The following is a 142,181-nucleotide window of genomic DNA, read 5'->3' as shown; positions in this document are numbered from 1 at the left end:
TATGCTTAAGTCCCCATAGTAAAAATATGAATTATGCAGATTGGTCCATTTCAAACTCATTTCTATCATAGCATCGGATTATACAGTAATTATTAGTGCATAGATAAGCAAGCATCACTTTAACCACATAGCTGGTAAAGGTAGAGCTGACTTTAATTATCTGACATACTGCTGGGTAGCTCTTGAATTATCCCCTTGCGTTCAGTTAAGTCTTATCTTAATCTGAAATACTGCACCATAAATTATTTGTTTCTTTTTTAAGTGCAAACACATTATTTATATAAACTATACAGACAAGATAAACATATATCTTTATTGCTGCAGGTAAGGGGACAAATGCAAGACCAGTAATGGAATACAAGTTTACTAAAATGATATACTTACTCTATTGCTTAAATATTTCCATTCCATGCCATCTTTTACTTCTACTCTCACTATTCTTACTTGTCACAGGAAAATAATATTTTATGTTTTACTCCACTACAATTACTTGACAGTTTTACAGATGTTACTTTGCACATTTTCTGCATACTAAACATACAAAGAGCTTATAAATTATCATGTTCTCTTGTGTTTCTCCATCCAGGAAAACTATCACGCACATGAAATCCTCAATGTTGAGTCAAAACAGCCCAGAATGTGAACTGGTGACAGTATTTCACCCTAAAGTTTCTTGAAAGATAGAAACATTAGAGAAAAGAAAATTAAACTACCAAACAGTCAACTGAAGTACATCTGATATGGGAATTAATCAATTAGCCAATTTATTTGTAAGAGTTTACAGGTTTGTGCTGTTGGTTGGGCAAAACAGGCATTAAGGAGGTTTAACCTCTAGAGGGTGCCAGTGTCATCTTTCTCAGTAAAGGACTGATTGCTGCCAACAGCTGCACTGAGGTGGTGGAACTATCAGCTGAACATGCAGTTTTAGATCCTTATTGTCAAGTTGACATATTGATTCATCGTTCAACCTTTTGCCTGTTTCTCTTAATAAATGTTGTTTTCATATTTTATGCCCTGCCTTTTATTGGAATATCTTCAACCAGATTCAACCTGTCACATTGCATTAGCATTGCTTGTGGCAGCAGGTTTTGGAAAAAGCAAACATAGAAATGTCCAGAGGGCAAAACCTGTTTGTTAAAATGATGTTTGACTCGTGCACCTTAATATGGACATATGATTTACTGCTGCGTACTGTTCACTGACTAATTTCTGTGCCTTTTGTTCATCATTACAGATGAGAGAGGATGATGCTGTATAAGATATTAGAAAAGACGTGTGCATAAAAAAGAGAAGTTCATGTACTGTAAAATTTTGAGATGGCTAGACAAGCAAAGCTTTATCATTTCACCAGAAGATAATACTATGATACTAACAACATGTTTTGTGTTTTTTCCAGCATGCAATGCATTATTAATGTCTTTCCCATTGCTTGCTATTGTAATTGTGATACATGTGTCTACTAGTATTATGCTTCCTTATCTTTGTACGATTTTTATTATTATGCGCTTCATTTTATTGTCATTAATTCAGTTTTTTATACGAAACATTATCTGTAGTTTTATTATCTTTGTCATAAACTTAATGACAGCAGTCTGTGTCTGTAATAATCTTTATAAAACAGATGTCAAGAAATATTCTGACACATTTTTCACAATTGGGAAATCATGGTCAGGCTGCAGAATTACATCTTGCTCGCTGGATTGTGTCAGTAAAATCTAGCAAGCCAGACCTTTTGGTGTTTTGCAACACAAAATCATTGGGTTTACATTTGTGCTGGGATTTACATGCACAGTCTCAGGGTCATAGTCCAGTGTTTTCATGCTTTCATTCTGCCTTTCATAGGAAAATGAATCATTATTTACCTTGAGCTTGTCTAATCACATTGCATCAGTTTCACTTTTGAAGCACTACAAAGATTCCTATTCACAGACCGAAACCCCCCTTCACTCTGCTGTGACTATCTCCAGTCTACATCTATCCTCTTGATTTAGATTGAGGATTCGTGGTGGATACTGTAGCTCTGGACAGACAGGGACTTTTTATCACAGTAGTCAATCCAGGACAGAGAGTAGACCAAACAACACTCATACATCAGCTGCAGCATGTAAAGGAGGGAGGGCAGATTTAAGGGCCAGTCAGCTTGTCTCCCTCCTGCTCTTGACTCTATTGTGTGTACTAAGTGGCCCTGTGCCTAAATTAAATTAATTATGCTCCTATGGGTCAAGGCTCTGTGGGAGAAATGCAGCATTATCAGACTGTTTCCTCTTAATGAGGAGCTCTGCAGCTTCAGGGTCTCTGCTTACTTTCTCTTTCCTCCTCTCTGCGTGTGTTTTCTTTTTCCCAGGAAGCTGTCACATCTTATTTAAAGCTTTGAGTCAGACCTGATTAGATACTGTGTCTATCATAATGTGCTACATGTATACAACTGTGGTTTGTTTTTGTGCTGTGACTCTTAATTCAGAAGAATTATTAGCGTCACCTGGAGTGTCATCCAGCAGCGTCTGCTATAATAAGTTCCTGAGAACATGCAGTGTAAGTCATGATTATTTGACTATTTACTTTTCATCAGTCAACACTACCTTTGCAAGTTGGGGCCTGTGGCTACATGATAATCCCAAACAAGGATTAGAGGTTTGATCATGCAGTCTGACTAAGGAGAAAGTCAAAGCTCTTATCTGCAATTTGATATGAGTTTGGCATCTGTTGAGTAATATTTGTGGTCATTCTTCATTTAACAATGAAGTTCTAGTGAATTATACTGGTTTTATTTTGACAATGACATAGAAAAAGTGGAGACGGGATCGGGCTTCTTTCAAATGAAGATTTAGAAATATGCTTTATAACTTCTACTATATCAGATCAGTGATGAATTTCACAAATTTGGCCACTACCACACATTTATGCAATTGTATGTAAAAATCTAACTCATATAAACATTTTACAACAGTGTCTCTGTGTGTGTGTGCAGTCTTTTGGTAAATGTTTGATTTGGGAATTCTTCCCTCACAGAAACTAAAACAAGCCCCTCACAGTGCTATTCTGTGTGATCACTGATGTGGAATTTAGGGAGTTGGAATGGGAGCACAATGAAAAGAGACGTTACAAAATCCCCTCAGTGGGCTTTTGGTGAATGTAACCAAGTACATGTACTCAAGATCTTTACCTAAGAGCAAATTTGAGGTACTTTATTTGAGTGATTCCATTTGTTTTGCCATTTCAGAGGCAAATATTATGCTTTCCACTCCACTACATTTGTCTGACTGCTTCAGTTATAAATTATTTTTCAGATTGCAATTTTTCATACCCCTCCTGTAGTGACAGCCATGTATCTCCAAATGTGGTGATTTCTGATGCTAATACCATCCCCTAATGCAGATTGCGTCATCTATTGGCTCACGACACATGTTCATCACGGGAACGGCAGCAGGCCCCCTTGTGAGACCTCTCTAGTTGCCATAGCAGGAAGTGGATGTGTTAAAGGGACGCTGTTACCCTGGAAACGGCCACCTTGTGTGTACTGTAGCAGGGCAGGCGCTCACACTTAAGGCCATATAGGATTTACAAGCCTGTTGTTCACAATCACAGCTTTACAACCCACAGGCGTGAAGCGAACCTTTGCATTGTCGGCTTCACTGGCATCACAAAGTTCAGTTGCAGCATTGATAAGTGAGAGGGCAAACAGTAAGATCGATAAACGGCAGCGCATTTAACAAACATCCCACAATACGACCTTTGGCTGGGTGGGTAGATAAGCCCAACCTCTTCTTCCCACAATCCCTCTTTCTGTCTTTCCTTGTTTATGTGGGGGGTTTTTATGTGTAGTGTGTGTCTATTAGCCGTGATAATGAGGACAGGGGTTTGAGAAGTGGGTGGGAGATCTGGCTTTAAACTGACTTTGGAGAGATAAGAAGATTCTTGACCTGCTTGTGAGGGCCAAAGCAAAACAGAAAGATTTGTGATGTAGGTGGAGTTAGTGTAGATGCAGGGGAGGGTGAGAAAAGAGGGTTTGAACATGTGCAGCGAAGTGTGAGGACTGAGGGCAGAGCCGCACTGGCTTAGCAGGCAGTGTGAGTGTGTGTGTGAGAGAGAGACAGAAGTGTGTGTTTGTTTTACAGACGAGAGAGACATCAAGCTGCAGAGGGCCACACAGCAGTGACTAGGAGAGGAAGCGTGATAATCAGCTTGGGAAATGACTGTGTAAATTATTTGTTGCTCTCACAGACCAGGCTGCTCTTCAACAGAAATGAATGGTGATGCCAGCAAACAGCGTTATGTGTCAACCTTCAGGATGCACATCAAGTCGCCTCGTGCATCTTCTGCACCAGGGAACGGGCTGGGAACTATTGACACTACATGTACTGACTCAGGTAAGGGTTGCATGAGAGAAGGAGAGAAGAGATTAATAGTTTAAGGGTGTGTGTTTGAGTTGGAGAGAGCTCCAGTGGTAGCATTTACCAGGCTTTAAATGTCAGTATTTTATAGGCAAGTCAGGACATGGTGATGCCTCCTGATAACGGTTTGTTGGACTGCAAAAACAGCCTACAACAAATCTGGGTGTAAAAAAAACCCCAAAAACTTAGGTCAGTCACTCCAAGTTTGTAGCTTTAAAAGTTAATATCCGGTGTTATTTTTGTCCTCGTCCAAGTATGTGTTTGTTTATGGTGTTGGGGAGCTTTCACTTCCATGTCAACACATAATTTCGCAGGTTTCTCAAAGCTTGAAAGCACACTTCCTTTCTCTTGCAAGTCAACTTGACCACATGTGCAGTTTTTAGAGCAGCTTGTGAGCCGTCACTTCAGCTGAGTTATGACCGACATCAACGACCTGCTAATAAAAGCTTCAAGTTCTCGGCAAACTTGTAAAAAAGAAAGGTCAGAGAGTCATGATGTGAGCAATGCGTGAAAATCCTCCTCTCAGAGTGTCTGTGTGCAGAGGTGCAGCTCAAAGTAGTTGGCTTGATTGAACAGCAGTCAGTGCCTGTCCTCAAAACATCAGGCTTTACAGTAATTCAGCACTGTAAACACCGGCTAAAGGTTGATGGTAAAACACCTGTTTTGTTAAACCATAACTAGTATATAGCTTAACATGGTATGAAAGCACGAAATCAGTTTTGGTCAACTGTCACACAATTTAGTTAAAGTGCTGTTGTACACCTGACAGGTCTCTGTAATAGAAATACTTTTAAATTGTTCTGATGATACCAGTCAGTGTCAGCCTGTGCAGCTGATGTGCTTTTGATACATTCTGGGAATACCGGCCCCCATGTTTCAAGGACTCAGCTCTGGTTTCAATTATTGCTGGATTGAATGTAAGACTTCCAGTGAAGATTGCAACATGTCTGCGTTAAAATGTCGGGACTTTGATGAGTCATTTTGGCAAATTGTACTTGTACTATGTTTCGTAACAACATCCAAACCCTGAGAAATCTGTAATTCTGTTCGGGGTGACAAAATTGAGTTTCATTTGGTTGTCTTCCAGGACAGAAGCAGAAAGTGAGGAGGGAAGTCAGTGAGCATGACTAAAGATAACATGGATAAAATCTTAATTCATTACCTCATCCATAAACACTTCTGCCTGACTCACATGAGATAGATTTTCATTGGCAGTTTTGGTTGTTTAATCATGGAGACAATAAGTCCCATGATCCCATGCTACTTTAGTCTTTCGTTTTGTTTTCATTGAGAGACCCCTACTGGCAGAAGTAACATACTGTGTGTTAAACACGAAATATGTATTTTAAGGTAGCGCTCAGATGTGTTGTGAAGTTAAAAAAGGGAAGGAAGAACAAGAAAGGAGAAGAGAAAAGATGTGGTGTGAACTGTAATGGTAAATAAGAGGCTGGAACATTCTCTGCAGCACTTATAGCAGGCCTTATTTCAAGAACTGAGGTACTCACTTCAAGGAAGACAACGCCTCAGAGTGATAATACAGTAGTTTAGCGTGTGAATGAATGCAAAACACATTATATTATAATATTTGTGGTCAAAAATGGCATTATAGTTATATAGTGAAGACTGAAATTAAAGGGTAATAGGCTAAAATAAGAAAAAAATATGTGCAGTTGCATGTGTTGCTCTTGTTTTCTGTATCTGACTCCTCCCCTCTCCTCCATATCAGGGTCTCTTAACCTCCCCTCATGTAAACGCCTGGATCCACCCGTCTTCATAGAGCCTCTGGAGGACTGCTGCGTGGACGAAGGGGGTGACATCAAACTGTGCGGGGTTATCACGGGAAGTCAGCCAATCAAAGTGTCGTGGTTGCACAATGGTAAGCAGGGACACTGTGCACTGCTGCATCTCGATGTTTGCTTGGGGTCCAGTGTTGATAGAAAGTACACTGAGGCCCTGATATAGTCACTAAAATCAAACCTTGCATAACATGGTGTCTCCTGGTTTATTTAAAAAGCAAGTTTTTTTTATCAGTTTGTATGAATTCACCTCTTGAATCCATGTTGCTGAGCATTTAGAAGAAAAATTCAGCACTTTTTGACATTTTACATGTACTGTTTTCGGTTTCGAGCTTGTAGGCATAATGTCTTCTGTCTAATTTTCTACACATTTCTCTGAACTAAGCCTGACATAATTACTTTTGGAGACTTTGGGATGTTTATTATATTTCAGAACAAAGTCTTGCTTTAAACAATGCCTGGCCATGCACCAAGCATTTGTAATGACAGATCCACAACAGGGTTCAAGAGGTGAACAGCATATTTTCTACTGTGTCCGGCGTCATTGTCAGCCCCTTCCTTTCTCACGTGCTTTCTCTGTATTGTTCTTTGTTGCACATTGCATTCGATGGAGTGTTTCTAGCTTGTTTGTTTGCTCCTATGGGCAGGTGAAGTGGCTCGTTTTGGGAAACCTTCCTTCAATGGCAGGGAGGTGAGTTTTGTGGTGAGAGAGTCCCTGCCAGAAGATGCCGGGGCTTACACCTGCCTGGCAGAAAACAGCGCGGGGAAGACATCCTGCTGCGCTGCTGTGTTCGTCAGAGGTGAGACAGACTGGGGCACATTGGAGACTGTTTAACGCTTTATTATTTTCTAATATGACTTTATAAGTGTTAATTATAGCATTACTGACGTGTTTTTTGTTAAATTAGAAGCATTTTTACAGTTTATAGACTCTTGTTGTCTACCAACTTATCTGTTATTATCACATCATCACTCAAACTCACTAAATGAGTTTGTAATGCTCTTACAAATACTATTGGGCTTTATTTACATTGTTCAGCAGTCTTTAAACTGTTAACAAGTTTCTTGTGAGTTCCTTAAAATGTCTTATTTAACAATAAACATGTTTATGATGTTATTATTATTACTTAGTCTTATTAACACATAATAATGTTAATAAGCATCTTGTAAGGACTAATAAGGGCCTGTTAACGAACACTCACTACAAGGACCATAATATAAAGCATTACCTGAGATGTTTCCATAATGGACCGTAGTCCTTTTTTTAATTAGTCTACAACACCTTTTGCTGCTAATAAAACTCCATTCCTTGCAAGTTGTGATGCAGGGATTTTCCTAATGGAATATTTATTTACTCTGTTCATATTGGCCAGTTTCATTTCTGATGTTCTGTGGGTTTTTTCCCCTCCCTTTCCTCTTTCTGAAAACCAATCCAGACTTTGAAACTATCTACAGTCTGCAGAATCGTGTCTCAAGTATACCCACTTCTGCATCCAAGAGCCTTACAGAGAATGGAAGGTCACCACAGCCTCCCAAAGATGAGCTACAGAAGTTCAGAGGCTCTACTTGTACTTCCCCCACAGGCTCTGATATGCTTAGCCCCGTCTCATCGCCAAGAGGTGATCCAAAAATCATTATTTTAACACATAAATACGAAACATTTGATCAATTTATTGCTCAACATATACACATTGCACCTTCCTTCCTTACAGAACATATCTTGGCCTCTTTACCATTGTTATAACCTCTTCCGGATGTCCATGTTATATTTTTAAATGAACAGGAAACGCATCACTTCCTATCCTTGTGTGATTGGTTGTCAGGCAACATGCATAGCAGTCAGGAATTATGCTACACTTCCACAACAAAGTGGCTTTTCGATACACCCACTTAAGGTTCTCAGTCCCAAGTGAACGCCATGTAGGGAAGTGGACAGTGCACAGTTCAGTCTGTTAACTGATAGCCATAGAACAGAAGAGCAGAGCCACACCTCTGTCCTCGCCTACTAAAACCTACCTGCGCTTTATCTGTCTCTGCAGAAGTCATCCCAAAGAAGAGAGCCAACTCAGGAACAGGTGAGAAACACATAAAGATCTTTTTTTCCCTCTCCTTTCTTGCTGTTTCTGCCAAATGAACAGGCAATGCACCTGTCTTTCCATTATTTATTCACTTCTCATTTTCTGATGGTTCAGTGCTGTATCATCTGATTTGCTCCTGTTATTTTAACTTATCGGTTAGAGTCTGTTTTTTGTGTGTGAGCTGCTTTTGATGCTGTTGTGGTTTGCCCCGGAGCTAGCCTTTCTTTTTTAACCTTTGTTCTTGTTATAATGTTGTCTGGCTCTCAGCTATTGTGCTCCCATTTACCTGAGGCTGCAACAATAGAAACATTAAAAGCTCAGGTTTGAACGTCTGTTATGACATTGCATAGGACATGCAGTACTGCTTTTTATGGTTGTGTTGTTTATGGTTTTATGAATCTGATATAAGTGGTGGCTGGAGAGGGAGAGGCAATAAAGTAGCATCAGACTCCCTGTTAGTGAAAACCATTTAAACATCATTTTATCAGATTGTCAATAGTCAAATTAACCATCCTGATGCCACAGTATTTGAATACCGACAGTTCAAGCAATGATATTAACTCCAGCTCATATATGGAATTTTCTAGTCTAATGTAAATACAAGGTACCGTTGTGTACCCATAGGATGAAGTGTTGATAAATGTGAGTTGTGTTTGCATCCTTTAAGGATATTTGTCTTAGCAAATAGTGTGAAACATATTGTGGAACAGGGATGCAGTTGTCTTTAAGAACAGGTTCACTCAACATTGTTTAACACTTGATTACACAAGGAGTGGTTGTACTTGTGTGGGGTAGGTCATCTGTGTTTTGCATATTGTTTCCACTTGAGACACTGCAGTGTGCTATAATAATAAGGGTCTCATGGGGGGAAGTAATACACTCACATTCTGTACAACACTAACCACATATCACCTAATCTCATCACCCTACCAGACATGTTCTCTCTCCTTCTTGTCTTTATCTCTCACGCCACACTGGATAGTTTCCTTCCAGTGAGGCCTTCTGATTAACAATGAGCAGGCAGGTTCTTAGTCAAAACTCTCACTTTGTTTTGTCTTTGCAGGTCCAGCGTTATGCTTTGAAAAACCTCCACGGCACGTCAAGGTGGAGGTGGGACAAACTGCACGGGTGACGTGTTCTTTTGCCGGCAGTCCTCCTGTGGTGTCGTGTTGGATCAGAAACAAAGAACAGGTGTTGTAATTTTAAGGCTGGTTGACAAAATGTCCACTTCAATCATTATTTGTGTCCACCTTGTCATAGTATTTCTTTAACCTCAGAATAAATGTTGGCAATATGTTTCTGCAAACAACAGATATGTTGAAACTTTATGTTGTGAAAACGCTGTGCTGATTAGGTTTAGGCACAAAAAACTGTCTGGACATCTCATTTAAAATATCCAGTGGTTTCACATTTACAAATATCAAAACACCATCTCAACAGCGCTCTCTCAAGCGGTCACACCAAAAAATATCCGGTTTTGTTGGTGGAAAATCTCTTGTTAAAAATATACAGTGGTTTCTCGCTTACAAATGTTGAAACACCGTCGCGAATAGTGGTCTCTCACTTGCCAGCCATCTCATCGAGCTGTCACGCCACCAACCTCCCCTCTTCCTCCTAGAAGTCAGCTCATATACAAGTAATCTGAACATTACATGACGTGTTTTAGAAACGTTGATGTGATATGTATGAAATGCACATATCCAACATATCGATGGTTTGCAGAAACATACAATGCCAACATTTTATTCTGGCAACTGACTAGCCCCTTCTTACACACTGTGTATCTGCAGATAGTGGATGGTCCAGAGATTTGGGCAGAAAACACACATCTCAGCAGCACACTGGTTATAGCAGAGGCTAAACCACAGCATACAGGTCGCTACACTGTTGTAGTGAGGGATCGCAAGAACTCTGCACAACACACGCTCACCCTTTCTGTCATAGGTAAGAAAACACACACTCTGCAGCATCAGGACTATGTGAAATGTTTGCGGTTACTTGAGCGCTTTATTCATCCTCATCCCACCAGAGAGGCCCCAGCCTCCTGCCTCCTGTCCTGTGATCTCCCCCATCTCTGCCACCAGCCTTGTGCTGTCCTGGTCAGGCCCCTGCTACGACGGAGGCAGTGCCGTCCAGGGTTATGTGGTCGAGGTAAAGAACCAAGGACGTGTTGAGTCCGGGGACTGGAGCGAGCTCACTGCCCAGTGTAAGAGCACCTCCTACAGAGTGAGCTCTGGACTGCTGCCTCAACAGGAATATTGTTTCAGAGTTAGAGCCTACAACGAGGTGGGAGCAAGTGAGCCAGGACCAGTGTCAGCAGTGTTTAGGATGGAGCAGAAAGGTGAGCGATGTGAGCACCACATTGGAAAAAGGAGGCAAATATAATGAGTCTTAAATTAAAGCAATCGTTCCTTTCTGTGTAGATTTAAACAAACCACAAGAGGAGGAGGCCCCACAAGCCTTTACCAGTGTCACTATTGATTCTTCCCACAAAGTCACAGATCACTTCAATATGCAGGAGAAACTGGGAATGTGAGTATCTGTCAGAAACAAACCCTATTTTCCAAGCAACTTTCCGTAAGTAACGTCAGAAAGTACTTCAGATGAAAAAGAAAGCTCGACATTTCAGTGGAAATTATTGCTGTGTTATACCAAGTGTGGGATTGAGAGAAGGCGAAGTCCTCTCAAGTGCAACAGAGAGAAGATAAAATCACATGCGGGGAGAGACACAGTTCTACTCTAGTAACCAGCAGATGTACACCAGTGGTTGCACAGATCTTAGATGAAAGATTGTGTGCTGGGTTGTCTCTTTTTGTGATGGACTCACTACCAGAGATAACATAAGATAAGATAAGATAAGATAAGATAAGATAAGATAAACACAATTACAAGAAGTGGGACAATTTGTACTGTCCATAAACACTGCAGTGGTAGCCAAGTAAAACCTATCAAGATGGACATAAATGCAAGTTGCTGCAGTTCTGGATCAGATAATTGGGATAATCCAGGGTTAGAGTTTTTTTTAATTGTATTAGTCTTAGCGATTGACACAGCATTTCTTTCTTAAGGCCCAGAGATTAAAATGACTCTCTTCATTAGGGGAAAGTTCGGCCTGGTGTACAAGTTAACCCACAAAGAAACAGGACGTGTGTGCGCTGGGAAGTTTTACAAAGGCCGACGTGCCAAGGAGAGGGAGGCTGCCCGTAAAGAGATAGAGTTGATGAACTACCTCCACCACCCCAAACTGGTTCAGTGCATCGCAGCATACGATCACAAGCCAGAGATGGTCATGGTCATGGAGTTGTGAGTATCATCCTGAAAGCCCAAACTGGTTGAATAAGGGATATACAAAGAAATACTCTTAACTGTCACTGTGGTTTGTCTTTCTGTAGTATCGCAGGCGGGGAACTGTTTGAACGTATCGTTGACGACAACTTTGAGCACACAGAACCTGCCAGTGTGCGCTACATGCAGCAGATCTTGGAGGGGATCGGCTACATGCATCAGCAGAACATCATCCATCTGGACCTTAAACCTGAAAACATTGTGTGTGTTGACACCACTGGCACCTCCGTTAAGATCATTGATTTTGGATTGGCCAGCAGGCTTGGTATGTGAAATGAAACTCTTAACAATTTCCTTGTCATTCCTATTAAATGTTTCAAAACCAAACTGTGCATGTTATGTTTAACAGATGGCAACACACCTCTGAAGGTGATGCATGGGACTCCAGAGTTTGTGGCACCTGAAGTGATCAGCTATGAGCCTGTGTGTTTGGCCACTGACATGTGGAGCATTGGGGTCATCTGTTACATATTGTGAGTATGGCACTTTCTACATTTATAGTTTGACATTTTGGGAAACATACTTTCTCACTGTCTTTTCGAAGGGTTAGATAAAAATACCACTTTTTGTCTGTGCATGAAATATGAAGCTGGAGCCAGTTAGCTTAGCTTAGTTCAAAGACTGGAAAATGCAGGAAAAAGCTAGCCTGGCTCTGTCCAAAGCTAACAAAATCAAACTGTCAGCACCTCTAAAGCTCTTCCTAGAGTCTCAGCTGGATGCCTGGCACTCAAGGAAGTTACTGCTTCCCAGACCGCGACACGACCCCCATAAAACCTTAACCTTAATGTGGTTTTACACTACAGTTCCAAACAAACTAAATGACGTGTTTATTAGTGACGTTTGTTAATTAGGGAGCTTTAGAGGTGTAGGTAGGTGGATTTTGTTTCCTTTAGATTGAGAGGTGCTTGCCTCCTGTTTCCAGCCTTTGTGCTGAGCTAACCTGACCAGCTGCTGATGGTATATTAATGTACATATGTGAGAGTGGTATCAAACTTCTCTCAGTAAGAAAGAGTGTTTCCCAAAGCATAGAGCTATTCCTTTAAACAGTGTCTTGTGTCCAGCACATCCACTGTATTTTTTCCATTGGTGATCAGTGAGAGAGGATTTGCCAATACAGTAACTGAGAAGTTGTACATCAAACTGAACTAATCCACTTTCCCTCAAAGGCTCTCAAACAACTGCAGCTCCTGATAACCACTTTGAGAAACTTAACAGAACTTACCAGACAAATGAACTGTTTTAATGGTGATGGAGCTACTGCCTGCTGTTTTAATGTTTTGCTGACTTCTAACGCCACCTACTGGATGTAGGTTGAAACTGTCAATATAATGACACCGCTGTCTGTCTTTCTCCTCAGGCTGAGTGGTGAGTCTCCATTCCAGGGTAACAGCGATACAGAGACCCTGGCTTTGGTTACAGCAGCACAGTGGGAGTTTGATGAGGAGAGCTTTGATGAGATTACAGATGAGGCCAAAAATTTCATCAGCTCCTTGCTCAGCAAGGACAGCAGGTGATTTTCATAAACATACAGCTAAAGCACAGCCTCCTGATTCTGTCTCCACTCATAACGTGTGTTTTCCAGGCGGAGGATGTCCTGTGAAGAGGCACTTGCCCACCCTTGGATGGCAGCATTTGACTCTGGGGATCTCACCACCACCAAGAATCTTTCCAAGGAGAAGATGAAAAGGTTTCTAGCCAGGCAGAAGTGGAAGGTGACACCACAGCACAGTACATTTTCTTTGAGTTTGAGGTGCTGTTTTTGTTTTCTGCTAAAGACTCTGAATTTTTTGGGTTACATAGAAAGCAGGTAAGGCCTTGTTGGCCTTGAAGAGGATGGCGCTGCTGTCTAAAAGTGACAGCACTGGATCTCCTACCAGCCCTGGAGAGGGTATGACGCTCACATTATTTTATTATCTTATCAGTTCCAAATTAGTTTCCTGGTTTAAACTTGCTGTCCTGGGGTTTCCCTCCTCTTTCACCTACTTCCTCCTTCCTCACCCTCTTTGTCCCAGACTCACCCCTGAGCCCGGAGGCAGAGCATGCCCTGCAGTCTCTGGAGCGCAAGATGCAGGGGCCACCCCAGTTCACCCAGATCCTGGCGGACCAGACTGTAACTCGGGGATCCAGTGCCCGTCTGTCATGTCACCTCACAGGTACACACAGCTTCTTATCTTGAGGCCTTCAATCAAAAGCTCAAGCTTTACTTCTGTTACTCTTTTTGACATCATGTCGCACAGCATTGACTTAAGACAGAATAAAGTCACAAATGAGGACATCAGACTTGACTTGAACTTTCCCCTCAAGACTTAACATTTGTCTGTCCTCACCTCTCCATCTATCTTGGCAGGATATCCTGACCCTGAGGTGGTGTGGCTGTGTGGGGAAGAGCCTGTGGTGGAGTCGCCCTCAGTGCAGATAGAGTACGAGGAAGATGGCCGTTGTACCCTGGTCCTAGCCAAAGTTGGCCCAGATGACAACAACATTTACACCTGTAGAGCCACCAATGACCATGGGGAGGCTTCCTCCTCAGCCAAACTCACTGTGCAAAAGTAGACTCATGATATCCATGTATGCAAATATAAAATGTTTAAACATAATGTTCTTGAGTGCCTTGAAAAGATGTATTGTACATTCTTATTTTAATACAGAAGGGACCGAAGTGTACATTCTGTACTTTGGCTGGAAATATAGTTTAACAAATGTATTATTGTACAAAATATATAAACAGATAAATGTTACAGAGCTTCAAACATAGATAAAGGTTGATATTTCTTCTTGGGACTGAGATGTGGTTATTCATTGTCTTCAACAACATGTTGTTACAGCTTAAATCATGAATCTATTTCTTACTTTGGCTCGTGTGTTAATAATGTAAAGATCCCCTTCAAAAGCTATCAGTTGGTAATACTAACAAATTGAGATATAAAAAGCAAACAGGCCTGAAATTTGATACTCTTCAAGCTTTTGTTGGGTAGAATTCTGAAGAAAATGAACAGTAAACCTAAATAATTGACCCAAGAAAGACATTAAACAAGGCTTTCAATAAACCAATTAAGCAATTCAACAAAAGTTTTTTGTGTGTAACAGAAAACAGTGTATTGACCTCACAATATTCTTGTATGAAATCCGGCTGTCATACATGGTGTATCTTGTGGATGATTGCCATTTAAACTATGATAATAACTAATGGAAACATTCAAAAAGTCGGCCTAAGAGTAGCACATTGCCAGTAACACCAGTGCAGTTTTCAATGCAAAACCCCTGTAACTTGAAACTGTCCATGTCACAAAGTGTTGTCACATAGACGACGCCATGGGTTCACATCAGGACACAACCATCCACAGTTAACTTCAACTGCAGTCTTAATTACGGTTTTTCTTTTCTTATTACAGGTGTTTCATTTAGGCTAATTACCCTAGAGAGCTGACAAGCCTGGCCAAAGATGGCCCAGAGGACCCACTGACCTTCTACACAGCCAAATTATTGTTCAAGGGTAGAGTCTGTGTATGCATGCAAAATGATAATGGAAACACAAAACCTCACAGGCTCCAGAGTTTTGTTCTCTTATATTTTATTTTCTATTGTGTATACAATTTGTATGTTTCGATCGGACATTCAGTGCAAATAACCAAACTGTTAGTATACTTGTAGAAAATATGAATTCAAAACATTATATTGATGAAAGTCTCAAACAAATTGCATTTACATTTCCTAATTTGCAGTTTGTGTGTACGCAGCACATCACTTTGTCATGTTCCATGTTCAAAACTACCACTTCACAGCATGATAAAGTGAGGTATTCCCAGCCCTGAAGTCTCATTGTTCGAATTATGTAGTGAAGAGCAGAAAACCACTGAAGGTGTTGTAGTTCATACCATCATCATAGAGTACCCTGTTTGTCATGAGCTCCACATACACATTGTCTCCCACCTCGAGGGCGATGACCACAGCGTTACTGCCCATGTCGTTTGCATCAGACCCTGAGGTGTCCCAGACAGATGTCAGCCTCACGCTATTTTTCATGAGGCTCACAACAGAGTTAGAAACTGGATCAAGGTTGTTGAACATGGAGAATCGAAAGAAGTACATTCCCTTGACCACTGCTGTGAAAATGCCTGTCAAAATAAAGAGACTGGTTACAATTCAAGAGTTCCCTATATCTTTCCACCTCTACCTCTTTCTATCTCGAGCAAACACTACCTGTTGAAGGATTGTAGCTATTGCCAGTGTTGGAGAAGACCCTCTTATACTTCAGTGGGGTAGCAGTGGTGAATGGTCCAATATTTCCACTGCCAGAATCCCGGAGAGCTGCAGAAAAGGCCACCTGAGGTGTGCCTGAGAAGCAGAAATTACTATAAACACATCAGAGTTAAGAATAAATACTAGAATTATAAACATTTGCTCCATGTTACCTCCAATCAGGCTCCGCAGCTCCAGGACATCGTTTTCAGCCTTTTGCAACTTAGCCTCCAGGTGTGTTACTTTTTCTGCCATGTCTGCGACTTTCTTTCCCAAAGCTCCCAGGCTTTGGGACATGCAATTGAGGGAGCAGGTATCAAATGAGCTAGTTGATCCTGAGCACTGATCGACTTTGTCATTGTTTTCAGTAACTTGTGCATTACATAGACAGCAGCTGAACGCTAGAAACAGAACTGCAGTCTTCTTCATCCTTGCCGCTTAGAAAATCTCTGCTTCTATGGAGTCGTCCTCTTCCAAGCCTCCCTCTTTTATACTTCATCTGACATTTCAGGAAACACCCATTTATTGACTTCTTAGTTGAGGAAGCTGGGAAATTACACAAATGTGAAAACACGGAAATGTAATGTGTTTACCAGCCTGGAGTACAGTAAAGTAAAGTCCAAAGAGATCTAATCAGATTTAAAAGCTGATATTGATTAAGCAAACTAGGTCAGACAGGGCATTCTGCAATTTGTTAACCCTGGGCTATAAATGTCAGACTGCACTCGGGTTAACAGAAAACTCAATGATCTACAGCTACGTATAGTGAAGATACAAGCCTTGCTATACTTCATTGATGATCAAAAAAGATCTTAAATATCAAAGAAATGTATAAAAAATAACGATCAATGCATTCTTCTCAATGAGAAATTGCCTTTTACAAAGAAGGTTGACTCCTTCGACACAGCACTTGGCACTGACAGTGTTATTGATGCAAAGATCATGTGATACAACGTCAATATAGAAGTTATTCAACAAATTAGACTCGATACATTAACGTGAAGCTGCCACTTTCATGCTGAATTTGCATCAGTCATTTTGCTGCGTCACGGTTAGTTTATGATTGTTGATTTTCTAATTGCTTAAGACAAGTTTCTGCATTTGAGGATGGGATTATAAAAGAATGTAAAATTCATTGGAAACAAAGACATTTTGGGGGGGTTGATGGTACATTTTGCATTATTCAAAGCCATATTAATAAATTCTGTTAATAGTCATTAAAATATTGTATTTTCTGAAAATTAGTTTAGAGAATACTTATAGTGCATTCAATAATCAATTTAGATCATTAAGAAGGAAGTCAATATTTGCATGGAGTTTGTTGCTACATGAAATCAACATTTAAATGTAAGTCACTCTTCAACACTGGACTGTCACTATGACTCTGCTTCAAACAGATGCTGCTTAATTTATCGCATAGTTTGTCATCTTTGCCTGTTTGCTTCATGTCTCATATCATATCTTTGAAATGTATGAGCTCTATTTATCCATGTGTGCATCATGTCTCGGTATGCATTGTCATGACCTCAGCTGTATATTTCTGTACCAACACCACTGCTTCCTGGTGTTTAGTTTCATTCACATTTTCAGGAAATACTACCAAGATTCCAGACATGATGTTACGAGTGCTTTTTCATTTTTTCCCTGCTTGAATAAAAAAACAGGGACAAATTTATGTCAAATGATTGCAGCAAAAGCAATTGACCGTTGGACGTCCAGTTTTTTACTCTTTGCTCTTAAAGTGGTCATGAGTTGTGAAATCAGCACCACACGTGCTTTTACAAGTTTCTTAACATGTAAACAGACGACCACTTACTGAGTAAAGCTAGTTGCTCTGAATAGTGTGTAGCAGGACGTATTGACTGTAGCCTCAGGTTATTGGTACTGTGCTTATGCAACTGTTCCCGGACGCACAGGCTTTTTTTCAATACTCTTGCCCAAACACAACAAGGAGTATAGTAGGTCGTTACACATACGATACTGTACACCATTGTTTGCAGAAAATCAAATAGTATATTTAAACGGGAAAAATAAGATCAGACATAGGTTTATCAAAATAAGAGCTTTTTAATTCCACCGACATGAAAAAACTTTTAACCCTTTCATCACTGAGCAGGTGTCACTTGTCTGTACATTATCCCACCATTTTTAAAAAGGAAACACTTGTGTTCAACATGATAATTTAAAAACCATGAATTAATTCCTATCCCTAAAATAAATATATATATATGTACAAGAAAGTAAATAAATTAGCTTGTTTTAAGTACATTCCATGTGCATGTCAACTCAAGTCGACGATATGAGTGAGTGCAAAAAGAAGATCCAGTCTCCTGTGTAAGACAAGTGTTGATGGCAGGTAGATCAGGGTTTGGTTGAAAGTCCGAGTGGAGGTCAAACCGGTCACCTCATGCCGACCGCCTCCTCAGTGACGCCTCCTGCTGGTTCCTGTAAAGCATCGCCGCCCGTGACTCGAAGGCACTGACCATCTGCTTAACCACTTCGTCAAAGAAGATGCTGGCCAGCTGAGAGTGCAGAAGAGACCTGAACTCAAATGACACCTACAGAAGACACAAGAGGGGGGACAAACAAGCTCTTAGTTTATTCAGTTTCGAGTTTAATTGATTTATTGCAAGTTTTAAATGATAAAGACAAATGTCTAGAGGTTAAAAAACGATCGCCTTTAACAGCGTTAACAGTAGTTGTTGACTGTCTGACTTCTTTTCCTTTCAAGGTTCATTGATAATCTCTCTTATTCAACATGTTCTGTTGAGATTGGACAACTTCCTGGCTGACCTCGAGGTAATCTAAGCCCACATTGAGGTCAAACTTCTGTCAGCAGCTCCTTAACACTGTTCCCTACCCTGACAGCTATTTCAGGCCTCCAGGGACACCAGCAAGCCACTCAAGGCTAAATTTAGAGCATAATGAGATTTTACACTACACTTCCTTCAGTCAGTCAGTAATCCATTCACAGCGGTACAGGAACAACGATTTGTAATTAGTCTTTACTCCAGCATGTAATCTTGTCTCTCAAGTCCCACAGGCAATTTAGTGAGCTTGTTCTTTTCATTGATTCAGTGACACTATTTTATCCTTTTCATTGTTCACATTGCTCTACTTTCATTGCATACGTCTACTCCTAATATATATTTATTTCATCTTATAAACTTACATAGAACTCTACTTTGCAGGAGTTCGGTAGGTCTTTGGCTCCAGGGGCAAACCTCCAAATGGTTTCAAGATGGCTGAAGAGGGATCCGTCAGTGCACACGGCCTGTTTCAAAAGAAATTCACCTTTTACTTATTATCGACTACTAAAAGCTGAAGAGCTCAAGAATCAGGTCATCTATTGATCTGATGAGGTAGGTATTTATAAGAGATATTTTCTGGAGCTACCAAAATAAGGACTTACCCGGACTTTGTGGTTTGGTACGACAGTGACTTCAGAGGTGTAGCGCTCCAAGATGGGGGGGAAACCTATTTCCAGCTCTGCCCGGACGTCGCCGTTTCGTCCCTTAACGACCCGAGACTTCTTACACCAGGGAACAAATTGCTGGTACTGGTCGACACTGGCCACCACATTGTACATCTGTTCTGGAGTATACCTGAGCACACAGTTGCATAAAGTTAGATGCACATACAATGAGATGAAATTGCCATTTTAATACAGATTTTGTGAATTTCAATTCTTGAGCTTGTTTTCATTTTATTGCTCATTTTAAGTGTATTTTTGTAACCTTTTTTCAGGTTTACTTTTACACTTTTTTAGATTTATATTTATTAAAGTTGAAATTAACATAGAATGCTCCTGATATAATATAATTATAAATTATGATTGTCAACTAATAAATGTAATTGTTTCTAACCTCTTAAATGAAATGTTTCTTTTTAAAATGTGTCTTTACCATGCAAATCAACAAAACCTGTCGTCATTTTACTTCAACAAGTGTGAATTTATATCGGGTCACTCACTCTAATGTCCGGCACTCGGTGTACTCCATCCTGCGGGCGCTGATGGGAGCAACCAGGTTGATGAAGCTGCGGCTGGGTACGCTGACGGGGGTTGCAGGGCAGAGAGGCAGACTGGCCCTTCTTGCAACCAGAGCCCCACAGGAGCCCAAGTGTCTGAGGGAAAGAATATATGGGAACACTTTAATACATTTTGATGTAAGTGAAGGGTCCTACGCTACCTGATGAATGAATTTATATTTCCCTACCTACTTTGTGTCTACTTTTAAAGGAGAGCTGAACCAAAGCAAAGCTAGGGACTGAAACCTAGTTCGATTTCAAGCTGCTATGAAAAAGTAGTTCATAGTACTTTGTAAAAAGCAATTCAATTGATAATAGAGAAGCAATGGTAATGAAAAAAGGGGGAAAATCCCATGGCCCAAAACTGCTGATAGTTTCAGTAGTCAACTACACAAAACATGACAAAAAAGTAATTTGACTAATCACTATGCAAGATGAATGTAGATCAACTACCAGCAAGCCTCTGCAAAATGTAGTTAAACTAGTTCACTACACCCTGACACTGCCCGTGCATTTATCCTTGATACACAGTTTACCCACAGTATCAAATAAATAACGAAGCATCTGTTTATATAGGCTGCAAGAGATTTTTTTCAGGGTAAGCAAAGCATGCAATGACAGTTTTCTGAAGACAAATGAGTATTTCCCCGCTGTTGATGATGAACCTGACTTTCACATCAAATTTAATGTCTCATTGAGGCAACTCATTACATAAAACAGACGCACCAGAAGAGGGAGTGAGGAGTCTAGTGACTGCAGGTTTGTCTGCTTCACTCACACACTTCTCACACACTGGAAATTAAGTCTACAATGAATTCATAATTAACTAAATTTATCCGAAAATGTAAATAAACACTGATTGACACCAATCATGTGACTCATCAACCGTGTGACTGACATAACAAGCATGATCAAACTTTACTCAGTATCCCTCCTACCTGTAAGTCCCATGACGACTCACCTGAGATTTACTCTTTTCGTGTTTCCTCGCACCACTTTTGAAGAGTGGGCTTCAGACATCTCCAGCAGCGCCTTGAAGAGGAGAGGAGTCGTTTTATTGGCCATGGTGGAGTTTCTGGATAAAACCTCAAACAGGTTCTCAGGAGAGACGTCGGTGGTTTCGCTTCAGCAGCTGTAACAGCACCCGGCTTTGTCCTGACTGACTGACTGCTGATGAGCCGCTCTACTTTCCTGTTAAGGACAGCGGTGACGTAACCGGAGGTGCCACTGGCTCTCTGGCCAATCAAAAGAAGGATTGATGAGTTTAAAAGTTGGGATTGATCCCGCACCTAAAGGTGAGTCCTGACTTATTTTTGATTCGTAAAGGTGATAGAATGAGTTGTATTAGTAGAACAAGAGACTTAGTCAAACATACAGACTGATTAAAACTGTCCAATCACACTGTTGTACAGTATTGTAACGTGTTGGACATTATTTAGTCAGTGGAGGTGCTAATAAAACAAATAGTATTGTTATTATTTGATGCATTATCAGTCAGTTCCTTTAGACCAGTGCTTCTCAAAGTGGCGTCCGCTGACTCCCACAGGTGCTTGAGGGTGTCCCCAGAAAAAAAAGGAATCATTTAATTTCACTATAATTACATTTATTAGTAACACAATAACACAATATATGATTATTTTGGTCATAGGTTTCAAACACTTTCTGACATAAGATATTATTAATTGGTGGTCTGTTGTCTGATTTGTGTCACTTTAGGGCAGGGGTCATCAAGCTTTACTATAAATAGAGCCATTCTTGCTCCCCTCACTTGCCAAAATCTGTCTGGAGCCACAAAACACAGCCAAAAAAGTCTATACCCATCAAGGTTATTAATAGGCCCTAATGAGCATTTATTAATATCTTCACGTGTGGCTACTCTGCATTGGACTATATATCTCATTACGTACTTGGCATTTCCAACACAATAATACCATGTTTTGGGTGCAACAGTTTAACTTTATGTTATTTTTATTGGGGGATGCTATAACCAACAAAACACAAAACTGAACACTTGTGAGGTGAAGAAAGTATTGACTGGCATGTGCGGGTTGCCTTTTTTGGCATATCTTGTATGAATCATTTGTGCGTGAATCACTGACGGCCAAGTTCACGAGGATTCGAGCGGTTTCTAAGAACAAAGTCTAAATGATACTGTGTGGTTGAGATAGTGAACAAGCAGGCACATTGTGTGCACGTGACACACTTGGACTTTGGTGCTACAGAGGAATAAAGTTCATCATGTACAATCAAATGACCGGAAACAGAGCAGTAATGAAGGTATCAACAAAAAGCAGCATTTCAAATGTACATGTTTAAGTAACGATGGTGGATAATTAAATTTAACACATTTTACAACAGCCTTTACCTAAGTCTCATTATACTGATTTGCATACTACTACAGGCTCTGAGAGGCTGACACCTTTAAGAACCACCAGAACTGGTAGTGCAGGATCCATTTTAGGATCTTCATACTGGAATTAGGGCACTTGATCAGCGGAGGGATTAAAGAGCCTCAGTCAATCCTTTCAAAGATAGGTCGGAAACGTAACTCGTAGATGTTCAGACAAGATAACCTGCCTCATGTTATAAGAGAACGCACTCAAGGGTTTAAGCGCCACAGCCCGATCCAAAAGTGACACCAGGGATGGATGCTGTTCCAGCTGGCCTTCACCGAGTGTTTAATCCAGGAGCTTTATACAGTTCAGTGATTCCAAAGCTAAACTGAGGCGGCTGAACTTCCTCACAATGTATTACAAAAACCTTTTTAAAGCATTTAAATGACCTCTTTTACATTTAGATTGAAATCGAAAAGAACTGGAGGTATTTTTTTGCTTTCTGCTGTTTATTCAGTTTGTTGTCTCAGGACATTCGTCAAACTCACTAAACTGCGCAGCAGTGGTGTCATGAAGTCGGTGCATTGATGTCACTGTTTTGTAAAGACGTCATTGCATGTATGCGTTCAGTTCACTGGCTTTTTAACAGATGTATTAATCATTGACAGGCCTTCCTTCAACCAGCCAAATAACTTAACTGAGTATAAAATATATAAATTCAAAATAAGATCACTTGCCTAAATCATGCACACCTTTCTGTTAAAGACCTGCGAGGATTCCTGTTAGACTTCAAGGAATAACGAGCCTCATCTCAAAACTGAATATGTGACATCATCTCTTCGTGTGTCCCTTGTGACAATATGTACAGAGGCCACAGAGAGATTCTAGGTCAAAGGATTTTTCCAGACTAAACTTGTTGTTGCAAACATGACCTTTTCTCTCTTTTTCCTTTTTTAATACACATGCTGGATTTCACTTTAACAAAATACTGTATCTAATTGATTAATATCGCACACTATCTTCCCTGACCATAAAGAAATATTTATAAGGGTAAAATGCTGGGTTTGAGTAGTTTTCCTTGTGTTCCTTGTGACACTTAACCTCTTTTATCATACATTAACCACTGTCTCCTATACGTGGGGAGAGTGATAGTGAGTGTATAACAGATGTTACTCAAAGTCATTTTGGTTTGATTCAAATGCTTTATTCATTTATCACTCAAGGGCCATAATTAGGAAGGCATGTCAGCACTAGAGAAGAAATACAACATAGACTATGATTCATTCATGCACTAATTGTGCTCTCACTGTCAGCTGAGAAGCTTTTCTATTGAACTAGCTAATCAAAAATGACATAACCACATTCTGGGTGTGTTAACAATGTGTTGAAAAACCTATCCCAGTGAAAATATGCCAACCAGTGTGTTAAGAACACGAGCTAACTACAAGAATGCAAAAGCTGTTGTGTAATTCGAAGCATAATCCTTATCAAATATTACTCAACCAACCAGAAAAGGGTCTATTTTTAACGTTAATATTTTTATATATTGATAAGCTTTATAACTTTTGATAATACAAAAATACAACCATGGAGTCACTTCCCTTCTGGGAACTCTACTCACAGATCTCTGAACCTACTGCCCTTACCAGTTGAGCAACCGCAGTGAGTCAGAGTGCCTTGACTTTATATCAGAAATCAAAAATGAAAGAGCACAATGTTAACCTCTGCTAGTGAAAGAGTAAAAGAAGGGCAGGTCTGCACATGAAGTCGAGGCCTGGTTGATAGCAAGGCATGTGCAAAATTATTGCTCCTCAGCTGAGAAGATGATTTTGCTCATTGCACTGATGTACCGCGAGCCATCTGGTTCTGTGATCTTCAGTTTGATGAGAGGTGGCACGACGCCACTGGTAAAGTATCTGAACGCAGGGCTTGGTGACTGGATGGCATCCAGAAATACCTTAAAGACAGAAACGCACACACACAAGCACACATGTCTCAGTGGTTAGATGTAGATGTGCTCTTATTTTGACACATTTGTTGTGTAACTAACCTGTATCAGTATTCTGATACTTCTACAGGAGTAAGTACATTCTTCAAAAAGTTACTTCAGGTAAAAATCATGGTATTAAGAATAGCTAGAAAAAGCAAATCTTCTTGCTGATGGTCTTACAAACACACCTTTACAATGTCCTCAGTGTCCTGCGCTAAATTTTGGAAAACTGAGCCACAGTGTTGCAGGTATTTCTCATAGAGGCTGAGCGTGTGGGCATCGACCTTATCGAGCGATGCATCCCCGAGCTCTGCCTTCTGCAGGTTGACCAGGAAGTCAGTGTTGACTGGACCACACTCAATGAGACTCACACTGCGGGATGAAGCATCGAGTCAGTTGTGTCTCAGTTAATCAATTTTTCTTTTTAAATTAAGGAAAGAAAGTGCAGCAAAATTGGAAACTCACTGGATATTGAAGTGTTGCAGGAGGACAGCCAAACTCTCACATGCTCCCTCTACTGCAAATTTACTGGCACAGTACACCTCATTAAAAGGGAGACCTGCAAGAGAGCGTGAAGCACGGAGATGACTTATTTTGGCAATTTCAAGCATGGCAGCAAGCGAGCATCATCATGATGTGTTTTTGCGATTTTTATCAAATCATGTCAAAAAACTGCACGTGTAGAACATCCAGTGATTCCTCAACCATTTCCTTGTCTCACCGTGAAGCCCTCCGGTGCTGCCGGTGACCAGAATGCGGCCCTTGCCCTGAGCCTTCATGTCTGGAAGGAAAGCCTGGATGGTCTGGATGGTTCCAAGGAGGTTGACCTCCATAATCTGCCTCATCGAGTCCAAGGACTGAACCTCCAGCGGCCCCATCAAACCCACACCGGCATTGCACACTGTGAGTAGTGAGGATGAGCCAATTAGCACACACAAAATGCAATCTTAATCAGAACCCCCTGATACAAGAACATACCCAGAATGTCCACTCGTTTCTCTACAACCCTGTCCCTCGCATCCAGGATGGACTGCTGGTCTGTCACGTCCATTTGGAGTATGTCCAACGTATCCCTGTGCAGGCCTTTAACACACTCTAGAAGACGCTCCTTCTTGGCCATGTTTCTCATTGTGGCATAGACTAAACAGAAAGCGGCAACTTGTGACTTGTTTCGATACATATGTGAAAAGTAATACACACATTAGGCTCACAGTATCATATACAGCTCATGCAGCACAAACAGTTTTTTACCCACTGCAAGCAAGACGCTTGAGCTTATAAGAAATACAATAAAATGACTGGTCACTGTCATCTCTGGTTACCTTTGAATGTTTTGTCGGGGTCAGAGGCCAGCCGGACCGCCAGGCTGAGACCGATTCCCGAGGAGCAGCCTGTGATCAGCACAACCTTCTTGTCCATGGAGCCTGGTTCGGTAATGCTCTGCTTCAATAGAGAGCAGCTGCAGAAAAGAGATGGGAGGACTCGTCTTTTTCATTGCTTTCACATATTTTACCATCACAAGGGCAGTTCATTGTAAACATCTCCCTGTTATCAGCCCCCTGGAGTCCTCCCATTTTTTCTCATGTCCTTGTTCATTCTTTTGTCTATTTATACGTGGGAAACATTAATGTCTTTGTGGGAGGGGTTGTAATATAAATGATCAATGATGTGAGTGTAAATGAGATGTATTTTTGGATGTGCAGACACTAGAATTAATATGACCGCTTACTTGTTTCAATAAATTGTAGCTTTTGAGAATAATAACAAAAAAAACACACACAAAAAATACCCTGGTACATTGCACTTTAACTTTTGAATAGCAGCACTTATAAAACCACCAGGTGGCAGCGAAACCTCATAATATCACTTCTCAACCACACCATGAGTAAAGTCACATTGTCCTCTGGCTGCTCCAGTGACAATATCAAGAAAATAAATAACACTTGGAAAGACCGGGTAGGAAAATCAAGTGTGTACTTTTTGTTCTTTGATTTCGAGACTTGCATTCTTTTCTCAGGCTCGAGAAAAATCTTTATTTGAGGTTTTAAGATGCAGGTTTAAACAGACAAACCATCCAGCAATGCCATTCTGACTGGAAACATCACAAACTGGCATGGTTTGTGCACAGTCCAGAAAGGGAACGGCCCGGAAAATCATTGGTAACCATCTACAGAGCATTGGTGAAGTGAGGATTCTGCACAGAGCTTAAAGGATACTAAAAGACAACACTCACACCAGCCACATTCTGTTCACCCTGCTGCCATCTGACAAAAAATACATAAGTATCCACTTCAGTACCAAACTAAGATACTTAGTATTTGGCATTTGGATTCAGGCATGTCAAACAAAGGCATTGCAAATCTGCATATAAAATGTAGTTGCACGTGAGAGGGAACGAAGAGGAAACTTGGCCCAATTTAAAGCAAGAAATTCCAGCCAAAGACCAGGTCCAGAAGTGTCTATTGTTCAGTTGAAGTAATCCATCATGCAAGTTCTGAGTTGTGGCTGGAAAATATTTTTTGTGATGTCAAGGCGTCATCATGTGCGTGTGATTGACTTTTCACTAGGTGGCGACAAATCTTTGGGCACTCACCTATCAGAGTGACCGAGCTCGGTGCTGCGTTTGGATGAATTCTCAGGTTAAAGAAAACAGTGTCACTCATGATCAGGAAATGTCAGACAGAGCATATGCAATATGGAATTTAACTTTTTTCTGTTAAGATAGTTCTTGAATAATTGTTATTTTGCTGCTTGAATTCAGAGCCAGTGTGAATGTTGATACTGTAAACAAGCCAGTACATACAGTACAGTACATTTTTTTAAGGCAGTCAAACTGTCATGGTTTTATCTGGAGTATCCGATGTGCATTCTCCCTACAGCTGAGTTTCTGATCAGTCAAAAGTACTTGCATCTTTATACAACATTTCAGCAGCCTGATTTGAAAGAATTCCTTCGGCTGATGGGAACACAAACCAAGTAGGAATTTCCGGCCATTTTGTTGCGTTCCTCCCCTCAAGATGGCATCAGCTTGGCTGCTGTCCCAGAGTCTGTAGGACAGATAACAGCAGGCCTTGAACCTCTTTCAAATATCTAGGACTCCCAGGCATTGTTAAAAATCTTGAACTGCTTGACCTCAGGCGTCGCTGCGTTTTAGCTCTTTTTATGCATCCATTTTGTATTTTCATTAAATGTTTTGCCATATGCAAAGTTCTGTGGCTGCTGTGTGCAAATTGCTTTAACCTAGTGGAAAAGAAAATGCCAGTAGAGAATTTAAACTCATGATCTTCTGCATAAACTTTCTGTCTTCATTCCTCACTCTGACCCGTGCACAGTGAAGGGTACTTATGAGGTGCACTTCATCCATTAGTTGTCTTTGACTCATCCTGACAGCATGGTACAGTCTATGTGCCATGGTTGAGTGCAGTTGGGCAGCCTCCTGCTACACGTGGCCTACAGTCTCCCTGTGGCCCAGTGTAATTGCCAAGAGTGGAGGTGCACAGTGGTCTGGAAAAGCCTTTAAAACACCTCCTCGACAAGATTGGCCCACAGCACAGAGAGTAAACAGACTTCTGAAGATCTTACAGTTGCTCCGGGAAAGAGCAAGGGCATCCCACGTGCACAGCCGTGTGTCTTTGCGGCATTTTTGCAAGAAAAGTAAAGTGTTTGTTGGAAGTGGTGGAGGCAGCAGGCTGGCCTCGTGCTCAAAAGACGGAAAAGCCGTCATGGATTCTGCACCGTGACTGCAGTGCCAACAACGAAATAAGTATCTGCTACCGCTTCAGGAGGGAAAGCATAACAGCTCCCTGGTGTATGTCCATTCAAGTGCTTGCCCTGTGGAGGACCAGGCCAAGTGAGTCACATTGGGATGTGCTATTCTAGGGCAAACACACATAATGAGTGCATGGTGCTGCCACAATACAACATTTGTAACGACACAGAGTGTCTTCAGAAGCAGATGTACCCGGCAGGATGTCCCATGTGAGAGTAATGAGCAGAAGTGAAACAGCTGAAGACGTGTTGTGTGGTGGATGTGGTGAAGCTGAAATGTCGCATATAGCAGCCTAAATGAGACTACTTTTACTGAGGGCGTTTCAGCTGAACTGAATAGTGCAGAGCTTACATTTCTCAGAGTTTCTTCACAATACAGAAACAAGATAAGGCAGTTTAGTGACCTTTAGAAGCTGATAAGATCAGACTTGTTATAGTCACAAAAGCAGATGACACAGTTGGATGATCAGCAATTACCAGGCCAGTAGGTGACATAAGAAAGAGCTCCATTTGAAGGGACGTTACGTAAAAAAGTAAAGCCTCGTTTTGACTTTGGAATAAGATACATGATAGGGTGATTGTGCGGAGCAAAACCTTTGCCTGGGCAGCAGGGATGTCGACAGACTGAACACTTTGCATAGCTGGATACTTATCAAAAATGATAATTTAGTTGTTATCTACTCACCCTCAAGGCGATGGGAAGTCAGGTGAAAAACTGAAGGAGCTGGGGACTTGTTTTATAACGTAAAAAAACTAATGAAAAAAAAAGAAAAAAAAACATAAAATGGTGTAATCCAAGTATCTTGAAGCCACCAGATCCCAAATTGATGTCATGAGACATTTTTTACACTCTTTTTCAAGCAGAAATCTTCACTGTAGCTGCTAAGCTAAAAGTGTTAACACAAACCCTGTCTGAGGTGGGTGCACGATTTTGACCTCTGAGGGAGGGAAATGAGGTCAAATCAATTTGGTATCTCAGAGCTTGTGTAAATTTGGATAACCCTAACACATACAAGCTGTATGGAGCCAGTTTATGTGTTTTTTTTTTTTTTTTTACGTTTTAAAACAAGTCTCCATCTACTTCAGTTGTTTAGGAGAATGCTGCAACGCTGTTTTGGCTTTTAAGCTCCGGAAATATTTTGTGAACTACAAAACTTCCCGTGACTTTCCCCTCGACATAAGGGCGATAATGACTTGTGCAAACTTATTTAACAAACAACTAATGGCTGTGTGGTGACAGTAATGCATTATGCAATGGATTTCAAATGTGTTGTTGAAGATAAACCCAACACACAATTTCCAAGATACTCTACCTCACCAGGGGTTCCAGTTGGGAATTACTTCTGCAGTTGCCTGAGGCGTAGTTAAATTGATTGTGGGACAGCTCAATAATTTGTTCAAATATATGATGTGATATTGTTCCACATATTGATTCAGCTGAAAAGCAAAGAAAAATAGGAACTCAAAAGTAATGGTTGCTAAAAGTAATGACACATGATCGCTAAAGTAATGAATGGTTAAAATAGATAAACGTGACGGATAAACAACTGAAGCAGCTAAACGCAACAAATAAATAGTTGGAAAATCTTTATAGAAGATGGTTATAATGTTACGTATCTGCTACGAAGTTATAGTACAAATGCAAACTTAACTTATCCGACTTAAAATTGACAGTTCGACAACATCATGACAATAGGACGTCACCACTTTGTTTTACATAAATGCTGACAAATGCTGCAGACAACAACAAAGAGCATTTGGAAGACATAATTGTGACAGATCTAATTAGTGTTTTTGGCTGATGATGTCTTCATGCTAATAAGTTCACGCTGCAGTCAAACCACAGTTTGACTGATTTGGTCTAGACTTGATGGATGTTATGATTATAACTATGAGTCTGCATCTGATGAGGTAGAGTTACTGTGTCTCTGACCCTTTCCTGCCACTCTTCTCAACACACTGTGGATAGATTTAATCCATATCATTTTCTCCAACTATGGCTCTAATAATTCATCAAAGTCTGCAGCCTCTCAACTCTTTCACTTACCGAAGGTTTTGCCTGGAGACATGTTATTTCTGGTGTCTCTCCAGAGTTTCTTCTATTTCACTATGTATGCACGAGTGTACTGTAGGTCTTTGCTCACTGGTAAAGTAAGTGTCCAAAATAAACTGTCAGTGTTTGAGAATGGTTTTGTGCTTGTGTGTGTTGCAGTTGGATATAGTGCTCTTATATTAAATATTGCAGGGGTATGTGGTAAAAATAGAAAGTATCCCGTTCTGTGAAACCCATCCAGCCTGCAGGACAACTGGGACTGGAGTGAGAGATTGAAAGAATTCCCTCCTCTGAGAATGTAATCCAGGATGATAAAAAACCCAAACCAAGGGCGCTATAACTTTATATGCCTGCTTATAAACTGCTGACTGACGAGACATGTGGCCCCGACTAATACTTCTGTTCTGTTGACGTATGGCACTTCAATAACGGGTAAAGAGAGAGCCTGAGAAATCTACAGTGCATTTTTCACAAGGTAATATAGAGTTAGTGCGGCTCGCTCCTCTCTGGTAAAATCATCAGGGCTGAAAGAAGAGAGGACGTGTGGAAAGTATGAATGGTTTTGAGCACACAGAGGCAGAATCAGCACATTTTACATTTCTAATATACAGAATAGAATTTCCTGCAACCATTTTAAAGATTTATTCCTATGTAATAGTTTAACAATTGTGCTTACATGCAAGTTCTCAAAAAGAGGGAAAGGCAATCTGTCTGGAAGCATTAATAATGAGAAAGCTGCAAGTCCATTATTCATTGAGGTTGCTGCAAAAACCAAGACAGGGAGGAACAAATATATAGTCATAATTCAAGTGCAAGAACATTCAAACCTTGCAGTGGTCCCAAGGGCCAAACCTCCATCCCAGAGCAAGGTCAAAGGTCACTGAGTCCTGTCATGAGGGAGCATTGGGGCATCATATTTTATACATGTATATTTTCCCAGAGTTTTCTGATAGATAGATAGATAGATATATGGGTTGATGCAGGGCTTATGGTTGCCTGCTGGACACGATGCTTTACGTCATCTGCAACCTTCTGGGTCACTGCCTGACCTGCTGGCTTTGCATTCCACAAGACCAGCGTGTGTACAAAACCTCTGAGCTCCAGGAAACGGCAGGGATTGTGTCATGGGAAACGTCCCTCCGTCTTGAATCGACCACTCGAGGCATTCTTTCTCTCTGATACATGGGGGACATCCTGTTCCTGCTCTTTCTTGGCCTCGAGGCACTCGTCCCGGGACTAGACCTGACCTTTATTTAGCTTGGAGCACTAATGTCTCAGTCAAGGCTTCAGCTGGAGGCCGACGCGGGACAGTTTCAGCGTGCATGCATACCTCCAGCAGCTGCACCATCATGGTTCACAAACGTATCTGAATTATGTATCAGAGAGTTGTTCCATTGCAAGATCCAGCTAGTTAGATAACATACATGAGAAAATTTAGACTGCAGATCTCATCAGGAGAGGTTTGCTGGGTCAAGTTGCTGGCCTGGCTGAGAAAATACACTTGGAGACAGGAGACTACTATGGTTGCACTGGCAGCTTAAAGGAGTCAATGGTTGAATATGAATCATGAAGAAGTAGGTTATATTCTTTACATTTTGGATGGCTTCATTTCTATTTTATAATATCATCCAGTACCACACATTCCAGTGTTTCATCTTCTCCTTCTTGGCTGTCTGTCTCTTTGCTCCAGGTGCAGCAGGCGGAGAATGCCAGCCGTTCCATGCATCAGTACCTCACCTGTGATGTGGTGAAATGAAGTGATGGGTGGTGTGTCGGGGCACGGCAAGTGACTCAGCCGTGCTGGTATTTACCAGGAATCATGTTAAAAGAGTTCTTGGCAGTAAACGCAGGCATGTTTTAGCACCACCACTCTCACCTTGCACAGTTGATACGCTAAATAGCTTCTTTCTCCTCATGCCCCTCACTCTCTCTTTTTTTGTCTGAATCATGTCTGAATAATGCTTCTCCATGTGCCCTCTTGCCTTCCCAGAGATACTGATGAAATCAGAACAGCTCTCCGCCCACCACCTGGTTACCTACCTCTGTTTACAGCTGGGTCTGAACACACAGTAACTAAGCGTGCAGACATAACATGATGCATCACGCATGACAGTAAGTGGTAAGACATCCTTCACAAACCTTCCCGCAAACATAAACATCACACCACACACCCTGTTTTTTAAAGAGACTGCAAGCATTCTCATTTGCATTTTGCAGTCATACGTGCCCCTGCCTCTCTTTTTCTGAAGCTGTTTCCTGTGTTCTTACGTGTGAATGCTACCAAACCCACTTCCCCTGGCTCTCAAACACATACAATTCTCACAAAAGGAGATTAGCGTGCTCTGGTGTTGAGATATGCAGCACTTAGGTCTGAATAATGAAGTCTTGCTCTGATATCTCTCTTAGCGGCTGCATTGTTGCCGTTTTCTTTTCTTTCCAGCTGTTAGAGGATACCCCACCTATTTTATTAGCTTGCATAAGCTTGCCGTTATAACTTGATAGACAGTCTCTCAGTGACACAGATTACAACCCATTTTGCCAGCTCATACCACAGTTGTACAATAGCTGCCTCCACTTTCAGTTCCCAGGAGCAAAGAACACAATCACATACAGTTTTACACCTGTGGTATGCAAACCTGTTAAATGCTTTTTACCACTTTTTCTTCCCCTTCTCTAATTGACGCCTTCAGAAGATCATATTTCCTCAGCGCCCTTTGTCTTCTGCTCTTGGCACAGGCGCAGCGTGTCCCACACTCCCACAGTTGAGAGTTAATCCTTGTTATTACCTCAACAAATGCTTCTCTCACACGCCCGAATAGAAAGAAATGTCACCTGGCTTCATTTCTAACATACCTGTTTTGGTTTGTCATGGGTTTTTCCAACACTGTGCTGTTATCGTTGGTTAATTACTCAACGTTTTTTTCTTTATTTGAAGTAAAAAGGTGGCGTGGATCAGAGGTAGCCTTGCCCGGCAGTAAAATCTCCACCTCATACAGTATCTGTCACACAAGTCCAGCTGAGTATCTGGGTAACATGCACGTTTGTTTTTCTGTTTCACTTCCTGCTGCAGTTCCTGTTATTTTAAGTTAAACACTTTTTCGTGGCAAAAGGAAATCTTTAAAAGCTGTAAAGTGAGAAGCCACCTTTAAAGTTTTTCAACTGTCTGTGGCAATATTTCATGTGACAATACATTACTGTATGTTGGTATTGTTAGGGTAGGCTATAGTTCAATATGTAGAAGATATTTATTCTGAGGACCATTTCAGCAAGGTCTAAAGATACCAGATTAACCACAGCAGGAAGCCTACAAATAAATATAGGTTTAATAGGTATATAGGTATTAATAGATGATCTGCTCTTTGCTGCCTTAAAGCAAGACTGCTAAACTTGAGAAAGAAACAACATTAATCTCCCTCTTGACATCATAAGCAATAAAATTCACCTTTGCTCAGTTCAATGCATGTGGGACTTTTGCTGCTACAGCCTCACTTGGCCTGCGATGACTGGTAGCTAATGGTCGCTGATGTTAGCTAATGTTGTCAGGCTCATTCTTTTCTGGCATCCTGATTTATGTGCAGGTTCTTGAATCTTAAATTTCCCTGATCATGTGGCTAGCAAGCCACCAGGGTGCACTTTTTTTGGCGTTACATCCATAAAACTACTCATACCAGTTTCAGGAGAAGGGGTTTTTGCATATGAAACGGGCCAACCAGCAATAAGTAAGATGTTTATTGTTGAGTATTTTGATAAAAAATGTGGTTATCATGGCTTATAGGATGAATATGATTATAACTGGCCTTCACATAAACCTTGCCCCTTCGCAGCTAATCCAGCTAATGTTTGGGAACTAGCCTCGGCTATCTAAGAGACATCCGTAAATCAGATCAAGAGAGCAAAGACAAGTAAAAGTGAAATACTATAATTGCACATATATCAAATTAAAGAAGATTAATATCCCTCTTAGAATCTAAAATACTTTTTGGCTGCCGTAGCACCAGAGAGAGTTATTTATTATCTCACTGAGTTTATTTGTTTTATTCCAAATAAACACTGGATTATGTAAATCTACATTTTATACACAACCTCCCAGTCTGAGCTAAGGATGCAGAGACAAACATTTCCAAGGACCATCTGGGTCTTATCACCTCTCAACATCATTTCCTTCACATAAAATTACCAAGACCAGGAGCCAAGTCCCTTAAGTGTGCTCGTGCTGACTGTAAATGGTGCTACGTGCTTATCACACATCACTCCCTATTTTATCATGTCAGTGACCCTTCATTTTATCGCTAATGTAGATGAGAAATTCTCCTCTGTCCTCCTCCTCTGTGCTAATACTCTCTCCGTGCTCTAATGCATGTCGTCTTTTAAAGTGATTAGAAGGAGAGTTAAAGGTTAAGGTACATTTCAGCAGTGATAGATAGGGTCACAGTGACTTGCTGGTACATTTCTCGGACTTCATTTTGGTAAACTGCATTTAAATCTATCTTTCAGTTATCAGATGATGGAGCAAAGGTCAGTAAATGGCTCTGGGAAACGTGCTGCCCTGCATGAAACAGTAGAAGTCGGCCAACACAAGCAGATCACTCGACTGTATCTGGGGCGAACATTTTTGCTGACAGTTTATCATACTTTAGTAATTATTATGTAAGTATGTAAGTGTATGTTTTGGCCTATAATTTGGGTTTAGAAAGCAGACTTCTGAGGCAGGAGATAACGTAAAAGGAAGAGGAGAGAAGCCCAATGATTATTAGCTGTCGGTTATATAAGATGGTTTTTCCAACCCAAGAAATGAAGTTGAAGATTGCCATGTGACATGCATGGCAATCTTCACGGCGGGCATGACGGGAATGCCATGGCGTTACAGCCTAATATGGGTATTATACTAAGCTGATGGGCCAGTTCGACTCTCAGTAACATTCCAGCTCCTCTTGGTTTCGGTTCATCAAGCTGTGATGAACTCACCTTCACATTCCTTCTGTGTTTACAGCTCATTTCGGGATGATGAGAGGATTAGGATGGGTGGTGTCCATGTCCTTCACACCCTTTCACTTACACACAATGAAGTGAAACAGTTCTGTCGATTAGGACCGTTTCATCCTGAAGTGAAAGGTTGTTACTGTAAGTGTTCTATTGTTTGAAAAGCAGGTATACTTAACAAGTAACAAGCTGTTGTAAAGTTATGACTAACAGCTTTATTAGCAATACGTTTTCGCTTTGGGGATGATTTTGGGGTCGCCAGGTTGTGAAAAAGCCTCCAGAATTTTGCTTTCTCTAAGATGTTTATTCCATCACAGAGGCTCCTCCAGTGAACAGTCCAACCACTTACTTTCCAGAAAAGAGCTGCAGAGCCTCCAGTGATGGTTAAAGTGTTCAGATCGAGAAATAAAAGTACAAATACAACAAACAAAGCATCAAAAGGTCACAGGAGTTATGTAAAGATTAACAGGAAAAGAAAGAAGAAAAAGATTCTGATAGACAAATCTGTCTAACCAATGTCTCTTTGGTTAATTTCTAACATCTCGTAGACATCTGATAAAACTAAAGGTTAGAAAATACTGGATTAATCTTTAAGAATATATTGATAAGATCATCAGATGTTTTCACGAGAAATCTGAGGAGTAACGAGTTTCTAGATTTGTCAGATAAATGTAGTGGAGTGAAAATATTACTCACTGAAATGTAGAGTGGTAGAGCTGTGAAGCAGCAGGAAATGGAATAGTCTCATTTCACTACTGAGAGCCTCCAAATTTAACAGTCTGCTTCAACATGAGAAAAATCTGATCCCCTTAACTGCAGACATTGCCTATTAGCAATTGAGTAAATCGTTACTAAAGGACCACGAGTTTCTAAATCGAAAATAAGCCAGTCTGCAGTTGCAGTTGTTAGCAAAGACAAAGTCATGGTGAGGTTAAGAAAATTACTGAAGAGGCTTGATGCTACCTGCTGCATAAGCTGCTGGATCAGGATGTAATACGTGCACTTAAACTCAAAAGATAAACTTATCTTTTAATTTATTTGCAACTTTAAGTTTAAGTGCATGAAAGCAACAAGGAAACATACCTCTGGGCCTCATCCTTGTGAGCTATGAAATTACTTAATTCATGACTGTCTTGGCTGTGTGAGTTTCACAGTAGACTCAGCCAGATCATATGACTGATCTGTCTCTGGCGTCTTTGATCAGTGCTTCGGATCACACGCTAAAGTTGACATCTGCTGTTCTCCTCATTATCGTTGTACTTCAGACAAGTGAAGTGACATCAAAGGTGCTGGAACACTCTAACATGAGAGAGATGTCAGGCTAGATTTGGGGGGGGTAATATTTTTTAGGAGATTTATATTCTCCTTTGTGTGATCTTAAAATCATCTTTAGGCAACCGACCATTGCAGCAAAATGTACATTTTATCAAAAAGTTTAGTAGAATGACGATATTTAAGTCATCCTTCTTATTTTGATAGCTGTATTTGTAACGATCACATGTGATATGACTTTAAGGCCACTGCACACACAACAGTTGGCTCATGAAAAAAAAAAGCAGACGAGGCCCTGAAGTTGTTTTTTTAGGTAAACAATAAAGTGATCTGTAGTTTCCACATCAGTGCTGGAGTCTCAGTCTTGCTTCTGGTTTAACAGGGATGTGGCAGCAGATTCTTGTAGCCCGGCCCTACGTCAGCAGGGGGATTCCTTGAGATCCAACATCTGGGTGCTGCATTCTTGCCGTCCCTACACATTGCCATCGCGACGCGCACGAGACACAACAGTTCGACAGTCGCAGACAGTCTTTTCCTGTCCCCCCAGCTGGAGTGAGGGTGTGAGAAACATGCTCACTGAGCTCAGAGTTATGGCCCGAGAGGCGAATGGTTTCACAGAACCAAATAACCCCATCCCACATTGACGATGGTCCCCTCTCCAACAGACACTCCACTCAATAGATGAGGAAGAGAGACAAAGGAGCAATTCAGTGTCTGTTAACACAAGAGGCCCTGTCTATAATAAATACTAGGCTATGAATGAAAGATGTGTCGGCTTTCTGACCAAAACGTGAAACTCCAACTCTGGTTCCCCAGACAAATCATTGGAATTGATTAGGAAGCTTATGTTAAAACCTAACAGATGGCGCTAACCTTTGCCTTTATTTGTGGGATTTCAGGGTTTTTGAATTAGAAGAGGGCCTGTCAGGGGCGGGTGTCCCATCAAAGTGGGGACACACCCTCAGTGCAGCCACAGACATCGAGCTGAAGGGTGGCTAACTCAATCTGAATTCCTGCCAGAGTGTTTTATGTTCCCATTCAGTCTGAGGAAGGAGCTGCACTGGAAGCTCTCTAACTCTCTACATATTATTTAAAGGGAAATTCAGTTTGCTTTTAAATATTCTGTTCCCAGTTGCCACCAGCTCAACATTACAGTACATGTTCACTGTTAAATCCCTGACTAGGATGTAAAACAAGAGTGTAAAAGGATCACTCCTGTATAAAAGTAGCCAAACAAATCCTTCCTGTGGAAAATGAGATTTTCTGAGTAAAGCGTGGTGAGAAATGTTCTATTCATTTGCGGCCGTGGGTCACTTGCCTGATTTGTGATGCGATCAGCTGAAAAGCTGAGGGGGGGTGATAAAGAAGGCACTTTTAACACAGAGGCCTGGAGGGATGGATGAATAACTGGCTGTCTACGTGAGCTATAAGTCATAGCTGTGGGGTCCTCGAGTGCTAAGCTAGTGGAAGCGTACACATACACGCACTTAAGCCGAGGTGCCTCCCTGGGAGGTCTTGTAAGGATGAAAGCAAGAAAGCAAAAGAAAAGTGGGCGCAGAATCTAAAATTATGGGAGCCGGATTCTTGTTTAAGTTCACGGGGGTCTCGAGCCAGCCTCAGGATTTACTGAGGCCGAAGTGGTTTTTGTTTGTGTGAATGAGAACAAAACACAGGAAAACAGTAGCAGGCTACTGGGCCACAGCCAGCGCTCAACAAAATGGGATGAATTATTTCCGTGGAAAAAGAGGCCGGTGCTCGAAACCCTCTTCATCATTATTTCGACGTTCTGAGGCTTTGTGGGAAGCCAAGAAAATAGATTTCTTAGCTGTGGATTACAGTTGAGTTCAGGTAAGGAAACACAGGTATTTATTTTTGTATAACTCCAGTTCATTTTCTATGTGCTTTTGTGCCTTCTGTGTAAAAGTTGGTTGGTCTCTGTCCAACTCTTGAGTCGATGGGAAATATATTTCAGGCCAAAATCCCCCTAAACACTCCCAAGTCAAGATATGTGAAAACCTTGTTCTTAGACTCATAAATAATTTTAATCTAATCACCAAATCAGCACCCCAGGGACAATAAACCAATGAGCTAGCTTAGCTTAGCGTAAAGAAGGGGAAAAGGCTCATCTGGCTCTGTCACAAAATCCATCTACCAGAACTTGTACAGCTCATTAATCAACAGGTTGTGTCTTGTTTATTTATTTCTTGTTGCCGGGTAACCAATGGGAATTGCAGGAAATCACTGGATTATTTTGTGACCTTCAGACAGAGACAGGCTAACTGTTTCCCCCTGTCTCCAGTGTTTGTGCTAAGCTAAGCTAACCAACCATTAGAGTGACATAATCTTATCCAAACCTCCGCCAGACAGCGAAAAACTGAATTTTCCCCAAAATGTCAAACTATTCGTTGAAACCGTAAAAAACAAAAGACTTGTCCACAATGTGAATAAAGGAGTGGCCATGAAGTGTGACAGTTGGAGCAAAAAAAAGAAGGTTATCCACTTTGTACAACCTTTGACCCGAACCTCCCCTCACCTCGTTCCTCATGCGAGTCTCAAAGGGCCACACAGCCTGCTGATTACACGTGGTCAAACACAACACCAACACAAACATACACAGGAACAGGCAAATACAGATCACACGTGTATAAGCAAAAACTCTGGCTCTAACCTGTGAACTTTTAGCTTTATGCAGTTTTTACCTCAAAAATTCCACTACTGTTGTGTTTTTGGCCCATCATGATTTTTCACCTCATTTTAAGCTGAGACCTTCCCATAAACCAAAAACCACAAAGCTCTCCCCGATGACCTTGCGGTGGGATTGATATAAGGCCGAGGTTTACCGCTTTAAAGATCCTCTTGGCTATGGTTTAAAGCAAACTCCTCCTCCCACACACATTATTCTGGTGCCAAAAAAAGGAAGAATTCATTAGACTCGAGGTCATGAAACTCGTGAGCCATTTGTATGTTTTATTTGATAATAGTCTTTATATTGTTATCACATGAAATATATTTTCTTATTTCTGGGTTTGTGGACAGAAGATGATGAAAGCTGGTGCCGATGGAAAGTATGTGTGTGCGTGTTTGTGTGTGTGTGTGTGCAGCTTGTTGCGCTGTCACTATGGCGATGCAAACAAACACAGAGAACTGATGTGGCACGCTTCAGCAGGTAATCATTAGTAGCAAGCCGACCTCTGACCCCTGCCATGCCTCAGATGACATATGGTCGCATCTACCTGCTGTTGACTGAGTCACTGGGCTGTGTTACCCAGTGTGATGTGACCTGCAGCAGCAGTTACTAGATTTGTTTCATGTGGTTTGTAGGCTCACTGACGCAGGGTGCAGGTTTATGTACACAACATGATTTTCAAGTAGCCGCAGTACAGCTTGTACTGCCAGAAACTCAAAAAATGTTTCCCAGAGGTATCGTGTGTATGTCTGTTATCTCCAATAGCTGTGTGGGGGAATGTTTCCCCTTATGAAACAAACTGACTTTTAAAAAATAATCAGGAAATTCCCTTGGCAAGAGCCTGCCACAACAAATAGCACAGAAATGTTAGCAAATGATTGTACTGATTTCCTTGCAGTCATTCATCTAGTGCTTGTTTACAGTTCTTAATTCAGGGGTGTCGGGCTTTACAAAAGGGTTTTCTATAAAGCATCATGAGTTGTCTGTTGTCTTTGTTCCCCCTATCAATTTGTCTTCCTTTCATGACATTTGTTTTCTCACTGGTGTCTCTGTCCGCAAAACTGACGCGCTCCTTTTCCTTATTACTTACCATCCCACCTCCTCCCACCTCCAACGTTTGGTTGCCAATTAAAATACATTTTTTCCATTTCTCTCCTGAGTCAGACATTCCAAGTGGATTTCTCTGCTTCCCCATTTCCTCTGTTTCCTTCTCTCATCCTCCTTCTACCCACTGGCATGTCTTCTTCTATCGTTCTCCTTCACATTTGTCCCATTTATTTCCCTCCCTTCCTTGCTGACTATAGTTTTATCTGACCATCTCAGAAAGGAGTGAAATTCCCTCCACTCCCTTCCATTTTTATCTCGGGTTGGTGGGAAATCATTTGTATTACCGTCAGACCGCAAATGCTATTTTTTACATGTCAACAAGCCCCAACTGAGACAACACTAATTTGTTTTGGCAACCAACCTACACAGATAAGCTTTTGATGGATGGTCACGGGTGCAGGATTGTGTTGGCCAGTATTTTTCACCAGCTCCAAGAAGGTGTCTGCTTTTTAAATCCCTAACATTGTATCCAAACCTGTCTGACATTATCTGAATAATGCTTGTATTATGTAGGGCATAAAGCATGTACAGTGAATTGAGCTGTGAAAGGCTTCATGTTGCCTGTTGTTGGATTAATGAGACAATGATGTGGCTGTGAAGGGGGAAGGAGACCGGAGACAGAAGCAACAGCTGAGAAAGCCCTTTCAGTTTCTAAGTTGGTCTGTCTGGGCTGACTGTCCACGGTTAAGCCTGGCTGCATCTGTCAATGCCCACACCCCAACAGCTTCTAGGGTGGTGTAATATCTAAATCTGAATGGAGCTATTTTGGCCAAACCAGACAGGCTTTGTCAAGCTGGAGAATTCTTGCACGTGGAGTCAGCGGGACAGCTCATCAACCTGCTGCCTTCTATACTTGTTGAGACAGATGAAAAGATGTTTTAATACCTTTAATCCAATGAGAATACTGTAGTGCATGGCTAGCTTTTGTCACAGTATCACTTACACAAGTCTCACTAATTCATCCGCCTATGTTGAACATGTTTATGCTGTTTTTTTCCCCTTTTGCCTGAAGGAAATAAGCACTTTACCACAATCACTGCCTTTACGTGCAAACAGTGTCTAGCAGTTGGTGCACAGCTATGGTTATGAATTCCTGGGAGGTCACGCTGCCAGAAAGCGAGGCAGGATGTGGCAAAACGTCTACCTGAAGGCAGCTTTCATCTTCTCTCTCTGTCTCATCCTTCTCTTCCTGTGCTGCTGTTTTGCAGCAACCCACACAGCGTAAGCTTTGAGACAAAAAAGAATCGGTTGCTGCAACCAGCGGAAAAACAATCTGTTCGAAAAATGTCATATTTGTGGGCAAAAAAAGATGTGCAGTTCACACTCAAGCTTTCCACTGCAATCAGTCAGTCTGTAATTTAAATACAAGCGTTCCCACTGCTCTCCTCTGTCTTTCCTCAGTGTTTCCCATCTGTTGCATTTATTCTGGACATCATGTCAATTTTTCCCCATTGGTTTTCTGGTCAGGAGACATGAACCAAAACCAGCTGTTCAGACTTGATTAACCCTCTAAGGTTTTGCCCCATTGAAAATATTAGTGCTCTGAAGGTGGCTGACCTTGCTCCCGATGCTGATTGTAGCCCCAATGGTGTCAAACATGTCTGTGGTTTTGGGTGATTTGTAACAGAGATACAATCAGAGGTGCACATTGTACATGTATGTAAGCCTGGAGGGAGGCTTTTGACGGATGAGGCTCCGATGGGATCCGAGAGGAGTTAAAAACCATGTTTACTCAGTCGCTTGAGACATCAGTATGCAGGACTCCTGTTGGAACAGAGAACTAAGCCTGCAATGTTGTGAACACAACATTGACATATCATCACCTTTTAGGTTGATATGTCTAACTTGTTTAGCAAGTTGTTGTTAACTTACACATTGAGCAGTTATGGAGCGACAATAGTATTCATTTGGAGTCCAATTTTCACTCTCTTTTTGTCTCTACCAACTACTGAAAGAGAAAGGTCTCCTTCTTTAGCTGCTAAATGCTCTACTGTGTTCACCAGCTAGTGGCTTACTGTGTCTGTGTCCATTTGGTGCTGAGCAGTCAGTGTACAGCGAGCTTTTTAGATGAAAACAGCTGCAGATTTTAGGTGACATTTCTTAAAGCACATCTCTTCGAGCGACTCCATCTTCACATCTGAATTGATGTCATTTTTATCATCAAGCTAAAATGATGCAACTAATTAATTACAGATGTGCCTTCAATAATAAAAAAACAAGCTAATAAATTGAAAACATCATTATTGGAAAATTACATGTGATCGTTTTTTTAAAAAATCCTATCCTTAATCATAAATAGTCATTCACATCCAAGTTGAGGATTCTAATTAAGGCCTCACCCCACTTCTCCTCCAGGGCTATTTGCCATGTGTTATCTATAGATTACAAACAAGTCAATGAGATCTCAAGCCTATTCCGATGTCTTATTTTTATCCCCTCTTCAGTGTTTTTCTCTGTTGCCAAAAGGATTAGGAACTTATCTTCTAATACCGTTCGAGCGTCAGCTCTGCACGTCATCCTGCAGTCTTGAGGTGAATGACTTTCAAGTCCAATGTTGGAAAAACCCACTGAGTCTTCACTGTCAGGCCGCAGCGGAGATGTTTGTCCTCTCTCTTTTACCACAGCAGTTGATGTGGCAGAAATGCCAGGGTTAGTAAGAGAGAGAGAAACGTGGGTGGTGTGTTAAGCATTTAAATCAATAGGAGCTATTAGGCTGTTTAGTTTTATGAGGTGCGAGACCTTTGCTGCTCTATTGAGGCTGCTTTACACTGAGGTCACCGCAAACAGATTAGAGATCACACCAGTGTGCGACCTTGGCTCACCACCGTTACACCACTGCACAAATGATTTATGGAGTTAATAAAAGCATGACATCATGTATTAAAGAGGCCTGCTGTTAGTCTTCCCTAACCCTCTAAGTGGTAATATACACGCTATCTACACAAGCAAATTAGGGTGTGCCAGTGCAGAGACATGGAGCTTTTTTGCCAAAACATCAGCTGGTTGTTAATTACAAATTACACAACACATGACAGATAAGATATGCATTGAAGCCCTGTATAAGCAACCGAAGAAGACAGGGAACACTTATCGACTGAGGTGAGATTAGCAAGAAGACCTCCTGAGTCTGAAACCCTTCATTACATGGATCATCTCTTTGCATAAACAATGGTTTACAACTAAGAACCATAAACAGATCATTTACACAGCTTGCAATCACACACTATAAAGGATTCAGCATTTTGCAATTTTGTAGTAGTCTTTGTGTAGGCTTTGTTAACAGGGCAATTTCCTAAGAGAGGTTGAAGGCTTTTTCATTCTCACGAAATGATGTTTGTATGAAAGCTATTATCAGCAGCCATCAGGTGGTTTCATTCAGACTGAAGGGAAACCACGGAGCAGAAAAAAACAGAATGAAACTCAAACACATTTTAATCAGTGAGAGTTTAACCTCTTCGAAACACTGTCTATCCAGGACTCCTCAATCATCAATCGAATATTTGAGCTCCTCCATGTAACTGGTGGAAACTGGTCACTGTGCTCCCTCAAACAGAAAGGAAAAGTCTGGGATATTATCAGAGTAAGACATCTTAACATAACTGTACCGGCCTTCAAGCAGACTCGTAAAAGAACAGCAGCAAACATTTAACAGCACTGTGTCACAAAGTCATGAGAGAAGAACGCTTACATAATGAGACCCCCCCTTTCTTTTTACACACCCATGGGCGACAGAAACGAGTGGGGGAGAAAAGAGATCTTTGAAAATGTGGACAAAAGACTGTCTGTCTCTCTAACACATTTACCTAAGGGAGTCATAAGAGAGCTTAACAGTGTACATGTACCCTGATCCTGCTGGGGTCACTTCTTTAACACCGGATAGCCTTTGTCCCTCCACCCGCAGCCTTTTACCTCCTCTGGCTCTTCAGCAGTATGAAGATGAGCCGTCTGCTCAATGTGTTATAGTTCAGGATCATTAATACAAACTCAGGCAAAAGTTGAAACATTATCACGTACCCCTTGTAACCTAAAACCCTTTTACACATCCTGTGCTAGGTAGGACTTGTGCCTTTATTCTACCCTTCGCTCTGTAGAAAAGGTCTGAGTGGTAGCAGAGCGAACCGACATCTGTGTAAAAACACTGAGGACAGGGGTTATATGTTTTGATGATGTTTTATGTGTGCAACCCACCATTTCGGGATGTAAAAAGTAGCTAGGAGAAAACTCAAACTAGAGCTACTTCCTGCTTCCCCCTCCACAACATATTTTTGACTGTGAAAACACATTTCTCACACAAATCAAAATTGTTTGCCAGTTTTGATATGATGCATTAGCAGAATGTGCATGGCTAGCAAAAGCGCAGCATTTCCTTTCGGGGAACCTTTATCGGTAATTCGCCGTAAACATAGTTGTCAGATGGTGGGAATTATTAGAGTGTGACACATCAAAGGCCCTGATTGACAGCCAGTGGGGAGGAAGATAACGGGGAAAATCGTTCGCTCCCTTGTGCAAAGCAAACCACAACTAAACACCAGCGCACCACCTACAAAATAAAATAAAAAAAATAAATAAAAAAAACAAAAGTAGAAATTATTTAAAAAGAAAAGCTACCTGTTTTATGGTATCAGCTAGACCGGGGATGTCAACACAACATCCTGTCCGGAGAAGAGCTAATGTTAACATAGTGTAAGGCTATTCCACCTTGAGAGAAACTTGGCCTACTTTAAAAAAGCGCAAGATCTGAACCAGAGGCAACGCCTCCGCTTGTTGAAACTATCTGATAAGGCAATGTAGGAGAAACTTCACACAATAAAAAAACCTCACACTCTACGTCATGCACAGAGTGATTTGATAACACCTGTTACAGAAGTTATTTTGCAGGGAAACGGTTACAGGTGTGCCCTGAGGTTTTGGCTTGCCCTGTGGTGTGCCAAAATAGTTTGAAAACCACTTCACTGGACACTGACACTGTTGTGTAATGCGCCACACCTGTCACACCTCTGCTGCCCCTGGAACGCCTGCATGCAATCTAAAATCCATCACATCCTCATACCAAAAATTACACACTGGGGCAGCATTATGTTGTTTGGTTTGGTGTGACATAACAAAGCCTTCATTGCGTCAGTGTTGCGGAGTCTCTGTGCAAAAAGAACGATAGCTACAGTCCTCAAACTCCCTCTTTCACATCAATCAGATTCATATCTTGGACAGTTTTTTAGGACCCAGACGTCAGTCGACAGTCAAGGCCTTGTGAAAAATAAGAGCTGTGTTTTCTGACCCAGTAACGACAAGGCCTATTTGTTCCAGTGGCTCGGAGAGTGTTTGCGTTCCCCAGGTCACGGCTGAACTTCTCATATTTATGTTAGCTAAACTGCAGGCTGGCAGGCTAAATCGCTGGTATGTGTTTTCATTAGGTCTCTGGGGACGGGTAGAGCTCCCTCACTAACGTGGCTCTCCTGAACTCTGACCCCCGGCTTTAATGGGAAGGCTGGCAGAGAAAAGAGGGTCAAGGCTTCAGAATGGGCTAACTTAGACTTAAGGTAATAATTTGAGAAGGCGTAACAGGTTATGTAACGTCGTTGCTGGACACTAATGACTCGGTATGGCCTGAGGAATGTCCACTCTCAATAGGTCTCTTTTACATCAGTTACTGTTTATGGCAACAAAATTAGCTTTGGTATGGTAAGATTGGACAGATCCTGCTCTGTGTGCTAGATAACAACTATGTAGGGCATGTGACCAACCACTAGCAATGTGCTCAGACATGGGCTATAAAGCCAGCACAGAGGGACCTGTCATCCTGTCGTGTCTCCCTTTTCATTCTCTGCTTCCCTTCCCTTTTCTCAAGGCAGTGCAAACACTTTGTACTTTCTTCAGGAAGATAATGATGGCAAGAGTGCTAAAACAATAAATTAAACATTGATTAAGATTTTTTCATAATTTATAAATTGAGATAGGTGTTATCTTAATATGTCTTATATATCTCTTATTGATAAAATGATTAACCTAAAAACATAATCAGCAATTAAAATAATTGTTAAATGTAGCCCTAGATGGCAATAACTGATATACAACAGAAGTCTGGTTTCTTTACCTACTGCTGCAGGGCACAACAATGTTTTTGAGAAAGGTAAACATCTGTCTCATGCGGTCTCCTTTGTGGTAGGCAACCACCACAAGTTCCTTCATTGTCTGGGTCTGACTTTCAGCTAAGGGAGGCTTCCTGTGTGCGTGCGCACTGTTTTGTTTGCTCGGGGTCAGTCCAGGCCTTCATCTTTCTAACAGCTTCAAAGTTTCACAGTTTAAGCTACAGCAAGCCCCTGGAGCTTAGGTGACACATTTCCCGTGGAGCCCAGCTCATCGTCACATTTGCATTCCCCACAGGCCATAAATACCTATCATTTTTCCTAATTGGCTTCTGTTCTGGCAACAGGCTGATTTGCATCTTGAGTTTTCTATTTATGGTTTTAATATCAAACCTGGATCACCTGTGTGTGTGATCATCGCTGGACTTTCCATTCCAGGTTAAGAGTCGTTGGCTGCGGCAGGCACGCTGATGAGTCGACCAATGGGATGCTTTGAATTCTTCTTTAATGACTCTCAGGTTCAATGGGTTGACAAACAACGCTCTCACAGATAAGAAAAGCTCTGCAGGATGCTCTCATACCCCAGGGGCCGCTTCATATTCATGACTGGGCGTTGTGTGAGAAAAATTCTCACCTGTAGCACAGTCAAGCCCAGAACTGGCAGTACTCACCATGAACGTAAACACATTCCAACAAATAACTTGGAACATGCCTGAAATATTTGTTAGCACATGTGTGTGCATGTGTTTTTATCTGAATATGAACACAGTGTGTTTCTTTTGGAGTAAACTGCAGGGACGGTGGGTTCAATGTTATTAGTAAGGAGGGAAAGGGTTAATCAACTTGATTACCTCAACTTGATTAAATCGAGTGCAGTCAATGATGAGGTTTAAGTGTCTAATTAATTAGTCATTTTTAACTCTTTGTCTGCCTTTTTAAACTGGATGTTTCATCAATTTAAAGGTGCTATTTGTAAGAGAAATTGATTTTTGAGTCTCATTCCCAACTTGTCAAAAACTGGTGCTTTGGGATTGAAGGACGGGTCCTAAAGCAGTTTGACCATCTGTATGTTGATGTGTTAGGATGGCAGGCTGCTCATGTAATTATGATCACAGGTTTGTTATTTTAAGAAGTCATCATGGGAACTCTTCAACTGAAACTAATGATGAAAGTATATGTTTATGTTTGTGTACCTGCACCCATAAGCTCCTGTCACTTGAACGCACCACTTGCCAGCTGGCTGCACCTCGGGTCCGTCCTCTTCAGCACACGCATTGGCTCCCAGAGCTGAGCGTCAGCGCGGAGGGGCCGGCACTGACGAGGAGTTTATTGTCAGGAATGTGTAGTAGCACTCAAACTAATTTACCACACCGACTGTGCCGCACGCTCCCGCAGGGCAGCATCCTCTTGTTCGGGACGCGCTGACTGGATTACCTCCCGGTAGTTTGACACAACAGCTGTTGGCTTTTATCATGCGAGTTTTTACTTGAGCGGATCAGGAAAAAAAAATCGTCTCTGCTGTGTGCTTTTTTAGTTGAAGAAGATTGATTTAACTTCTAGCGCGACATCAATGCCAAATCCAGCAACGATGAACAAAAACGGAATGGTGACGAAAATCCACACGAGGATAAGAGCTGACCCGTTCACAGCCAATTACGACCTGGTCGGCAGAGAGCTGGGCAGGTGAGTTTGTTTGCTGCATGACTCTGCTTTCCAGCGCTCATTGATGAAGAACTAATCCGTGCGCTTTCGGGATGGAATTTACAACAATATCTAGATAATCTTGTAAATCTGGTAATCATATTAGATTTGTTCTCTGCACGTGCTAATGAGGAGCGTGTTAATTGAGCATTTCCAATCCTGCATTCCTTGCCCCGGGGGGGAAAGCGCAGATGGAGACGCGCTTTGGCACGCGCAATGGTAATGAGCTTTTGTGCGTCTTGGATGAATTTTTCTGTAAAGTTTTTCAGCTTTATCCGTTTAAGAATTAGGTGAAAAGTTGAGTTATGTGAAGTTACTGGAGACAGAAAGTTTGTCTCTGTGTGTGGACTTGTACACACACACACACACTGTTATACTTTGTGTCTGCCATCTAAGGGGTGAAAGCGTTGTACAACCTGTGCTACTGTTGCTGTTGAAGCTCACAAGTGTGGTCTAATAGAGCTTACTGTGTGTAGTAGTGAAAATGTCAACTTCTTCATTAGTTTGCAATCAAATTTGCAAGAGTCACAGTATTACAAGTGTGAGGTAAAGTGACGAGATATGCGGCAAGGCTTATGAGAGAACAGTATATAATGAAACAAAGTAACTCCCACGGCTTTTGGTGATCATTTGTGTGTATAGACCTGCGACCTGCTCTCCATTCCTGTACCTGTTTTCCAGGAGATGTAGCATGAAATATGGCATCTACCATCAGACACTTTTCTCTGCTTCTCTTCAGCAAAACGCATTCTGTGGGTTCTGTATCCCAGATACAGAAGTGCACATTCCAGTGGTGTTTGTGCGGGGATTCCCCAATAGACCAGACAATAATGACTTTCCTCAAAAGCCATTTGAATTAACACATTCTTTGGTTTCACTTAACCCGACAGCTGTTTGATTCTGCATCTGTCTCTATAACTCAGATTTTCACTGCAAGCTTGTTCCTCTGCAGAGTGTCTGCAGGGAGCAGCCAGCTTTCCTTGTCAGACACCCTGGGACATCCTGGGACAGCAGCCACGACCCATGGGGGGTTGACTTGAGGCAACGTACAGTATGAAGCCTCTAAATGCCCCCTCTCTCTCCTCATGTACTCATACCTTTAGTCTACATCCTCCTTCCCTTCTCTTCCCATGAGTCCAGCCAAACAACATCCTGAGATCAGGTCTCATAATCCCATTAAGTGCAGGAATGTACGTACTGCTGCATGCCAACAGATCAGCTGTATAGTTCGTACATTAGGTGGGATGTTGACAGGAAATTCTTCCACCAAATGCTTCCTTCAACTCTTTTGAAGTTTGAAGGAACAATAAGGCTCATTAGCCTTATTTTCAAAACCTTCTCATCACCAAGCTTTGCATTGTGAGTTATGGTCCCCTGCGGACCTGTGCAAAAAAAAATGTGTTGTGGCCAAACTCGAAAGCAGAAAGAGGAACTCATGGTGTGTGTCAGTCTGTCTGTGAAACAGGCAAATGAGAGCTGTGAGAGCTGTCATTTCTCATCGCGCTTCAGTCATGAGTCAGTGCCCCGCTGAGGGAGACAAAACGCAGACTCCACAGGAAACCAATTTCTCAATCAAATTAGCACCATCTTCAGTGTTGGAGAAGTTCTGTGCGTCACAGTAACATTTCATGATTGATGACAGACTAGATTCAGACAGTTTAGACAACGTAGTTTCAACTGGGGAGAGCCCTGCAAATCAGCCTTTTGATCTGCATAATTGTGTTTGTGGATCTTGGCAGAATCTTTGAGAAAGCACTCATTAGCATTGCTCAGAGTTTCTACTGTAACAGAGCACAAAGCACAAACAGAAACCAACTTAATGTGTTAAATATCACATCAAGGAATTATGTTATAAATAACCAGGAGGTTCTGTGCATCTGCCTAGTAACATGGCAGAGTGTGAACGTAGCCGGCTGGAAGATGGCCGTGTTTAGTAACCTCTGACCTGTTGACAGCCTTTGAAAAGACCTCCTGTTGCTCCTTTCCGTGGCCACCGCTCATTCCTTTTCTTTCCATATGTAGTTCCCAGCCCACAGTGAGCTGCTCTGAACTTGGCTAATTAAGGATGAAAAGGCTCTGACGGGTTTTGCCTTTTCACTCTGAACAATGAGTCGTCACCATTCTGCGAGACTGGGAAACGGCGAAAGAGAAGAAACAGGCCTCACAGCAGCCGGGGTGGTAGCCAAAACAGAACCTTGCTTTGGCCAGAACAGTTGCTGTTTTTGGTCCGCAGCACAGTGGGCTTGGAGTAACGCTGTGTGGGAAACTGACTGGCACCATGCTGACTGGACCTTTCTGACTTGGCCACTTCATTTAGATTCTGCCCAGTTCACATCTATTCACATCTTGCGGTCACTTTTCCTAAGCCTTCTGCTGCGTATCTGTATTGTGTAGCTCATTAAATCATTGAGATTTTAGTCGGACATGGATGTTGAGGTTACAGTGTCCTTTCTCGCATGCTGTCTAGGCTCCAACCTGACTGTAACAGCAGTGACCCCCTGCCTGGCCTCCCCAGCCTCAGTCAGGTGGGTGGTCCAGGTCTCGGGGCTGCCTTGTTAGCAGACTGGTCAGCTTTTGTACGATTGTCAAAAGGAGACGCAATCTCTGGCCGATGGTCTGGGCAGAGGTGTCAACACAATTCCATTTGTCCCCGCTGCTGTCAGCTGTGAAGAAAGAGAAGCGAACAAGGCCTCATTATCAGCCTGGGAGGGACGGCTGGTGATTGTGGTCGCCTTGACACAGAGAGGCAATTCTGCACACATCGGACATCCTGCCCACACCCACGGCTGACCCTTAACGCCTCCTATGAATCCATCAATGTATATGCAGAAACATGAATGGAAGTGATGAGGTTGTAAAAGCAGATCTTGTTTTTAATCTCATGTGTTACCAGAGACATCCAGCAACCCAGCTGTCGCATCTCTTTGTTTTTTCTTGACCCAAAAAGTGGCTTTAGCATTATCAGGTCCCTGCCCACTATTCAGCAGCTCTTGCCAAAACTGTCAGCCTTATCTCCCTCTTGTGAGTCTCTCCTGCAGGCCTAGAGGAAGAGGTGGAGAAAGGGGGAAATTTTCACTGAATGTCTAGTGACGCCTCCTTAGCTAATCATATCAGTGGTCAGTGGCAGTAGGCTGTATTTTCAAATGATGCCACTTGAACTTCTTATCTCTGAACCGTTCTTTAACCTCGCCCACACTTTTGCACTCGTGGCTGGTTGGCGGGTTTTTCTAAACGTTGCACTGTAATCTAGGTTTCACCTCATGGCAGTTTAACTGTAACGATTACTGTGTGTCCAGTAATTTTAGCCTTTCATTTACTGCAGCTTAAATGACCTAAATTTAAAACAGTGGTCCAGTTGGCTACTTGGATACAGAACAGAACCGTCTCTGACCAAATATATTTGAAAAGCCAGTAATGTGGTTGTGATTATTCTGTCTCCTCACTAATCTCTCTCCCCCCTCTTTGTTTCCCAGGGGAAAGTTTGCGGTTGTAAAGAAGTGCATTGAGAAGGCAACAGGGAAGCAGTATGCTGCCAAGTTCCTGCGAAAGCGACGGAAGGGCGCAGACTGCCGCATGGACATCTTAAACGAGATCGCCGTGTTGGAGTTGGCCAAGGCAAACCCCTACGTGGTGGCTCTGCATGAGGTCTACGAAACCACCAGCGAAATCATCCTCATTCTGGAGTGGTAAGACAATACTGTAGATGTTACAAAAACAGCACAAAGGGGTTTTTAAAAGTTCACTGAGAAACAAAGATTTAGCGTCAGTTTTGAACAGAGTCTGTCACGTGTCATGCACACAACCTTTCACCACCACTTCTATGAGAAGACGGTGATGGTGGTAATTTAAATGGCCTTTAAACTTTCCTCACTTGACAGTGTATGAGCCGTGCCAGGAAAACTGGGATAAAATGATTAGGCCCTCAATCATTAGGGAGATGAAAACCCTTTAATCATCTCTCACTAAAAACTTTCCACGAGTAGAGTTTTGCTCAAAAAGAATGTTTGAGGGATTTGAGGACCAGACTGGCTTCTAGGGAACACCCTAACATATTTATTCATTTCTACCTAATAAGCAACTTTTGAGTTGGGAAAACCTCATCAAGTCACACATACACATCATGCTACATCTTGTGTTTGCAGTTTTGCATGACGGGAACATCACTGCTTTGGTGTTTTCACATGAAGTGTCAGTTCTTTGTATGCAGCTTGCCTGCAAGTCTTTCTTAAAAAAAACCCACACGTGTGAAATGTGTAGCCTTCCACTATTGTCGCATGAGCTCAGCCTTATATGGAAATTCTCTCTCTCTGTGGTTAGTTTCTCGTCTCGTCGCAGCCGCAACACATCAGCTTCTTGTTATGCTGAATGACTGTCAGGAACTGTCACTTTAAAGACCAATGTGGCAAACCTGCACCATTCTCACTGTGTGAAAATAACAATATGGGCCATCAAATAAGTTGGTTAGAGACTACTGTGAGAACATCTTGCTCAGTACTCTAGACGATGTGTTGCCTGTCAACATGCAGGTGAACTGGCCAGCAGCTGCTGGTTCAGTGACCCAGCAAAGTCATCCCGTCTGTCTGGCTCTGGTCTGTTGTGGTTGGGTGTTAAATGACATGATGCATATCCAGTGTTCTTGGGCTGCCCTAATGACGGCCTCTAATTAGGATTTGGAAAGGACATGTAGCATCTAAATTACCTATGCTCACCTCATTACAGAGAGATAACACTGGGCTGTTAGGCTGGAACCACGTTCCCCTGACCCTGTTCCTGAACTGCTCGCTGTTCAGGCAGGAAGCCCTCTCCTGCCCAGTCCTCGGTAGTCATCACCCATCCCAGACATGGAATGCCTCTGCAGAACAAAGGCCTCTCTGGAGGGGGGGGGGCTGTGTTTGACCTCTGACTGAAGTGTGAAAGGGGAAGTAGCACCACTGTTCACCCCTGCATGCCTGCAGAGAAAACATAGCAGGAGGTCAGTCCACACTGGTTCACAGTTCCTCTCCGGCTGCCAAATTGCACTGTGCTGGCAAGTCTTTGAGTGTAAAATCAAGCAACCTGCATGTGCACAACATTTAAGTAATTATAGGGTTTGGTTTTTAAATGTCAAACCGTACTTTTGTTATTATTTATTGCACTTTGCTTTTGTCCTAAAAGCTGCAGGAGCACTCACAGTGAGAGACCCAAAAGCTGCATCTTCAAACTGTCTGACCTCAGCATGAGTTTCAAGAATTGCAAACCATTTTCCATTTCCTGTGGGTTTAAATGTAAGCAGCAAGCAAGGCTCCCAAAACTAGCACACCCCCGTGCTGGTATAAAGTGCTGTGCACATACACACTCTTCTGGTAGCCACAACCACATCCTTGGTAATGTCAGAGAAATGGAAGCGAGAAGTTGAATTCTAATCATCTTTGAAAGTGTATCTCCAGCGTGCGTCAGTACCACAGAACCCCCTAGCATAATGACTAGTTTAAGACATGATGAAAAATGAGCGCGCATCACCTCAGAGCTCTGAACCTTTTTGGTGCACAGTAGCTCAAACAGTCATAGTGATAAATCCTCCAGGAAGTATACTCTTTCATTTCCTGCTTTTGACATATATACAAGTGTGCTTTAATTGGACTTTACTGAAGTAAAGGTGCTGTCCAGAGAGTTCAGCCAACAGCCGGGTCACACTTGTGGTGACACGGTGCTCTTAAGTTGACGTCAATAAGCACCCAGCTTTGTGGTCAGCCAAGAAGGGCTTTGACCTAATAGCTTCTCCGGCAGAACTAAATGGAGGTTAAATTGGTTTAGCGCTTTGAAATGGATAAATATTTGTGCCTCTTTCCCACTTGATATCCTCTTATTCAGAGACAGAGTTTCATATGTTCTTGGCTCTTGTCTTCAATGGGTTGTTTAGCTTCTCCTTGCCCTCACTGGTGTTGGCTGCAGTGGGTACTTTCGTGCAGCTCTGTGCAGGGGAGGATGTCTCCTACACACTCATGTACATTAACTCTCTTGGAAGGATGGAAAGCGCAGAGACAATATTTAGACTTCAGGAAACTATCAGATCATTCCTAAGTGCTTGGCCAGAATGTGTGCCGTCTGTTGAATTTAAACAAGATGGTCTTTATCGAGATTTTAAATCCTCTCAGGCCTTCTGCCGACAGCTTAATGAAGCTATTGAAATACTTTCCCATGTCAAGCCCCTTAATTGTTCAGTCAGGTACGGTAATCGGTCAAATCTGTGTTCAATTGATGGATTCAAGTTCATTGTGAGAGGGAGGTATGTTGGTTTTTCTCAGTTGCAGTTTAAAAAAAAAAAAGCATCCATCAAACCACACTCATATGTCTTTCATTTCCTCTCCCAAATGAAAACACTAACACCAGACTTGCTTGCATTTGGTATAAATGTGCACATCAGTGTAAACAGATTGAGTGCTGAGTTTCATTGTCTGCCTCCACTGCTGTCCAAACTCTTGGGGGGGTTGTTAAGTGGGATTGAGCATGTTTGCAACAAGCAGGGTAGGTGGCAGGTCAAGTATTTTGTGCTGGGAGGGAAAAAAGAAAAGATTATACGGACCAATGACGGATATCCCTTAAATCCCGAAAAACATGGGTGCTATTTTCACAGCTGAGGACAGTAAAGAATGCAGGGTTAGGAAGCTAACAGGGGATTGGGCAGTGCTGGTTATGTAACAATCGTGCCCAGGGCCCTGTCCTAAAGTTTTCCTCTGATGATGAAAAGCATGTGTGCCATCTAAATCCCCCACACATGGCTCTAGTTTTTTGGGTGAACTGTCAGCTTCAGGCATCGATCTGACTGATGGAGCATCCAACGTAAATCCACCATGTCTCCACTTCAGTTAACTTTGTTACACAAGCGCAGCAAGACCAGACAGGAATCTGACTTATTCCTTCAACAGCAATATGAGAAGTCACCATTGAGTTGTCTAATTAATAAATTCCACAGAGGGATAAGTACTCACACCTGAGTTGTTTTGAGTGAACGAGCATAAAAAACCATGCAGGCTGAGGCTCATAGAGTGCAAACTTGCCACCTTCTCTGACTACTTTTTTTAGAGATCCGTTCCTTTCTACTTAAAGAAAACCTTTAGGCTTTAAGTTGTCCTACGCTTGCTTCTGTTTGCCCCATTTTAATTTATTAGGTTAGCCTGCTATATATCAGGCTGTAAAACGCCTTATCAGAACCTGCTGTAAGCTGATATGACCCTTCTTATCTGCTTTAATATTCCTGGGAAATGGGAGTACAAGCACAGTCTGAGTACCTAATATCATATTGATTCATGCTGGACTCGCATGCAGTGTGTACATGTGGATGGACTTTGTGCTTCCAACCAAAGTACACCAGCAAGGAGACAGAGCGTTACATAATCTCAAGTGGAAATGACTTTGGGTTCATTCACTGAAATTGTGTTAATGGGATGGGTTGGAATTTGCTATTGTCAACTTAAGTGATTCAAACTGAGAGGAAGGGCGTGTTTATACAGTTTAGGGAGCAATTTATTATGACAAGTTAAAATGAATAATCATAATTGAAAGTATGCCAAACTAAACTCCACTGGGTGGCTATCCATGTACAGTTCTTTCTTCTCATCTTATCCTTGTTTTGTTTTCTCAGTTTTCCTTCCTGTGCTTTACTTCCAGTGCCGCCGGTGGCGAAATCTTCAACCAATGTGTTGCCGATAACGACGAGGCCTTCACAGAGAAAGATGTGATCCGGCTGGCCAAGCAGATCCTGACTGGAGTGGCCTTCCTGCATCGGAACAATGTGGTGCACCTGGATCTGAAAGTAAGTGAAACATGATATGACAATATAGGACAGGCTACTCCCTCGAGTGGTAGACTGAGGGGAGGTATGATTTCTGTTATGCAACCGCAACTCATTCAGTGTGTCACGACCCTGTTCCCACAAGGATTCAGTCGATAAAGGAACCCTACTGAACTATCATATTTTCTTAACGGGGCCCTGAGGTAACACGACAGTCATCACTGGGATTTTCTTTCTATTAACCAAGTATCTGGTTTCTAATTACACACGTTTATGATTCTTTAAAAAGTGAATAAGCGGCTAAAAAAACCCGACATGTGTTGTAGATTAAATGATCAGTTGAAATACATCAGACTGATGCTTTAAAATATTTTGGTATATAATAACATAGTGTGAGGTTAAGGGTTTCCAAGAGGTGACTCTCATGCACCCTTCAGCCACTCCTGAGGTTTGACTGTACTGGCCCAGGCCTGACCCTTCTCCTCATGTGTTTATCTTTAGAGTTTCAAACCAACTCTGGCATCAGGCCAGTTTTCCCCAGGATTAAGCACAGTTGGACGTACGCTACAGTATTGGCACACACAAACCTTCGACCCATCAAAGTGGTTGGCAGAGACATCCTACCTGTTTACAGTGTTAACTGATAGGCTTAGAGGATGATGTCAGAGGAGCAGCTAGATGCTGACTGATGAACCAGACCCTAAATCCTCTTCAGACCGTTTACCACAAATGCTTTGACTCATTCACACTGACATGTAATTAATGACCTCAGTCGTCTTGAATAGTCATTATGTAACGAACCTATGTCTAATCTGAGCGTCTGTACTTTCCAGCCCCAGAACATCTTGCTGACGAGTGCCAAACCTCTGGGGGATATTCGTATTGTGGACTTTGGCTTGTCCAGACGTATGGACAACATCACAGAAGTCAGGGAGATCCTGGGCACCCCAGAGTATGTGGGTGAGTCCTGCTCTCAGCACCAGAATACCCAGAATCACCTGTGTCTTCTCAGTCGGAGTGCCATTTATCATGACTAATTGGGGCCATGTTTTTTTATGTTGCAGCACCCGAGATCCTGAGCTATGAACCCATTAGCACTGCGACAGACATGTGGTAAGTGCCGTGGTTAATGAGTCTATTTCCACTCATGTTAGTGGGTGCTATGCAGAACTCAATTAGTCTGTGCCTTTCTCCTGGGAACAAAGACATATTCAAGACAGAGACATCACCTCCCTAATGTGCAAAAGACAGTCTAGACCTTTGACCACAAGATCATTCTTGCTTCTTGCAGTTAATTAATGACTACAGCGATACAGTGGAAGTCAGCCAAGTGTGTCGCAACACAGATTCTGTAACCATCAGAGAAGACAGATTTCCTCATAACCTCTTGCTCTTTGTTCCTCTTTCTCTAACAGGAGTATCGGGGTCCTGACCTACGTCATGCTGACGGGCGAGTCTCCCTTCCTGGGTGACGACAAGCAGGAGACATTCCTCAACATCTCCCAAGTCAACATCGACTACTCGCAGGACACATTCGAGGGGATCTCCTCCCTGGCTGTTGACTTCATCAAGTCCATGTTGGTTAAAAACCCCAGGTGAGGCTCTTTACAGTAAAGACTTAGATCTGATCAGATGCTCTCATTCCAGCTAAAACTAAAAGATTTGCATCAGCATCACTTTGAGCTGAATTGCACGCGAAGGATGTGAGTCAGGTTCACACCAGCACGGAAGTACATCCGCACACGTCTGAATGAGTGTATGTGGTCACAAGATTGACGTCACGTAAGCGAGAAGTTATTTCCTCTGTTGCAGCTGGTGGTTGTTAACTCACCGGGTTTTAAAAAGAAATCTTTTAGGCCAGTTTTGACACCAAACAGTGTCACCACGTAAAAAAAAGAAAAGAAAAGCTAAACAAGGGGGATTTTTAAGGGAAGCTATGAAACCACCACCACTTAACTCTAACCCTAATTCTGCTTCAAACCTCCAATACTTAATGTGTCAGAGCCATAATCTCCAGTCAGTATCGTTTAATTGCAGCAGATTAACTGGTAGGGTTGGAAAAAGTGGAAGATTCCTCAGTGTCTGAGTAATCGCTGAAAGATGTAGGGGAAAGAATTGAGAGCAAGAAAGTGCTTTTCTGTGGTTTTCCGTACCAAATGTTGAAAAGAAATATGGCCGACGTCTCCGAGAGAACAGATTGAGTAAATCGGAAGATCCAGGCAATCCATCGGTTATGTAAACTCTTCGGGAATTTCCACTCATCCTCAATGTTATTGTGTTTGTGTGTACAGGAAGAGAGCCACGGCTGAAGAAAGCCTCAACCACCCCTGGCTGAACTCGCTCCCTCATCCCCACTCCCACCCGCACCTCCATGCTGGGTCGGCGTCCTCTTTGGATGAGCCGGAGACGAGCCAGTCGGAGTCGGAGCCCGAGAGCCCAGCTCCCTCACCTGAGCTGGACTTGATCGGGTCATACCTCATGTGCCCGGGCCAGGGTGAGTTGAAGACGGGTCGTGACGCCTTCTCCTTCAGCGAGCCGCCCTTTCCCACACGGCCTGAGATACAGCAGGAGCTGATCTGCTGAACGATGTCTCACAGATGGAGAGAGATTGATCAAATTCAAACCTCCACGGAGCAGACGCTGAAAGCCAGTGAGCCTGCAGCTTGTTGGTCTTGATCTGACTCAGGGCCATGCTATATGGATGCTGTATGCCTGCTGCTGGCTGCTTCTACTGCTGTGATGTCTGTGAGCTGGGCTATGTGTAGTTTGATACCTCTGTGTGTGTGTGCGTGTGTGTGCATTTGAATAATACACGCCACTCCGTGCTGATTTATGATTGCACGGAAGGAATGCGAGAGGAGAAAGAAGTGGGAGAAGATACACAAGGACTTTGTCGCAGGACTGCACTGCTGCCTTAAAAGTGACAGAACTGAACTGGGGTTAGCTCAACACTGTGGCTAATTCACCCCTGCACGCACACTGGTTTCTCTTTTTACCCAATTAGCCTTTTGAACTGGGTTTCAGAAAAGAGGCAGCCTGCCGCTTCCTTGGGAAATGACTTCACTCACTGAGTGCTCTCATCAAAACAAGTTATGCTTCAGCTGACCCAGACATACCTTCTGTGATGAGTTTTGTTGAAAGAAGTTAAGGGTTTTGACAGATGGTTGTTCTTAACAGAAGAGTTAAAGCAAAAGGACAGCACATACGCTGAAGCCAGACGTTAACTGTTCCACTGTTGTGTGTGTTTATTTATGTGTGTTTGTTATACCACTTCACCCCCTTAAATATACAAAGCCACATCAATGCCTGAGTTTAAAATGGAAATAGTAGCATTCTTAGGACAATCTTGAGCACTTTTTATGTTGTTATTGGACTTCCATGTTATCATAAGAAACCAAAGGCTCATCAAGCACAGTCAGCTGTCTCACAATGTACTGTAGATATAACCATTTTTCACCACCCACTGTTTTGGTCATGTTACCTTTTTTTTTTTTTTCACAAAGTGCCAATTTTTCAACCTCACTTCTGTGTTAATATTATTTTTCTTTGTCCATTTTTTTTTTGTTTGTTTTGTTTGCTATTGCACAAGTTGCACAAGTTTTTATTTGTACTTAACTGCGAGGTTGCCACTTGACTTCGTGCTCATCAGATTTTGCGAGAACATCAGTCTTGGAAAGAGGGAACGGCGGGAGTTGAAAGCAAGAATTCAAGTCATAGATGAACAATGATGGTCAACTGAAGATTTGTATAAATATGTGATGTTTGCCTTCGGATGCTCGGGAGCAGAGAAACTGGGAAGAATTTGTCAAAATAAGAACTGAAATGTATATTGTGAGTTAGTATTAAGATTAATCTGAAAAGATTGTTGTGTTTTTTTTTAATAGTGTATGAATGTTAACATCATTATATCATGTCTTATTTTGTACATTAACTTTTACTTATTCCTGTGTTGTTTTTTCTGCTCAAGAATTTCAGGCAGGTTTGCACTTGTCCCTGTGGACGTTTATGTTAAAATGAATAAATGTTGATGGCATGCATTGCAAAATGTAATGAAGAAAAATACATGTGCATTTTGTATCAAACTCTTCCGTTTGTGTGTGATTGTTTTCTAGAGCAACAATGGAAAATAAATCTAACAATCCAAGCAGTTGACTTAACATTTTCTAATTTCTCTTGGGATAAAAAAAAATGTTCCATCTTAATTTAATTTAAGAGTTGATTCTAGATTCACACACAGAAATTCAACACAATCCAGGTTTGCTTTTCATCTACACAATCTGTGCCAATAAATCATTTTCTAGTTATGTTACCTGCTGGCTTGAGACTGAAATATCTCACCAACTGATGGATCGATTGCCAAGTGGCAATTTTAGGTGATCCCCTGACTATTGCTCTAGTGCCACCAGCAGATAAACACAATCAACCAATATTAGGTTTATGGCCAAATACCTGCAACATCACTGACATTCCCAACAGGCTTTGCTGTACTTTTTGTTTTGTGCTAATAAGTAAATGTTAAAATGCTAACAGGCTAATCCAAACTATAACATAATTACAGGCCTACCTGCTTAACATCAGCATGTTAGCATTTAGCTCAAAGCCCGGCTTTGTCTTCGTGCCTTTCAAAGCCACCAGCTAGCATGGTTGTATCATTCCCTCTCACTTACAAATTGACACCGCAAACTCCCAGCTGAATATCTTCAATCAAAAGTCAATTCGCCCTTTTTCATGATGCCAAATTCATGAAAATAAAATGTGAAGGATGTAAATTATCAGGGGATCTCTGATCTTGCAGAATTCAGCTGCTGTATGTAATTCAATTGCACTCACTGGCATTTAACAATTTCAACAAAACTGAGTACCCTCTAGGAAAGTGGTTTTTAACTGCTTTGCTTATTGACCCTTTAAAGTGACGCAATGTCTACTTGCAACCTCTCATCAGAGGTTATGTCTAAGGCGGCCTAGTCGTTAAACCAAAGATGAAAATTCCATGCTCAGATTGTTTCATTTGATTACCTTTGTGTCTCGTGTAACGGCAGTTTCGGGGTTTCTTTCCCTCTTATTCTCTCTCTTGTTAATCATCTCGCGACCCCTTGCAATGAGATGACTCTTTGGATATTATTTTTGTATTTTATATATACAGCTCAGTGGTTCTCTTTGCCTGACGCTGATAGATTACCTGCAGTTGTACTCAGAAGAAAAGCAGATCTCATATCAAAACAGATTACCTATGTTTGGACCCAATCACATGCGAAGCATCTGCTTTTCCTCTCAGCATGTCTATTTCAAGAAACAGAGTATCATAAAGAGCATAAAAATCCTCTCTTGGGCCAGTCTTCCATAAATATCCAGCAGCCGCTCTGAACAGGAAATGCCAGCATCCTGTGAAGAGGAACAGAGTAATGCTTTCCACTGTAGTAAATTTTCTTTCTCTCTCTGTCTTTCTTTCTCATGCACACTCTTGTGCTTGTTTACTCGTGTCAGGTTAAACAATATCCCTCCCTGACAATATCCTGAATGCTTGCTTTAATGTGCTCTTCCTCTTGCGGTCGGCACTTAGCCAGTTCAGCTCTGCTTTGAGAAAGCGGGGCTCCCTGCAGGGTCCTGCTCCGGTGGCTCTTGGCTGGACCGACCGCTTCCCCTGAAGAAAATCCTGCTGAGGAATGCCAGAAATGTTCATAACTGGCCTCCATCCTTTTTTCAAACCTTGTCCTTTATGCCTCTCTTCCCTCCTATAGCCTCATTGTGGGGTTGTTTTCTCAGTGGGGGGTAGTATTGTTTTCACGCTACACTCGCCCTAAACATGGACACACATAAACATACCCAGTTATGAAGTGCTTGATGAAGTGGTTGTTTCTTAGAGGGACTCTTAGCATCAGTTGATGTGACTTTGATATTTAAGGTGACCATTAGGGGATGATTTAAGACAGATGTGGAGACAATCTGTGCTGTCGGTGAGAGCTCCACAAAATCTGAAAGCACTTCTGCAGATCCAAACAAATACAACGAGCAGACAAAAAGTTTACTGTGACAACCTGCTCTCAACAATCTTTGTGGCTTGAACTAAGGTCGTGCTTAATGGTTTTCTAGGGTTATCAGGTAGTGCTTTTAAACACCCAGTGAGGCGCAGAACTCTGTGTGGTCCATTTATCTCTCTTGAGTCCGTGCAACGAAAAGCAAAACAGTTAACATTAATAAAACAAATAGTGATTGCACTTTACAAAACCTGGTGTCTGACATCTGCTGGGCTGTGAGATGTTTTTTGCTGTGGGCACTCAACAGGAGTTTCATCACATGCTAACCAGCCGCACATCCTGAAGACAAGTCTGTCAGCACCTCCAGTCATAACACATTCATCCCTGGGGGTTAGTGAAAATCAAGAACTGGGATTTCAAAATGTTAACCTCCTGGGAGGCTGGAAAGGCTACATTCTACACTGCATAGGTCAAAACGTTCAGTTACATAACCAAAAATTGTTTGACAGCTGGTGGAAATTTTAAGTGTTTTTTCCATCCATGTGCCACTGGCACAACAAAAATGGATTTATGACTGTAATTGAATATTTGTTTATGTAAAGCACTTATCTTCCTCATAGTCAAATATCTGAATTACATTTTTTTAAATATATTTTACATAAAGTACCACACGCAGCCAGATAGTGTCAAATAATAGACGTACACAATAGCAACACAGACAGCACAGAGAGTATTTTGCATGGGTTACGTAAGAGAATTTGCAGCTTTCCAAATGTCTCTAACCTCTCTGCGTCATGCTCTAAATTTGGCAGCGTCAGTCTGTCAGTCCACCATTTTGGTCCAGACTGAAATATATTTACATTTTTGGCTTTAACTGCTTAATCTTGACAACTGTTTGATGGATTCCAACAGTAGAGATATCCATGGTGCTCAGAGGATGAATGACTTTGGCTTTTCCTCTGGCGCCATGAGCACTTCAAAGTTTTAAGTCAGTTTTATTCCATGAAATATCTCAACATCCACTGGATGCACAAAATTTGGTACAGACAATTCCCAGATGCTAATTTTCAATCATTTAGCGTTCTAACATGCCAAACTAAGATAGTGAACATGGAATATAAACATTATATCCACTTAGTAGAGCAACAAAATGTAATTTTCTGATCATCCAGAGGTCTTCAATCACTGATGCTTTGGCTTGCTCGCTCGGGTTGTTGCGAACCCAAAGCTGGATGTAAAATGAGGATTGGATACAGCGTCAGGCGGAGCCCGGTTCATTCTTACAAAAGCTGCTCTAGGCCACATGAAGCCAAAAAAAATCAGATGTCCCAATAGAAACTTCTGCTAGCCGAGACGGCTAACTTCCCTATCTTGAAAAGGTTTAAAATGATTTATTGTGGACTAATGTGGTAAACCAATGGGGCAAGAGTCTCTTTGGGTCCCCGTGCATCACGTGTAAATACACGTTTTGGCTACTCTGCAAAACTGGCTTCAAAGGCTGGTACTTGTCATGTGGGCTCGTTTTGAGATGTCAGCACGCTGGTATTAGCATTTACAGCAAAGCATGGCCTCACAGCACTGCTAGCATGGCTGTTGAGTCATAATCTTGTTTTTTATGATCCCCTTTCTCTTCATCTTTCAGTTAAAAGCATGTTGGGTATTTTTTGTCGCACATGTGGTGTGGTGCTTCGTGGTGCTCTGTACTTCACCCCTTGTTCTGCTTTTTCCAACTGTGTGTGGCACTTTGTCCCAAATAGTTTGACCCTTTCATGATGCCTGAACTGGATCTGTCTTTGTATTCTAACCAGTACACATGTGTATATAATTAGATGTCCTACTACTGGAGTTCCCTTTTGTATTTATCCCGTTCTTATGTTCTAGGCCAACCTGCTGCCTCCATGACTGGCCTGTTTCCACCACTAGTGAGACATAAATGAAGTGTTCCCAGCTCCTCACTCTCCATCTGCTTCGGTTGCCTCTCTGTGTCTCCTCTAGCTGTCATGTTTTTTCACTCTTCCTGTCTCTCTCAATCGGACTATCTCTAGATCTCTCTCAGTACACCAGCTTTCTCAGAAGTAGGTCCGCTTGCACCTTATATAATGTGGAAATTCCTTTACGCTTATGTTCCTGATTATACCGCTGTTATGAAGCACACTGATGTCAGAGAACACCCTGTGTGTGTGTGTAGGGGATCTGGGGAAAAAAAAAACGTCTATCCTCCAGGGTTTTGGAAAACCTGCAACAGCCTCCCTCTCCAACTCTGTTAATCATTTATTTTCAACTGTTTCTGCCCTTTAGAAATGTAGCCATATAAGCTGATAATGATGATGTATGGCTAATAATAAAGAAATATTTCATCCCTTTAGGAATCTGCTCAGCTGATATCCTCAATGCTCTGACCTCCTGCTACATTCCAGCGTCGACCTTGATGCCAACCTTATGATCTTTAAACGATCCGCATAAAGCCAACAATAAATTCAGGGACTACGGCCTCTTGATGCTGATGGATATCAGTAGCTGATATAAGTCGACCTTAAGAGGATGAAAACAAGAAACAAATCCTCACATTTACCTGAGATTCTGCCTCTTAATCCCAAAAATGCCGTGGTTTTTCATAGAGATAAGACCAACCGTGGCAAATAGAAAGCCTGGCTGAAATTCTCCCCGTTTGCTTCCCAGGTGTTGACCGGGACAAACGATGGAGAACATTTCTTTCACGTGTCCCAACAATGCCTGCAAAAGAAAAACAGAAAGTAAGAGAGAGCATTTCCAGGGAAGGCAAAACACTCGTAACCGCTGGTAATATGTTTCTCATGCTGGTGCATTCAGAGCAGCGAGGGAGGCAAATGCCTTTGGTTAAGCAGAGCTATTTATTCTGTCCCTGGAAACGGTCAAAGAACAACAAAAGCATTCTCAACAAAGAGTAGCACGACCTGATGCTGCCGCCTGTTTTCCCCTGTCTGCGGTGACTACAACCTCCGTCGACATGGGGGCACTAATGGCACACATCATACTCACAAAGCCACACAATGGGCACACTCAGCTCAGAGAGAACTTTTCAACTCGAAAGCTGTGTGAGAAACCAAACCAAAATAAGGGACACTGCTAAATTAGTCCTAAAAAAGGTTCAATTTCATTGTGGGTAAGCTCATGGAGAGAAAACAAAAACACTGGCAGTTCTGTTGTTTGGATTTGCAGGACGCGGTGCACGCGAATGGCCACTCACATGTACTTAAACTGTAGATTATACACACACACACACACACTCGGCAGAGTACCCACAGTGAACTGTGTCCGCTGACTCGCTACAAGCTTGGGAGGGAGTCCAGGTTTTCAGGCTGACGAGGAACAGATTCTAGTGGTCTGGATCTTTTCGAGCTCTTGATTTTCAACCCACAGCGCTCTCCTTGTTTACTACAGTACCGGATTAGGGAGTTATGTGTAGCACACACAGGCAAGTACCTACTTTAAGGATCAAGGCACGTGCTTTACGTCAGGGATAGGTTAATAGGTTTTTCTCCCTCTTTCATTACTATGTCCATATTTGTTTATAAAATAATGTAATAATCAACACAGAACTCCTCTTTGGCATCATGATGGCTCTTATTTCACCACTAACAACGATACATTCCTGACACAATCACGTCCTTTTTGGAAAGATATTAAATAATATAATCTTTGACAGGTAAATGTGCTGTTTTGATGAAAAGTTTAGGATTCATTACAACATTAAACAGGAGTCTACAGCCATGCTAGCGCTCTGTGAGGCTGCATGCTAATATGTTCACAATGCAAAATGCTGATGTTTAGCAGGTGTAACCATGTTCACCTTCTCAAGCTTCACTCATGCTTTCCACACTAACCATTGCACAGACAGGAGGTGACACAGAGTCGTGAATAGGAAGCGTTTGAAGCTTTTATACTCCAAAACAGTACTCCTCACTTTGGCCACCAGCAGCTCCTTGAGGTTCTCAATTTTCTCCAGCAATCCGCATCGGCATAAATGTCGGTTGAGCAGGGAGAGGCAAACACTCACGGCACGTGTCGGACGGTGTGACATCACTTTGGCCGTGAAGACTTGGTTAAGCACTTAACCAAATTACAGCTGAGGCTGACGAGAATGTCATAAACTAAAGTGTTGGACGAATGGAAATTGTTACATCATGAAGGCGCTCGATGAAAAGACGATCAGTTTTACAATTCATCCTGAGGGAAACATGAATATGTACAAAATTTCATGACAATCCCTCAAATAGCTGATGAGATATTTCAGTCTGGACCAGACTGATGAGTCAACCAGCAGACCGTCACTCCCATCCCTTGAGCCATTTCGATAGCGTGGCTTTGTTTATTTTAGTGGATGACTCTCCTTTAATTTAGAGAGCATGCTTGGCTGTCAGAGGCAGGTGAATGATGATCGTCTGACTGTAATGACTTGTTCTCAAGAAATTCTTGTATCTGTAATAAGGCTCTCTCTGGCAGCAGCGTAAGTTAATCTGTGTTGGCAGCGTGGGTGAGCTGCCACCTGTTGATGTGTTGGTATTATGAGTTCTTTGGGTGCGGTTAAAGATTTTGACACAATGAAAAACAAACATGTCTTGCTCCTGAATTCGGTGACTTTTCAGTTGAAGTTGTTGCCTCCAGGAATATTTTTCAAGGTTTGCTGGAGCCTGGAACGATTAATTAGTCGAAAAGTCAACTGTCACATCTTTTTTATGTGATTACTTGTTTTCTTTCTTTCTTTCTCCTCATTTTTTCTGCTCTGCTGGCTTTTTGTGTTATGTAACTCTCTTCCACAGAGGTATGGAGACGTGTGCATGTTTGTGCGTGAGTGTGTGCTCAACTTTGTCATTCCTGTCAAATTTTCATATTGTCTTGAAGCTTCCTGGTGTAATCGGCCAAATCAGCGTGTGAAAAAAGAGCCTGGAAACAATAGCTGGAGGTCAGACGGGTCGTGGAAAGCTGTTTGAGGAACAATGTTATCTGGAGACCTGGTAATAAAATCCCAGTAGTGTGGAAAGGTACAGGCCCTTTGAGTAAAGAGCGGCTTCCGCTGTCCCAGACTCACCTGGGCCTTCTATTAGCTGAATGGACCTGCCTGTCAGTCAAGTCTGCACAAACAGCTTTACACTCTCTGTCAGTCAGATACAGACTTGTGGTGAGGACAGCCTGTCCTCACCACATGACAGGCCTTATTTTTACTGGGCTGCAGATGAATGTCAAGTGAGATCAGGACCTCGGAAGGATAAGATGTCTCAGCCCTTTTTACACTGAGAATCAAACAAAAAAAGGAAAAAAAGGGCCCGTCTTTGATCAGTTTTTCCAGGTTTTTGTGAATTACCTTATTCATTTTTATTTTTATAAATGACTTTTCATCTGTTCTTACCCTGTTTTTGTTAATCTGTGTCAAACGCATTGCAATGTTGCATAAAAGACACAATTTCTTCCACAACAACAGCGCAGTGGCATGTGATGTGAGGCCGTCTTTGATTATCATCATTTGTTTGTCTGGAAGTTTAACGCCGGGCATGAAAATGTGTGTGGGTGGAAAACAGAAGAAGAAAAGAACATCAATATTATTCTGCAGCTGCAGAGTGCACGGTGCCTTAAAGGAAAAATCCTTCTCATCAGTCTGTCATCCCACAGAGATGTGAGAGAAGTTTGAGTCATGCCAGCAAGAACAGGGCGAAGAAAGATTCCTTGTAGGTTCATTAAAGGTCCAGTGTGTAGGATTAATGACGATCTAATGAAACTAATGTTTTAATTAGTGCATGATCACCTGAAACTAATAATTGTGTTTCCATTGTCTTAGAATGAGATTTTGATATCTACAGAGGGAGCGGCTCCTTGTTGCACCACCATGTTTCTACAGTGATCCTGAATGGACAAATCAATCACTGGCTGTCAAGAAGGACTTTGGTGTTTTTAGTGTTTTGCTAACCAGCTAGCCCCGTCCCCTCCGGGTCAAAAGCTCCTGTGCTAGACACCAACACTCCCCCCGTCGCACCAAACCTCCAGTCTGGATTGCTGTCTGCACGGCTAACTCAGCTAACTAGTTAATGGTAGCTAAAGTTAGCAGCAGTTACCTGTCAAGTCTTACATATTGCACCTTTAAAGCTTTCAATGTGGGAAGGGTGAGATGATTTTGTTTGATGCAATCTGCATCTTCACCGCTAGATGCCACTAAATCCCACACACTGGTCCTTTAAACATGTAGTATGAGACTAATGACTCACAGTATTATTAGATTAGTATGACAGGTGTTTTCTACATTATAATTACAAATAAACATAAGTGATTTCTGGATCAATAGTTAGCATTGGTGTAGCTGTTTCTAACTTGGTGATACAACATCCCAAACTGTTGTTTTTCAGTGCCTGGCTCAAGAGGACACCAATACTTGCAGCACTACAGCAGCTGCAAAAGCATCTCTGTTATCCCAAAGAAAAATCTACTATAACCTTACAAGACACACAACATTCCTCGAGACACTTTTCTGCCAAACTAAAGTGCACTTACTGTTTGCCTTAGATAGAGGAGCAAAATAATAAGCTCGGTCTCGTTGGGGTTCATGCTTTGAAAGTGCAGCGTAAAAGTCCCTGGAAGTGTAAACACAGCAGGATTTCTGGGGCTCTTATGCAAGCTTGCCCTCACCCCTGGTTATACATGACACGCTGGGAAATATCAAATTAAATGAGCTTCACCAAAAAAAAATTGCAAGATAAATAAAGAGCTCTATTATTACTTACTGGGCTGTTGTGGCTAATGGCAGCCATCTCCATTGAAAAAATACACAGCATAGAGAACATGATGTTCCTCATCTCAGAGCGGCTGCTTTTTATAGTGAGGCCTCCCAAGGTGCTGTGAGGATGAGGCACTGTTTTCGACTTTATGTTGGCGCCTCAAAAAACCTTATACAGCACACTTTAAATTTTTATTGGGTTGAATAACAATGGTGGTACATATACTCAAGTACTTTTGTTCATTATTTAGTTACTTGTACTTAACATGAGTATTTATATTTTCTACTACACTACATTTCAGAGGCAAATATATTCACTTCACACTCCTGTTTTTTTTAATAACTTGTCAGTAGTTACTACAGATTGAAATGGGCCTTTGTGCATAATGAGAATGTTTACTTTCGGTACTTTTTAATCCATGACTCCGTGTACGAGATTATTTCTACACTGTGGTGTTGCTACTTTTACTTAAGAACACAATCCGAGTATTTCTTACATCACTTCTGATTAATGAATAATTAAATAGTGTAATGCTAAATGTTTTCTTGGGTGGAGGCACAAGTGGATACTTCTATTTAGACTCATAACATAATTGCCTGTGGACGGCTAGACTGAGGGAGCCCAGACGATTACTCAATGATAAGTGACGTGTTAAAGAAAAGGCCCATTATGCACAAAATACATAACAGTACATTTATTTATATTGCAGTAAAAGTCCTTATGGGTAATTTCCTTTAAGTTTGCCAAAATAAATGCCTGGTATCCTATTTCAGGCACAAAGTTTGGCAGCACTCAGGCACGAAATAATACTAACAATTCATCTGTCACAGACGACTATAAGTGCTTTTATTCAAACTTCTAACGGGACAAAAAACACAACACTCATTTCTCATGGACCCCTGCAAGTGCATAAATGGCTCTACAGCACCACCAGGAGGTTTTACAAGACACTGACAACCAAATCTGCTAGACCTACAATGTCTGTGGTATTTTTATTTTAAAATGGATTTAAAATAGTTTTTGCAATCTTATTTATATGACAGGTAGCGACCCCTACAGATCAATGGTGTTGAGTAATTCAATACATTTCTTCAAGTTCTGTTGTTGAGAGAAATTTTGAGTAACTTGTTACTACCCCTCGCACTTCAGAGAGGAATAGCGTAGATTTAAAGACACAAAAGTGAACATTTTGTTACTGTTTTGCAGATTAAGAGTGTACATACAGTACAAAATACATGATCAGTTCATAAAATGAGTCCTTGAGTTGTCTGGTTTCCTCAAAAGATCTGCCAGTGCTGTACAAATAGTCTGAACTTTTCTGTCTAACAGTCTTTAACTCTTAGTCTTTAACTTTTTGTGTTTTTCTAACATGTCATTTGCTTTATTCTTTGTTTCAAGCTACAAACAAATATTTATGGGACACTTATAAACAAGAGCTGATTTAATAAATAAATAAAATTCCAAAAGTAAGTTTTTAGGACTCAATTATATGAGCACTATGAGCACTTTTACTTTTCATATTCCACGTTATTTTTGTTAATAATAAAGGCTAGTAGTGTTAAGGCTCTGGATGCTTCTTCAATCACTGCTGTAGATTAAGCAAATAAAAAGCATAAGAGAGAAGACAAAACAAAAAGCACAACTTGATCCAGCTCTTTCCAATTTATTGAGACAGAGATGCACAATTAATGTGGTTGTTAAATGATTTGAGGAATGAACTCTACTTGAATATGTCTGCTGCATGCTGTTCTTACTCCCTTCTGTGACAATGACATTTCAAACTTTACAATTGTTTTCAATTTATACAATTGACATCAGCATAAGGAACAAAAACTTTAACCAGATCAACCAATTAAGTGCGTTGGATTGTTAAAGAACTTCCACCTTTAGATTCCCCTTCATGCTCGATACTGAACAGATCAGTGAACACAGGGACGCCCCCTTATGGCAATGTCACATCACGAGATTAAACGTTCACTTTATCTCCACTGACATCTTGACGCTAGTTTAATTGTATTCCCTTTACAGCTCAGAATGTGAGGTCAGTATGCAGTGTAATAGAGGCATCTGTGTGCAAAGTAGGTGTTTTTGAAATCAAATAGGTGCTCAGTGCACAAGATGTTGATCATTGCTGAAGAACAATGCCAATGCAGCGAGAAAGAGATAATCTTGATACAACAACGTGGAAAAGACAGACAGGAATCACTTTACTCTGAATAAGCTTCTGTCCACATAATCAGTCAAGACATCTGCACATAAGAGAACTTATTTATGACTGGTAGTGCAACACTGCCACATAGAAAACAATGCAGGTTTTATAAAGGAACAATTTGCATAAATAATATTAAACTAAACACAACACAGAAACAACAAAAACTTTGCTAAGACAAGACAGATAACAGATAATGCTATTTTTCTCGCAGGAATGAATGAATGAATAGTAATTTCTGAGCAGATGTTTCACATTTCGGTATCAATTCTAAAAAGTGATGAGAAGTTTAAAACAAATGGCAGTCGGACAGATAATCTTTTGGAGTGTCCCTCTTGTAGATGTGGTAACACCCGGAAACTGCATCACACACAAAAATCACTATTCAACACCACACAGATTATCAAGAGATAAGTGACATTAAGAGAAGAGGAGAAGCGGTCAGATCTCATTCCTCAAACCTCCCGTCCAGGATGCTTTCGAAGGTGAAGGGGAGGAATTTGAAGCCCTGGCCTAAGTAAAACTTGTTTTGAAACTCCACCCTGTACAAAAAATAAAGATCCAATTAGAAAAACAATGACCAGGAAGCGTCTCGTACAATAACATGGGGACACAGTGGTGATTGGCTGTCGGGTTGGGTAATGCTGAGCAGGGCAGTTGAGACTGGTGACCCATGCTCTTCATTCCACAGTCTGAACCCAACTACACCGGCTCATGTCTACATCCCTGCTTCTGGACCCGGTCCTGGGACCAGACACCTAAGCTTCTTCCCTTCTGGAAAATGATCAGGCTCTATTTTTAAAAGGCCGATGCTAAATGACGGCTGGGTGACCTTTTAACTGAGGAGTCACGGATACCTGCCATTCCATAGTCTGTCTGGTGTATGAAATCAGGCGAGGAGGGGATTGTCGTATCAAAACTGCAACAGCAATTTTCTTGCAAAAACACAGGAATAATTCAAAAATTGTGCTTTTGATGTTAAAACTTCATGATAACTTCCGTCTTATAAATACTGAATTAACCACAAAAGTCACTGGCCACATTTGATCTTAAACCCACTGATAAACTTAGATTCTTTTATGCAATTATAAACATTATCTTACTACTTTTGTAGGTAATGGATTCTGTCATGTGTCTACATTTACTTAGTATTCAATGGTTAAGGAGTCCTGGGTATCGCATAGAAAATCTCTGGACGGAATAATACCACCTCTACTTTGGCTAACAAACTAAAAATAAATATTATAATTGGTGTTTTATATAAGCTTCTCTGCATACAATGTACTGCACCTGAAAGTCCCTGAGGGCCATTTAGTGAAAGCCGAGTCACCCAGCATTCCTGTGTAAAGGGTAATTATAGAGAAACGTGGATGCAACACAGGCATGCCCTGGAAATGTACCAGTGGATTAAAAGCCAGGATGACATTCAGCAAGGCCAGACAAAGACATTAATGAGGGGACAACAGAGGAGTCGCAGACTGCTCTGCACACCACACATGCAGGAAAAATGCACTGTGTCTACACACACCAACTGCAGCCAGACATGTTCAAGGCCACAGGCCAGGAAAGGGAGTGGGAGAACTTCTAATTGGGACACACCATTGTTGACGGTCAGACACACCCTCATGCTGTGAATGTGTCATTACATAATTTGTAGGGAATTCTCGACAGTGTAACTAAAATAAGCATTATAATGTTTGTATGTTTGTACTGTTTTATTATGAGGTTATATATATTTACATACATACGCATACATATTTATGTATATGTATGTATGTATGTATGTATGTATGTACCACTGATCCAAGTATCATTTTGCATCTTTACAATACAAAAGATTTTTGCTTTTGGCTCCTGGCCCATTATTAAGTTTCAGTTTAGGTCCTCTGAGGGAAAAAGTTAGGGCACCTTTGATACAAACTAATTCCTCACTCTGATACCATTTTTACAGTCAGGACCTGTGCTCAACTTTGACTTTGTTTTTTTAAAAGTTTTTTCCAAATAAACGGCTGTCATTTACACTTCAATTTACACCTTGAGCACTAAGTGTGTCGCTTAAATAATTATTTTACCTTTTTAATACAAAGAAGCTGGTCCTGGTTCTTTAAGTTGAAAGACATAGGCTGAAATGGTCACCTACTGTGTAAAATTACCAACAGAACGAGTAGCCTCTCATCTCTGTTTCTATGCACCCCAGGATAGTCTTCTGAGAAACTGTTAAGTTAAAAACTAGCCTGCAGATGGAGCTATAGCTCTGTGGTTTACAATACTGTCCTTTGGCCCAAGTGAAGTCCTCTTTAAAAAATAGTAAATCCAGTGTACAGGAACTTAGTTTTGCTCAGTTTTAATGCTTACTATGTATAAAACTTCTGAACGATGATAAGATGCGCAAAACTGTACACTGGATCTAAGACATCAACCATAGGTGCAAAAATAAATGAATCAACACCCTTTCAAACTTTAAAAACTAAATATAATAATCTCAACTGATAAAAACACATGAAACTGAGATCAACATTGACATTAATGGGTGAAAAAAGAAAGCAAATGAAATACACATACCAATAAACAAGAGCAATATACAAAACAATTACACAACTTACCAGTGCAGTCGCAGGGCATGCAAGAAGGCTGACAGGCCTTCCATAATAAGAAGAATGGCAACTGTGAGAACAGCAAAGAAGTAAAAGACTATGGCCAGAAGGAAAAAGCCTCCGAAGCTTCTGGAGGAAAGGCCAATGTGCATCACCATGGACCACAGCACCTCTGACAGCTCTGTGCACAGGACAAAGACAGCACACAGATTTGAGAGGCCCTGCATTTCATTTGAGTGTATGTCTATTTCTCATAACAAACTGCTGTAGTAATTTGTAGGCAAGCCTCAATGATACAAGTGTGACATACGTGCATGAGCCAGGCTGAGGGCCCACAGCCTGAGATAGGAAGCAGTGTTCGAGATGCAGCCCAGGCAGTACTCGATGGTGTGGATCGCCTGATGCACTGCCATATCTGCAAAGTTAAACTGTTGGACAGAAATGTAACATCAAAATATAACCACGTTTCAGCATGAACCTCTAGAAATAACCCCTCTACAACCAGTTCTGAGGTCCACACAGGAGGGAATGTGGGTTAACTGTGTGTGCATGATTGTTCAGGTAATTGACAGGAAAGCCCTTTGCCACTTGAGATCAGCAGACACCAATAAATTAGAAGTGGAGGCATCGTCGTCTTAGGACCCTGTGAACCCAAACAATTAGCGGCCCCACTGATGCCTCATGCACAACGCCGTAACTATAAGGAAACACCGGCCCTACTGGCGCCCACAGCTTGAGGAATGCCTGCAACCCATGTTTCAACAAGTGACTCCTGGAAAACACCGACTACCACTTACAAACACACACACACACACACACACACACACACACACACAGACACACACAGACACACACACAGACAGGCACAGCTAAGAGCAGCAGGCAATGGTTGACAGTATACATAGACAACAAAGCGAGGGGCAGAAAGGGACAGAAATGCTAGAACATGCAGGGGATATGTTGGTGGGTGGAGGTGCAGCGTGAGCTCCTGTCCTACCTCTTCCTCCTCGTGGGCCTTGACAGCAGGTGACAAAAGGCAACGCTTGGTTATTGACGACACACACACACACACACAAATTCAGACAGACAGAAAAGAAAGTAAGGGGAGAAAGCAGTTACTCTTAAAAAGGAAAGAAGGGCAAAACCAACATTACAGGATGACAACACTCTGCTCACAAGTACATTCAGGGCATTTTAGGATCAAATTAGGGGAAAATATCAGTTTTGTCTTTTAAGAGATCAACATAAAACAACAGACACAAGTCAGCACAATCTGTTTACTGGTAGTTTTAAAGCTCTTCAGGATGTACAAACAACCAGCCGGGATATTCTTTTTATTGATTCTTTATATTTACAAGCAGCTTAAGAGCAGTAGATCTGAATTGAATCTCTCAACAGCGTTTACTATAATCTTCGCGTGGCAGCCTGTTAAACCTTTTTGAACCATCGGACCTTCATCTATATTTAATTGCTTTTATTCCCCACAGGGGAAGTGGAAAGATGAGCTCTCCGTTTCCAGCCGTGGCTGACTGACTGAATTATTCAAAGATACATGTAGATCCTATTCTCCTGGTTCTCTTTTACCTCAGGTTCCTCCTCGGAGTGCTGCGAGAGCTGGTCATGCTGAATGATTTCAGCCTCATCCTCAGTGGGCCCGTTGCCCACCCTGATCCCTCCAAAGTTCTGTGTACCCTGTCATAGAAGATGGGCAAATCGACAAAATTAAAAAGGGATGAATAATTAAATATTGTGCTTTTAACTGGGGTACAATAAGTTATTTAAGTCTACTTCATCTTACCAGGTTTTTCCTCCACAAATGCTGTCTCCGCAGAACAAGAGTTTTAACTATTAGCATACAGGGAACACAAGCCAAGGCGATTACCACCAAGAGTGATTGTATGCCCATCTACATATTCAGGGAAGCAGAGAGAAAGAAAAACATTAAAGAAGGATAATTATGTTGCTGTGATTCATTTCAGGACAAAAGGATGGATGTGGGTATCTAACCTGTCCTCTGTAAAGTGCTTTGTTAGTGGGGTCATTATAGTTGAAGAGGAACATGTTAATAAAGGCGATGAGGAGGCTGGGAGCATCCTTGGAGGTGCTTGCGTCGTATGAGAGCCACTTATAGAAGATCAGAATGACTAGGTATCCAAACAGACTGGCCATGAAGATAATCTCTGGGATGAATCCCAAGTAGATATTCAGAGGCTTCTTGAAATACCTGCAGAGAAGCACAGACAATCACTTTGTCACCTTGGCGAACTCAAAGAAACAAGAAAACAAAAAACAAAAAACAAGAAAGGCGAGTATGATGATGATGATGGGGATGAAGATCTTACAGGTGGTTGAAGAGACTGAGACTGACTCCGAACAGCATGTGAATAACTCCCAGGATAATAGACATCTTCATCTTGAATGAGTTCAGGAATGTCAGCTTGTTGGTGGCAATGTTCCATATCTGAGGAACAACATAGTCGGAGACAGTGTGAGTGAAACTGACAAATCAAATATCACAATACTTTTAACATTTTTCTTCGTTACTTAATGTTCAAGATCATTTAATTGAGAGTGGGCTTTATCTTTTAGCGATACTAAATCACAATCAATCTCGCAAGTTTATATAAATACTACCATTAACTGTTAGGTTTCTTCAACAAGCCATTTTTATGAATACATATAATCTAATATATAATCATTTAAAGCACGTAATGAGTTACAAATAAGTACGTTTCTACCTCGAAGAATAAAGAGAACACAGATTGCAAAACAAAATATTCACCGGATCAATGCCGATGGGGTACGGCCCTTTGAACACTCCATCTAATGCTGGGTCCAACTGCAAGACTTTATTGGCTCTCAGTGTTGCAAACCTAAACAGGAGAATGATTTTTGGTTTTGTGACTTTAATTACAACACACCTCCTGTGATCAATAGGTTTAAGCAATAGTCAGTGATTGCAAATGACACTTACGTCCAGTTGGGTCCTGGTTTAGCGTCAAACATGGGCCTGACACTCCAGCCAGAGCCGAACAAGTTGAGTGACTTGGAGAAACAGTCGTTGTAAATGATCCCAGTGTAGATTGAGAAGACTCCCATCAGCAGGATGATGTAACGCCCTGCAAACACCATGCTGAACATCTGCCACAAAACAATCAATGAGAGATAAATTGAGTTTCTCAAACAAGAAAAATCTCTGCAATTATGAACATAAATCCACAGAAGCACCAAACCCTGTACAGCTCTGGGAATAGTGATAGGGGCTGATGAGATGGCCATGATGGGATCCATACCTCATTATCGTTCTTCTGGGACATCAGCCTGCTCTCTCTCAACACAAGGTACAGGGCAGCACAGGTCATGAGCGCCCCGTGGCCCAGGTCACCAAACATAACCGCAAATAGGAAGGGGAAGGTGATGATGGTGTATGGCGCTGGAGACGAGGAGTTGGGGAGGCAGGCAGCACATGAGGGGAGGGTGGTGTGGCAGGTGAAACAACATATGAGTGAAACATGTCACGGTATACAGCATGTTCCAACAAGGTGATAATGGGTGATGATGCAGAGTAGGCAACGAGTGACTGTAATTTAATATTACAGGCAGCTGGGTAAACAGAAAAGGTCCAGTGTGTAAGATTAAGAGGGATTTAGAGGATCTATTGGCAAAAAAGGAACATGATATTCATAATTATGTTTTCATTAATGTAAATCACCTGAAACTAAGAAGCACTGTTCTTGTAACCTTAGAATGAGCAAGAACAAACAAGCCAAACACTGGCTCTGGAGAGGGCCTGTTGTGTTGTGCGTATTTAGTTTTAAGCATAGACGAGGGAGAGACAAGGGTACTTTGTTGGTTGCCACTAAATCCAGCTCACTGGACCTTTAAAAGAAGCAGGATAACACTGATGGTCTACCAAGTCTGGCAAAGAAAGGTGTAACACATGCATACCTGGGTTAATCTCCCGGTAGCTGCCAATTCCATACGCGTCCACAATGTTTTGGAAGCCTGAGGTGAACTTGTTGGTCTTGTTATAGGTGGGTGGGGTCTGTTTGGTCTGCATCCTGTTGAGGATGGAAGGCACAGTGGAGCCGCTCTTCTCCTAAATGTCAGGAAACACAAGATATGATACGCTTTCACAGACATGAACTACTAGAACATTTAAGAAATGGAAATCTGGTCTGATACCACTGTCTTCTTTAAAAAATGATTAAATAAAAGCATGAAATTCATTTATCTGAGCAGAGTTCACAAAGCCTGCCAGGACAACATTGTAGAAGTAGTGGTACAGATAAGATCTTGATACAGTACACCACGGCCTCATGTTTCGAGATAAGCAGAATAAAAACAGCTCAGAGATAAACTGATTGTAGAGACAGTTTCATGCCTTACAGGCCCAGGTCTCTGTTGGTGTGTACAACAAAATATCCAGTAATACTTTTATTCCAAGCATTCTTCTTCCTTTTCCAAACCTGGTCTCTCTATTACCCACAATGCAACGTGTTGCTGACAGTTCAGTTGGAGATTCAAGTGTGTTATTCTAGTTGTGGTGAATGTTGCCTCGATTAGCAACCGTCAAGCACAGACAAGAAGCAGCATAACAGACAACTCCCTATACACAGTATATACACACACAGTAGTTTCAAACTGATTCTGCTACATTCAATACATAACCTTAAACTTGAACCAGAGTCTACTTTCTAAGAATAAAAATGGCACCTTGTGTGACTGTGTTGATAAAATATGAACTGGACCTACTAAATAGTGGATATTTTCTATAAACATAGACTACCTGGTGCTCGGTTACTCACCGTCCCCCTGCGCAGGGCAAACTGGATGGAGTCCAGGTCAGAGACGGGACACCACACCTCAGCGATCAGACACTTCTGAGTGACGTCAATGTTGCAGAGGTTGAGGGTGTGGTAGATGGCCTTCATCTTCCTCACCTTGATGAACCACACCCTGACTGTTTTGGCTGCAGCCTGCAGGACCCTCTGCCTGTGATCCTCAGTCTGGTTTAGCACCTTTGGGGGCAGACAAGAGTGCAGCGGTCAGAGTGAAATCTTTTACATGACTTTACCAGAAGTGTTATTCATGATTTTATAATCGCATTTCTTATTTGATTCTGATTTTGTGTCATCTGTGGTATGTTGTTTATCTTCAGCTCATAGTTATTGTTGCCCATCTTGGCCAGGACACTTGTTAAAGAAAGATTTTGAAGCTTATTTAGGCTAAAAGTTCTAAAAAAAAAAAAAAAAAAAAATCTACATGATAGCAGACATTATATAACCTAATCTCTACAGTCCTGGAGCCAAAAATATCTGCTGTGGGAGCCAACACCTAGTCCTGCCATTCTGGTTCACCCTGTGTTTTTTCGGGAAGTACAATAAGGGATTGGTAGGTCATTTTTCTCTTGATTAGAAATGACAAACTTCTTGTCACGATGCCCAGTGTACACATATTAATCAAAATGCTACTGAAAAGGCTAGAATAACAAGAAAACTAAATAGCAGCAATGAATTATAAAATAATCTAAATTTAAAAAGGCCTGATCAGTTGAGTCATATGCTGAAAAGAAGCTGTCTAAACCCTTAGGTTTTCCCGAAAGAGATATAGGATATTCTCAGGTATGCTGCTGTATGACTCACATTTAAAGCCGAGTCCCATGATCAGCAAATAGCAGGATATTTAAGCTCTGTGCTGTCTGCCTACAGGCGTAGTCTCGCCTGCTGTCGAGAGGCTTAATGGCCCACACATAACTGAATGATGTCCAAATAGCCGGCCATTCTTCCGCATCCATGCCATTCTGTCATTTAACTCTCGTGCCCACGTAGCGACAAGCATAACACTGCATCCACAAACACCAAGATCCTCATTCCCGTATGTAAGGCCTTGAGAGGATACCAATTGATTCGTCAAACAGGATGCATGTCAAATATCAAGTATCTGTCTCGTGCAAGCTGTTTCTGTGGCTGCAGCTGTCAATGAGCCTATAATATCCGAGTACATGACACTTGAACAAATGCGATTTCTGTGATATGCGAGACTGTGTGGCATGATGTAAAACACCCATATAGGCAGATGTATCCTCGTATGATCACATTATTTTTATCATCCACTAATCTGCGAATTAATTGTTTAGTCCGTAAAATGTAAAGAAAAACTGAAAAATGCTTATCACAATTTCCTAGAGCCCAAAATTACATCTTCAAATTTCTTCCCTTCATTCAGATCTACACCAAAAGTTAATGGGGTCTATTCTGGGCTGAGACCCATCCTCCATCCAAGTTTCATGGAAATCTGTTCAGTAGTTTTTGTGTACATCCAGCTGACAAACCAACCCGCTTATAAACGGACACAGGGGAAAACCTTCTTGGCGGAGGTAATAATTAGAGGACAGTTCTTATTTGCCAAGCTTAAGGAGGGAGGGATTCCCCCGGGCTCTACCTTGCACTTCAACAATTCACCTGGGAGAAATTCAACACTGTGGGGACAATAACAGCAGTGTTGTTCCTATGGAAAGGTTCTGCCGACAAAAGGATTTGACTTGCAATTAGTAAATTTACAGTACATTTAAGTGTCTCCTCCTGTTGTTGTCACTTAAAGAACTGTTATGATTACCAACTACCATCTCAAACATCCTTTAAGTATTCATCTCACCCTCAGTCACTATCTACGATTCATATCAGTGGCCAGTGAAGCACACAGCTCTGTTTCCTATGAGCTGTCATTTGTGCAACATGCATTAATCAATTGCTTATAAAATATCCGGCTTTGAGACGAGACAGGAAGCTGAGAATAACTGTCAAAGAGCAGATGTTGTCCTCATGCCTTATGAAATTTCCTCCACTGTCACTTTCCGTTAGAGTTCTTCCTGACAAAGCAGAAAGAATTATAAAAGAAAAGAGAACTAAACAGTTCAAGTGTATCTTTGAACAACTCAGTGTTAACGAGTCATCAATGTGTAACGGGTCCTCCTCAAATGTATTTACCATTTGCAGGTCTTCAATGCGTGCATTCACCCCTGCTAGCATCTCTTTCCTCTCCTGAGGCGTTTCTGGACATGGGTACAAAGTTGCTCTGAACCTGAAGATGGATGTAGAAGCACAGATAAGGATCTGCTGGATAAGAACATTTCATAAAATTGTACAAATGTTGGCAAGTCACTTACCCCTCACAGATCTTCTTGACTCGATTCTTCAGTTGGTCTCCCTGGAAGAAGATGATGAAGACAGACTTGTGGACCTGGTCACCCTGTTGAAACAAAAGTCAGTTAGGACTGAAAAAAGAAATCACTTTAGTTCTCTACTCAACTTTTATTTATCAAACAGTGCTAACCGTAGTTGGGTCCTCCAGAGGATCTTCAATGTCAGCCTGCCTCAGGAACACATTTCCTCGGCAAACTCTCCACAGCATCCTCTCAAATGTGGGAATACGTTCCCTGCCAATGACTCCGGCCACAAATCTGTAACATGAAAAAAATTCTGTCACCAATGTTGTTGGTTATATGGATAAAACCTAAAAGAAATACAGTTAAAACTTTGGCAAACAAGTCAAAGAAACCTTGCAGGACCAGTGTGAGATGCATTGGCAATGTGTTTCGGTTAGCTTGGTATGAGCCCTTCATCTACATTGGTAGTGGGTCCTCCTCCATGGAGTCCGCCATAGACCTTATGTGAATGCTAAGCAACCTTCATTTTCGCTTAAAAAAAACCCCCAAGATATTATCTAAATAAAAGATAAATAACCTCTGAAACAAATTTCTTTCAGAAAAAACATGTCTATCATCACGATATAAGACAGGTTGGCCGTGAATTTTCTGTTTATGATTTTTTTTTAAGAAGCTGATCATGTTGCCAACATTTGCTGAAATGTCTCCACTAACAGGAATTACATTTGCGAATGTGGATACTGGATAGACTTCCGCTTCAGGTGACCTTTGTTGCCTGACTAAGCTGGTGTGTGGGAGGTGACTGGCTGGTTGTAACACTCTGGTTTCAGACACAGATGGCTGAGGTGCACTTAATGGAAATTTTCAGGAAAGCTTATTCCCGCTCGGATCAGGGAAGACCACAAAAGCAGACTCACCCCAGTCTGAGAGGAGCTCTGTTGGGCTCACTGGGGTCTATGAGGGTCGATGACTCCTCCAGTAAGCTGGGATCCTCCATCTGCACAAGAGTCAGTTCACACATCATCAGCTACAACGGCACATAATCATTACTCGGACTGCATTAACATACTGTATGAACATACTTGTGAACACTGCTGTTATAAACATCTCAGAAATTTTATTTACATGACTGTTGAGAACTGGACAGGAGAACAGCCTGTTAATGATTGAACAGCTATGAGTTTGGCTGAATCATTCACCTCATTTCATGCTCACAACAACTTGTAAAGTTGACTTAAACAATTTAGTGAAGGCAATTAAGTGGAACTGATGTTGGGCAAAGTTCTTTGCTCACGAAAATAAAAAGTATACACTGAATAAATTCTGCGTGAAGTATTATGCAGCAGTGGAATTACAGGATATTAATGCGAATAGTTGGTGTAAATGGGCCAAGGCCATGTGAGCATCTATAAACGATCACGAGGTAAACACCTCTTGCCAACTCAAGCAGAAATAAGTGCTTCTTTGTAAGTGTGTGTGTGTGAGATCAGTGCAGACGGCTTATCAAGAGAATCTGTATTAGATAAATTTTGGTTTGACAATAATCTACCAATGCATGTGAACTACTTTATATGTTCTCATATTGTAAAACCATGGCGCTAGACAATTATAAAGCAAAAATCCCACTTCCCTTTCAGGCCACCACAAGGTTGTAAACAGTATGCACAGTGCAGCTGACCTCATCAAAAAACTGCTGTGTGCGACGCAGGATGTGTTTGAGCTCAGTCAGCTCCAGGAAGTTCTTCTTTAGGGCCTCTTGGTTGGTGTTTATTTCCTTCAGCTCGTTCTCAAGCTTCTCAAACGTGGCCTGTGGGGAGACGTACAAAAGGTTGAGCAAAGGACCGCAGTAGACGACAGAGCTCAGGGTTTATCTTTAAGAGAAAGAAAGAGCAGTCACCTCCAGGTCGATCATGTCTCTTGGGAAGGGGACTTCAGGGTTTTCTCCTGTGTCAACTATTGGGATGTTGGCCTTCTTTATTTCTTTTTCCACAAATCCTGCAAGATAGGTAAAAAAAAAAATGGATACAGGTCTACATCCTCCTGGTGAGTACTACTTTGTAGGGTCCTTTAAAGGCTTAAGATTTAATAATGAGTGGCAACATCATTAACTTCCATCCAAGGCAGCTCTGGCACAGAATATCTACGCTCACTTACTCAGTTTGCGATCCATCTCCTCACAACGTCTTACTTCATTGACAAACTTTCGCTGGAAGACATTCACATCAGGATTTAGCTGAAAAAAAGGGAACATAAGTGAGGATCAAGCAACAGAACAGACTGTCATGTTCAAAGACATGTCTTTATAAATAAAAAATAAAAATTGTGCATCATTTACATTTGTATCCACCGACTCCCCTCCCATTAAAAAGGTCCTTTTTTTAAAGTCTATCAATTAACTCTTTTAATCATTTGAGAATATCATAGTTATTTTTAAGTAGTGGAGGGAGTCAGAGTATAATTTGGTGGCATGAGCAGGATACAGCCCATCTTATATTCAAGCACAAAGCTTCCCTCAGGGATTGTCAGGAATGGGTTTTCTCATGTGTTGAATGAGGGGTCAGCTGGAAGCACATGATGAACACGATGCAGAAGGCATGCACTTTCTCAACAATGTGACTGATGTGATGCTAGGTACTAGTTGAAGAGTTCACCAAGTTTCAGTGGGTAGAAAATGGTAATCTGTTGATAATACACATATAGCAATCATAATTCAGAGGACAGCAGGGTAACAGTGGACTTACATCACGAAACTGCACCATCCCGATCTCTCCCAGTTCACTGACACAACAGTAGGCAGCTTCCGACTGGAGGAAGAGCTGAGCCAGTGTCATCTCTTCACTTCTGAAGAGTTCCCCCATGTTGCTGAAGGATGTTGAGCGCTCAGCTCCCTTAAATCAACCAGAACCTATAGAGACTGGACATTGATAATGTCAATTAATGACAAACACAAGCAAACTTGATGTTCAGTTTTAGGGGAACATCATTTGGAGACAAACTCTAGCAACACATAACAGATGTGAGAAGTCCGACATTCAACACTCGTCTCTGCATTGCACATTAGTGTCAAGATCACTAATGAGGGAGGCCTGTGTCACTTGCGTGTTAGTCTTGCACAAGTGTGAGAAGGTGGCATGTGATCAGACATGAAAAGAGAAAAAAATATTTCAGCTTGCTCCCATGCTGATCTCATGACCATTGCAGGAATGCAGTTACGCTGAGTTTTCTCTGTACCCTTGCAATATAGGGGACTTTAGGTTGTTATAGTTTCTATAATAGATGCAAAGCACAGGTTAGTAGTGACAGTCGGCAGTCTGCAGGATCTGTAATGTGTATCATCTGATACTAAAGGTTAAGATTTTCTCAGAATATCTCGCAGCCAAGCAGCAAAACCTCCTCCTGTGAAACGACCACACAGGGCTTATCTGTGGATTACAAGGTAGCATGTGACCTGCAGCTCTAGTAAGCCTCGATACTCCCACTGCATCAACTGGAAGTGAACATTCACCGATTGAACACAGCAAAACAGATAAAACACCATGAAAAAAGTACACCGCTTACACATTTCCTATTCAGCTGATCCATTAACACACCAGGCGGCTAAATTAACTAGTTTAGCGACGTCCCCTGACAACCGCAGCTCCACCTGTCAAAGCTGATGTCTAAACAGCTAATGGCTACTGACACACAATATTAATATGTCGCTGTCGGAGCAACTTGGACATCGATCCACCAAAACCATCATCGTGATATAATAACGTAGGGTTAGCAAAGCAACACAGTGACACGGTTAGCCAGTCAGCGGATATCAGCGATAAGATATTAGCTGTAACGTCAGTTGACGGGTGCTAGTCAGATTAGCAAGCGTTTGTTCAAGTCTACTGACAATATAACGAAACAGACAACGTTGTACAACAATAACATTAACTGTAATATTTCTTTCTGACATTAGGAAGATAGTTAACTAATCTTGATAACAGCTAACCGAGCTCGGTTTGACATTTAAAAGAGTGTAGTGCTAACAAGATAGCTAGCGTTGACGCTAACTAAGCGCACCTGTTGTCCGATCTGACTTAACCTCGCCTGCAATAAACACATTAACGCCAATATACTTTCAACCGTTCATCGTATCAGCTACCTTATAATTAAGTAATAGTCCTGAACTCAGTGACAGCCCTTACTGGTAAATTGGAGATTGTGTGTGTCTCCTCTCTGCTTTCCTTCCCAGTTTCCTCGTCGCTGTTTGTTATGGGTTGGTCGGTCGCTGGTTTGTTTAAAGCGTACGGCTCCTCTTCTTCTTCTTCGTCTGAAGTTTTACGACAGTTAGCGCCCTTGACGTCGCAGTACCGCCCCCTTCTGGACAGTCGTGTAATTAGTCCTAACTCCTATAACACCAGAAATGCATTTTCTTTTTTCATTTTTTTTTTTTTTTACAGTGATCCTTACCCTAAATTAAGAAAGTTCATCTCAAAACGATTCACAATATCGATCCATACATTGAATTCTAAAGAGCAATGTTAAATGTGGATAGAAATTAATGTATGTTTTGATAAATAGATATTGAATCTCAGGATCATCTTTTTTTTCTGTTTTTGAAACAGAATCCATTAGTTCATTAAATGTAAGACCTTTTTTAATAGCATGTGCTATCATGCAAAACAAGTATAGGCCTGTGTGAAATTTTATTATAGTTACATTTTATATTCTCTATTTTTGTAATGAGTGCTCAGTGCCCTCCAGAGGTCACCATGGGTAACTACAACCCTGTCTGTCGTAAAGGTCTTATTTAAATTGTCCTGCGTTGGTATCATTCGTTTATTTTATTAGTGCTCCTTGACGACATATAACATAACTGTTAACGTCCCAAAGTTGGCCTAGAAGGTATATTTCCATTTATTGTCTAGCTTAGATGTTTAAATAAAATCCTCATATTTTATAACAGTCTTATGCACAACACAAAAATAAACAGAGGTAGTACAGTGTGCATTCATAAATGACACTAGTAGATGGCTGCAATTTGAATGCGTTTTTAAACACAGCACACATACACACTGCCCTCTGGTGGCCACTGTATGTAATTACATGCCTTTTGAAGGTGTAGCCGGAAGTAATGCTGTACTAGTTTTTTCTGCCTTGACGCTGGTTGCGCGAAGTTGTAATTACTGATCGTGACCGCTAGATGGCGACAACGCAAACTCGAACGACAGTATTTTGACCTAAACGTGATGTTTAACCTAGCTAAGTTACAGGCTGATTCAAAATTTTCACATGTATCGGTAACGTTACTTATACTGTCTACTTTTACTGTCAGAGAGGTTGGCTACACCTGACATTAACTCTTTTACAGTAAAGCTGACAAATAAAAGATATCTATCATTGTTTGTGGTCGACAAACTTGCAAGCAAGTGCTAGCTATCACAGGCCGCTTGGTTAGCCATGAAGACCCTCGCCTGGCGGCCATCGCTGCCAAGTAGCTAAGTAGCTGGAGAAGGATAAAACATTTTTCACAAAGGTAAGACTTACTGAAGAACTATGTCAAATATATTACACAATTTATTGCTTCTTCTGGATAACATTATGGTTAACGTAACTTTTTTAATAAATTCCGTTACATGACAAACATGACTACGTCATACTTAAGTATAATATTAATATTAATCTGTATATAAGTATTCATTTTTCCACATTGAATAATGGGAGTTGTAGATTTAGTAATTTCTACGTTAGTTTCCGATTGCTCAAGTATGGTCATCGTATTTTGAAGGTTTCACCGGAAGACAAAATTTGCCATCATGGCTGCATTTACGCAGACTTGAATTATACGTTAGGTTGTAGTTCCGGTTTTGACCACAGGAGGGCAGCAAGCACTCAGTAGCGCCACACAAACCTCTAATATCAGTATAACGGTGACTAATACACATTTGTCCAGTCTCAAATAAAACCACATTTTTCAAGGATTTGCACATTTTGTTTCTGATCTTCAGAAAAATAAGAGACTAGACCCAGCTACAGACTAACGTATTCCTCCAAATCAGGTTTAGCTAACTAGCTTAGCCTAGTTTTTCTCAATATCTTAATCTCAGAATGCTAGTATCACCTGGGCAAGTTTTCTGACTAATAATGCTTCATTGTTTATGTGGCCCTGTAAGAGAGATATTCTCCTAACTGTGGTCAAAATATCTAATAGATTACGTGCAATCTGAATTTGTTCGTCGCGGACGGTTGTAGGTTGATTGAGATGTGCATGACCCTTGACCTCTGACTCACATTTATCTGGAAATGTAAGACAGACTATGTTAAAAGGGATTTTAATGCCATCAACAATATAGTGAGACTAATTGGTGAAACACTGCTTAGCTTACAATATTTACTTTTTTATTGTTGTTATTGAATTAAAGTTTGTGTAAATGAACGTGCCATCTTCCTTCCAAACATGGAAGATTACTTTCTAACACAAATCACACATGAATTATCAACATGTCTTTGCAAAAATAAGTCAAATTTTTTGAGGATTAGCATGATCAATGTGATGTTGTGCAGTCTATCCTCAAATGGTCTCCATAAGTCAACATAAAATATCAAAGGGGGGAGACTAACAACGATCTGGTGGCTTAAATCACAGGATTTTCCAGCAGCAGTTACACGCAATAAGTGTTGACATGTAAAATTGATTAAATCATTCTGTGTTTCGTACATAGTTGCCATGATTTCAGAGACTATGAGATGGGCTGAACTGATGGTACTGGACCTCGCCTCTGGTGGCCCTCACCGCTCCCTGTTTCAGTGTCCTGTCACCATAAGAGGTGGAGTCTTGCTGCTGCCCTGTGGGGACAGAAAAGGGTGGAGCCCCAGCAGCCGGGGGGGAGTCTGGGGCGTGGGCCGGGTGTAAGAAGGGAAAAGTTTGACTGGGTGGTTTCACAGGGAGCAGAGGCATTTGAGTCAGGGCACACATGCCTCAGCTGTGAGAGGCCCTACTCCCCTTGGCTGGCTGGCATCCCAGAGCAGAGGCAGAGAGAGAGACACAGTGTGTGAGAGCGAGGGCGAAGAGAAAGTTTAGGTGTGAAGTAGACTAGAAAGAAGCAATCAAGTGGCAAAGAAAGTTGTCTGAAAGAAAATAGAAAGGATTAGGAGGAGATTTCTGTGCAGCGTGGCTCCTGCAGGTTGTTTTTCAGCAGTGTATTTTTATCTGTAGTGAGTGTGCAGACCGTGTGTGATCGGAGCTGACAGCCATGGCGGATACAGGTGTCAAAAAGGAGCACGCAACACTGGAAGAAGTGGCCTATGATGACGAGGAGGTCGCTCTGGTGGGTGCTGCCACCGAGCCGGCAGTAGATGACGATGACCCTGCTGAGGAGGTGGACCTGGTGCTGGCCACCGGCCCCGGAGGCAAGAGCGAAGCGCAGATGAACGGGGTCATGGTTCTGTCTCTGCTAGACAAGATTATCGGGGTGGTGGACCAGATCCAGCAGACCCAGAACGGGCTCGAGGCCCGGCAGGAGGCCATGGAGAAGTCAGTGTCGAACATCCAAGGGGAGCTGGCGAAGTTGTCCAAGAACCACGTCGGCACGGCCAACACGGTCAACAAAATGCTGGACAAGGTACGGAAGGTCAGCGTCAACGTCAAGACGGTGCGCAGCAACCTGGAGAAGCAGGCGGGCCAGATCAAGAAGCTGGAGAACAACGAGAACGAGCTGCTCAAGAGACGCAACTTCAAAGTCCTCATCTACCAGGTGAAGTGGTACTGAACACTGCAGTGTGCATATGAGCTTCTTCTTTTATTATTTTTATCATGAGTAGCAGCAAATACTCTTTGTTTGAGAGAGAGCTGTGCAATATATCGATACTATATCGTCATCCTGATGCGAGACTTTTAGATTTTGGATATCGTTACATCGCGATATGGCATAAGTGTTGTCTTTTACTGGTTTTAAAGGCTGCATTACAGTAAAGTGATGTCATTTTCTCAACTCTACCTGTTCTAATACTTGCGAGGCACCAATAGACATCCTTATAATATCGATATCGAGGTATTTCATCAAAAATATTGTTAAATTATATTTTTCCCCCCCAGTCCTCGCATTTATGAAGAGCGTTTGAGATTTCAAGATATCGAGACATGTATCGCGTATTGCAATTTAGCCTAAAAATACCACAATATTATTTTAACGCCATATCGCCCAGTCCTACTTTGAGAATGTGGTGGCAAGACTTTAACACAAATTTGCTGAACTTCCACTCACAGTACATGTTCATATTCCTGAAAAGGGGTGTGTTGCATTCCCCTCATGAGAAGGGAAAGTTGGTGAGGGAGTGTGAAATGCACCTGAGAATCTATCAAACCATCAGAGCAACCTTTTGACATCATCTCAGCAGAGTGAGTTAGAGTCTCACTGTGGCTCGAGTTGACCCTCGTTAGTGAAAATGAGAAGGGGCTGTGATCCTACCTCAGGATGGAGGATGCTGGCCAGAGCTTCGACTCTGTGCTTTCCATGACATAAATGTCTGAATCACTTTTTTCCTAAATGAGGCTGTAATGTTTACGAAGAACCAGTCACTGCGCCGCTCTGTTTAGAAGCTGTTGTATAGTTTGTATTCACGCTCCTCTCACCAATGAAGGGAATACTATGAGCTTCCATGGAAAAATGAAGGCAGATAGTGACCCCTCCCACTGCGAAGGACTGCATGATTACCTAATGAAACTATATAAAGACCAGTGGGTGTAAATACAAATATAAGGCCTATAAACACTGGCATGAGGGGCTACTTGAGACAAGACTTGAGACCAACGCCCCACTTCTGGGTGCTCAGAGGACAGATAGTTGGCAGGCTGCTGCCATGTGAGATGAAGATGTAGTTTTTATTATAAAAGATTTCCCAGAAGTGGGAGTGCATTCACGGTGCCCAGTAGGGCTACAACTAACACTTATTTTCTTTGTTGATTGTTTTCACGGTTAATGGACTTGATTATTGGTCTGTAAAATGTCAGAAAAATGTGGATTAGTGTTTCTAATTTCAAACCCCAAGATGACGTCCTTTTAAAACGTCTCGCTTTGTCCACAACTCAAAGATTTTTTAGTTTGCTGTTACAGAGGAGGCAATAAACTAGAAAATTCACATTTAAGAAGTTGGAAACAGAGAATTCAAATGGATTCATCACTTAGCAAAATAGTTGACAACTAACCAATAAATCATTGCAGCTCTAGTGCACAGAAGTGCCCCTGAATACCTGGAGGCAGTATCAAATTTATGTTGGGGAGCATGGTAGCTCCTCCTCAGACAAACAGCTGAGATCACGAACATCTTAGAAAGAAAATGGGTAGAAATATAAAAAAAAATAAAGGAAATGATATGAATTCTCGGGTAAGAGTGGACCAAATATTGGTCTAACTGCCTTTGTGCATTTGAGACTCAATGTGCCACTCTTGGCTGCTAAACTCACAGCTTCTCATGCTCAAGAAATAACCAATCACCTCTTAACTTCTGCAGTGTGCTCGCTGGAAAAGGGAGAAGATTTTCTTCAAACACATTAGTGATGGTGAATCTGAGAGTTGCAAGGCTCTCGTGAGTAGAGTTGCTTTCAGGATCTGCACTGGCAGGCAAACGTTTTCACACCCCCCTCCTCCTGGGATGTCCACTGTGGGAGCAGGTTACACTATTGGTATCTAGCAGAAATCCAATCATAGACACTGGCCTTAATAAATTACTCTGTAAAGCAGGTGTCTCCTGCTGTTTGTGACACTATGTAGTCTACTGCAAGTGCAATTGTCAGCGTGGGAGAGTGTGCATACAACAGTTTGAACGTGTGTTTTTACTCTGACTCTGAGTTATGTTTGTGCTTTAGCAGACACAATCAAAACCGTTGTCGTTGTCTCACCTGTAACGCTCTTATCGCCGTCAAAACTTGATGAGTGTCACATTTTCGAAGCGGTTGTAGGAGCTGCTGCAGCTCCCATGTTGCAGTAGCTGTTTCGGGCTCCCATGTTCTATTTTTTGCCAGAGGAGGGCTGAACCGGGTTCAGTTTAATTAACTGACAGATAGGCTGGTCAGTTATTGGCAGCATAGCAAATCAACACTGGCTCTCAGTCAGGTTTCACCCCTTTCCACTGTCTGTTTGTGTGCTAATGTGTTAGAGGGGGTTAAGTTTAGCATTAGGATGAGATCAGGGTTAGGCATGTAGAGGTTATGGTTAACTTGGTACTGCTAGTGCAGTGTGTGTGAGTGTGTGTGTGTGGTCTTTCCTCACTGATATTACCTTTGACCCACAGTGTCAATGTCAAGTGAAGCTCAAATGTGAGTTAGACAGGTGAACCATTTCAACTGCATTAACTTTGCGCTCTGCCTTATTAAACTGATACCAGCTTTAACTGAAGGTGCCGTATTTTTCTCTGCTGTCACTAAGTCTCAATCTGCAATCTGAGAATAGACACATACTGCAGAATTTGTAGCACGGGAAGACTTTGACAGTGATGCTTTATAATTAAACCTGCAGTAGCGGTAGCACGCACGATCCCCTGGCAACAAGCAGGGTGGGGCCATGAAGACACGTTTACCAAACGTATATTACACACGCCGGCAGATCTTTAATCTTTTACTAAATAAGAAGTAGCAACACCGCAATGTAGAAATACTATACAAGTATTATTATAAGTATTCAGCAGGTCAGGTTAAAAAACAAGATTTTTTAAGAAATTAAATCAAAATGTATTAGTGGGTATATTGGGTGTATTATTATGTGCTGGTGCACCTAAATGAAAATAGAAGACGCACCAGTGCAACAATGTAAAAGTAAGGCCGTGTATTTACATGTTTACTGTATAACTGGGGTTGTCTGATTATCGGCCTGATATTCAGCCGATTATCTAAATCAGTGTTTTTTAATGTGATTGCTGATAAAATAATTTAAACAGTACAATATTTGCCTCCAGCATGTAATCGAGTATAAAGTAGCAGAATAGAGTGCCTTTATACACAGTGCCACTAGCATCATCACTAATTGTAACTACTTTATGTACTGCATGATAGCTAAATTATACAATAATTATACTGCAATAATACTTAATTGATTTAATTGATTACAAAATTGTGCAGTACTTGAGTAAATGTACTCTGTATACATGAGTAATGTGAAAACGATGGTGTTACTAGTCTCTGTACTGTGGACTGTAGACTGTCGTCACTCTTGAACAAAGGAATCAGCAAAGAAAGTCCTTAGTTAAAAGATTGCACTTACATTTTCTGAGTTGTGAAATGAATTTGAAATGTACTGTATGTTGGAGGCAACACATTTCCTTCCTCTGGACTTAGTGGAAGTGACCTTGCAGCAGCTGAGGGTCTTCCTACTGCTCAAGACTCAACCAGCCTGTCATCGCAGCTCTGTAGGCTGCAAAATGGCCAACGATCTGACGCTTTCACACCCTTACTGCGTTTCCCTGCTCTGATTGCGTTATGTCTGATATTGCTGTCTCTGAAAGACCACTTGTCTTTCCACGAGAAACATAATGATTCGAAATGAGTCCAGGTTTTCCTTATTTCCCGTTAGTCTCGTATTGCTAGGCATTTGAATATTTTATTTCAGCCCCACAAGTCTAATTTCCCGTTGTAATGTTGTCTAATAGCAGTAGCTGTCAGGAAATACACTGATGAAATGGTTTATGAATAATATTGTGGTTGCAAATGCTGTAAATGTCTCTCAAGAGGCCTTTCTGTTTCTGTAGCATCTCCATATTCAAACAAACAAAGTGTTTGACTTTTTGAACAGCTGAAAAGTGATTCTGCTGGAAAATGACAACAATTACAATTAATCCGTTTTTTAAAGGGTTGTAGAAATAGTCATATTTTTTTTATTTTTAGAGATGATTGATGGCAGGAAGAGAAAAGGTATCTTGTCAGTTAGCTACAGTAGGGCTGGTGCCCTTTTCCAAATAGCTGAGGTATGTGCTCATCCTCAGACCAGGCAGGCAACAGTAGGAGACTTGTATGGAGTAAGGTGTCCTGCTGTGTGACAAACTTTTTTCTTTGCCTGTTTTGTTTTAGCTCTCATTTCAGGAAGTCCTCAAAGGTAAAAGTATCCTTTGGCCTCTGTGCAGACGCCTCAGTTCACCAATATCACTGATGCTCAGTAAATGGGTACCAATGAGGTCCTAGGCGGTTTTAATCACCTGCTGCAGAGGCTTCCTGTCCTAAGATTGTAGTGAGGCATTGTTGTATCCTTCCTTTAAACATTTTAAGTCCAGAACTGTTCTGCTTTTTGGCAGTTCAGCCTTTTACCAGTTTTTACATTGGGAATGATGTCTCACGTGGACAAGTTGCCACTAGTGTGTGTGTGTGTTAAAGAAGCACTGCAATTTCTTTCTAGGGGTCACATGTCTGTTTCATAATGCACATTATCTATTTTATTAGGTGGATTAATCCGGTTGATGCAATGTGATAGTGTTTGTCCATCAGAGTGTGAGACTGTACTGCTGTGAGTCTGGATTCAGGGTGTATTTGGCTGCAGTTCAGGGACAGTGATAGCCATGTGGTCGACTCTATCAGAGAGATGTAAGTCTTCTCAGTTACAGTCTACTTATTCCACACCAACCTCACAGAGCTTTCAGAGCTCAGATCGCAGCCAGCGAGCCACAGCCCACTTTTCTTTAATAGCTTTTAACCCTGACCAGACTATGTAACAACTTCATTTCACTTACTCCAGACACAGAGATCCAGCCAAGGCTTTTTTGGCCACTTCAGCTTTCTGGTATTTAGCTAAACCCTTGCAGGCAGTTTGTTTGGAACCAACTCGACCAAAAAGCACTCGACCAGCAGAACCAAGTTAGCATTGTGATTCATCCCGCTGGTATCCCCCTGCCTCTCCTGTCAACATGCCCACTTGCTCTCCTCCCTTCTTCTCCGTTTCTCTCCCCTATCACTCCCCACTATCAACTTAGCCGGTTCTACTCCCACTCAGTCATCTAATCCAGAACCAAGGGCACTCCTCATTCACTATTTGCTACAGCCCTTGTACACTTAGTTGTCCCCTTCCACTCTCTCCTCTGTCCTTTTCTCCTGCAGCGCTCTCCTTTCCCGGACTAGTGGAAAGATATCTGGCAGGCTCCACATTTCACTGTTGCATGTCAGCTTCTATGTCGAGCCGAGTTCGAGGAGTCCAGTTGTTCATGTTTGTGGGTCGCTTACGAGAAAGACCAGGGCATTCAGGACAAAAAAACAATCAGATATACAGTATGTGATATTATAAAAAAGTATTTTTGAAGGTAAAGATAACCATTGATGAAACATTACTTTGCCAACTCAGGTGTGACCTCAGTTCAATTTTAAATACATCTCCTAAAAATTTGCTCAAGGAATAGTTCAACATAGTTCCTAAATGAGAAGAGTTAGATAAGATGATCAATACCATTCTCATGTATTTACACTAAATATGAGGCTGCTGCCATCAACCTGTTAGCTTGATAGCACAGGGACTGGAAACAGGGCGGGACACAGCTAGCCTGGCAAAGTCTGCCTACCAGTGACCCTGAATAAACCAAATAAACCTCTAATTGAACATGTTATGTCCTGTTGTTTTAATCCACACAAAAAATGTAGGCCCAAGTGTTAAAATGACTCATTACTGGACTGTTTTGTGACCAGGAGTGTACTCTCTGGAGTCAGATTGTTACCGTGAGTTTGCCAGGAAACCAGAGGAGACTCCAGGCAGTAACTGCATACAGTCATGGTCTAACGCAAATTGTTGTTTTTTTGTAACAGCCTAGATAGAGCCTGTCAATTGATTATATACTTGGATTTGTTGCCTTTTGATAGAGTTAGGCGAGCTGTTTCCTCTATTTTTCGGTCTTATTGTTAAGCTAAGTTAGTAGTAGCTTCATATTTCATATATGTGAGAGAGATATTGTTCTCATCCAACTCTCAGCAAGAAAGAAAATAAGTGTATTTCCCAAATTATCAGACATGTCCTTAAAACTCAAGCCTCTTCCCCATTTGTCTTTTCCTTTCATCATCTTTCTTTCAACATCGTGGAGCCAGAACTATGTTTCTCTTGGCATGCTTGGCCAAATCTGGATGTTGTAACACTCTGATTCTCTCTCTCTGTTTTCTATGACACACTTACGGACACACTTACATTTTGTACACCACAAGGAACAAATGACAATATTATTTTTGTTTCATTTGTAATTGTTTTACATTTTGAATAGATCTAAAAACCATTGTCCTTGCTTTGAAATCCCCTTTGTCTTTGAAGCCACTGTGGAAAATGATCATGTACTGCAAACAGGAGTGTACCAAAAAGCATCCTCTGCTATTGTTCATCTTGTTTTTCTGTTTATATAAAGACCGGCCATTCTGAACACTCGAAACTCAAAGGTTAAGGGTTGGTCTGACATAATTGGACTCACTGTAATTTTATAGACTCCCATTCAGAACATTTGCTCTCTGCGCTGCTTTCTCAGATCGAGTTTACAACACTGTGTGCTGTGTGTCTGACATGCAGGAAGAGGATTTGCTGATAGTGTTACTGTAGCCTTTCCTGTACTGCTCATTGGGATATACAGTTTGTACAGCAGAAAGTTGATCCCTGCTATTCTGACATGCAGAAACTCTGCACATGTCTATATTATTATTATTATTATTATTATTATTATTATTATTATTATTATTGAAGTGAAGAAACAACATTTTGATTTGGGGAAGGTAAACATTCACTTCAGGACCATTACAATTGTTTTTCAGGGCCACTTCGTGTCGGTGGAGAAAAAAGTTGGTCTGGAGTCTGTGAGTTGTTTCTCCGAATCTACAAGAGGACACGCCGAGCTAGTAGTCCTATTAAAATAACTACATTTTATGTGTCCTGATGCCTGATCAGCCCCCAGCTGCCTTCTTGTCTCACTGAACATCCCCATCCCACAACCGCAGACAGGATTTACCAGCTGGGAGACCGATCAGGTCGCCCCTCGATTTGAACCGTTGTAGTTGTCATCCAGCGTTTTGGCCGGCAAACAGAAATGTGTCCACATACCACATCATCACAGCTCAGTGGAAGCTGACGATACCCTCCGTGCTGTTTATTCCAAGATTTGTAGGCACACCCTTCGTCTATGAGGCCACAGCCAAATTATCTGAGATAGTGTATTAAAGGAAACCGCTATGTTGGTTTTGATTATAAATACACCAGCAGTAATGGAATGATATGGTGTAGTGTCCTGTTTCATTGAGTGGGTCTAAATTTAGCAGTCAGCAGCACCAATTGATTGATTAATTGGTTGGATACGTGTTTGTGTGGGCTTCTTTCCAGATAAATGTGTTGTTGGGTTCATGCAACTGGTGTACACTCATTATATCTACAGGTGTAATGACAGGTAATTGCCTTTTTTTATTTATTTATTTTTTTTTTAGCATTAATTGAAAGGATATCCCAATGAAAATTCTTCACGTGGACATTGTTCCTGGACCGACGATAAATACTGGGGGTGGATATCTCAAAACTTTTGCAAATAAAACTTAAACTACCTGCAAATAGCGTGCGAAAGCAAAGTCTGGTATGCACAAACCTTCAGTCTGCAGTGCAGCAGTCAGGTTACTCTGGTGGTATATTACCCAGTGGTGCTGCGGCAGCTCGCTTTTCTTGTCACTGGCATGTGAGTTATAGGCTGTCATTGAGAGCCTGCCAGGGCGCTCTGTGGGTTTTTGCACCCTTGGGATTAGACTTTGCATGCACATGGATGTTTCAGATGATTCATCTATAAATAATATAAATCATACTTAAATGATGTTATCGGTGAGATGCAACCTTTGAAGGGGAAAGTTATAATTTTGGCCCTTATTTTATCCATATGTTCTTGGTTTGTCACTTAGATAAGCAATTTTATAACACACAGTTTGTCATTAAAAGAAAGTATTCATCCAAAGTTTGGGAAAATATTGTTTGCGTTTCAGTTAAATAGTACTTACAAGGACTTACGGCTACAAAGACATACAAAGACAGCATAAAACCTCTACAGCCTGTCAGATTTTCCATCTATATTGTCCCAGTCACATTATTAAGTATCACAGAAACAATAGCTCAATTCAGAACAAACCACAGCAGTGTGGGTGAATGGCTCTGTTCCTTCTCATAGCTCCAGTGTTATCTGGCAGGAGTCATTGGTCATTAATGATTATGTTGGCCTTTTTCATGCCCTGTTTTTAATAACACATCCTGTGCTTTGCACAGAGAAGAATAAGGACACTGTTTCACTTTTAAAAGCTCTTCATGCTCACTGCTGAAGGACATGCAATTTCATGCTTGTGCCTTCCAACCTGTACCTACTGTACCCCTTTAGTGTAAGTCTGAATGGTACCGTCACAGAAAAAGGGATAGTTATATAATATGTTCCAGCACTGTAGCTGCCAGTTCACACACAGACGTAAATGGAAAAGTAAATTTTCTATCTTTGCATGGGACTAACTCTGGGATTCCAGTGGTTTCAGAGTTATGGATGTGGGAAGGCTGAGCTGTGGAAAAGGGCTTCCCTCTTCAGGTCCCCGTGTGCAAAATCACAAATCACTGTGACAGACAAACCAAGGAACTCCCTTCCTGTGGTGTGCACTGTAACATGACATCGCCATGTTGGCTGTATGGTACACAGAGCCCCTTTCTTTGGATGAATCTGTCTATAGACAGAGTGGGATTGGTTGTTAATGTTTCCATTACCAGCAGGGATCTTAAACACAGCACCACACGAATAGGTTGTTCTGAAAAAAAAAAACAAGAGAGTTTCGAGAAACAGAATTTGCATTGTTCCCTCAGTCATGAGTCACCCAAAAATGCATGAGATAGTAGGCAGCTGGACCAGTCATCTGTGAATTGTTTGAGCCTTATTTAGGAGAGTGTCGGAGGCATCAATACTAATGACCCGAGCACATTAGCGTCCTTATTTTAGCCTCCGAACACTCTTTAGGGATCAAAGCATCGCGATTCAGGCCTCTACGGAGACTATAACATGCAAACCTGCACCTCTGTTTCATGTCAATCTTTCGTTTGGCCTTTTCCCATTCTGGAGGGGCAGAAGGGTCAGTGATATCACTCATTGTGAAAGCTGAGTGCACAGCTGCAAGGACTGGACAGGATCAGACAGCTGCCCCTGTGATTCACCGAAGAGGCCTTTCATCACACTGCCTTAAAAGGAATGCCGTGTGTGTCTTTCAGTGTGTGTGTTTATCTACAAGCCAGTGAGTTGCTAAATGTCTGCATGCATGTAGGTGGATCAGGCTCGTAATGTTAATGTGCATGGATTTGTTATCTAAACAAAAGTGTCTCCACTTACCAACCACTCAGGTATTGAAGAACGAAAAAAATATATTAAATCGAATCAGAATATATTCCTTGTTTGGATAATGTTTGACATAATGTCATTGGTGCATTACTGAAAGAAATACAGTTTTTTTTCCATAGCATGTGTTTTAATCATAACTGTATACAGTTAACTGATCATTATTTTAAGTTTTTTGAATAATGGCACAGAATAATAACCGTACCCTGCCGAGCCACCTTGCAATAGCACATAGCAGACGACGGGGTCATTTTTGATTGCATAAACCGTGCAATCAAAACACACATCTTTTTTTAGAGACATCATGACGTGGTATGATGTGGGTGACAACATATTTAAATAACTAAGCAAGACTATTGGACTGGGTGAAGATCTTGTAACAGCAGAGAGAGACAGAGAAGGGGATGGAGAGAGGCTGTGGTCTCTGTTGAGCTGATTGAGAATAGTTTGCTCTGTTGTCCATGGTAACAGTCAATGATTAAATTATCCCAGAGACCTCGCATGAGTCAGACACAGAACCATTTGCCTCTGATAATATTTAGACAACGAGAAAGCATTGCTGTTGTTATATGAATGCCTTACATTTTTTTTTTTTTTTTTTTTTTTTTTGAAGATTACATAATATTCACCATCGTTTGAGAAAGTAGGTTTTTAATAGGTTGTTGCTGTTTAGCAAAATCTTTCCCCTCAGTGTGCTGGGTTTTTTTTTAATTGCGCCTCCTGTGTTGTTCCTCCCACTGAGAGATGGCTCAGACAGTTGCTGGCTTGTCTGAGCAATTCAAACACACACACACACTCACACACACATTCAAGAACCCACTCTCTAGCCATCTTTTCCATGAGGTATGATTTATGCCACTTTTGGAGGAAAGAGACATTAGCAACAGACCACCTTCTTACTGAGTAGAGCACACATGCACTCAGTCACCACTCCCCTGGTACCTGTCAGTACACACACACACACACACACACACACACACACACACACACACAGTGCCGACTTTTCCATTGCTGGTAAGTGGGAGGAGAGAGGAAGGTTACACAGGCACACTAATGGACTTACCATCTTCCTCCTCAAGCTCCCCGTCTCTCCCTTTTGTAATCAGGCACAGAAACCCAAACAGGGTTTGCTGATATTATCACAATTTCCACAGATTCAGATGTCTGAGTCAAGATTAAAGAATGCAGACAGCAAAATGTTGCAACATGCAATGTGTCTGTTTTTGGTAAAAAATGTCAAATTCAAAGAGATGTCTGTCAAGATTGTTTTTGTTTTGTTTGTATTTATGTTTAAAAACATTACTATCGACATTTATAATCTATACAACATCTGTAATGTTAGCAGCTTTTTCTTAAATTACCTAATTATTAGCATCAGTATCGGCCCATATGCTCTATCAGCGTTATTTCACATCACAAGAAATATTAATGCACTGACAGAAGCTTACGACTTGACAAGTTTGTGAGGGATAATGGAAGGGCATAATGTCAAAATGTGATCAGTAACCAGTTAAACCAAAAAGCCTATTCACAGTCATTAACAAACCCAGAGTAAACACTGTATGGAAATCCTTTGCCGTGTGTTGAATTGTGTTTTCCATAAATGTTCAGGTTTATGTCAGAGTTTGGCTGTGTGCAGTGATGATTAAAATTAAGCAGCACATAGCTTTTGTGAGGTAGGGAGCTGACACAGTCCTAGACCATGTTGTAATATCAGTGTTTTGTATGACCTCAGCTATTCCCAGGATGCCGTGCACTGCTGTTTTTCCATTGGCCGCAGAAGCTTCCTGTTCAGGCTGCTACTTCTTATGAAAAGTGTTTACAGTTTGGCTTCATGGAAAAACTGTTTATAACTGCGTTTCTGTGGTTGAGGGTGTGTGTACCCATTTCAGCGTGAATATTTACACACATGCATAGTGTTTTACTTGTATGTGTGTATTATTCACAAATGTTGTCTTTCCTAAGGGCTGTTTTTTCCAGGAACACAAGAGGTACACTTAGACGTATTTTGTAAATGTAAGATCAACATTTAGCCCACCTGCAGAATTCACCCTACAGCAGCAAACAAGTTTTGCCAGGGACATATGAGGTCACCTGGACAGCTTCTTAGCAGCTATTCACAGTCTAAAGTGTATTTATGTACTTAATGCCACTGTGAGTACACATGTTTACTGTGTGTGGGTTTATTTTTAAAGGCTTCATGAAGTTCTAGTCAAACGTCTGGTCACATTCAACACTTTGCATAATTTTGTCCCATTCGGTTTCCCCGTCATATTACATCATTCTGACAGAATCTATGGAAAACTGTGGGGGTAGGATTATGTGCTAATGCATTCAAAAATATCTCCCAGTAATCAGTGCACTCACTTTGCTCTGCATGCATGTCGAAAAAGCAGCTGCAGTATTTATTTCAGTTTAATTGTAATGCACTCACAACAACTGAGAACCTCATGTCTGTATATTGTTGTAGAGATGTCAGCTGCTTATCCAGCTAAATTTCACCACCCCCAGAGACAACATGAGCAGGTGGTTTCTATGGTGACAGGCAATGTGTTTATCTGTTGCTGTGTGGGAGGCGAGGGTGTTGTGTGGTTAGGGAGGGGGGGTTCGGCAGGACTGAACGCTGCGGTGGCCAGTAGCCAGAGAACGGTAGATGGAATCCAGAGAGAGGGAAAGGCCAGCCCAAAATAAACCCATACAGAGCGGGTCGGCCAGGCCCACACCATACACGGCACCAGATAAGGAGGCAATGCCCATTTTATGATGGATCATATGGCAATATTTGAACTGCCCAGGGAGATTTGCCGATCACATGACCTAACAGGTGTTTTGTTTTTCTTACAGAAGGTTGATATCCAGTAGAGAAATCCAATTTTACTATAAATATTGCACATTACTAATGACATAACACTACAAAACCCAGCTTCACGATGTATTTGTTGTGTTCAAACCCATATTCTACTTTGATATTGACAGTGACAAGCCAAGATGTGTCTCAGTTGAACATCTCATAATAGATGAGGCCACACTGAAGACAAAGTTAACTGTCATGCTACCTGATATTGTGTTAGCTTTCGTTTCCTGTGCCCTACTCTAGTATGAGTAGTGTATATCTTATCCACCTCAGATGTTCTGCAAGTCAAGATGCTGAATTGCAGGACATTTATTTGTGAAGTAAATAGCCACATTGCAGGGGTTTTCATTTAAATGCTATTAAAGGGGATTTAGTCCGACTTGCTAGTTTCACATGAGATAAGGGAAGAGGTTTTGCAATGAATACAGCGAACGAGAGTAAAAGCAGCAATGATTTTATAATCTAAATTGACAGCTAGGCAGGTGGGAGAGAAAGCGTGATTAAGCTTCAAATGAGAGTGGGTGATGAATATGTTTACTCACGTCAGAGGTGATGCATACATTTAATCTGTCACCATGGTGATTAATTTGGCAAGTTATTGCTGCCCTATTAAACTGTTTCATAATATTCTCAAATGAGTTGGTGTGAAACCTTATGGTGGAGACAAACAGACATCTGCTAACAGTCAGCGGTGCTTTATATCGGTTTCAATTATTCATGTGAGATTCAGTCTGCATGTGGCAACAGGCTGAAAAACACTCTTCTTGAACCCATCTCCCCACTGCATGTGTCAATATCGGACAAAACTGAGTAGGGGACATATTGTATTTTGTCTCAAATTAAGCATGTGTACATCAAACCAAGATTGCTTTTACTTTCAGGATAAAATTCAGAATGTGAACCTTCTATTCAAACCTGCTAATATATTAAAATTATCCACACTATGATCCTGTGAGTCATCCTAGTAATGCTAAAAAATGGTGAAGACATGGAAATGAATTAAAGGATGCTTTCATTTTGCTTTGTTTTTCCATATTTGAGGTTATTTACATAAAAGATGTGCTTAACCTTTAAGAGTTTAGCCAAAGACTTAACATTGCATGAAAGCTGTTTTGATAAGAACTATTAATATGATGGCACAGGTGTCGGCAGTGGCCATGATGACTCAATCCCATGTTTCTACAAATTCAGTGAAGATGATGATGCTGCAAGTATTAAAGAGAAGAGAAGCAGTGAGGCGCATCAGGGTGGGACCTCTAATCCCTCTAGGGGTCACAGACATGCTGTTAGCGGGATAACATTGTTGGCATAGTGCTGCCTCTCCCTCTGTGGATATCTTGTACCACAATGACAGTGTCCTGCCAAACAATATGGAAATATCGTTGCTGCAGTACTGATTTATTGTTTGCACTCAGCATTAAAGGAGTGCAGTTTGTTGTTTTAACAGGTGATATGCCTTTTTAATGGAAAAACCTTTAGCAACAACTGCACTGTAAACATGCTGGTTTTAAAACTTAAGGTTTTTTTTCTGCATTGCTCCATTTAGTACTGATAGTATGGCTACACGTGTGCGTTTACACAAGTTATTTGTCTGACCCGGTATGAAATTGCTGTACTGCTGTGCTGCAAATTATATAGTTGAAGTGAAACCGCACTAACCACCAAGTCTTTCCATTGAAGTGAAAGCAACAATTTAAAATACAGAACATCTATAATTTATAGATCTTGGTAATCTATAAATTTTTATAAATTCTAAATATTTGTAACTATAAAATCCCCTAAAGTCCTCTTTAATTACTGGATTTGACTAACAATTAGTCCTTTAAGTTACAATAATGAAAGTGTGTGAGTTATAGAAAAAAGAAATTGCAGGAAACAAACCTGTGGTTAGATGTTAAGCTTGTTGGCTTTAGTTTCAAGATGACTGTACTGATAATATGTTTTCCTTTTAGGCCCATAGTTATATTATGTGCAATATATGTGACTACACTAGCTTATGGTCTTACCTTTTTTTAAGTTTATTTTTTAGGAAATGTAAGATAACTGGGTCAATGGTATACATTGTTGGTATACCATTGACACCACTAGATGGCAGTCTACACTAGCTCCCAGCAGTGAAATGTTGTGTGCACTTAATGTGTAGATGACATGTGTAGTATCATTCTCACCTTTTCAGTTTAATTTCTCAGCCAAAGGCCATTAACTTCCCTTCCTCAGGCTGATGATTTTCACCTGACATATTAAATGAAATTCCATAATTTACATTAATCACACCATACAATCAGTGCAGCAGCGTGTCTGCTAATTTTGCAGTAAATGTCAAATTGAAAATGTTATTCAGTTCACACATTGTGTTCCCTTAATATAATGCAGCTGTGGCTGAATAGTCTTGTGTTTTGCTTATCGTTCCTATTTTTCTTCCTCAGGACCAAGTGAAGCCACCGAAGACATCCAAAACCAAGACAGCAGAGACAGTCGTTGAAGGTAAAGCCGTGGAGGGACTGGAGCAGATACGTGAGGAGGGTCAAGAGGGTGTCCCAGACAATCTCAACTCAGACGAAGAGGTGGAGATTGAGGAGATTATCGAGGAGTCTCGTACCAAGCGTCTTCAACGCACCACCAAGCAGCAAGTGGACAACATAAAGAAAGCCTTCTCCAAAGAGAAAATGGAGAAGACAAAGCTAAAGACCAAGGAGAACTTAGAGAAAACCAAGCAGAGAACCCGCGACAACCTGGAGAAGACGAGACAGAGAACCCGCGACAACCTGGAGAAAACCAAGCACAGCCTGGAGAAGAAGATTGGCAAGCTCGGGACCCGCATGACCCCCAATATGGAGCGTCGGGCAAAGATGAAGAGCTCGAAAGACAAGGTGAAGAAGTCCCTCACCCCTGACCACACAGTCTACGCCCGGTCCAAGACCACTGTGTACCGTGTGCCTCCCTTCACCTTCCATGTTAAGAAGATCCGAGAAGGGGAGGAGGAGGTGTTGGAGAACACAGAGATGGTGGAGGTGACCGAGGCCGAGGACCAGCCAGGGGGAGAGGAGAACGGGTTGGGTGTGCACGTGGAGGTGGAGGAAGGGGAGCTGGTGCATGTAGACACCCCGGAGATGGAGGCTCTGTTGGAGGTGACTGAGGACTCTCAACTTGTCAGCGTGGAGCCAGACCACCTAAAGAAGGCCCAAAGCGAATAGAGCGTCCCAGCTCTGCGGAGAGAGATAAAAGGAAAAAGAGGGGAACCGAGTCTTGATGAATGAGTCTAATCACAAGGACACAATATTAGTCGTAGGGACTTTCTAGATGTGATCACAATCTAGGACGTCTCATCTGTTTTCTGATCTCTTTTTATTGTTCCCAACAGGAACGACTTTCATATTTGCTCCTCTTTAGCATATAAATAAGAAAAATGAAATAAAAAGAAAGCTAGCTTTTGAAAGATGGTGCAGGCTGACTGGTTATCTTAGACCTGTATGTTTGTTGTATTTACTGTTTGTTGTTGGTTTGATAAATAGATATATAAGGCTATAAGAAAAAAAAGATATAAATAGTCTTTGCTATTGAGATGTGTTATATAATATTTGCCATGTATGATATGCACCTTAAGAGGTATGGTAACAGGAAGTTGTTGGCAGGATTTATGTTTTAATGGATGGTTTCAATGATGTTATGAGCACGTGCTGAACAAACAATTAACGATTAGGCAAGGCTCAGGCCTACAGAGGGAATAAAGAACTGAGGAGACAGGCGGAGAAGTAATCATTGACTTAAAGAACATGCAAGCACATGTTAGAAGCATTAGTGAATAAAGCTTATATGCTGCCAATCACTCAGGCATTGTGCCAAATAGTTACGATATAATGTTTATTACAAATGCTATTGACTAAAAATGTAGCTTAATCTCTGCTAAAGTACATCAAAAACATTAAAACACTGATAAATTAAACTATTAGAGTATTTAAACACTTACAGATAGCACTATATGAAAGTTACGTCTATCATTTTTAGATCTAATGTTTAATGTTGCAAAGCAGGTCAATATCCTGTATAGACATTTTTTGCTTTGATTAAAAAGTTTGTGAGCAAAGGATTATGAAGACCTGCTGATAGCAATGAAATTTAGAATTTTACATTCTTGAAAACACCATAAAATCACCCTGCTATATTTATTGCATCTGGACATGATGTATATTCGCTGACTTCCACCTAGCACACCTTGCACAGAGGAGAAGAAAAATTACTTTGTCACCATGGTCACAGCTCATCACAGTACATTTGCACATCCCTATTAAATTTTCCCAGTGTAATTGCAGGCAGAAAAATGATGGTCTGAAGAAGAAAATGACAGTTTAATGACTCAATACGTAACACATGGAGATGCAAATATCATCCTAAATGCAGTCTAAGTGAGACGGCACGCTGCCAAGTTTTAGGAATGGCGATGAACTTTGACAAATGTCAGAACCGTGGAGTACAGTCTTGTGTAGTTCCTCAGTATTATAAAAGGAATATCCTTCCTGAAGCCATCTGACCATAATTCATAAATGAGGTTATCATTGCGTATTAGAGGAGATAATCATGCAGGATTAGAGGACTTCATGACAATTGGATTGTAGTTATCTGAGCCTGATGTAAAATTGCAATAGCAATGTTCAATCATTGCCACTTTTAATTGTGTAAAACGAGCACACAGGGCTGCAGACATGACAGGAAGAAGGTGCTCCTATTGTCCTCCCTGGAGACTGTGTGATCTTGATGTGGTGCAGGCACGCAGAGGCCCACTGCGTTGCATGGAACACCATTAAAATAATCAATGGGCTGGGGAATGCAATTAAGAAGAGTGCTCCCTGCGAGCACAGAGCAGGGTAGAGAACAGTGAGAAGGACAGAGAACAATGGTGTGTAATCGTGTGTGTTTGTGTGAATGTTTGTGTGTGATTGTGAAAAGTAAGTATGTGCATACCATATATCCACACTGACATTTTGCTGTAACTCCAAGTTAATGTTTCATAAAAGAGCAAATAAATCAAATACAGGCTTGTGAAATCACATGGGCTTATGATTATTATAGTAGTATCCTTTTTATAGATCTTTTATCAAACATGTCCTCATTGTCTAGCACATTGAACACTGAAACACTTGTAAGATATTGGTCCCTTTTAAAAAAAGAAGTGTTTGTTTGCAATCATGTATATTTTGCCTTGTTTTGAGCTACTGGCTATTAAAAAACAGAACAAGCCAGCAATAAGCGTGAGGTAGGTGATGCACAGCCTATATTGAGACGTTGTTATTGTTAAAATAATGATCAGTTACACAATTGTGACACAATTGCTCTTGGTGTTATTGATTCATATACAAATAATGAGCTAATAATAAGCTTATCCGTTCTGTTGTGTTTAAGGCCTCTTTTGCCTAACCACTTCAATATAAATAAAAGCTTACTGAATAATATATACTGCCTTTTTTATTGTCCTTAATTGTGTGAGCATTCTACACTATGTATAAACTTGATTAAATATATTACAAAGAATTATATTAAATACATGACATTGTGTGTCAGATTATGTGTTTTTATTCTATTTGTTTACCTACCGTGAGGGGAGGCTCGGGCCCACTGAACTGTGATTAAGGGATGTCAATAATGAACAGCACTGGTGTTATTAAACTCTTGATGACGTCGACACTGCCAGTAACTCAGATGACTTCCAGCCTGGCTGCTCCGTCGAACTGCTCGTCCTCCCTCCGCTGGAAAATGAGCGCGCGGGCCTCTTCTGTGGTCAGCCCGTAGGGAGGTTGCGCTGACGGGAACAGCGCAGTTGCGACAGCAGTAAACACGACGTTCTCAACCAACCTCAGCGTAAAATCCCGCCCCCCTCGCTCATAAACTGCATTCTGATTGGCTACGGCGGATATAGCGGTCAGCATTGGCTGTCAGAGGTGTCGATAATGTAGTTCGTAGGGTTTGTGTGGCTGGAAAGACTGCAATGGGCTCGGTGAGAGTCTCTGTACGTGCAACGGAGAAGTGTTTCCCGTGCTGGCAAGCTAAAATACAGAGTTAAGGTCTTTTTCTGTGTTTTCTTCCTCGCTTTTGTGCGTTCAAGTTGTACAAAAGTCGCCACTGACTGTTACTGTCAGTGTTTTTTAGTAGAAAGAGTTCATTTTTTGACGGAGAAACTTTACAAAGGATTAACAGCGAGCTAGGTAAGCGACTCAAACGACTTCTCCTTTTACCATGTAATAAATCCTTTTTTTTTCTTAGACCCGAGGCGGGATTGTTTTCATTATTACGCTACAGCAGGCTACTGTAATGCACGGATAGCTCTTCTATCCATAATGTTACTGAAGTACTACTGCAGCATTGTGACAAGGTAATAAGTTATTCATGCTGTGCGGCCATGATGTTACAGAAGTTATACTACGTTTTTTCTGTAGCACCCGGTACTGTTTGCTCCTTCTGGGGGTCGATACAACTACAACTACAGTCTTGATCTCGTGAAATTATGTTTTCTGTTTTGTTTTCTGTGTCGCCTAGTTTAATAAGGACTGGAAAAAAAAAAACAGCTCAAACTTGACCTGGATACATATTAAGTTATGTGAAATTCAGGTAAATCTCACGTGTTTTCCTTTAATCGTCACGCCCATCTCCGTCCCATCCGCGGCACAACATGTTTGCCACCTTGCACTGGGATTCAATCCTCCCATTCATTAAACTGGGTTCAGAGATATCCAGTGCACGTCTTCACATTAGGCTTTGTTTTGAGGTGTGTGGCAGGGTGTGTTTCTTCTAAATACCACTTTAAGAGTAAGAGTTTGTCAGTACAGCTCGAGTCATAGTGATACAGTAAGTGTATCAGGCTCATAGCTTTGGTCATCAATGCTTTATTTCTGCCACGATAAAGAGATGACACGCATAATAGTGGAGCATTGTAGTCATCTGTGTTTACAGGGGCCATTAAGTGAAATTCTGGCAATGTAACTGCTTTCTTTGTTTATTCAAGGAAGTACTTCCTGGAATATCACTGGCATGATTTAGAGGAATCAAATTGTACTTTACTCTTTGTGCCACACGACTACAAAGCTTTGGAAGCTGGACAGACAGCACACACCTGGCTGGCCTAGCAAGTTTCTGACAATGCCTTCATACCATGAGATTGAGTTTCAAAACTCAGACAAGGACACTTATGTTAAAAATGTCACGTTAAGGCAAAACTCGTAGCCTGCCTTGGCCTATACATTTGTAGTTGTGAAAGAACAGCTTATTTCAAAGAGTCCTTGAGGCTATCATTTGTCATATGTGTGATCCAGACACAATGCCTAGAAATTAATTGAAATAAAATCAAACTAATGTTAACTATATTGATAATCCGTTAAATCGTATAAAAATGTAAAACATTTACTGGTTCCAGCTTCTTACATGTAATAATTTGCCGCTTTTCTTTGGCAGCTATAACAGAAAAAGGAAGAGTCTTTGGGTTTTAGTCTGTTGGTTGTACATAAGAAGAAATTTGAAGATGTCCATGTGGGCTCTGGGATGTTGTGATGAGCATTCTCATGATTTTTTGACATTTTATTGACTAAAATTACAAAAAAATTAAAAATGGATTCAGTGATTAGGAAAATAATTATTGCAAACCTGTTACCTTCTAAATAAATCTTTGCCTTTTATCATCTGATCACTATAATCCTGTCATCTTTTGTTGTCTAGCAGCCATTGACTTAGTGGCATTAACAAACATGGTTAAATGATTATTAGACAGCATAATACCACTTCTGTGAATGTAGAAACTGGGTCACTGATAATCCTGCACAAAGATCACAGAGGGACTCACCCATAGGTCAGAACAGTCTAGCTACCTGATGTAAGTGGCACATTTAGTAGTAACTCTGGAATACAATGTAATATGTGGAATGATATGATAAAGGTAGTGGATTAGTTGAAGGCAAATTGTGCCAAGACGTTTGTAAACAGAATGAAGAGTCTTGGGTCTTCTCTGTGAAATAAAACACCAAGCTGAGGTAGCGTTAACCCAAATTCACCAGAAATAGAAAGTAGGAAATACTAATTCAGATGGTGCAAAAATGAAAGATACCCTCTCACTATTGACGATGACTCAGCGACTCTTTGATGTGATCCTGTTGTCACATGGCCAGAAATTCACACCATGCAGATGCACCTTTTTCATCTGTTCGTGAAAGAGGAACGTAGGTCACATGAAAACCGTCACGTTTGTGGACAGCTGCGTCAAGTGAGAATAATTGTTTTAGCTGAATTTTTGCGGTTTCCCTGGGACCCCTGAAATGATTTGGGTGAAACTGAAATACATGATATAGATTCTTAAACTGAGATACCGGTCAGTTAGGTATACCTGTACAGTATTACGTAGTGCCTTACGATTACATACCTTTCCATCGTTATTGTGAACCCAACTACTCAATACCATTTTCAACTAATTAACAACCTGTACACACAGTGCCAGTACAGGAAAAAGTCACAGAACACATAACAAAACATTTGTAATAATGGTAATCCGTGCAGTCTTGGTTTGAAAATCTGCTTGTAGATCTGTGTATTTGTCTATAGCTGTGGTACTTTAGATACTATCAAATGTATAATTAATGGAGATTATATTGTTTTAAACATGTGGTATCGAAGTACTGAAACAGCAAAGATAGCCTTAGTGGAAAATAAAACAAATAAAATTTTTGCAATGTAATAATGTTCAGTTTTTGTTGGCACTCTGTGGGACAATCTTGATTAACTCGTTAGTTTTTATTGAGGCTGTGGTTGGTGGTTATATAGTGGATTGTTTTATACTGAGAGGGGCTTTTAATACTCTGTACATGAATGGGAGAGGGAAAAACATGAAGTGTATGGCCTAATTAATTGTTAAACATGTACAGATGCAAGTTGAAGTACTTGTTTAAGCTTTTTTAAATGGTAACAGCATTATCTTTGAAATCTGTGCTGCCTGGCAGGAAGCACAGTATCCTATCTCCTGAGAACATTCAGCAGAGTGTAGTTGTTTGTTATCATGTCTGAGTCATCAGTTATCAAGGATCAGAGCTATGCTATAATTCTGTTCTTATATCTAAATTCGGCTTAGTGCACTGCGCAACACGGTATTGTGCAATGTGGCTTTCCAACAAGTATTGACTAATCTCCCTTTGACTCTGATTTTGGATGATAATGTAACAGTATTATTAAATCATAAAATGTATGTAATATTAAGCAAATGCTTCAGTTGGTGGTCATTTAATACGGATGCTGGAGGAGACAACTTTCTTTGACTTTACTGGTTATTGTTGGTGTATTATTTAAAGCCCTTCAGGCAACAGTGTAGCTTGCTTTTGGTAAGATGAGAAGGCCAGCTGAACCTACCATGAGTCTTTGCAAGCAACCGAGTTTGGATTAATGAGAGTATATTGTTCAAGTTGCATTGTGCTCCTCAGATGAATATGTCGAAGAATATGTTTCACTTGTTTTGAATCCATGCTAACAGCTTTCTATAAGCTCAGAAAAGGAAGTGTGGTTTTCATTGTTGTGTGTGGGGCAACACCTCAGCCAAATATCATTAATGCCTATCTGCTTAGGGACTTGACAGCTGTTCACATTGACCTATATTTCTTGGTAGAGGCGAAGTGTTTCACTGAACAGGAAGTGAATGTGCTGAATAGGAGGCCTCCCAAGGGCCTCTTATAAATTTCAGAGAAAACGTCATTTAGCTATTTCTCTCTCGTCAGTTATTCTGTTAAGCCACGTTGTCTTGCGTTCCTTCCCAGACGTATTCTCTGAGCGTCTTGCTTATTTTATATTGTTACCCTCGTCTTCTTTTTGTAGGTTTGAGGAGGTGTATGTCAGGATGGCCCAGTGGAACCAGTTACAGCAGCTGGAGACCAGGTATCTGGAGCAACTCTACCACTTGTACAGTGACAGCTTCCCCATGGAACTACGGCAGTTCCTCGCCCCCTGGATCGAGAGTCAGGACTGGTGAGAAATAATTTAATTATTTGGCTCTGTTATGAAAGCATATTTTGTTTCTTCTGTTTGCTACATATGCCATAAAATAGCTTTTATTCTCCACTCCCTTCAGACTGGCAGTGGGCCACTCACCATGAATTGCTGATAGCTTGCCACACCAACAGCTATTGTGTTTTATCAAATCTTGGTTAACGCCTTCTTTATTATGCCATCTTCTTCCCTAATGACACCATTACAGGGATTTCATGCATATCACATATCAGACTTTACCTTTTCTGTGTTCAGTGATGAAGCTTTCCTCTAAGATTTTTCCTTTTTTTAAGGGAGAAATTAAAAAGTAGCAAAAGAGGTTCACTTCTTTTTTTGTTAATTACTTTCCAGAATATCTTAAAAACTACTGTACAGGTTTCAGTGAAAATTGTTGGGAGTGAGGCAATGGTAAAAGTGATTATTATTTGTGTAGATAGCCAATCTGGCATCAGGATTTAGGCATTCTCAAAGAATTATTGCCACCAGCAGCAAATCAGTACGATTGTCTATCACTGTGTATTTTTGTGTAGACCAGATGCAGAATTTTCACCAGAAAGAAATATCCAGACTTTTGTCCCTTAGAAGGACCTATAAATAAAAATATCCTGATTATCTCTTCCTTTACAAGGGCTTACGCTGCCAATAAGGAGTCACACGCCACACTGGTGTTCCACAACCTCTTGGGGGAAATAGACCAGCAGTATAGCCGTTTCCTGCAGGAGAACAATGTACTCTACCAGCACAACTTGCGAAGGATCAAACAGCATCTGCAGAGCAAGTACTTGGAGAAGCCGATGGATATTGCCCGCATTGTTGCCCGTTGTCTGTGGGAGGAGCAAAGACTGCTGCAGACCGCCACCTCTGCTGCACAGGTAGAGAAGAGCTGCGCTAACCTAGCTGTAGCATTAATAATACATCAAAGAGCTTCGATTCATGAATTTCAGCTGGTACAGCAGTGAAATAGTATACCCTTTAAACCACATCACATACATTGCACTCTGAAGTAACGACATAAATGGGTTGGCACAATGGTTTTACATGTTAGTATATGCTTTATTCTCTTGCAGGATGGCCAGGCAGCCCATCCAACTGGGACAGTAGTGACAGAGAAGCAGCAGATACTGGAGCACAACCTTCAAGACATCAGGAAGCGCGTGCAGGTAAGTTTCCATCAGAGACGATTAAGTATTTGAATATGCAGTTTATAAAGAATCCTGAACATCATCTAACTTTGACCAATTAGTCTGTCTTGTCATAATTATATAAATCCATCTGTTTTTCTTCAGGATATGGAACAGAAAATGAAAATGCTTGAGAACTTGCAAGATGACTTTGACTTCAATTACAAGACATTGAAAAGCCAAGGAGGTATATTTTAATTAATATTTTCTTAGTTTTGGCTGTGATATTTAACTTTCAGATTAATACTTATTTGCTATAAATTACATGAATATATTTGGTTGCTGATCTATGCCATGTCCCTTCTCTGTCCAGAGTTGTCCCAGGACCTTAATGGGAATAGTCAAGCAGCTGCTACCAGACAGAAGATGGCTCAGCTTGAGCAGATGCTGAGTGCCCTGGACCAGCTCAGGAGGGTGAGTGACTATGCTTATGTTGTGAATTAAATTCAAAGATACAGGAGCAAGAATTGTAACAGTTTGGATTATCTCAAATGCTTTCAGTGAAGACAAGAAGATAATAATTGATAAACAAAAATAAAAGAAAGGCTGTTCACCTGCATATTTGGCATAAAAAGTGTGGCATAAAAATAATGAAAGAACTTGCAAACAAATGGAGCAACACCTCTAGTGATGTGTTACAGGGACACACCCAGCTCATGATTGTTAATGGGCACAAATTGCAGAAGATTTTAGGCATGACGCTCAGCCTCTAAAATGCTGATTATGAAACTGCAAAGAACTGTATCACACGCACAATGTAGAGATGAGCCCAGTAGAATCTGATTAAGACCATGTTTAATGCTTCCTGTGCTTGTTATCTTGCAGCAAATCGTGACAGAGATGGGAGGTTTGCTGACCGCCATGGATTATGTACAGAAAAACTTGACAGATGAAGAACTTGCAGACTGGAAGAGAAGGCAGCAAATTGCCTGTATTGGAGGACCTCCTAACATCTGCCTGGACCGCCTCGAAACATGGTAACTAGGATACAAGTTTTAAGCAATTTCCTAAATCGATTTTAGGTCACATAATAATTAATATTTAAAAGCTTCTAAAAAAAACAAAATGTATGTTTTGTAGTTGATGAAAGCTTTATATAAACAACATTAATGGGTATTTTCTGTAGAAATCGGGTAAATAAGATATTTCAATCATAAATTAAATGAAATAATAAAGTTACTTATTTGAATCAAATAAAAAACAAAACAGCCATCCACTTTGCTGCTCACAGTACAGTCAAGTCAGTTTGACAGCTAGAGACATGTTTCATTAAAACATTTAACTTGAACTGGGTATCATTTTTCTGACCAGGATCACATCCTTGGCTGAGTCTCAGCTCCAGATTCGTCAGCAGATCAAGAAGCTGGAGGAGCTTCAGCAGAAGGTGTCCTACAAAGGAGACCCCATCATCCAGCACCGGCCTGCCCTGGAGGAGAAGATCGTGGACTTGTTCAGAAACCTGATGAAGAGGTACTGCATGTGACAAATCTTCACTCTTCAAGTGTTGACAGACATGATCTGCATGGATGATAATTATTGACTACAAGCCTAGACTGAACAGACTGTTACATCTTAGTTTGGGTCTGAATTGGATATTCTTATAATAAAGTGAAATCAAATCAAACCTTTAGAAACACTCAATGGGGGACAACTCAAAGTTACAATTACTAATGATACAGGGCTTTCTGTGAATCTCACAATATTCATTTGCTAAATGTAATGACATCCGAGCCATCCCCATTCATCCGTCAGATGGAAGACAAAGATGCACTTAAGAGCTGTAAATCATTTTGGGGAGCCTTTGGGGAAAGGGACCTTTGACCTTAGATTCTCTTCACCATATGTTGCTATGTTTTATGGAGTTTCTCCTCTGAAACATGATCCACTCTTTCTTCTAGTGCCTTTGTGGTGGAAAGGCAGCCTTGTATGCCCATGCATCCAGACAGACCTCTGGTCATCAAAACAGGAGTGCAGTTCACAAATAAAGTCAGGTAAAATGCACACCTGCAACACACATCAGAAACAACATGTGTGTTTTTATTTGAACAATTTACAGAAAGTTCCACCGTTGCATATTTTATATCCTAATGAATTGTCCTGACAATATTTTCTCTCATATATTTCTAGGTTACTCGTTAAGTTCCCTGAACTCAATTACCAACTGAAAATTAAAGTTTGCATTGACAAGTGAGTTTTTATTTATTTGGGTTATCTATCATTTTTATTAATTCTTTGACGGAAGACCTTTGGAGAATTTACTACTTTACTGATTTAAATTGTTTGTTTTTCAGGGAATCTGGAGATGTGGCGGCCATTCGAGGGTAAGACTTTCAGAATTTCAACCCTGATTATTTACTTTGTTACTCTAGAAAAGAACCTCACTTTCTGCTTTTTCTTGATTTTTTTTTTTTTTTTTTTTTGTAGGTCACGAAAGTTTAACATCCTTGGCACCAACACAAAAGTTATGAACATGGAGGAGTCCAACAATGGCAGCCTGTCAGCAGAGTTTAAACACTTGGTGAGTTATAGAGGCAAAATTCTTAACAGATGACACTGATGAAATTCTCTGATAAAAGGTCGCTAAGCAGCACTTACTTCCCGTTTGTTACAGACCCTGAGAGAACAGAGGTGTGGCAATGGTGGCCGGACCAATAGCGATGTAAGTACTATTATTGACCCTTGGTGGGAATAGTACTAATGCTCAGATTGCTTTTTAAAATAAGATCATTTGTATGCAGAAGAGGTTTGAATAATCTGCTTTCTCTAGGCCTCCCTGATTGTCACAGAGGAGCTCCATCTTATCACTTTTGAGACAGAAGTCTACCACCAAGGCCTGAAGATTGATCTGGAGGTCAGTATCATGTCTCTATGTCATGAACTTACTAAACTGTATAAATACAACAACACTTTTCTTTTGCAACCCATACAAAGTGAGACGAATGACTCATTAACAAAATCTTCCGCCTCCAAACACTGTCGCCACCCCAGCTTCTTCATGGCCTGTTAAAGTTGAACCTCCTACGTCAACCTAGTTATTGCCCTGACCCCAGTTACTCCACTGATGGGGTAGAGCAGAGTAAATGCCAATGAATATTTCTCCTGAAGTCTGATTTTTACAACTTTCTGTGCGAAGAAACATTTTTCCTTGAATATGCAGACACCTGTCACTCGGGTGTCAAAGGAGTATGTTATGACCAAGTTAACCTTCATGTCCAGTATACCAAGCATTATGTATTTCCTCTAAACTCCAACACGCTTCCACAGCATGTGTAACACAATAATGTTTGTGTTCATAGCAAGACAGAGGTTTCCCTCTGACAGATGGCATTTGTTTGCTGCGAAGACAGAAGACGGGCCGAGCCAAGTCGGCTTTACATTATTAGTCAAAAGATGCAATTCTGCTACTGTTTATTGCTTGACTGATTGAAGTTAAACCCTTGGCCACAACCAATTTGCTGGCAAACTAGAACATGCATCTTCTGTGGCTTTCACATTTTTACATCTGCATGTCGAAAATCACCTTGCAATGTAAAAAAAGAGAGAAAAACATTCCTGCATCCATCCTTTTATCCTGATTTGCACCAAAGATTAATAGGGTCTATGCTGGGCCGAGATAAATCCTCCTGTGAAGTTTCATGGAAATCCATCCAGTAGTTTCTGTGTGATTCTGCCGACAAACCAATAAACAAACAAACAGATACAGGTGGAATCTTGTCCTCTTTGGCAGAGGTATCAACAGAAGTATGTCCTGAGGAAGTCTCATTATGAGAATGAAAGGGCAATGAAAAGGAAGCTGAACTCTTTCACATCATGAGTAAATGTCTGCAAGGGATAACCAAACTGTTTAAAAGAGAAGAAGATCATATTACCATACTGAAATAAATGTTTCCCCTTTTGTGCAGACTCATTCCCTGCCTGTGGTAGTCATTTCAAACATCTGCCAGATGCCTAACGCCTGGGCCTCCATTCTGTGGTACAACATGCTCACTAACCACCCAAAGGTAAGACAGCACCCTCTGGTGGAAAGGGGCTGAACAATGCTTGGAAAGAGTGTTTCCACATTACAGTTGTATATAAAAAATAAGATACTTTAAACTATGTTGACCTGGGTGTCTCTGTACAGAATGTGAACTTCTTCACCAAGCCTCCAGTGGGGACCTGGGACCAGGTGGCTGAGGTGCTAAGCTGGCAGTTTTCCTCTACCACCAAGAGAGGCCTGACCATTGAACAGCTCACCACACTTGCTGAGAAATTACTAGGTGAGTTGTCGCACCTAAAAGTCTCTAAAATGTTAATCTTTGCACTGTGTCATATAAATTAATGTATGATGTTTTTTCTGTGATTGTCCAATCCAGGGCCTTGTGTCAACTACTCTGGCTGTCAGATCACTTGGGCCAAGTTCTGTAAGGTACTTACCAACCACATATGGTCATATGGTTCAGTCTGCCATCTTGCCATTGTGTTGCTTCAATGTGAGTTATTTTTTCTCCTTCCTCTTCGCAGGAAAACATGGCTGGCAAAGGCTTCTCCTTCTGGGTGTGGCTGGACAACATTATTGACCTGGTGAAGAAGTATATCCTGGCACTGTGGAATGAAGGGTAAGAGGTCGTCCTTTGTTTACAGTCCCGGAGCAGTCTTTGGAATTGCCTGTTAGCTGCATTTCATATTATAGAAAGTGTTTTTTGGAATGCAATGGTCAACAACATTAAAATAGACTTGCTATTTTAAAATTAAGCATCTATTTATATGACTTCCTGTTGCTTTTCTACAGGTATATCATGGGCTTTATCAGTAAGGAGAGGGAGAGGGCCCTTCTTAGTCCAAAACCTCCTGGCACTTTCCTGCTGCGCTTCAGTGAGAGCAGCAAGGAGGGGGGAATTACATTTACATGGGTAGAGAAAGACATCAGTGGTGAGTATTTGGGGACTTTTTCTCACAGTGTTTCAAGGATTTACTTTATTTTCTGATGTGAAACTGAACTTTCTTGAATCCTTATAGGAAAGACCCAGATCCAGTCAGTCGAGCCCTACACCAAGCAGCAGCTCAACAGCATGTCTTTTGCTGACATCATTATGGGCTACAAGATTATGGATGCCACCAACATCCTGGTTTCACCTCTTGTGTACCTTTACCCTGAAATCCCCAAAGAGGAAGCTTTTGGGAAATACTGCAGACCAGAGGCAGCTCCTGAACCAGAGATGGGAGGAGACCCTACAGGTAGTAAGTCACTGCTTTGTTCTTTGTGCTATCTATGCAGTTTCAGAGAAACTACACATACTGTTTTGTATGCATGTTATTTCTTTTAATGGTGGTCAGTAACATTTTCTTTTTCCTGACAGCTATTGTGCCGTACTTGAAGACAAAGTTCATCTGTGTTACCCCGTAAGTATCTGTCACTCCTCCCTTATCTTTTAGTCGTCAGCATTTACGGGAAGATCTCATGCGACCCAGTGACCTCTGCTTATTTATTCCTTATTACTTTCTGTTTCTTTTTGGAAGGACAAGTTCTCTGAACATGCTTACTTGAGATCTGCACTTCCTTTGTCAAACTTTTTTTTTTCATGTGTTGTTGCTAAATGTTCAAGTAAAAAGAGAACAGAGAACTGTTTTCACTGTCACTGTGAGTCATCAGAGACATTGGAGGAACCATCACCCTGTTCACACCAAATACTGTGAACTCTGATATGTGCAAATCATGTATAGATTCAGTTTAGACAGGTCACAGTTTACAGCTGCCAAAACCAAGACCATCGTCTGTTCTCAAACTAACCCACTCATGGTGATACTCTCAATATGTACATAACAAGGACGCTTGTTGTTCTTGTAGCGTTGCGGCTACCCCGAAATGAACAATCAATGTGTGAGCTTCACCATGTAGGGTGAAACTAGAAGGCTGTTTTCATGTTCATTGCTGAAAGCGTACATTTACTTTGTGCTCACTGAAAATCAGATTTTAAGAGGTAGGCTTATGAGCATGATTTGTGACATCACAAATAGTTTGGTACAAGTATGATGTGGAAACCTAAAGCCTCCAGTGCACATACACTAAGAATGGTCTATACAGTGAAGTAGGAGACATCTTGTGTCAAGTAGTTAAACTTATGAAATAAAAAATATTTGCATATTCATATATCCTAGAATTTTAATGAGAGAAAGGGAATAAATGCCCCTTTAAAGGATTTTTATGTGGTACAAAAAACAAAAAAATGTCACTCACACATTCAAGAATTTTTATGTATGCCTTAAAACGTTCATTTGTATTAAGACACTTACAAGTATGAACATGGCCAAAATGACGAAAAAGAATATAAATAGCGACAAAGAAACACTCTTACCTCAGAAATTGTATGCATTCCCATTAGCAGAGGAAAGATTTATTTATCAGTTTGATAATTGGCTTGATTCTCTGTTTCCTGCTTTGTATATGTTAATTTTCTCTGGTTTGATTGCTCCTCTTTGACAGGAAACTGAATATTGTTGGGTTGTGGATAAAACAAGACATTTGAGGATGTTATCTTGGACTTAAAATAACACTGTGTAATTTTTCATCTTTTTCTGACATTTTATAGACGAACAACTAATTGATTCATTGAGACAATTAGCAACAAATTAGCTGACAATGAAATTAATCATTTTTTTCAGGCTTAATTAGAAAGATTACAATATTGAAAGTAGCTAAATGAAACATGGACTCTGAGTTGATCTTGCTTTTGACTGAGATCAGGGAAGTGTATGCGCAGGCCAGTCAACCATGTGTGCTTTGGTTGATCGTGGGTTTGATGGCGTTGTGAGGTTTGATCAGTGAGATCCTGACCTGTCTCCGTAGGTGTCCCTCCGTGTTCATGGACTTGCCGGACAGTGATCTGCTTGGGAACGGATTCCCAGGGTAGGCGCTCGGGGGGCGGGGGGGGCATGTAGGGCTTTGTGTGCGTCTTGTCACTTTGTTTGTGTGTTTGATAGGTGGGTTTCAGGGGCATTCGTGCAGTAATTTCTGTTTCTCATTCTAACTCACCGACATTTTTCCTGGTCCTAATACATCTCCCTGCCATCCATCAGTTTTTCATTTTGTTTGAGGACCCCAGGCATTTGTACCATAATTCCTCAAATAAATCATCTTTTTATTCAAACAATCCTAGCATGAAGTATTTGTGCAGGATTGTTTGAGGAAAACTGGTTAGAAATTTAAGCTAATTTTAGTTTTGGGGTTTTTTTTTCGACTAAAATAATTTCGTAAGCAAAAAGCCATTTCAGTTTGAACAGAGATGGAAACAAAAGGACAGAAAATTGTACTTTATTAAGCCTGTGTAATAATGGCCTGTTCGATCAACCTTAATCCACTGTGCTAACCATAAGCTGTTGTCACGTTGACATTTTCATTAACATTAACAGTTTGCAACATGCTCAACATCTGCCCAGGTTTAATTACTAATGTATTTTGGTATTTATATCCAAATATTTATCAGTATTTTACCACATATCCATCCCATCTCTCATCTGCTCTCTTTCTTGGGGCATGATTTTGCACACTGACATGAATGCTGAGTCATCTTGCTATGATTAGACTCATTACTCACCCATATGTGTCTTAAACAATGTAGCCGAATCACACCCCATTTATTTATGGTAGCCCTGCGGTTAGTGTGATGAAGATGTACACTGACATACAAAAGTTAGTTGGTGACTAATAGCTATCATTTGTGGTAAAGTGTGACGACAGATGTTGTCACTTTAGTTATATTGAAAGTATCGCAGGAATCCATGTGTACGTGTGTGTATGACCCTTGGTAGGCGTTTCAGTTTGATTAATAACATTTTATCTCTTTTTTTGTTTATTTTTTCACAGCACAAACTCTGGAAACACCAGTGACCTGTTCCCCATGTCGCCTCGCACCCTCGACTCCCTGATGCACAATACTGAACCTGAAACTAATCCAGGACATTTGGGTAAGTCGGTTACACAGACGGTGTACATGCTCACATATCTTTGCAATGATAGTCCCTTAACCTTAACCAACACAGCTACATGCCCCAACCCGATGTCTCATGTTCCAAAAAGTAGAAGAATAATAACATGCACTGCAGGACTTGATTGATAACTAATACTAAAAGTTGTCTTTGGATTTCTTCCACAGATTCACTCACTTTGGACATGGATGTAGCATCACCTATGTGAAGAGGTTTTCGTTCCTTCTCTGTTGGGATTTGATATTATGTTGTGATGGAGGATTCTCCCTCCGTACACACACTCTGCCTGTACAGTTTGTTCCTTTTTCCTGTGTAAAAATGACTCACTTTCACACCAGAGGGAATTGATTTTAAAAGATGTTCTTTTAAAAAAGTTTTAGACTATCCACCTGCAGCTGTGTGAAATGGTTGACTGATACTGACCTGTTGTATTTTAAACAGCATTGTGCTCCCATTCAGTACTTTACCATCTTCATAGATATATTAAGTACATTTAAGTATCTGGAATTGTGTTTTTGGAAAGAATTGTATTTTTGCGTCATTGACTTTTAAAACGGTTATGAATTAATGTGTTTTCTTTCTTTGAATAAGAAAATTTCATGAGAATAATTGTTGTATAAGCTATGCCGCTTTGGAATTGTGCTTTGTTTCGTTTTTATGCATTTAATGGTCTTTTTCAATACGTTGTGTCGCATTTTTAGTCCATGCCAAATGTAATGTCACAGGTGTTCCACTATACCTTGGTTTCTTTGAGTGTAATCGTTTCTGTTTTATGTTTTTCTCCAAATGGAATATTTCTTATATTTCATGTTAAAAAACTGTAGAGAGAAAAAAAACCTAAGAATTTAAGTGTTTTAAAGACAATTTTCTTGTAAGCTTTTTTCCCCCATAGTGTTGTGAGAAAATATGTGACATAACCAGTAGAAGTGGTGCTCTGATAACAGTTTTTTTGTCACTGCCACTTGAATACTGTAATTTGTGATCACGAGAATTGCACTTGCTTTTGAAATTGGGAGTTGAAATATTTTTTGTTGTGCCTGAATTCCCCTGATATGATGGGATGTGTAATGTAAATCATTTATGAACTACTTACTGTAGGAAAAACTTGTAATCAACTTAACCATGGATGTTAAAGAGAGATATTTCACTCTAACAGAGTGTACATAGTGAAATATGTAGCGGTTGACTTTTGATCTTTCATACAGTTGAGCAAACCCTGTCAGTTGAGTTTAATCCAAGCCACACGTTTGTCTGTCATGCCATAAAATGTCAAGAGGTTTTCTGTAAGATATGCTGTAACTATTCATTATTGGACAGAAGGCAATAAAAACAAGTTAGCACTAAAAGTCGTCAAGTAATCTATTGGTGTAAATGTTTATTTGTAGGTAAATTTTCCAAACGTGCTCAAGGATTGCAAATTTACATCAGAATTGTTACAGCCTGATTATCCACATTATATAGAACATTGTGTTACCATGTCACCTCTTAGACAGGAAATTATTGGTGGACTCATAAATCCAGAAAATACAGTACAACTTTTAACAGATAACTAATTAAACAGCCAGATAAAAGCAGCAGTCATGGCTGAACTTTGTTTTTCAACTTGGTATAATTCACTACTACATGTATCAATTGATGTGCAAGGAAAATATTCTGTTTTTCATGTTTGAATATTTAGCTGAGCCTTAAAATGATAATGAATCATGAAGATGATGAGTAAAAAACAGATACCAGATCAAATGATCCTGGGTGACAACATCGCTGTTTCAGATTCAGTCTGGACCGTGATGGTGTAAACTCAGGGCACAAGTTGAAGTGAGGTCAGCCATCACAGAAGAACTAGCAGACATTATAATAGTTTTCTTATCTAGCTCAATTTAGTGTAAAACAGGTTTTATTGGAGACTTTATCCTGAAAGTAGGCAGTGCCTGTGTAATGTTCAAGGGAATGGTTGAGAACCAGCATCAGGAAAGGGAAATATGCAGCAATGCGCCACTGTAGATGGGGAAACCACTGACGACAGATCATTACCAAAGAGGAACTCCAAAGATTTAGGAGAAGCAATAAAGCAAAATGTTATGAGTTATATGCAAGCAGTTAACTCAGGGCCTCTGTTCATCTGGCAAAGCCTGCCGGAGGGGAAAAAGAGATGAGGTGTAATGCCGTAAAGATGCTTTTCATGAAAAAAGGGGGAAAAATTGACTCACCCACAAAAAACAAACAGGCTAACTGAATTAGAGAGGTCCTGTCTCTTTATTATCTTGGGTGCAAATTCAGCAACACAGAAAATCAACACAATGCTCTTTTTTTTATTGGTATTTAAACAAAATCCAAATAGAATTAGGGAAAATACTGTAAGTGGGTCTTTGGATGTATTATTGCTGCTGATTGGAAATAATTGCTTTTTTCAAAAAGCAGTACCAGTCGTAATCTTTGAAGGTTTTTTTACTTGTAGTTTCTGGAATTTGAATGTTATGTATGGTTCAGAGGTGACCTGTCATTGCACTTCCTATTTTCACTTTGAGTCTGGACTTTCACTGGACTTCCCTGACTGGAAACCCCATGTTTGCGTGCGTGCAAGCTCCACTACATCTTCAGCTATAACGTAGCACTGATGCGATCAGCACGAGTCTGACTGCCGGGATTCCCATGAGTCCTTTGGAGAGTACGTGACAGCTGAGATAAGGCAGCTAACAAACAGTGACAGTAAGGAAGCAGTTTCTGCATCACTGGGCCTCTGCTCCACACTGCTCGCTTGCTCTCATGTGTGAATTGTTTGTCTCTGTGATAGGAAATGAACACAGTGGTTTGAGGAGAAGAGGGGGTGTGGAGATGTACAGTTATTACCGTCAGCAGCTGCTGACTCAGCTGTCTGAGGAAGCAACTGTCAGCCTTCAGTTGATGTCTGCAGCCTATCAATCTGAAGAATCAATGGAGCTTCAACAGGGTGCGGTGTGTGTGGGGACTGGCTTGGCTGGTTGTGTTTGTTTGAGAGAGAAACTGCTAATATGAATGATGACTTTTGACGTAGATGTGGGAAAATGAAGTCATTTATTTCTGCAGCATGACACGGGGAATTTTCAGTTTAATTACTGTCAGCAGCAACATTAAAAACAAACTGTGGACTTTTTTGTTTCTTTAGACACACATGACACAGATTTTAACAAAGTAATTTAACAAAGTACATGATGAGGCACTCATAATTAAATAAAAATGTTTTAGCTTATAAAAATTAGTGTCTGGGCTGCTCTATATTTTATGTTGACTAAATTGGAGTAGACAAGTTGAGGTAATTTTGTAATGATTCAAAACAAATACACTTTTCAGTTGCATTTTAGTTTACATAACTTTATCATAATTCATTTTCTATTGAATTTTCTGGTTGAGGCATAAATTCAACTGGAAGTCATAAGCTGTATAAACTTCATCTACCATTCAGTCTACCCAAAACATCCAGTTTATTTAACCAAGCTATGACATATTATAACTGTTTAATGTCTGCTGCAACTGTGTCTACTGAAGTTACTTTGCTTCTTCAGCTTTTTGAAACGAAAGTACTAACCTTTATCACTGTTAGCAATATTTAAGTACACAACCATGACTTATCTCAAAATCTGGCCTACTAAAGACTCTCAGCAAGGTTTCATCGTACAAGCTTTCTTCAAAATATGAAACTGAAAGGTTTAAGGAGAGTTTAACGCTCAAATAATGCATGCTGGGAAGTTCATTAAAGCTAATAAGCTGATCATGCTCCTATGAGCTGATTGAACCCAGTACTGTATCTTCATTCAGCTCATTAGTACAAGTTCTAATCAAGTTAGCAGAACTCGTGTTTAAGTTCCTGGAATCAGTCTGAAGATAAAAAAAAATAGTTTAATTAATTTAAATAAAACCTAACTGTTGGAGTCCAACAATTTTCTTGCACTTACCAGACAGAAAACATTATTATATATCAAAATGTAGCATATTGTGTTAAACTCAGACTGAAAAGGCTAATACCTCACAATGAACACACTCTTGATACTTAAGCTAATCCTGCTGCAAATACTACTGCAAGCATGTTGATTACATGTCTTTAATTTGTAAAAGGAGATTTTTCCAGTGTTTTTACTAAAGTCAGGAATTAAAGTACTTTTTCCACCTTTGCACAGAGCACTGCTGGTACATAGCAGAAGCTCTGTGAGATTAAAAATGTGACAGAAATACAGTAAAATACTTTTCTTCAACAATCATCGTGCTCGCATGGTGGCCTTGACAACAATGTGTGGCTCTCCTTTATCTGCATGTGCCTCAGGCCAACATTATCCTCTAATTAATTTTGGCAGGTTTATCTTTGGTCCCTGCCACCTCGTCTTCCTCTGTGTGTGTGTGTGTGTGTGTGTGTGTGTGTGTGTGTGTGTGTGTGTGTGTGTGAATTAATTTGAATTTATCTAGCTCACACATATGATGCCTGAACCTCAACCAACAAACCTGATTTTGTGTGATTTTCAGAAAAAAAAAAAAAAAAAAACTAGATCCTTTTTTCTACCAGACGGCGTCGCTATTCTCCACATCGAGGGCGACAGATTTGGGCGCGATGCTCTTGAGTTGGATTGAAGATTGAATGCACATTAGATTAAATGTAATCTAATCAGCCGGTCTGCTTCTAAAGTAAGTGCAGCAGACAAAACAGCTTTGATCACAGCGAGCCAGAGGAAAGTGAGTCTCAGTTTAGCGACCTGCACCAAAGTGTGCTCTCACTTTTTATTTATCTATGCACATTATTATTATTATGCACCTTATTATTATTATTATTATTATTATTATTATTATTATTATTATAAGTAGTAGTAGGATTGTTACTATTATTGTTATTATTGTCATAGTGCTTTATTAATTAATTAATTAATTTATTTTTAATACATTTTTCTGTGCATGTTTGATAATTTACATGATGCCGCACAAAATGTCAACATATTTTACACTGACAGTGAGTTCAGACAATGTGAACAGAAATAAAATGAAATAAAAATTCACAATATGATACAGATAATATAAATATTTAATATATCAGGTTTCCGCAGATACAGAAGATGATCATATTTGTATTATTGTTTTTATTATTATTATTGTTATTATTATTATTATTATTATTATTATTATTATTATTATTATTTGTGCTTTCGCTTTATCTTTTATTTATTTTTTAAATGAATTTATCATTTGAACAGTGAACATAAATAAAAACGAATAAAATACATTTAGAATAACTCAAAGATGCGTATAATATAGGATGAATAAGGTTTCGGCAGATACAACAAACGATGAAAACATCGTGCCTCTTGTTATTATCACCTCCTGCAGCCTGAATCCACCATTCGTCCAAACCAATCAATGATCAGCAGGACAGAAATCTGCAGAAAGTGTTGAACCCTCGCAGACATTCAAGAGCCACCGGAAGTGGGCGGTTTATGTGTGTGTGTGTGTGTGTGTGTGAGAGAGAGAGTGAGAGAGAGAGAGAGAGAGAGAGAGAGAGAGAGAGAGAGAGAGCGCAGTGAACTAAAGCGAACTGTTGCAAACTAGACGACTGACTGAGCGACTGACTGACTGGGAGATCCCTGTCGCAGCCTCTCCGCGCATTTTATGAGAAAGGACAGCAGCTCGGGTGGCTCCGCGGAGGTAAGGCTGACACTTTGTCACGTCTTTTTCACTGTGTTTCGCGTGAGCGGGGTGAACGTCCCCGCTGACTGTCCCCGTTGCGCAAGAAGAGTCTTGACAGCGCTTTGTAAACAAACTGCGAGTGCGGCACCGCTGCTGGACGCCGCACGGAGGAAAACCCCGCACGGATGCGTGTAGTAGCGTTTCATGTCGGGGTTTAAGGTGTCTGCGACTTCTTCTCCTAACGCTGTTGAATCAACAGGCAGCGTCCCTTCCTGTGATAATCTTCACGGACTTGACAGCGTGTGTCTGGTGCCCATGAGTGTGCTGTCACTGTCTCTGTCTCTGTCGCGTGTGACTTCTACACAACTTATTGAATTGCCACTGTAACAGACTGTGTTTCTGTAAAGTGTGAGTTTATCTAACCCACATGAGGCGTTTAGGTGCCAGCCAAGCTGAAATAGGACCATAAAGATAACCTGTGGCAGCTCTCACAGCCAGCGTTGACAAGCTCTGTCTGTAATGAGCGTTATACAGCTCTCATGAGCCTAATCATGGTGTAATGGGCATGCTTTACAAGTCTGACAGGTGAAAGCCCGACTGAGAGCTTTTGTTCACTGAGTCTTTGACACCACCATCCTCAACTTTGCCGCATTCAAGTCCAGTTTGAGCCACTTTAATCAAGAATTGGTGGATATTTCTTTTACTTAACATTTCAGAGAGGAATCCTTTGTGCTCATTTGTCTGACTGCTGTACAGATTAACACTTAACATGCAGACACACACGTTCATGATATAGATATTCAGGGCACTCTAGTTGCACTGGTGCGCCTAACTTTTTCATTTAGGTGCACCAGCACATAATTCAGGTGCACCTAATTGATGTGAACACATGATGTAAATGATTGCAACAGTTGAATCACACTCCTAACCTCTACGTCTCAGGCGCACTGGTGCAACTAATGATAATGTTTTAACACACATTTTACCTTTATGAAAACATCGCAGCTTCCCGCAGCTTCTGCAGTTTGGATATTAAAGCTCCACATATTGCGATAATATCTCAATTAATTGTTCAGCCATAATTACTTTAGTTTAAACTACGCCGCAGGTTAATTGTTTTGGTCCAGCTGTAATATAAAATAAGCTCCTTCAAATATAATTAAACATTTTTTTGAATGGGTGCTTTCACGTTTGGTATTTTAAATAATACATTTACTGTTGATAGAGGAAGTAGAAGATACTTTTTTCCCTTTTTTCTTATTGTATCTTATGTTAAGACAGACGATATGCAGATTTCTTAGCAAAAGCATGAATATTAAGAAGACGAACGTGGAACTAGAATGGGACTCAGTAGACACATACCTCTGCCAACACCAAAAGTAATTGCTAACCTCATATCAAACTCAATAGCTTAACTGCCATGACTGCTTAACCATTATTTAAAGGTCCTGTTTGTACGATAGTTGATTTTTGAGTCTCAATCTCAACTGACTGTCATGACTGACGCTTCGAGCTTTCCAGGTCATCAAATACTGATGCTTTGGATTGGTGGGTCGGGTCGGTCACCAACCCAGTGAATCAGTATTTGACGGGTTGGGAATGACACTCAAAGAAGTAGAACCTTTAAGCTCACCAGATCTAGGGCAACAACATAACTTCCTTGGTGGATGCAGTAAACCTTAAAACAACCATAGGGTATTTAAGGTCACTCAGTATTGAATACCATAAATGCATTTCCAGTCCCTATGGCAATATTTCAGATCGCCAAAACAATCACAAAAAGGTCCCTGTAATTTCACACCCTAGAGCTCCACACAGACCCACAGTAAGCCTTTACACTGCGTTTATTTTACACTTTAAGAATGTGGCTTGAGAAAAAGAAGAAATGTTTTTCTCTGGAGAAACATATAGTTGTATGGTATTTATAGTAGCCTGTATATTGCTATAAATGCAAGCTCTGTTCATGTGCTCACTGTCACGTCCTCAAGAGTAAATTTGGTCATTCCGGTTGGGTCCATTTCAGGTCTCCCGATTGTAGGTTGCGCTAAAACAAAGGATTGGTTCTTTCTTTACATTGACCTGTTGATATGTGTTCTGAGGAAGCATGAAAAGGATAATTCATGAAGATCAGTACAGAGCTGACTGTCAGAGCTGTGACACACGACTGAATCAATCAATACCGAATGAAGACCCCCGTGTTTGTGCTTACAAACAGAATTGAAATGTCACTGGAGCTTTGATGTCTCTGCGTCATTTCCAATGAGTACGGTGTGCTGTGTGTGTGTGTATTTGTATGCAAATGAGCTTTTCTGCAGTGAAATCACCTTCCTGATACACACCCTTTGTTGTTCCGATAAGAGTTTGTGTGTTTTCCTCCGACAAACCGCCCATTTTTTTTCCTACAGCCAAGCTGGCGTTGACTTTGTCCCCTGTGGCTCCAAGTCATTGAGAATTACATGTTGTGATAATGTCCCTCTGCCCTGTTGAGGCTGCTGCGTGACGATGAGCAACATGACTGCTCTATGAGTCGTTAGCTTTTCTGACACCTTCCTGTTTGGCTGTGGGACAGGTTTTCAGTAATGCTGAAATTAGTCATTAATCAAAAATCAACAACAACTTTGATAGTTGGCTCATCCTGTTTGTCGTTCACGGTTGCTGCGATTCTCTCTTGTGTGAAATCGAATACCTTTTTGTTTTCAGACAAAGCAATTGGAAGACATCAATTTGTGCACTGAGAAGTTGCATAAGAGATAATTTAACCTGTTTTTTGAAATGTTATTGACTCTAATTTCAGCTGTCCTTGTCAATTCTCTTTCTATCTTCTCTTGTGTTGCTCATGTCTTCTCTCTCAATCATTAAAAGGTTCCAGTCAAGCTGTAATCTACTGGAAATAATGGTCAATGCCTTTTAGCATTTAACCTGGTTGGCAAGCACCATGTTACCCCGTGTGCTCCCTCTGTCACTGCAGTGTATGGGAACGCAGAGTTTTCCCAGGTTTCTGTGAAAAAGAGAGTCTTTTTGGTTTGGCACGTGAAAGTGGCATGCTGGCCAGGCATGAATTGGCTGGCACACTGTGTCCCTGACAGAAAGACCCAGATGCAGGAGCAGTGGCGGCAGGGGAGACAGGGTAGCCCAGTGTTTCACTGTGCCATGTGCTTCCAGCATGGCATGTCCTTAAGCTTGTCTGTGCTTCTCACTTTTTCACTCGCCGCTGCCAGACAAGTGTAGGGTTCAGTCAGGCTGGAGAGGCCAATGAGAAAACTGGAGTGCTACAAGTAGGGGGGTGCAGGGAAGGACGGCACAGGAGACATGTTTTCAGCATTGACATCATGAGGAGCTGGAAGTGAGCCGATTAGAGCAGTGGGTTTGATCTGACTGAGCCATGAGTCAAAGGTGTTCAAATCACTTATGCACTAATGACTGTGCCTAGCATGGGGCTCCTCATCGGTCTGAACAGAGGAGTAGAGGATGGACAGGTGAAAGATAAAGGGAAGGAGACAAAGACTTCAAGAATCCATTGAAGAATGGTGAAAATATCACATGAATAAAGTAAAACTTGGGGATGAACTCGGTGTGAAAGAGAAAGGGAAACACGTTCAAAGGGAAGTGATAAGGAAGCATGTGGTGACATGCACCCTAACCTCCTCCCCCTTTCAGTTGGGCTAACGCTAATCCACTGGTCACGTGACCATGAGCTTTTAGCTTGGTCGAGGCCAGGGGTGCTCTGATCCATCTGTCGAATAGCGTTGCTGATTGTTGGCATCCACAGCCTGTACTCCTGTCCCATGATCACTGCTCCACACAAGACTCAAATTTGATTGCCATCAGCTAGTTACTTCTGCAGGGTTTTTAAAAGGCATTGTCAGTCCCTCTCAGTGTCAGTGTCTTTCCCATGATCATTTACTCTCCTTTCTCTCTCTTTAACTTTCATTAAATTCCTCTTCTTGTCAGTGCAGAGACTAAGTGGTAGGAGGATGACAGTCGACCTTTTCAGACGCTGAGAAGCATGATAAGGCCTTGGGTTATTATCTCACTGAAACAACAACAATAGCCAGAGTGCTCAAAGGCAAGTTTACATTCAGCCCTGTGAAGGAAGTCAGAAATGAGGAGAGGAAATATATGCTTGAATTCCCTCACTGTCGCTGAGGGTGCTTCCCTTTTTGTTACTGCGATTTGAAAGAGGTCAGCCCAGGACGGATACAGAATGGACATATATGATCTGCAGTGGTTATTCTCTCTCCTTTTACATAAACTCAATCACCAGAATAAATGTTGGAAATGTATGTTTCTGCAAACCATCCATATGTTGCAACTTTACATTTCTTTTTGTTGCAACTTTACATTTCTTTATGTTGAAACTTCACATTTCTTTATGTTGCAACTTTACATTTCTTTTTGTTGCAACTTTACATTTCTTTATGTTGAAACTTCACATTTCTTTATGTTGCAACTTTACATTTCTTTATGTTGCAACTTTACATTTCTTTATGTTGAAACTTCACATTTCTTTTTGTTGCAACTTTACATTTCTTTTTGTTGCAACTTTACATTTCTTTATGTTGCAACTTTACATTTCTTTATGTTGCAACTTTACATTTCTTTATGTTGAAACTTCACATTTCTTTTTGTTGCAACTTTACATTTCTTTATGTTGCAACTTTACATTTCTTTATGTTGAAACTTCACATTTCTTTTTGTTGCAACTTTACATTTCTTTTTGTTGCAACTTTACATTTCTTTATGTTGCAACTTTACATTTCTTTATGTTGAAACTTCACATTTCTTTTTGTTGCAACTTTACATTTCTTTATGTTGAAACTTCACATTTCTTTATGTTGCAACTTTACATTTCTTTTTGTTGCAACTTTACATTTCTTTATGTTGAAACTTCACATTTCTTTATGTTGAAACCTCACATTTCTTTTTGTTGCAACTTCACATTTCTTTTTGTTGCAACTTTACATTTCTTTATGTTGAAACTTCACATTTCTTTATGTTGCAACTTTACATTTCTTTATGTTGAAACTTCACATTTCTTTATGTTGCAACTTCACATTTCTTTTTGTTGCAACTTCAGATTTCTTTATGTTGCAACTTCACATTTCTTTATGTTGCAACTTTATATTTCTTTAGGTCCAATTTTCTATTTTATGTTGTGGCGATGCTGTGCTTATGAACTCACTCGACAGGGTTAGAAAAAGATCATGTTTTGGCTTAAAATATACCTGTCTTGGTCGTGGCAAACACAGCAAACAACACCATCATCCTCTCTGCCTCCTGATATGACAGTCAGGTCATAAACATGTAATGTCAACATGATATGACACGTATGGTAGAAATATGAATATGATACGTAGGCCTGTGACCGGTCCAAATGTGAACGTGTCAGTGTTTTGCAGAATGTTCACTGCCAACATTTTGTCCTGGCAACTGGGCTGTTATTACCCCTCTGCAAGCCCAAACACACAGGAGCTAAATTCTGTTGCAACTTGCTGCTGCGGCGCCAGGCAGAAGCACACACAATTTCCCATGCTGTCTACGGTTCAGTGATAATCAATATTCAGAATTTTGTTTATTCAAGACCTGCATTCAGAAGCTCACTCGTTATTTAAAGCAAGTCACATTGCAGGTCTTGAAAAATGTCCCTCTACTGTACCTGTGGCTTGATACAAGCTGTTACCTCAGTACAGACACACAGCCAGCTGAGGGTCAGCCGCTCGAAGGTTAGTAGAAGCCAGCTTGTAAGCGTCTGGCGAGTTCCCTTTTTTCTTTGGGTTCCCCAGGGCAGTGGGGGAATCTGAGTGAGAAAAGAAAAGTCCCTCCTCTCTCCAGAACAAGCATCAGTGTGCTCTTTCAGTGAGAATCTCAACCCCATAATTTCTCTGAGAGAACAGCACACACAACTGCAGCTGTGCCTTGAAGCTCGGGAATAATATTATATTCTCTGCAGTTAAATTATTTCTTCAAATGTGAGTTTAATAAAAAGGATGGCTGCTTTTGAATCTTGGACGTGTCATTTGATGAGTTATTGATCTCAGAGTTTTGTAATAACGGTGTTGTACAGTCACACTGCACGATTTCTTTTGTGTTTTATTAATGCCTTAAGCTCTGAGTCATGCTCCATCTGTCATCCATGAATTATGTGAAGAAATGGCTTCATCTATGCCCTCAAGTGGATCCTATCACGTGAAGTTTTGAATCTTAGGAAGAGACAAAGACACTTGGTTAAGTAGACTTTAAAACATGTGCGGGGCGTGTTGTTGTTGTTGGTGGTACGGTGGTTATATTAGTGTCAGAAAATTACTTCAAGTTGTTCTCAAGTGTTATTAACAAAGAAGGGATCAGTATGTTAAGTAAGTATAAATGGAAAAAAACTTGACATTAGTTCTGACAAGTGTTTAGGATTAGGCACAAATCCTTTCCATATTTATACATCAGGTGTAGTAATACCTTTCTTTGTGGCACCAAAGATTTGACTAAATCTCTGTTGGTAGAGTCTTAGCAGTTTATTTCTTCTTTTCACATCCACATTATTCACACTGTGGTTTGTGACCTTATATAGCCTGACCTGCTGGCCTACTTCTGAGGGCAGTATATTTTATCACCCATGGAGTGACCAGGATGCTGTATTAAGAGCACTGCCATCTGATAGTATTTGTCGGTTAGAGAGGGGCCCCTATAGTAACACTGAAACTATGAAATTAACCAAATTTGAAGTATTCGAGATTCATGTCTTTATTGTCATTTTGCACAGCAGCGAAACAGCGAAGCAGCTCTCCTGAACTGAAGTGCAGAGTGCAGAATATAAGATTAAGGGAGTAATTAGAAAATAGAATAAAATAAAATAATTGTGAAGGAAATACCAAAGAATAGACATCCAAAGTATTGTCAACATATATATATATATATATATTTTTTTTTTTCACAAAAAAACAAGAATAAATAGATAGTATATAAAACAGATATAAAATAGTCAGCACATAAGTAATAAAGACTTCTCAGTGCAGGCTTAGTGATGGAAAAAAACCACAATTTACTTGTCCTTAAATGCTCCCTCTAAGCCAATATAAGCTCTAAATAGGTTAAGGAATGTGATACTGTTTTTAACATTACTTGGCTGAACACCACGCACACATGTGACCTATCAAATCTGAAGACGTTTGCAGTGCTGCTGGTTTACACATAGACATTATGTGTATCAAAGCAAATCAAATCAAATCAATTTTATTTATATAGCCTTAAGTCAAGATCACTTTGCCTCAATGGGCTTTACAAACTGTTCGGTGAACGACATCCTCTGTCCTTAGACCACTGCTGCAGTCCTGAATTGAGTTACACATACATAATATGTACAGTGGTCCACCTTTCAGATCTTGTGCTGATTATTTCAGGTCATTTTTATGTGGTGAAAGTATGAATTACTTACTAGGAGACACAGTTTATGTTGTCTCAGCTGAAGTAATGAAACATTTTGAAGTACATGGATGGAAGGAAAACGCAAAAATGCAACTTTTTCAAAATACAGACGGCCGTGGTGGAGTCGGACATACTTTCGTTAATAAATCAATTCTCTCCTGGTGCTTGTATACTGGGGCAATGGCAGTAGTCCAGTTAAATGGCCTAATTGAGCTATGACCGTAGCTCGACTTGAGTGTGCATGGAAACGTACTGACTCTGTTCTCCTCAGCCTCATTTGGTCGTGATACACAAAGTAACCTGAGGCCAGTGCATCGGTCCATCTTTATGTTTAACCCTGTTGGCAAAACAGAAAGCATATGGGATTGCTGGCGATTGCAGGTTGGGAGGGTTGCTCAGGTTTTTGTGAAGATAAGCTGGTTATGGTTGGTGCAAACGTTGACTGGGGTTGAGACGAGGGAATCCAATTATTTATTCTCCATCTGTTCGATGGAGGCCAGTTCAGGTTAGTTGCACTCGGGGAAAGTGTCTGCACTGAGTTCAGTTTAAAGCTGCAATATGCAACTTTTCACTTTGAAGTGCAGCCTAATCCAGCCATCCTCATCTTCAGACGGTCAGATTCACCCCCCAACACCACAGGTATGAAATAAGTAGACAGGAAAGATCCCACAAGAATGCTAGTTGTCACTTCTCACACTCGTTTTTTTTTTTTTTTCACACAGTTTGACCGCAGATTTTGCTCTAACACCAACGTCACAATGAGAGCTATGAGGCAGCTCATTACAGTTAGGTATAGGCTCCAAGAGTGCAGGTTGGGCTGAGGCAGTGCACTATAGGTCAACCAGGCCAACAGTTTATCAGATCAGGAGAACAGGTAATTGGCTGCCATCAGGAATGACTTGAATACCTTTGACCACATAGATCACATAACTAACCTGGCAAATAAAGTGGAAAACTGAAGGTGACACACAGAAAGTCAGGTAATCAGAGGAGGAAAACTCATACTCAACTCATTTGGTGCTAGAGCACTAATGGTATTTTCCTTGCAGTTCCACTATGTCAATATTTAGAGGTTCATCAGCAGGAAAATCCCCTTAAATAGCCAACAAGTAATAAATACCAGTATTACACACAGGCAGTACATTTTATTCAGGTTTACAGTATGAGTAGCTGTGATATTTCTGCTTATTTAAAGATAAATATAACAACATGATGTACATTTTTCTGTAATTTACAGCATTGCTAAACTAAGCTGCTTACAGGCCAGACAGTGGAGTTTATGCTGGGTTACTATTACTTTTATGAAGTGGCTTTTTAATTTGTCCAGTTTAATTGAGATTTAAAAGTAACCGATGACCACTTGCGTGTTTCCTCAAGAGCCTGATGAGCTAACGGCAGTTGAAAGTCCCGAATGGTAATATTTTCTTATCTTGTAGGAACAAGTTATGGCTCTTGTGCAAATGCTAATCATAATAACTTGTTCCCACAAGATAACAACTTGTGTGCACAAGAGGAAATACCTTTTGGATTTTAAGGGCTTTGTATTGGACTTCTGAGGAAGATACTGATTGTTTTTTGAAGAGTCTGAAAAGTCTCTTGTCTCTTGTTCATGCCTGTTGCAGGCTGAGGCAGATGGGAAAACCAATTGATAGCCCACTGACAAATAAATATCTATGTTTGCTGGGAGAGCTGGTGGATCAAAAGAGGTTAATATTTTTAAAACAGAAAACAGGCTGCCCATAAATAATGTCACCAAATGTATCTACACTGGCAACACACGGAGAGCATCATGTTCATCTGCCCATGGGAGGGACAACATAAACAATTTAGCTCGGTTGTTTGTGCTGCCATTATTCATGAAGCATGTTAGAATTGAGTGTGTGTGTGTGTGTGTGTGTGTGTGTGTGTGTGTGTGTGTGTGTGTGTGTGTGTGTGTGTGTGTGTGTGTGTGTGTGTGTGTGTGCATGAGACATGTTTGCATCTGTTTTGTTGTACTAGATTTAGGTCATTGATGCTCCCTTGTGTCTGGGGAAAGAGCTAACATCTGTGTAAGATTACTGTAAGGAGCATTTGATTAAAAAATGATTCTGATGACTTACCAGGGAGAACAGACTTCTCAATTATTCATGTGTATGTCTTATTTATATATTGCTGTACACTGGATTAAAGGGTGCTGGATTAGAGCAGAAATTGGGCTGAATGATCAGCCACAAATATTGTCTTTCCCCTATTTCTCTTTGTGTGACTTTTGCTGCATTTTCTGCTCTTTTTGCACATGTGCTCATCACAATCTCTTAGAAACCAACACCATAGGGTAATGCTCTCTATCTGTCTCTTCCTTGCTCGCAGAGGCACCATGCAATATAATGCAAAGTCAGTGTTTGGATTTGTGGAGCTGTTATCCCATATTGATCCTGTGAGCTCATCTGTGCCCGCGGCAGTGTCTGCCTAACAAGGCTCTCAGATGAGCTCTGCACGAAATCTCCAGCCACCCCTGCCACTCCCACAACAAAACAACATTATTATTTGCCTCCTTTAAAATGAAATAAGATAAAGAATCCACATTCAGTCTATAAGAGGTGCCTATGTGACCTTGCTTGTACCAGATGTTAATTTCACACAGATAAAGATTCACTTCTCTTTTTTTTTATGTTTTCATGTATTCTTGCATGCTGCACAGTGTTTCCCTCACAATCTATGTGTGGCAGTGGGTTGCTCGGCCTTCTGGGGCAGCGGCGTGTGACAGGCGGGTTCAGTGATATGGAAGTCTAACAAAGGTTTTTTAATAATAAATAAATATTTACATACATTTCACATTTTTGAAATATATTCAAAACACTTGAACTTTGCTTTTGGTGCAGAGTTGTTCTCCTTTTTACACAGTTTGCATTCCCTCATAGAATGATTTTCGCTGCTTTCTGCGTAGGAAACCAGTCCAACCAGAGGTGTAGTGTTATCTGTTTCAGTATCAGAGTGCACCTATGGTGTGTGTGCGTGCATTGTTAGGTGGTGGCTTGTTTCATTAGGCAGGTTATGAAACATCACTGTTACTGTGTAACTGTGGCAAGTTTACAGACATTAGTCAACAACAACTGCCCACAGGATCAAATGTAAGATGTAATGTAAGACTGCATGAAAAGTTGTATCATGTTGAGAATATTAAGCAGCAGTCAGCCAGAAGGCAATACCCTATAGATGTAGGAGGTTGTAATTGTCATTAGGCAATATAGGCGAACGAACAGTAGTTTGTGTTTTTAATGATTTAATTTACTGTTCTTATGCCGAGCAAATAAAGCTGCATTGGAAACATCCTTTCTGAGGGAAAGTTGCTACCTGTGCAGGTCGCCCCAGTATGGGGAATACTGCTCTATATGTTACGTATTGAAATTGTGTGTATACATTTGTTTAGTGTCTAGTTTCAATCTCAAGCATATTACTGTTGACATATAGGTCACGGAGAGATCTATGGTATAGTCAAAGTGTCTCATCAGTGTAGGCTTGTTGTTTGACTCATGTTTAATCTTCACCTATACATATAAAGAAACATCAAGGATCTGGATTCCAATCCGCCCGACATCTTTGACAATTAGATCCCATCTGTTGCTGTCTACCCCTCTGAGGTGTTTGGCCATGTGAGTCAATCACATGCGCTGTTAAATATACACAGAGAGGGCTTGAACAAGACATGCGTGCAGCATGTTGTGTAAATACATTGTTTAGCTTCACCGTGGCTCATGGTTATCATCACAACTCATTTAACACATTTTCCATTCTCACATGATCGGCTATCCCTGCGCTTTTGTTATGCACACAGCTAGCCACAAGGCAGCATGTGTATAGAATTGTGAGTTATAAATAGATAGCCTAGTACTGAAGGGTTCATGCTGTTCTCTTTTATATTCCCCTTTTTGCCTGCTTTAAATTGTGGAACATGTTTCGTTAAGGGGAATATATTTGTTCAGACGCAATCTAAAGTAAAGCAGGAGAGTTTACTTATGAATGAACCACAGAAATGACGTCTAAACTTGGACGATAAGAGGAAAATGAAGTTCATTTACAGTGCAAGCTACCTATTTCTAGTTCTATTTTAACTGCTATCTCCTGGCTAACGATGATTGAATGTCCACTTTTCTATTTCATTCTTCGTGTACATTAATCAAGAATGAAGAAATAATGTTGCTCAGAATAACATGCAGTTCCCTGATCTGTAGGCATTAGCTGGCCATTACTGTCGTGATGCTTTTGCACGCAAACAAGAGTCTATCCCTTTTGTTTTGGGCTTATTACCGGTGGCCAGGCATGCAAGTAGGAAGGATGCACTGAGTAAGGAGGATGCATTGAAGAGACAGGTAAGTTTAGGAGCATTTTCATTTTGCTAAAGCAATGTATAGATTTCATGTGAACGCACAGTGAATGAGGAAATCACATCATGCAGAGAAAGCAGGGGAATGAGGGTGATGGGGGTGGCTGTGGCACTCTGTGTCACTTCAGTGTCTGTGCTCAGCTTATCCAGATTATCCCTTTGCCACTACCATAATCACTCAGACGCTACCATGCACACAGCACCATAAGGTGGAAGCCTTTGTTTTCCTTGTGTAATGTGGCAGAGATGGAAGTTCTGTCCTGTTTTTTTCTGTTGGTAAAGAATGGTCCTCCTCTGCCACGCTCAGCTCCACCAATGCAACATAGCGACAGTATGACATTTGGATTAATGGTTGATCAGCTCTCTATGTTTGAGGGCATTGTGTGTGGTTCACTGTGCTCAAAAAACGAACATAAATAGAAGAGAATGCTTTGTGCTTTGTGTCTCGATTCTCTCTCTGCAAGCCAACCAGCATTGCTTATGCTGAGTGGATCAAGTTAGCAGTGAGCTAGATCAGATATTCATATGACTGTGGCCAGATAATCATCAAAACCAAATCAAAGGCTGTGAGGTTTAATAGAAGCCCGACTCGAGTTTACTATCAAGCTTTAAGTTAAGTTTAATAAATGCAGGCTTTGTGTGCCCTGAAGATCGAGACAGTTTTCTCAATATGCAATACAGTTTATCGAAGCAATCAAGCTGCTGTCCAGATGCTTCTGTATTTCTTAAGAGGTAATTGAAAATTTGATCTCATGTTATTAACCATCTGCCTTAAGTTTGGTGTTTTGATCAAAGAGGAAGTAATTGCATGAGTGATGTGCGTGGGAGAGAATAGTAATCTTAAATAGGAATTTCAACCAATGAACGAGTCATTTGTTTTATCTTTTGCTCTGAAGAACTGTTAGTCATTTGGGTGATGATATATGTTTTATGTTCGGTTGCCTGTGACGAGGAATATAAGGGGATTTTCTGACATGCCTGTGATTTAAATGAAGGAGCTTTTTACTTTTGGGACACCAGCTACATGGGTGTTCTCAGTAAATTTTAGCTCTTAAAGCCATAGTTTCATAAATTAGATTGAGTATATCACAACAAATAAAATCATGGTTTTATATTCTTAACAATAAGAATTTACCCCGCTGGTAGTAAATAAAATCGGGTCTGTTTATTCTCAAACCCAGTCTTGTCTGTCATGAAGTGGTGCTGGTGCTGACGCTCTGGGGCAAAGACCTCCGTGCGATAAAGGTGGAGCTGACCTTTACTGAAAGCTCTGAGCCTGCCATGAAGAGAGGGGAGACGTGGTAAGGGGAGCAACGGTGCGAGGGGGGGATGGGCCCCCGAGCTCTGGTGACTGGGTTAGATACTGTGTGTGAGAAACTGCAGCTATCTGACCTCTGACACATGACACGCCGGGAAGATCAAAGGGCGAACTGCCTGCATCGGTGTTTAGAGGAGCACTGATGGAGGTGAGATCGAAGAGCAAGAGAACACTGAAGTTAAATAAAGAGACTTAAACTTGGAGAAGCAACAAGTTTAACTGTAAAGCTGTAAACTCTTTCGTTCAGGCGCTGCATGTCACTGATGTTGTCATTCCAGTTTGTAGATGTTGCAACAATACATAACCCCTATTTTTCTTCTGCATCCTGGAGCAGCAACAAAGATTGAGTCTGCATGACTGAAAGAGGAAATGGACAAGAGCACGAGCCCCTGAGTTAATAGAGTTAGAACATTCAAGCACAAATAAATTAGGTGTAACTTTGAATAGAATTTCTCAGACTAACTCTGTTAAAGTTAGGCTAACGAATGTAATTGCATGTAAATGTCAAGTGACTGCCTCCGGTGAACGAATTTAGCAGCACACCCTTTGTTCCAGCTGATGAAAAGCATTGATTCAACCGCCTGAAACCTCCGTATGGATGCGAGCTCACGCAGTGCACGAGTCCACACCAGCCGGAGGTGTGCAGCGAGATCCTCTTACTATACATCTGCAGGGCAATGACTGTAAGTTACTCACAGTGAGTCAGGTTGGGCTCTCTGTCAGTTAGAAACAAATGTTATCCAACAGAGCAGAAAGGATAGAAAAGGCCTGCAAGATTTACTATGTGAGTGAGATTATAAAGAAGCTACCTTGTCAACAGTGGAGAGAATGGGCAGGGAGTCAGCTGACCTGTCTACAAGGAATGTGTCAGTGGAAATACAATAATATACCGTCTCTGTTCAAGCAGGGCTCGAATATTGTTCAGTCGGCGCTGAGAGACTGAAATAAAAGATGTAAAAATGAACTACAGTAACGTTGTCACTGGCCATGTCAGTTCCTGATCGGTACTGCTTATGTGCAGCTCTCAACAGAGTTTAGAAGGAAGCGAGATGGCTCGCTCGTTAGCTACTTCCTTCCCTTCTACAACCAGGTAAGCTAGTGAGAGTGCAAAGAGGTGATCCTTAGAGAGAGTGAGGGAGTCCTGCAATGACTGACTGATGATGATGGTAGGCAGACATAAAGTGATATGAGCCCAGTGATTTCAGAAATAAGCACATAAAAAAATTATAGATATTATAGATATATATAGATATGTTTAGTAATGCTTCCAGTTAGAGGGCTCCTTGTCCCCTTTCAACATTAGTTCTCTCAGATTTTCTTTCGTATCCAAGCAAAATTGGTATTTTTACTGAAATCTCCCTAACCCAATCGATATTGAAACGTATCGAATCCATTCAAATCGAAACCTTGTGAAATTGAATGGAATTGATTTCGAAAATCAGTGGCAATACCCAACTCTACTTGTTTTATATTGACATAAGCAATGTAATTACATGTCATTCATCCTTTAGACACAGTTAGTAAGAGAGGTTTCCATTGCACGTCATTCACTAACCCTAACCCAGAACTGGGACAGAGAACAGTTAAAAACAGAACTACATTTGCATCTGTAAGTCATTGTTATTGAGTAGGAGTTGATTCACCCTATCAGCCACCCTGGTGATATAAGCAGCGACATTTTGAGCAGCTGTGATAGCAAGGAGTTGACACATTGCTGTTGTTTCAAACCCACAGGAGCATCTTGTTTTGGAAAGGGGATTTCTGACTCCAGGCTTTTCTCTGTTTTTAGAAATGTTGCCCTAGTAATCAGAGTTTTTCAGGATATTGCCGATGTCCAAACAAAAAAATGTACATCTAATGTACATGTATCCTATATGTAGCCATTTATACTGGAAATCCCCAGTCCCACGGTTGCCTGCTCACTTTCAAACCTGGTCCAGAAATAATAAAATACACTTTTCAATTTTGTGAGATTCACCTCAAAGTTTCATTTCCTCCTGAGTCTTGCGATCAAACTGAAATTCCAGTCTCAAGCCCAAGGGGGGATGCAGGTTTACAGCAGGACCTCCTCATTTGCCCTACCCCAGGAATATATAAACAACACCCTCAACTGGGGCCTCATCACAGTTCCTCATTTACCCCCCACACATCCCCTCCCACAGGTCCTGTCTGGGGTATCCCCAGCTCCCTGGTTGCGGTTAGACGTGGAGGGCCCCTATGATGTTTGTCAGATGGCATTTAACAGACTGTGTGGCAAGACAACAAGGCTGGTTTTAGAGGATGGGGGTCAACGGAAATGGGTGTGCAGGCTGTTTTTTAAGCTGTGAGAGTAATGGAATATACTCTCCTGTATATGTTTATGAAGGATTATATTAATCCTCTTGTTTAGATTGTTGGAAAGACTAAACAATATATGAACTGATGGATAGATTAACAGCAGACCTCGAGTGTGAGTTGGTTATTATGTTCTCTAGTCATTGTCTGACCCCAGACAAATGGCAGAGGTGTTGCAGCAGAAGGCCCTGTGACGCTCAAGTAAGCATTATGGGTAATGTAGGCGCCAGGTTCTGAAAAGGAATAAGGTGAAAACTCTGGTTCTGCCGACTCGATTTTGATCACATGTATTTTAAACCATACAGAATGATTTCAGCAGTGTTATAGGAGTGCAATGATAGAAGAGCGGACTGCTTTTCAAAACCTGCTGGTTACATTACCCACAATGCAACTTAGCCACTGAGTGACATCACTACAATTTTTTCGCATGTGTAGTAGTACTAAAAAAATAATTTTCTGTCTTCAATTTTATAATCTGTGTTTGAAGCAGGTTTTAGAAAAGATTTAAGACTCAGTAGTATGTTTAACTTGATGCAATGAATAGTTTTGCAATCAATGTGGCTGTATAAATTAGTTAATCAGGTACAGTTAACATTTTGTCTTAATTTCTACATCATACATGTTGTTCATGATAGATAGATAGATGACTATAACGTGTGGCTTTGATATTACACAAAGAAAAACATTCAGTGTACTTATAGATGACCTCCAAGGTATTTTTATACGTTCTCAAAGCTTGCACAGTTTGGCAATGGAATATAAGTGTTTTTCAGTATTAAATTAGCTTCTGTCGCTATACAAGAGCTGAACTGAAATGTAAGAGAGTGAGTGTGTATGTGTGTGTGTGCCAGGTACTAATTTGTGTTGGACTTCTCTTCAGGGGCCCCTTGAATCTGGCCTGGAAAAACAACTGGTGGAAGGGGGCCCCTGTGGTAGGTCCTGACTCGGAACAATAGCTTCAGTGCTAATGATTTGCTCTGCTCCACTTGCTCATGAAAATATGTTTTTTCTCTCTAATCAGAGATTTTCCAAGGATTTCTGGTTTGTTCTTGTGATGATCCGTCCAATATCAAGCCAAAAAATAACAAGCGTCTCCCAAAGATAATTATAAATTCATTATATAATTCATTAATATTGGGCTTTATTGTCAGCTACTTCACAGACTATCCAGCCTTTGTTTTTCTAGTCTTTGAGACAGGTGGTAATAGAAACATCCAGTCATGCTGCATGTGGAAATGACACATGCACTTGGGCTTTAAAACGACAATGTTGCCAAAGGTCTGTGTTAGCAGGTTAGAGTTCCCACTGCATGTGTTTAGTTAAGAAGAGAAGGGGAAAGACAATTACCCCAAATGCCCTTAGCTCACACATGGAACAGTAATCGTCTGGATCTGTTACATGTTCTTTGTTTCTAATTCATGCTGAATGTAGGTTAAGCTTCTTGTGGGGTGATTATTTTGAAAAGGTTTTTTTTTTTATTTTCTTAGCCT

General features: G+C 41.0%; 8 protein-coding genes across 13 annotated transcripts; 4 read left to right on the top strand and 4 right to left on the bottom strand.

Annotated features, from left to right (window-relative positions):
• The first annotated feature begins 3,792 nt into the window (after positions 1–3,792).
• mylk5 (myosin, light chain kinase 5) lies at positions 3,793–14,391 on the top strand. The gene is made up of 17 exons (XM_073494662.1): positions 3,793–4,367; positions 6,118–6,267; positions 6,835–6,987; positions 7,624–7,806; positions 8,227–8,262; positions 9,329–9,456; positions 10,056–10,209; positions 10,295–10,606; positions 10,689–10,797; positions 11,365–11,568; positions 11,658–11,875; positions 11,960–12,083; positions 12,968–13,120; positions 13,193–13,322; positions 13,411–13,498; positions 13,623–13,763; positions 13,958–14,391. Exons 1-17 carry the CDS (start codon positions 4,244–4,246, stop codon positions 14,161–14,163), a joined length of 2,613 nt encoding a protein of 870 aa, XP_073350763.1. The 5' UTR covers positions 3,793–4,243; the 3' UTR covers positions 14,164–14,391.
• Positions 14,392–15,164: 773 nt separating this feature from the next.
• Positions 15,165–16,305, bottom strand: LOC141019680 (complement C1q-like protein 2). The gene is made up of 3 exons (XM_073494663.1): positions 16,023–16,305; positions 15,811–15,945; positions 15,165–15,725 (listed from the first exon to the last, which is right to left on the bottom strand). The coding sequence occupies exons 1-3, from the start codon at positions 16,276–16,278 to the stop codon at positions 15,439–15,441; spliced, it is 678 nt and encodes a 225-aa protein (XP_073350764.1). The 5' UTR covers positions 16,279–16,305; the 3' UTR covers positions 15,165–15,438.
• A 1,591-nt stretch (positions 16,306–17,896) lies between these two features.
• Positions 17,897–21,042, bottom strand: LOC141019887 (coenzyme Q-binding protein COQ10 homolog, mitochondrial). Its single transcript, XM_073494912.1, has 5 exons — positions 20,840–21,042; positions 19,822–19,974; positions 19,262–19,454; positions 19,022–19,123; positions 17,897–18,407 (listed from the first exon to the last, which is right to left on the bottom strand). Exons 1-5 carry the CDS (start codon positions 20,941–20,943, stop codon positions 18,255–18,257), a joined length of 705 nt encoding a protein of 234 aa, XP_073351013.1. The 5' UTR covers positions 20,944–21,042; the 3' UTR covers positions 17,897–18,254.
• A 2,376-nt stretch (positions 21,043–23,418) lies between these two features.
• On the bottom strand, positions 23,419–25,620 carry hsd17b1 (hydroxysteroid (17-beta) dehydrogenase 1). Its single transcript, XM_073494911.1, has 6 exons — positions 25,524–25,620; positions 25,180–25,341; positions 24,923–25,102; positions 24,667–24,760; positions 24,390–24,573; positions 23,419–24,168 (listed from the first exon to the last, which is right to left on the bottom strand). The coding sequence occupies exons 1-6, from the start codon at positions 25,618–25,620 to the stop codon at positions 24,013–24,015; spliced, it is 873 nt and encodes a 290-aa protein (XP_073351012.1). The 3' UTR covers positions 23,419–24,012.
• Positions 25,621–47,353: 21,733 nt separating this feature from the next.
• Positions 47,354–59,704, top strand: stk17al (serine/threonine kinase 17a like). The gene is made up of 7 exons (XM_073494870.1): positions 47,354–47,833; positions 51,325–51,537; positions 55,499–55,643; positions 56,456–56,582; positions 56,687–56,735; positions 57,038–57,217; positions 57,914–59,704. Exons 1-7 carry the CDS (start codon positions 47,721–47,723, stop codon positions 58,203–58,205), a joined length of 1,119 nt encoding a protein of 372 aa, XP_073350971.1. The 5' UTR covers positions 47,354–47,720; the 3' UTR covers positions 58,206–59,704.
• Positions 59,705–69,987: 10,283 nt separating this feature from the next.
• Positions 69,988–84,615, bottom strand: atp6v0a1a (ATPase H+ transporting V0 subunit a1a). Of its 3 annotated transcripts, none has more exons than XM_073493844.1 (22): positions 84,490–84,565; positions 83,053–83,225; positions 82,466–82,544; positions 82,209–82,306; positions 81,990–82,118; positions 81,229–81,308; positions 80,479–80,605; positions 80,312–80,394; positions 80,133–80,226; positions 77,952–78,164; positions 77,092–77,242; positions 76,437–76,576; positions 76,118–76,284; positions 75,926–76,016; positions 75,486–75,604; positions 75,151–75,367; positions 74,942–75,049; positions 74,728–74,835; positions 74,141–74,185; positions 73,454–73,571; positions 73,153–73,324; positions 70,900–71,091 (listed from the first exon to the last, which is right to left on the bottom strand). In XM_073493844.1, the coding sequence occupies exons 2-22, from the start codon at positions 83,167–83,169 to the stop codon at positions 70,998–71,000; spliced, it is 2,550 nt and encodes an 849-aa protein (XP_073349945.1). In that variant the 5' UTR covers positions 83,170–83,225; positions 84,490–84,565; the 3' UTR covers positions 70,900–70,997. The 3 variants fall into 3 exon arrangements, with proteins under 3 accessions (XP_073349947.1, XP_073349945.1, XP_073349946.1); XM_073493845.1 differs by having other exon boundaries at positions 74,141–74,158; XM_073493846.1 differs by lacking the exon at positions 74,141–74,185 and having other exon boundaries at positions 69,988–71,091; positions 84,490–84,615.
• A 2,708-nt stretch (positions 84,616–87,323) lies between these two features.
• cavin1a (caveolae associated protein 1a) lies at positions 87,324–105,496 on the top strand. Its single transcript, XM_073494642.1, has 2 exons — positions 87,324–88,038; positions 102,896–105,496. The coding sequence occupies exons 1-2, from the start codon at positions 87,538–87,540 to the stop codon at positions 103,661–103,663; spliced, it is 1,269 nt and encodes a 422-aa protein (XP_073350743.1). The 5' UTR covers positions 87,324–87,537; the 3' UTR covers positions 103,664–105,496.
• A 919-nt stretch (positions 105,497–106,415) lies between these two features.
• Positions 106,416–120,966, top strand: stat3 (signal transducer and activator of transcription 3 (acute-phase response factor)). Of its 4 annotated transcripts, none has more exons than XM_073493828.1 (24): positions 106,416–106,666; positions 110,304–110,453; positions 111,103–111,346; positions 111,542–111,634; positions 111,761–111,842; positions 111,969–112,069; positions 112,481–112,632; positions 112,967–113,125; positions 113,554–113,646; positions 113,783–113,842; positions 113,947–113,976; positions 114,080–114,173; positions 114,267–114,314; positions 114,423–114,506; positions 115,558–115,656; positions 115,779–115,914; positions 116,011–116,063; positions 116,159–116,253; positions 116,427–116,566; positions 116,654–116,872; positions 116,995–117,037; positions 118,482–118,541; positions 119,499–119,599; positions 119,788–120,966. In XM_073493828.1, the coding sequence occupies exons 2-24, from the start codon at positions 110,326–110,328 to the stop codon at positions 119,826–119,828; spliced, it is 2,355 nt and encodes a 784-aa protein (XP_073349929.1). In that variant the 5' UTR covers positions 106,416–106,666; positions 110,304–110,325; the 3' UTR covers positions 119,829–120,966. The 4 variants fall into 4 exon arrangements, with proteins under 4 accessions (XP_073349929.1, XP_073349931.1, XP_073349927.1 ...); XM_073493826.1 differs by having other exon boundaries at positions 106,578–106,666; positions 116,654–116,875; positions 119,788–120,492; XM_073493830.1 differs by lacking the exon at positions 118,482–118,541 and having other exon boundaries at positions 106,425–106,666.
• Positions 120,967–142,181: the final 21,215 nt, after the last annotated feature.

Source organism: Pagrus major, chromosome 23 (assembly GCF_040436345.1).
Source record: "Pagrus major chromosome 23, Pma_NU_1.0".
Classification (NCBI taxonomy): Eukaryota; Metazoa; Chordata; class Actinopteri; order Spariformes; family Sparidae; genus Pagrus; species Pagrus major.
The sequence above is the reverse complement of the archived record's forward strand: the minus strand, read 5'-3'. Positions and strand labels throughout refer to the sequence as shown.

What these genes read in the sequence shown, in the direction of transcription:
- mylk5 (XM_073494662.1), top strand. Translation starts at nt 4,244, where the DNA reads ATGAATGGTGATGCCAGCAAACAGCGTTATGTGTCAACCTTCAGGATG. An exon ending in ATGGTCATGGTCATGGAGTT is followed by an intron (nt 11,569 to 11,657) that starts GTGAGTATCATC and finishes GTCTTTCTGTAG; the next exon opens with TATCGCAGGCGGGGAACTGT. An exon ending in TCCTACCAGCCCTGGAGAGG is followed by an intron (nt 13,499 to 13,622) that starts GTATGACGCTCA and finishes TCTTTGTCCCAG; the next exon opens with ACTCACCCCTGAGCCCGGAG.
- stat3 (XM_073493826.1), top strand. Translation starts at nt 110,326, where the DNA reads ATGGCCCAGTGGAACCAGTTACAGCAGCTGGAGACCAGGTATCTGGAG. An exon ending in CCGCCACCTCTGCTGCACAG is followed by an intron (nt 111,347 to 111,541) that starts GTAGAGAAGAGC and finishes ATTCTCTTGCAG; the next exon opens with GATGGCCAGGCAGCCCATCC. An exon ending in CTGGACCGCCTCGAAACATG is followed by an intron (nt 112,633 to 112,966) that starts GTAACTAGGATA and finishes TTTTCTGACCAG; the next exon opens with GATCACATCCTTGGCTGAGT.
- hsd17b1 (XM_073494911.1), bottom strand. Translation starts at nt 25,620, where the DNA reads ATGGACAAGAAGGTTGTGCTGATCACAGGCTGCTCCTCGGGAATCGGT. An exon ending in CCCCGACAAAACATTCAAAG is followed by an intron (nt 25,342 to 25,523) that starts GTAACCAGAGAT and finishes CTTTCTGTTTAG; the next exon opens with TCTATGCCACAATGAGAAAC. An exon ending in CAGCACCGGAGGGCTTCACG is followed by an intron (nt 24,761 to 24,922) that starts GTGAGACAAGGA and finishes GCTCTCTTGCAG; the next exon opens with GTCTCCCTTTTAATGAGGTG.
- atp6v0a1a (XM_073493844.1), bottom strand. Translation starts at nt 83,169, where the DNA reads ATGGGGGAACTCTTCAGAAGTGAAGAGATGACACTGGCTCAGCTCTTC. An exon ending in CCCAGAAGAACGATAATGAG is followed by an intron (nt 76,285 to 76,436) that starts GTATGGATCCCA and finishes GTTTTGTGGCAG; the next exon opens with ATGTTCAGCATGGTGTTTGC. An exon ending in CCTCAGCCTGGCTCATGCAC is followed by an intron (nt 73,325 to 73,453) that starts GTATGTCACACT and finishes TCCTGTGCACAG; the next exon opens with AGCTGTCAGAGGTGCTGTGG.
- cavin1a (XM_073494642.1), top strand. Translation starts at nt 87,538, where the DNA reads ATGGCGGATACAGGTGTCAAAAAGGAGCACGCAACACTGGAAGAAGTG. An exon ending in TCAAAGTCCTCATCTACCAG is followed by an intron (nt 88,039 to 102,895) that starts GTGAAGTGGTAC and finishes TTTCTTCCTCAG; the next exon opens with GACCAAGTGAAGCCACCGAA.
- LOC141019887 (XM_073494912.1), bottom strand. Translation starts at nt 20,943, where the DNA reads ATGGCCAATAAAACGACTCCTCTCCTCTTCAAGGCGCTGCTGGAGATG. An exon ending in ACCGAGTGCCGGACATTAGA is followed by an intron (nt 19,455 to 19,821) that starts GTGAGTGACCCG and finishes CTGTGTGCTCAG; the next exon opens with GTATACTCCAGAACAGATGT. An exon ending in CCTGCAAAGTAGAGTTCTAT is followed by an intron (nt 18,408 to 19,021) that starts GTAAGTTTATAA and finishes TGTCTTCTGTAG; the next exon opens with GTGTCATTTGAGTTCAGGTC.
- stk17al (XM_073494870.1), top strand. Translation starts at nt 47,721, where the DNA reads ATGCCAAATCCAGCAACGATGAACAAAAACGGAATGGTGACGAAAATC. An exon ending in GTCGGCAGAGAGCTGGGCAG is followed by an intron (nt 47,834 to 51,324) that starts GTGAGTTTGTTT and finishes TTTGTTTCCCAG; the next exon opens with GGGAAAGTTTGCGGTTGTAA. An exon ending in TGGTGCACCTGGATCTGAAA is followed by an intron (nt 55,644 to 56,455) that starts GTAAGTGAAACA and finishes TGTACTTTCCAG; the next exon opens with CCCCAGAACATCTTGCTGAC.
- LOC141019680 (XM_073494663.1), bottom strand. Translation starts at nt 16,278, where the DNA reads ATGAAGAAGACTGCAGTTCTGTTTCTAGCGTTCAGCTGCTGTCTATGT. An exon ending in GCTGCGGAGCCTGATTGGAG is followed by an intron (nt 15,946 to 16,022) that starts GTAACATGGAGC and finishes TCTGCTTCTCAG; the next exon opens with GCACACCTCAGGTGGCCTTT. An exon ending in TAGCTACAATCCTTCAACAG is followed by an intron (nt 15,726 to 15,810) that starts GTAGTGTTTGCT and finishes TTATTTTGACAG; the next exon opens with GCATTTTCACAGCAGTGGTC.